Source organism: Aplidium turbinatum, chromosome 4, assembly GCF_918807975.1.
Source record: "Aplidium turbinatum chromosome 4, kaAplTurb1.1, whole genome shotgun sequence".
Taxonomy (NCBI): Eukaryota; Metazoa; Chordata; class Ascidiacea; order Aplousobranchia; family Polyclinidae; genus Aplidium; species Aplidium turbinatum.
In genome coordinates this window covers 2,603,777-2,718,556 of record NC_137475.1, presented here as the reverse complement: position 1 = coordinate 2,718,556, position 114,780 = coordinate 2,603,777, and the positions used below count along the sequence as shown (strand labels likewise).

Here is a 114,780-nt window from a genome sequence, read left to right as displayed (position 1 = left end):
AGCATCGTTTTGGCAATGTTGTTACCAGTTGAACGCCCTTGAATGGAAACGTGGTCGATATATTCAGATCCTGGGTATTTCAGTATCACGTAGTGGGCTTCGATTAATTTTTGACGATAGCTAATTATGCCATGCAATGTAGGCTAAGGGTTTTATCCTTTCTGTCGTCAAAGTAAAGGCCTTCAACTATTGTGCCGAGCGAACTGGAAGCGAAGTGATTCGTCTCTAAACGGAGCAGTTTTCGTGTACGAACGAGCTTGCTTTTGTCGACTACCGTTGGATTGAAATCATCTTTTGTGTCCAGTAATGTTGCGGTTGCGAGGGCAGCTGCTACCAGGGCCTACGAGAGGAGGGTTCGGAGGTTACGGCGTACTCTTGAGAGCCCAGGCCTGTGAGTGTTGGGGGGCGCGAAATTGTGATCTTATACTTTACGCGCAAAAATGTTGGTTTAAAACCATCCTAAACGAATAAATTCAAGCATAAAAGTTGTTATTCTTTAGTCCTGGGGGGGGGGCCGTAATGTAGCACAAGGGCACGGAAAAATAACTGAGTGCATTGCGAGCAAATTAGGGGCCCAAAGTGGTAATCTAATGCTTTACGTGCAAAAATGTTCTGTTGAAAGCACCGTAAATTAAATGAGACTAAAAGTTCATTATTTTCCTGTTCGGGGTGGGGCGGGGCGGCATAGGGTAGTAAAAGCAGGGTTCAGACAAGCCCGGGTGTTTTTGGGCTTTTTTGTGTTTTTTAAAAATTATTTGAAAAAAGTAGTTTCACGCTTATTTCACTTCAAAATGAATTTCGAAGTTGGAGCCGGAGTAAATACTTTCGGAGCAGGAGCGGAGCCGGAGAAAAAAAAAGCGACTTCGTTCACCTCTGCTAGGCATGTGGTGAATGCAAAAGTTAATGAAGAAAGGTTATTGGTCAGATGAATAATTTGATTATGTTTTAACAAGATGTTAAGTTTGAGCCTTGGTATAGAGAGCTTGACTTGTTGTACCAGATACATAGGCTATACGGTACCACTCAGTAGCCTAACGTTAGCGAATTTAATACTTTTTATTAAACACACACAAATAAAACAAGAAAAAACTACTAAATCCAACGTTTTCGACACAACATAGTGTCCTCATTAGGAAAAATTATAGGCTACATCTAAGAGAAACAAATAAATGAATTTGGAAATTTTACATTAACGCTGTTCAAGCGACACCTCTCAACAGCACCATCGACAACTGACACACGAATTCAATGCAGGATAGCCTACACAAATTGGCGAGGGACTGATCACATAATATGCACAACACAAAACACTAAATAATAGTTTTATTGCAGCCTGATGCTATTATTGCGCACAGATGTCCAATTCTGCAATAAAATGTTGTGTGGTGTGCAATACGCCTAAATAAATATCAGGCGTTTTGCCAAAAACAAAGGGGGCCCGGAGTGGGAGGGGGGCCCGAAACGACTCTTTGTACCCCTAGTGAAAATTTCTCTCAGAGGCCCTGGCTGCTACTCGACTATACCTTTCCGCCTCACGCGCAACTGTACGAAGATCGAAAGTAACTTACATCGCTCCTGCTATTTTTCGAGTTCTTCTCTGCCGATCGAGCACTCTGAAGGAAAGCGCCTTCTGGGAGTTTCTTCTGTATTGTCGTCATCCGAGTTGTGAGTAGGCTACATTCTTCGCGTTCTTCCGCTCATTTTCTCGCTTCTCTCTCGAAAGCAGTTGCTCTTTCTGCTCGTCCCTCTTCTTTTAACATTTCACCGCCTCCCAATCGACGCTTCCAGTGAAACCAATGCGTGCTCTGCGTTGGTCCTTAACGAAATCAACCTTTCGTCGTCAACGACGTTGATAAGAGTGTGGAGGCAAAGACTGGCCTTCAATGAAGTTTTCCATTCAGCCGTCTTTCACTCCGTGGGGATTTTATTCATCATCTTAACTATGGCCCATTCCTTCAGAATCTTCTTGATCACTCCCTCACGCGTAATGATCGCCACTGTGGCGAAATCGTAGATACTTGTTCAGTCGCCACTGCTTCCGCCAATTTGTTCAGCTCCATTTCCTTCTTGTAATCTCCGGTGTCCTCCTTCATGATTTTCTTCTTTTAACTAGGGCGCAATTTCGGAGAACATCACCACTGGTAGGTAGGCCTACCATATTTTCATCACCCAAAAAGAGGACATGTTTAGTAAATAGTAAACAAGTAAAATGCCAGTGGATTTTTACATTTAAACAAATTTTACATCTTCTTAGATGATTATAAGCAGAGATGTACGTAACTACGTGTACGCCGCAAATTCTACGCCGTACACTTGCGGCGTAGACGTTTTGTTTACGCTAACGCTTACGGCCACATTTTTTTGGATAGTTGTCGCTTGAGGCTACGCCATAAAGTTTTCCCGTTTTTTTAGCGTATAGCGTCAACGTATACTTTTCAATGTCTTAGCTGTTGTTTGCATTTTAATTTTGCAGTTGAAAGAATGTTTTTAATGGGCAAAGACATTGAAACCAAAACGCAGCAAAATGTCAGATGAACACTTTCAGATGCTTGTGTTTCTTCGTGGAAATTCAAAATAAAACTTGTTTGTTTCGAGTGGTTTATACCGTGTGAATGTTTGGCACATAGCAAACAAAATTAGTTTACGCTATAAGTGTAGGCTATGCGCTGACGCTGACAACTTTTTTTTACAAGTTACGTTGACGCATAGGCTACTGCGTATGGTTTTTCAAACGTTTGCGCTTACGCTGACGGCGTCAATATTTTTTGTATGCGCGTACATCACTGATTATAAGGTAACCACTTTAACAAGTCGAAATTCTGCCACTGAAATTGATTAAGATGAAACCGCTAACCAATCACAAGCTACGGTTTAAGTGACGTAAAAAATGGCGAAAAGAAGATGATAGAAAGAAAATTAAGTGATGGATTTTTTGTCAGCTGGTTGGCTTAGGGGTGAGGGTTAGGGCTAGAAATAGTCATTTCATTGACGCGTGTTCGATTCTCACCACTGCTATTGCTCTTTTTCTTCTGTAATTACCAAATAAAGTTCAAAACAAGCATTAACTCTCTGGATGAGTGCTAGAAGGGTCACAATTGGACGGTAGCCTCTTATAACACGTTCTGATTGGTTGGCGGTTGCATTGTAGTCAATTTCAGTGGCAGAATTTCGACTTGTTAAAGTGGCTACCTGATTATAAGCCTATGTAGCAAAAGTGACAAATAAAAAACATAACATAGTATTTATTTGTCAGATTCAGTCAATGAACATTTTGCTGTTCATTTGATTTTCTCCACAAAAAACATGTGTTTTACATTTGCATTTTGAGCCATAGCTTATTGCAGATGAAGAATTGCTCGATTTTTAACAATTCATTAAACAAAACCTATAGTTCTGCAATATTTAAACTATTCTGTCCATTTTCTGATGTGCCATCATTTAAACAAATGCAAGCTAGCTATCAGGTTTAAGACGCCTTTGCACTAGCTTTGGTATTGGTCGAACAGTTTAACATCATCAATGCCAACATTTTTCTTTAACAGATACTTCCACACACCGCTGAAAAGCGTTATCCTATTCTTTGGTGTAAGACAGCATAAGCATCCAATCAAAGGATGTGAACTCGGAAAATGAAATTAGTGGTCTATTCATCCAAATAGGCAACACAAGAGCAGGGCTTTGGAGCCAGAGCCGCACATTTTCAACGGAGCTCTAGGCCTACGTGAAATTCAAAAGAAGCAGGAGCCATTTGTAAAATAGCTCCGGCTCCGATGTATTTCATAAGATGCTATGCTACTATCATTGGCTGAATTCACATAATTTAACAGCAACTCTTCACCAAATTAAAAATTTTTGCCTCTTTTCTAACTAACCACGTTGCTGGGGATTTGACAGCAGAGCAGTTACATGTTCAATTTGTTCATAGCTGCAACCGATGGTACTAACTACTGACTGACGTTCATCCTTCAACCTCAGTTTTTGACGTAATGGAGCCGGAGCAGTGGTATCAATGTGCTCCGGAGCTGTAGCTAATTTATGATAAAAGAAAGCTCCGGACCTTTAACATTGAAGCCTGCTCCAAAGCTATGCACAAGTGTCGAACAATAGAAATACATCTGACATGGTCATCAAGTAACACTGCCTTCGTTGGCCACAGAAATAAATGTATCCACCATATCCACAGCAAGCAATGTATTGTCAACCTCAAAGTCAATAAACTAAACATTTCCCTGCTTTTCTTAAACAAGGATAGCCTACTTCTGCCACAGCTCACAGAAAACATACTTTTCCTTTTTGGTATCGTTGCTTAGCCTTATTTAGCTTTCGCCAAGGTCACATAAAATAAAACCTTATTGAAAATGACAGCAATGCAAAAAAGAGGACATTTGAGCATTTTCAAGTGTCCTCGGAGGACAATTCATTTTTTATGAAAAAAGAGGACAAATCCTCCTAAAAGAGGACATATGGTAGCCCTACTGGTAGATAGTAACATCCCTGAAATGGGGTGATTTATTGATTAGTTGGACCGTGTTGTGCACAGGCCCGGATTTAGGTGGGAGCAGAGGGTGCAGTTACCCCGGCCTCCCTTTTGAAGGGCCATTCGGAGTGAAAAAAATGTGATTTTGTGTTTATAATTATTTTCATTCAGCTTTTTAAGTTTCTGCAAAATGTCTCCATTTTATTCAATGTTAATTTTTAGTCACAAGGTGGCGATTGAGCTTGGCGCAAAGGCATTAGCAACGGTATGGGTGACTTTCAAGTTACCTTGTAAAGTTTTTCGCGTCCTAGGCCCAAAAAACTTTTTGCATAGGCCCCCCGATCTAAGAGTGCCCTGGGCGCCCATCAGCTAAACTCGCCCTGGTTGTGCACCGTCTTTCTGGCGTTCAATCAAAAAATGGTTTTCGATTTCGCCATTTGCTCGACGAACCTCCTAAAAATCTCGAGTTGCTAAGCTATCTGTTTCCGACGGCCCTCCTTAATAAACAGTAGCGTTGACAAGGGGAGTCCAGAAGGTAGGCTACTTTTGGAGCCGGGCCCAGGATAATTTAGGGGCCGGAAAACTTGAAGAAACCCACTTCGTACTCATTGGATATATGTTAGTTTGTTTTTCTCAGAAGTGTCTTGATTTAGGCTATAGCCTAAGGATCCAATTTGTACCCGGCCAAACTAATTCTCTCATTTGCACTGCGTAGGCTATAGCCTACAGTAAAACTACACACACATAAATACATAGGCTAATTTGAATATGCCACCAGGAAGAAATTGAAGGACCACATGGTCAACGGAATCAGCTGTCATGCTCATACTAATCATAAAAAAAACATTAAAAGTAGAGGTAAGAAAACATTTTTTTTACAAAGTTAAAAACAACAAAAGATAATTAACAAGCAAAGATAACGTGATAAAAATCTTAGGGGCTGGTGTTTTCGAATTTTTGGGCCAGATTTAGCCTACTTGCTTTCAAAATGTTTTCAATCACAATTTCTTGTGCTCACAGCGGTAGAATGTTCTGTTTAGGCCATAGTCTATATGTCGTTGCTCTGATTAAATCAGTTTATATAAAAGAAAAATATCAGAAGATCAAAATCATGATTATCAATAAAATTGGGAGGGGTCATTGACGATATTACGATGGTGGCTTTCTTGATGGGGCTTTAGGATGATTTTATTTAAGCTCCAATGCTTATGTTGCTTTTGGGATGTCACAAATTCAGCTCTTCATAATCTTAGAAAAATTGGCCTGTAGGAACCAACTATTAGCTTTGGATCTTAACCTATAGCCTAATGTAAAGTAGGCCCATTAACTATTTGTAGATGGAGCAAAAATACTGATGCCACCTCTGTACAAACACCAAGGGTATCAGACTAGCGGATTTCGATTAAACCGCTAAAGTCATAGGAATTGCCAAGAAAACGTTCGTCTGTGGTAAGGCGCGTTTTTTGACGATTTTTCAGTTATGGAAGACAGAGAAACGATACAAAGCATTTGCTAATATTCTATGTAGGCCTAGGTGAATATAGAAGAATTGTATTGAACGGAATAAGACTGCAGTTATCTGCGGTGGAATGGGGCAGAAGACAAGGCTCTTGCTTTCTATTTATATAATTCTGGTTCGACTTCCAGCTCAAGCTAAGCTTAGTTGTTGAAAAACACCGCTTTCCTCTATCCAAGATGAAATAAATTGGGTAGGCGTAGTTTCTGAATGCGGCCGAGAGAAAAGGAGCTATAGCCACCCTACTCTCATTACCAATGGCTTAGTAAGCTTGCAATGAGAACCTTAGTTTAATTCTCCTCCCCCAGTGCTTGGATCAAGCAGGAATATCTAAAGAAGGAGATGCGAAGGCTCACAGCGATTGCCTTATTCTTAGGACATTACTAGGGCGGTAGTTTGTAGCGCGCAAAGCATGCAGTTCTTTTCAAAATTGCAGAATGTTTGTAGTGCAGCTGTTACAGTCAGCTACAGACGACAGTTAGTAAATGTTACATATATAGAGCATATTTAAAGAATACTTGTTTGGAAAGACAGTTGAAAAGTTACCAGTAAGCTGTTTTTCTTAACAAAGATTTTGCGGTAGGCTAGATGTAAAGCAAGTATATGGGTAACTTAGTTGAATTAACAAGTAAGTTAACCATGAGCATGCAGTGAGTATCCAAACCTGATGCTAATAGCGCAATGCAGGTTGTCATAACAAAATTTATTAAACTACTATCGGTGCCAATTGTGATTTTACGGTAGCCTAAACAGGGAATATTTATGATAAACAGAAGCCCTTCTACTGTCAGGCGTAAAGCCTTCGTATCTCCCTCTTTAGATATCCCTGGGATCAAGTATGGTAGCCTACTCACCTTTACCTCACAACAGCTTCAATGTCTTGAGACGTGGCCGAGTAGGTAAGAACGTCATAATGGACCCTGTAGTACAATCTCGACCGAGGTTCGATTCCCACTCAAGTCGGAGAAGACCACAAATGCTCATTAAATTTGAAGTTCGATTCTCACTCGGACACATACATATGCACCACAGATGATCTCAAACAAGGGTAAAATTCAAGTAGGCCTATGGCGTCTTTTATTTTCTAAATTACAAATCCCCGCACGCATTTAATCTACTTTCGTTTCTGTAAAAATGAGTTTCCATATAAAACAGTTCTGTTTAACCTAGTGTCATAGAATTGTTTTGAAGCCTTCTTCCATAAACATTTTTGCATATGTCACTGGGTAGACATGGTAAACAAAAATGAAACAAAAGGTGCACAAATGCACAACAAATGCTTCATTTATTATAAGGCAGGCTTCATGAGTTATTTCGTTCACAAATAGAGGCCGACCATTTATTACAACTATATCCACTCCAGCGGCCATTGTTGAGGTTGATGATCCCACAGTTGTTGTCGCCCCTGAAATTGTTCGGTTCTCCCTCATTCCAATTTTGATAGGCACTTTCTTGGTTGGGCAAAGGAACTCTTGTCCCATCGATAAAATGCCATGCATCGATATCCCTGCGAGTCATTCCAATGAAATACTGTGGAACGTCTGGAATGGTTCTCATCTCAGTATAAAGTTGAGTTTGGATATCTTCTGTTCTTATAACCGCCAACCTTCCACCTCGACTTTCGCAGTTGGTTTTCGCTTCTGCATACGTAAACCTTTGCCGGATGAAGCGGTAGACTTTTGTGCCGACTAAACACAAGTTGATATAATAACAAGAACAACTCATGATAAAGTAGATTGTGTAAATGTAGACAAAGGAGCATTAAACTTCCTGAGACTTCTAAAAATCGATCAATTGGATGCATAAGGATAAAGTCAACTGCGAATAATTTAGCTTATTTTTTACGTCAGACAAAGCTGTCCATATCCAAAACAAAACAACGAAATATTGCACAAACTGCAAATGCACAAAAGTCACAGAAAGCCACTGCCCGCTAAACAATTATAACTAAACCAATATAAACAATTAATAATAATTAAACAAGTATATCAGTGTAGGCCTACTGTACATAGATATAGGCTACAAGACTAAATATTTTGTTTCAACTTTTATTTGTACTCTATAGCAGGGGTGTGCAACGTGCGGCCCGCGGGCCAAATGCGGCCCGCGAAGAAAATCTGTGCGGCCCGCGAAGATGTGCCAATTTTGAATTGTGCGCGGCCCGCGAAACGTGTTTATAATTTAGTTTAGTCTGATAGGCCTACGTGTTAACAATTCATTGTGGAGTGGATTATTGTAAGTTATTGCAAATTTAACACCTTCTGTTAGCCCAGCCATTTTAGAAACTCTCCACCGGTGACCGCAAATCCATTGTATTTAATCATTTGGAACGTAAAAATGTATGGTCACATAAAAGACTTTATGAACAAATTACGACTTTGGAAAGCTCACATACAGACAGAAACAATTTTCCACTTTCCAACTTTGAGAGACTATGGAATGCATCCTGAGAAAAAACTGAATTTGCAGACCAACTTGAAAAATTGTTGTATGAATTTTTGGCTCGTTTCAAGGACTTCAAATCTCATGAACATTTGTTTGATATATTCTCTTCGCCATTCAAGACAGACATTCACAAAGCACCAGCTGATACCCAACTTGAACTGATTGATCTTCAAGGGAAAACGGATTTGAAAGCAAAGTATTCATAAATGAATCTTGGCGATTTTTACCGAAAACGTCTTAAACAGGGTGACTTTCCACTTTTAAAATAACTCATGGCTTCAAAAATGGCTCTTTTTGGCTCAACGTATTTGTGCTAACAATTTTTTTCTAAAATGGTTGTCATAAAATTTCCCTATCGATCGGTTCTGACAGACGAACATTTGGAAAATGAACTTCGAATTGCGAGCACTTTCATTAAAGTTAATTGAGAAAAAGCAGTCGGAAAAAAAACCAGCTGCCAATTTCTCACTGAACTGAAAATAAAGTCGGTGTGACAATAAATTTGAAAAGCAGTTTTCTTTAGAAAATTATGCGTCTTGACTTATTATATTTGGAAAGAGATAACCCCTAATAATGCCATAAGAATAACATGAACAACAAAAAAAATACATTTTTGTTCCTGCAACTACTAGAAACCATATGTTAAATAAACGTGCGGCCCGCGGTTTCACCCAGTTATTTATATCTGGCCCTCCTGTAATAAAGGTTGCACACCCCTGCTCTATAGCTTAGGCTACTTGTAGCCCATAGGCAATATAAGAGCTCTGGAAAAATAGAAAAGTTATTTATAACTTTGTCAAAATGCTGATTCATCAAAGCAGTAAAATTAGTGGTTTAGATTGTTTCAAAGTGGCAGTAGAGCTTGAAACGATGTACAAATAGCTATTTTAACTGAGTGGGATTGCATGCCTAACAACAGGTAAAACAATAAATAAAAAACATCTTTAAACTTTTGTTCTCCGCATACCAACTTCAGGCACCGGACATGACGGTCTATTGCAGATTCCTCCCTGCCATGAGCGTCCAGGACATTCGGTTGAAAGTGCACGTCTCCTTGTAATGCAATTTCTGGTTCTTCTTTTATTTGATAGCCCGCAAGTCACACGGCAAGTCCAGGGGCCCCATTCACTCCACTGAGCTTTACAAAATAAGATCTTCATTGAATCTTAGGTCAAAACCAAACTTTTCAATGCTGTTTTGTTTACTTTGCAGGTACCGTAATTGCTTTCTCCCTGAAACGTTTGGTTGTAGGCTACGGTGACAAGCAGGAGTTTTATGATCGCCCGTTTTTATAGCAAGGGAGAAGTAACTTTAGATTTTCTTCAAAGATAATTTTATCACGTATTCAGGATCGTAGGTCTAATGGAAAAATTACTTTAATAGTTAGCCTACAAATAAAAACTATTCCTTTAGGAGCAATTTTTTACCATTTCTAGTTGGTTTGAGTGGTTCGACTCTGGTTGTGCGCTTCAGCAACGCATTATAAGGACTGCTCTCCATTCAGCGGCACCTTGTGGATGAAATAACTTACAGACAATAACACTTCAACAATCGGAAACTTCACTCTGTCAACCTCAGTGACCGGGCACCGGGCTTGCGTCAAAAGCCTCTACAAGTATGCGACACTACCAGGAATTAACTCTCAAAGGAGCTTTCTCAATCCGAGAAGAAAGATTCCTACAATTGCTCAATCAAACAATCTATTTTCACTCAGTCGATTGAATACGGCAATAGGCTGAAAACAGCAAATGAAAGCATTACATCAGCTGTTCTTAATTGAGGGACCGCAAAGTAGAAAAGAAAGTTTAAACTGCAAGATAAGAACTTCAAGATCAAGCGGCGCTGGTTCGACTCTTGAAGTGTGCGCTTAGGAAACTCATGTCAGGACTGTTCTCCATTCAGCAGCACATAGTGAGTGGAATAATTTACAACAATTTAACAATTGCAAACTTCACTCTGTCAAGCTCAGTGACCGATGCCCTGATTCAATGGTTCAAAGCAATTACAAGTATGCCAAACTATCAGGATGAAGGTTTCAAAGAAGCTTTCTCAGTCCGAGGATAAAGATTCAATCAAGCAATAGTCAGTTTAGAAGCATTCTTTAAAAAAGAAGAATCGCTTTTCTTACCGCCATCTGCCGATGGGCAATCATGCAGTACACAAGGCCTGAAATCATCCACACTCCCCTGACAATAAGGAGAAGGTAGTTCCACTCCATTGCACGTCCTCGATCTCCTCGCAAAACCTCGTCCACAAGTAACGCTGCATGAAGTTGAGAATGCACTCCACTCACTCCAACGACCTGGAAACATTCTACTTGTTCTGTGAGCGAAACTTTTAATTCAATAAATCACTTAAAACTCGCATTATCTCACAGTTAGTAGGCCTACATGGTTGAAACAAAAACTGTCACGTACTGAAGTTGCCTACCTGAGGTTGGTTAAAACATACAAAACGACGCCATTTGGTGATAAACGCAAATAATGTTAAACTAATTAGATTAAAGTAGATTCTTTTTTACTAGCACATTTTTTTTATTTAGCCTAGCTTACTAACCAACAACCGTCTGTACGGGCTATAATAATGAGATAATTTAAGATAATTTACAACATCAACTGATTAATAGAAAGTTCCAGTATTCTTTCTATTATAAAATAAACTTAGTCTACCATGAGTATGTAAGCCAATTATTGTAAACATCTTTCTGTTTTTTGTTTGTGACATTGCAATGCATTGCGCAGAAGCTGCCAACTATCTCACAAGTAAGAAGCTCGTTGATGACGTGCAAATGAGGAAATCTAGTTTAGCTTACCACTCCACAAAATAACTTTACTTCACAAGTTGCTTTTTTTAAAAACATTAACTGTGGTATAAAGTGGCTAATGGAATTTCTGACTTTCGGAAAACAAATTTTAGATGACAACAGTTTTTCTTGACACCCCGGATAGGATGTTGCCTACAACTTCGTGAGTTGTGAATTTACAGTGGAGATCAAGCACTAACTATGTTGATGAGAGATGTTTGTTACGAAAGGGTAACTTACAATCACACAAAAGTGCAACAAAAGGAGCGCTTTGTGTGCGTCGTCCAGTATTGCAAACATTGCATGGAGTATTTTGACATCCGTTAAAACTTTATTGGCGTTCTTACTTGGGCAGGGGGCACAATAATCCCATCGTCCACTTGAATATATTGGATCCAACGAACACCACCTTTGGCGACCGCTATCCGTATTTGTGCATGTGTGAAAGAGCTTTCCTTTGTAAGAAAATGGAAAGTAGCACAAATCACCAGTCTGAGTACAAGAAATGTGGCTGTCTGAAAATAAACCACTGAAATTAATTATTTGGGATTACATCTGAGAATTGAATTCTTGCTTGTGCACCACAAAGGTAACCCTAGAAATACCGGATATTTTTTATTCAAGAACTACCAAAGGATTCAATTGACCCCAGCCCTTGATATTGCTTGAAAACAATTTCCTAGACACTTTGCTGTTGAAATAATTCTAATTTAAGTGTATCTTAAATCAGTTGACAACAAAGGAGTTCAATTGTGTGATCAAACGATATTTAATTGACATTTTAGACAGGACTAGCCTACTGTTTGATATCTGATTAAAAGGAGGTTTGAAAGCCGTAGCTTTGGCTATAGGTCTTATTATACAGGGAAATAATTACTGAACAATAGATGTTTGCAATTGCTTGTTGGAAGTCAGGGATATCTATAACAACGTCGGCATTGGAAACTCTGTGGAACTAAAAACACTTTTATACACCAGTAGAGTCACTGTTTCTTGCGTCGTTGTGATAAAGGTTTACACAAGTTGACCTTAAAAAATAGCAAGTAGTACACAGACAAGGAAAAGTGTAACAATCAATGCAATTGCCGTAAACTGTAAAGTATGCACTTGCCTTGTTTGTTTAATGTGTTTGTATTCCATTTGTGCAATCCTGTCGTATTTCGTTTGCTGCTAAATAATTTCAAAACCGAGTAATAGTTTTAGTTCTTATGACATCTTAAACGTATTGATTTCGTTATTACTTGGTCTGTGAATAAGTTTATCATAAAAGCCTACGACAACACATTTCACTGATTGTTGAACACTCCTCGTTGTTTACTTCTGATCTGTTTGCAATACGAAAAATGCTAAAGAACAACAGGAAATTTTTCGATTCTTTGCATTCTTTTATTTTTTGGATTCGTGGTTTTAAACTTTTATACATCATATAAGCTTTGATGTGAGTGTATAATTTTTATTGTTATTGCAAAATTGAATTTTATACATCTTTTAGTTGATACAAACAGTGTTTTATTTTAACAATTCTTCTGCAGTCATAGTAATATGTTGACCCCACTGATGTATAACTCTGCAAAGAGTTTCCAATCCCGTAGTTATAGATATCACTGCTGGAAGTGCTACAGGAAGCTCATTATCAGATCTAAATATTATCACTGGCTGAATAATACCACTGAGCAAGTATTGGCAGTCTTTATTGCGTAATAAGTTATTGTGTAACAATGTTTTTGGGAGCTTTTATGCAAGGAAGTAGTCGTAAGGGTCAATTGACTCCTTTGGTAGTTGACGTAAATCTGGACAAAAATGCACAATTGTTTTCATCGAATTTTTTCCCTACTCAATCGGAGTGTGTAATAATCAAAATAAGAAAAGTCAAAAAATATCAACCTGCTATGTTATGTAGCCTATGTTTTGTTTATTTAATCGTATTAAGACTGGGGCTGGCATAATGTGCCCGCGCCAATTTCAAACGATTGTATTTTAATGGGCATACGTGCTAATAAGCTGAAATTTCTTGATTTTTCCTAAATATTACTTGGCTAAACGTATTTAAAGTTTCGTGGCTGTACCTGATTCGGTTTGAGAGATATTCTACTGTTTTTATCATGTACCTTGAAATATTTCATTGATTTGCTCCTGGAGTGAGAGTAGATTGCGCTTGGTTGGTTTCTTTTATAAAAAGAGCGACAGATCATCGCTCGTTTATTAATAGGCACCAAGCCGCCAAGCGGAGTCGCCTAATGACCTTATCGCGCGAGTAATTGGATTAGTTGTGAAGAGACTGCATGATAACAATTACAGATTTGCGTCTGGCGTAAATTGCATGCAGCAGTTACTTTTGTCTCTGACTGAAAAAAAAAAACATTTATTTTACGCAACGGACATATTCTTCTTGGAATAACTTACTTCAAAGTTTGGTTGCTTTGTCTATCAGTTTTTCGTCTTTAGATGTCTCTCCAACAATATGTTGATGGAATGTATTTTGAAAATGAATGCGCATATGTATATGAAAGAATTTCGAACTAGATAAGTGGTCTAATACAAGTCAAATCATGGTCAAACGCATCACTTTACAAATTGGGCAATAGTAATATATAATGCTGTGAATGGTATATCTCTATCCTCGTACAAGCCTGATGGCAGCAAGTGCCATGCTTTCATCGATTCAATGTCATCAGCTGTTGAATCGATTTAATAATCGACAAGTCTGCGATGAGAGAATGCTTGTAGGACACGATAGCCTGTAAGCTTCTTACATCGAATCAACGTCAGACGAGTTTGATTTATCATAAAATTAGCTACCTCCAATGATTGCACAAGTAGACATCGCTTATTGTTATGTTTCAAAAGATGAGTACTTTTAGAACAGCACATTGCTGTTTTAGCTTTGACTTATTATTATCATCATGGTTGAACCAATGTAGAATGACGTAACTCATCGGTATAGAATGCGAAAAGTCTGTAACTTTACATTTTCGCACTACGTTTTTGTTTTGCATCTGTTTCTGCAGAAACGTGGTAAATGAACAATTCCTGATTTCGCTAATTGGATTGTTCTAAACATCGGCAAACCGTTGTAATTTATACCCAGCTCGAAAACTCGATAAGTTTGGCATTAGTTCTACCATTGCTAGACGTTGAATCAACATAAATATGACAGATTGTACGAGCTGTGTAGCAGCGTGTAGATTGAGTAACAGCGTGATATGTTTCGTTTTTCACTCTGAAACGCATACAGTATATAGCTAATGGAGCTTTTTTATTTGAAGCAACGTTGTAATAATGTAACAGTGGCGCATTTTTTTCCTAAACCGCAAAGAAGTTCACCCTCAGCCGCAACGGTTACGGTGCACAAACCACGCATAAGGATAAGCTGGTTTACACTGGCGCGCCAGAACAACCAGAAAAATTAATTTAGTCGAGTGTTGTGATGCCAAATAAAAGATTTCACAGCACGGGTGGCCGCTACGCATCATTGTAAACCGACTCTATCAGCTTGTATCATGCCACTACAAAACAAACCGTGGTTATTGTTCAATGATTTTGATGTAACGCTGATGTTCAATCGATATAACTCGCTCGCTGTAATACGGCATTGAATAGAATCAACGTCTTCTGCTTTCATTTGCATTTGATCGTGTTTTCCTGTTTTCAAAACCCGCTATTGTTACGCAGATCCAACGTCAAACGACGTAAAATCGACGTAAAATTGAAACAAACAGAAATAAAATCGTTTTTATGTGCTTGTTTTCCATTGGAAAATCGGCCATTTTTTTGTCGATTCAACGACTAAAGACGTGGATTCGACGTACAAATGGTCAATTTTTCTCTCTGGGTTGGTTGACGTATTTCGACAGCTCTTCTTCCTATTTGTTCTTACATCTTGTTATAATCAGGCAAGAAGTTAAGGATAATTTATTAACCCATCATTCAGTTCTACGAATGATATTTGTAGTTGTAAAAGACCAAAGATAAAAATGTTTGCTTTGAAATTACTTCGATTATCGAAACTTAGGTGCCCATTCAACGTTGCAAATCAAAAAAATAGTAAATAAACCACAGTACGCCATAACTTCAGCCTTGCATATAAGATGTAGGCTACACACATAGCCTACTATTTCAGCCATCATCACGCATAATCAAACGTGCTAATACTTGTTTACAGTCCAGTAAATACAAACAAAATAACTTTACATTTGAGTCCTCACTAAAATATTATTGAAGCAGAAACGCTATTTACTGCACAATACGCGTATTGAAAGGAGAAACACTTGGTCACTTGATGATATTTTATAATGTAATTAACTGCATTGAATCCACGTTTGTTGACGGTTATTTACATTCACCGGTGCTTTCCAGCTTGAACATCGCCCATTTTATGCCCAATCGAAATGTGAATTATTTCCAGCTTGGTGCCACGAATGCGGAAAGAATATTAGAGACTTGTCGAGAGATCAAATTTCGCTATTTCGTGTATCGTATATACACGACATATGTATCGTATAAACGACATAGTTTGCAATTGTACGTCGATATCGACGAGAGAAAATGATGAAACAATAGCTAAACGAAAAGTTACGCACGTATTTACAGGGAGAAACCACAAACACAATCGTTTGTTAGTACGAGTACGACGTACCAAAAACAGTATTTATAAATTGCTGAAAAAAAATGCACTTGCTCGTAATTCATTTTGAATATTAGGTTGGTTGGTTTTGAATCTTTATCATCAGACTGACAAAGCCTTGATAGGTTATTCCTGGTAGTTTCGCATACTATAATACAAGTATACAAGTATAAGTATACAAGTATAAGTATACAAGTATAAGTATACAAGTATAAGTATACAAGTATAAGTATACAAGTATAAGTATACAAGTATAAGTATACAAGTATAAGTATACAAGTATAAGTATACAAGTGTAAGTATACAAGTATAAGTATACAAGTATAAGTATACAAGTATAAGTATACAAGTATAAGTATACAAGTATAAGTATACAAGTATAAGTATACAAGTATAAGTATACAAGTATAAGTATACAAGTATAAGTATACAAGTATAAGTATACAAGTATAAGTATACAAGTATAAGTATACAAGTATAAGTATACAAGTATAAGTATACAAGTATAAGTATACAAGTATAAGTATACAAGTATAAGTATACAAGTATAAGTATACAAGTATAAGTATACAAGTATAAGTATACAAGTATAAGTATACAAGTATAAGTATACAAGTATAAGTATACAAGTATAAGTATACAAGTATAAGTATACAAGTATAAGTATACAAGTATAAGTATACAAGTATAAGTATACAAGTATAAGTACACAAGTACACAAGTATATACACAAGTGTAAGTACACAAGTATAAGTACACAAGTATAAGTACACAAGTATAAGTACACAAGTATAAGTACACAAGTATAAGTACACAAGTATAAGTACACAAGTATAAGTACACAAGTATAAGTACACAAGTATAAGTACACAAGTATAAGTACACAAGTATAAGTACACAAGTATAAGTACACAAGTATAAGTACACAAGTATAAGTACACAAGTATAAGTATACAAGTATAAGTACACAAGTATAGGTACACAAGTATAAGTACACAAGTATAAGTACACAAGTATAAGTACACAAGTATAAGTACACAAGTATAAGTACACAAGTATAAGTACACAAGTATAAGTATACAAGTATAAGTACACAAGTATAAGTACACAAGTGTAAGTACACAAGTATAAGTACACAAGTATAAGTACACAAATATAAGTACACAAGTATAAGTACACAAGTATAAGTACACAAGTATAAGTACACAAGTATAAGTACACAAGTATAAGTACACAAGTATAAGTACACAAGTATAAGTATACAAGTATAAGTATACAACAATGAAAATTATTAATACTACAAAAAGTGCTCAATGCCAAGCAAAAAGGCAAAGCAGAGCGAATTAAATCAAATGTAGTTATTACTATCTGAAGCCTTTACAAATTGTTTCACCTAACGGATCATCAGAAGGTCTTATTCAAATAGAATCTATTTGAATAAGACATTCTGATTTTTTGAATAAGACCTTCTGATGATCCGTTAGGTGAAACAATTTGTAAAGGCTTCAGATAGTAATAACTACATTTGAGTATAAGTATACAAGTATAAGTATACAAGTATAAGTACACAAGTATAAGTGCACAAGTATAATTACACAAGTATAAGTACACAAGTATAAGTACACAAGTATAAGTACACAAGTATAAGTACACAAGTATAAGTACACAAGTATAAGTACACAAGTATAAGTACACAAGTATAAGTACACAAGTATAAGTACACAAGTATAAGTACACAAGTATAAGTACACAAGTATAAGTACACAAGTATAAGTACACAAGTATAAGTACACAAGTATAAGTACACAAGTATAAGTACACAAGTATAAGTACACAAGTATAAGTACACAAGTATAAGTACACAAGTATAAGTACACAAGTATAAGTACACAAGTATAAGTACACAAGTATAAGTACACAAGTATAAGTACACAAGTATAAGTACACAAGTATAAGTACACAAGTATAAGTACACAAGTATAAGTACACAAGTATAAGTACACAAGTATAAGTACACAAGTATAAGTACACAAGTATAAGTACACAAGTATAAGTACACAAGTATAAGTATACAAGTATAAGTATACAAGTATAAGTATACAAGTATAAGTATACAATCAAATGTAGTTATTACTATCTGAAGCCTTTACAAATTGTTTCACCTAACTATTCTGATTCTATTTAAATTCTAAACTATTATATTCTAACTATTCTGATTCTATTTGAATAAGACCTTCTGATGATCCGTTAGGTGAAACAATTTGTAAAGGCTTCAGATAGTAATAACTACATTTGATTTAATTCGCTCTGCTTTGACTTTTTGCTTGGCATTGAGCACTTTTTGTAGTATTAATAGTTTTCATTGTTTTAGTATAAGTATACAAGTATAAGTATAAGCCTACTTACAAGTACAAATACGTATTTGCGTCTGGCGTAAATTGCATACAGTTGCTTCTGTCTATGACTGAAACAAAACCATTAATTTTACGCTGATTGCACATCATTGCACTATAAATCAACGCGAAAAGTGTGGCATTACAAGCTGGAAATAGAGTAGTTTACATGGACAATACCGGATAGTCGAAATTGATATTTTTGACTCAAGGAATCCCCCCCCTAACTCAAGGAATACCTTGAGAGCCCTCCCTTAATATGGTTAAGAAGAAACAAAGCAAAAAGGATCAATTGACCCTTTTGGGACTTCTAGGGTTAACAAATTACTGGTTAAAGATTAAAATTAAAATAGGTAGATAAAAAGCAAAAGCAGGTACCTCGACATGTTGGAACGCGATTACTCCAACTTCGATTTATGAGACAAGTTGAGTACTGGACTCCAGTTGGAACACCAACCATTTCAAAACCATCTCGGCAAAGGAACACTATAGTGCCATGCAGCGGAAGCACTGTATACGAAGCTTCAACGGCACCATATTCTGGATCTTCAGGAACAACGCATTCCAGCCCTTAAATTAAAATACATTGTTGATAAAACAGCATCACTACACGAGTCTTAATTATATTAATTATCAAATTTTCCTCCCCCTGTTGGTTATTACAGTTACCCAAAAATGTTTAGGTTTTTTTTACCACAATAAAATATTGTAGATTAAGTTCCATTATAAATAATGCCCCAATTTGAATAAAAAAGTTGTTTAATTTGTTAACCCAGCATGTAAGAATCTCCTGAAAGGGTGAGATACATGGAACTTGGCCGGCAAAATATTTTTCAACACATTAAATACGCTTTGAACATCTTAGAAATTAAATATACAGTAGCCTATGCCCGACCTTAATAGTCTAGAAGTGCACTGCACCCACTGCAAACAAGCAGGCTATGGAAAAAAAAGCAAAATCAATCTGTTTGTGAAATAACACAAAATATCTTTAACAGAAAACTTGAAAAAAAAATTCTCATCATATAAATCTGTCCTTTGTAGCAATCTTACTGGTCTCGCATCTTGTTCCTTCATATCCATCCCTACAGAAGCATTTAAAGCCATTAATTCTGTTGAGACATGTTGCTCCGTTCTGGCATGTACCTCCAGCACATTCGTCGACTGGAAAACAAAATAACAAATTATAACAATTATATTATAAAACAATTTATATCTTTCAGCTTTTAATTTTTCTTTTGTCTTATATTATATAGCACCCTTTGCATTACAATTAAATGTTTCCAAGCGTCTAAAACTATTAGCTTAATTAAACTATTTAAAATATGAAAATTTTGGGTTTAAAAACTACGTCAGTTCCAAAAAAGAGTTTTTGAGAAAAAAGGAAGCTTTGTAAAGTACTAACAAACTACGATGCGCTGGTATTGTGTGGGTTAGTATGGCAAAATCAATCTGTTTGTGAAATAAATTTGTAACTTACACAAAAAGATACTTAAATAATTAAAGTGTGGAATTTTAAGATTAATTCAACGTTGCTGAATTTTGTCACAGTACAAACAAATTATGACGTAAGTTAAATAAGTAGTAAGTTTTAATAAAAACAACTCTTAAAAATTCGAATTAACACAACTTGAAATGTTTGACATCTTTTCCGCTTAAAGTTTTTCTAATTTTTTTAATTTAAAAATTAGCTTGCACGACTTTGTAAAAAACTCATCAAAACCAATTGCATGTTAAATAAATGCTTCTGGGTATACCGCAATCAAAAGCATCGCTTTTAGTAATTGCAATGTCATCTAGAAAAAGTGCAGTTGAAACATTTTGTCTTGCTTCGAATTTAACTTGAAGGATTCCATTCGATGCTTGAAGGAGAATGTCTGTGCTTAACCATTGAGATCTCAGTTCTCTCGGTTCGTAAAATCTCCACACTTCGCTGAAATAAAGAATCAGATCATTAATGATGTTCTTATACAGCACTGTAACTGGATAGGCAAAAAATAAGCTTTCGCTCAGCTGTGGTTTACTATTGGCTGAAAAGGATGATGATACAGCACTATATGTATAACAGCGCTTTTCAAGGACTATTATGTCATATCCACCGAGTTTATGATTATCATAAATCCATTTCTTTGCTGTGTGCTAAGCAGGAACTTGAGTAAACACACTTTTAAAAAGTCATTGGTAGGACCGACAGAGTATCGAACATGCATCCACAGCTTCAGAGACAAACACAACAGAACTTCGCAGTACCTAATTCCTATGCATTCGATTGGTGGTAAATCAACATTAGTTTTGTCACATGTAAAGCTGCTTGCCTTGTGAACATATGGCCTGCTGACAGAACACGGCACGCAGTACTTATGTATGTGGCCCACCTTGTATAGTCAACATAATACAGTACCATGAACGAGTCAGTTATTTTTAATGCAACCGCAGGATTTTGTTTGTGATCAAATCAGGCAGCTTCTGGTATTTTTGATGTAATATTACATCCTGCTATTGTTAAATTTGTCGTTGTCGTCGTGTGAGCCTCTGGGCAGAGGGTCTGTCCTTTAACCACCACAGGTTCACGATATTCCCGGACAACACTGGAAGGCTACTAGAGAGCAGCCAGTCTTTGATTTCATCATCCAAGTGGCGCAAACCTTCCACTCTGTTATGTGGCTTAAAGATGGAACGGTTATTGATGACGTAGTCTGCGGTTTGTTCCTCTGCACCACATCCACAGGAGGAGGAAGAGGCCATTCCCCATTGGTGCATGGAGCGGAAAAGTCCAACACCCGTTACAACCACGGTTGAGGCGCAACCCATGCCTGTCTTGGTAGTGTCAGATCGATGGGGTGTGTCGGCGTCGGAGATGAACGAATGGTGTCTGGTGGTGCCTGACTTCCATTCAGAATTTCATTTATGGTCCGCCCAAGTAGTTGTTAAATTTATGATCCGAGTCTACTAGTATATGACAACACTCAATCCACGGCGTGGTGGAGTTTGGGTAAAATACATTAATTGTTCTAAAATTGATTTAATTAAGTTCGAAATAACTACAAGTACAAAAAGTGGTTAGTACCGTAACAGTCAATGGTGCGAAAAAAACTGGTTTCCAATTTTAACCAAGGTTATATTTTATTTGTAATTGAACAACGTATAAACGGCCCATTTCTTAAAATAGCAAGTAAAACTGTTTGAACACCCAATATGAAAGAAGTGGTTGAAAATTATCTTTAGAAATTGCAACACGCTTTGGAAATTTTTTAAGATTACAAAGCAGACTTTTAAAGATTTTCTGATGTATTCAACTGACTCGTTGAGAAAATGCCAAAAACATAGAATTGCAGAAAAATGTGGAACTCAAACCTAAGTTTCATACCAGAAAATTTTGCTGGTGACCACAATTAATGGAATGAACTGTTTGTTGAATGACGTAGCATTGACTATGCTCCACAAACCTTGATCGTCCTTGTTGGATGGCAGATACCGTGAAATCACTGGATGCCCTAATATCATCAACCTTGTAGTAAAATCTCAAGCACCATGCAGAGTTCTGCTGTGGGATTTCTGGTGAAGTCATAGTTGACTCCATGGTTCCTTGTCCGGCAGTAAAACGAACCAAGTAACCTGAAATACAAAAATGATCAAGATAATTGTTTGAAGATTGAAAATTAGACTTGTTATAATCTTAATTGAAACTCAATGATTTCTTACAAAATAAACAGAGCAATAAAATGTCTTAGTTTAATATACAACAAAGCTAATAGTACAAGTGATAAATAAATACAACCACCAATAGCGTTGAAACAAATATGTTTTAGGACGGTTAAGTTAGAAAAAAGTTAGGAACGATAATTCATGTATGGTTTAACCTTATTTGAACATCTTGAAACCTATATAGGCTACTTGACAAACGTAGCCTATTGACTGTAACAGAAAAGGCATTGCACTATAAAATGCTGCTTATAAGTTTCAACTTGGCATCGTAGCTTACTATTTCAAATTTGCATTTCTTTTCGTAATATCATTAGGCGTTTGCCAATGCAAATTATTTAGCAAATCACAATTACCTCTGGCGGCATTGGGTACATCCTGTGAAAATGCCCTGACCCATCCTGCACCAGAGTTATCAAAATTGCAAAAGGGATTCCTTGAGTCTTCAAACTCACAACTTGCAGCAACTGAAAGTTTGTAATAAATGTATTACACGCGAATAATAACGCAAACACAACTTTTAATAATTCATTTGCAAATACTACAAATTAAGATGGTTTAACAGCAATAGGAGGCTGTGAAGTGACCATTCAAGGTCTTCAGGTCAAGCCTCCACACTAGGAAGTGGCAATAATAAATTTGAAATGTAAGGTGGAAGAGAAAGTGAGTAATAAAGAAACACAAAAGAAAAAATTCAACTTGCTTAAAAATGAACAGAACGGAATTAAACCAACAGAAAAATGTAACCAAAGCCAACAGAGTAATCTGGCCTACATCATTTCCTAATTTACTCAAGACCACCAAAGCAGAAAAAAAACTAAAGCCCAATCAAATTATTACGTATAAAAACCTAAGAGGGTAAATTATTGCGCAAATACCAGCATTTGATGAATGAAAAATGAAAGTATCGTTAATTTGTTGTCAATTGCCTTTCTGTTATGTCTTTTGATTTTGCTCATGACGTAAACAGCTTACTTTCACAACCAGGTAGTTCCCCCCACGTTTGATTTTCGTTGCAAATGCCAATAGAATTTCCAATCAATTTGTACCCAGCTTGACAGAAATAACGAATTTCTGTGTTGTAGTGAAACCTATCGTTTCCCAACGTGTCCACCGAACCGTGCTCAGGAGCAATGGGAGCTTCACACTGAAGGACTAAAGATAAAAAAAAACAAGTAGAAGTATCATGTGCCCTCAAAATTCATGAATTGCCTTTTCTAGTGATTTAAGACTTGCTCAATTAAGTTTAAAATTAGATGTTTCGCGTTCTTGGATAATTACTCTTACTCTTACGTTAAGCTCTGTAACGAAAAAGGTCTTGCTCACCCTGCTATAATTGGGACCTGGGATGCACCCTTTCGCCACTCCATAGTGGTGACGCTTTCTGGACCACAATGAGAGATCACCAGAGAGCAGTCAGTCATTAATTTCTTTATTCAACACACGCAAATCTCCTTCATTTTGTGAAAGTAAATGATATTGGTCTTCTATTGTTAGCGCACTAATCGAATGCTTTAGAATGAAAGACTAAGTCGTATACTGCAAAATGGAAATTCAAGACCAAGTTTCCCTGTTCGGTTGAAAATTTAAAGAAAATTTGTTTAGTCCGCAATAGGCTATCTATACTAAAAACGAGATAAATTTTTCCTCAAACCTTCTGATAAGTGGTTAGATATCCAATCAGTGAAAGCGGTGACTTTGGTGTAATAACCAGGATAATACTTTTTTTGTCCATTTTCTCTGTATGATTGGGCGCAGTCAAGCCCCCAACTGACTATCCCGATCTGAACCCAACAATCATCTCCTGTCTGGTCGTCTACCACCTAAACATATGATATTTAAGGCAAACCCGAGCAAATGTGATAAACATAAGAGCAAAGTGGTTTCAATACAAACCGAGTAGGTTACGGTATCAGTGTAAACAGGGAACATCAATCTGTTTCACAGTTAGTCCTGTCAGTTCCTGTTGGTGTCTTATGTTCCGATTTTTAACTGAATTATTTTGCAGATTAAAAAAAGTTCAAAATGTAAATCGTTTTGCAGACAACTTTAGCACAATACCTGTAATCTAGGAATGGATTCCAGTAAGTAATTACTTAACTGCTCACTTGTAAACCTTTACTTGTTGCATGCTTAAGTAATTCCAAATTAATTGAAACTTTGACGTAGGCAACAATATTACAGTAATTTAAATACGCTGGAAAATAAAAGCAAAAAATTACAAGCTGCCCCTTGCATCTATTTTGTGTTGTTTGTCATTTTTATGTAATTCTGCCTCCAGGAAGGACTCGTCAAAGTGTATCTACCTTACTTTGTGATTTTTGGAGGTAGCAGAGGCAACTAATCCCTTTGCCTTCACTTCAAGAAAACGTCTTGCCTCATATTAAAAAGAAATGGTTTATTGCCAAATCACCAAAGAGTCTTTCAAAGCCTTTAGAAGTGTAAAATTGTGCTGTTAAATTGCAACTGGACTACTGTACTTGTTTCTAAACTCAGGTCTTCTCATAGTGCTACGCAGTATGATTGATTTTCTGCGCTTTCTGAAAATTCTCTACCATAGCCTGTGAGAGAAGTACAACAATAATCCAACTGGACGACTGTAATGACAAGGGCCTTATATATGGCTCTTTGATGCCCTCCTTTTCTTTTCACTGATTGATTTTGTTTAAACTTCGGTATCACCAAGTAAACGTGTTAGTCCAACTTCCCATACAATATTTATTCAATACAACATCCGTGCAAACGTATTACGATGTGGACATTACAAACATTTTCAACAACATTGTAGATTTGTTTTATATTCGGATAAACTGCAGATTTTCTTATTACTTGAATTCAGCCCTATACCTGTCTGACTAATGGTCCACCACTATCACCTTGGCAACTATCAACAACGTTCTGCGTATTATCTCCGATACCACAAATCATGTTGCTGGTGAATTGAATTCTTTCAGGGAGGTTGATGGCGGCCAACAAATCTCTATCTGCTCGGCACCTACAACCACAAAGTATAAAAACTTTCAATGAACAAAAATAAATTTCAGAATGCATTTTGACTTTTCTTATAAGACAAGTTAGTATAATTGTTGAAAAGTAAACTAAATTCTACGAAAACTTTACATCGAAAGGAAAAGAAATTGGTTTAGTTAAGTTTGTTTTTATTTCTGACCATCACAACGAAAATCAATAAATACCAAACATAGCAGAGGTCTAGAAAAGGTGGAAGCGACAAAATGGGGCGTAATAACATGCATGATACCGAAGCAGGACAATCAGTTTAACATACAGTACGGGCGCAACACCACAGTCTAATCAAAACACCAAACATTTGCATGACAAAGAAATTAAATTAATTGTTTCCAAATGTTATTTCTTTTTTCAATTGTTTTATTTCAAATTTATTCCCAAGAAAATAAAATAATTTGCCAATTGTTGCATTTCCGATTGACAACGCAACAAAACTTTTTTCTTTGGAAAAGAAGCAAAGCTAAAACAAGAAATGATGTATAGAAAACAAAACAGTCAACTTCGTAAGATGTGTTTTACCCATTTTACAAAATAATTCCATCAGCCGATTTAACTTTTTTTAATTTTTTTTTTAAATTAAAAGGTTAAAATTGGGGGTTAGAATTAAATAGGGAGGGGAGTTAACATTAAAATGTTGTAACTAAGCAAGAAATGTGTTCGTCTACAAGTGCAATACCTGTCTTGTCTTCGTAGGCGAATCACGCCTTGTTTTAGTGTTTCAGGCAAAACGTCACGTCGAGGAGAAATGTAACCAAATCCTGTCACCACAGCAAGAATGTTTTTCTCCTCTCTTTCGTCCTCTTGAAGAAGCCAAGCACCTAAATTAGTACAAATTACCTAAACCTATACTTAAAAAATACCAATGCCCAATAAATCATACAAATATGATCTTGGACCACGGATAACTTTTTTTATGAAAGGTTTTAAGTTTTTCTCATTTTAAGACAGGTTTTAATTTATGGTAGACAACCAGTTTAGCTATGAGACAATTTGTTTCTAAAATGTGAACTACTGTGCATCAGCAAACTAATCTTCACTAGCTTTTGTACGGCTAGCACCAGTTGATTGGATTACAAATTCTTTTCACTACTTTTAGCAATCACCTAATTACCAATACCGCGATATAAATTGAACCAGTGGTGTCCAACCGGTATTTTTTTAATCGCTTATGTTCAACTTAATCGCTAACGGAATGTTTATGGTCAACTTACATTCCGAGAAACTGGAATTTATTGTTTTGATTTCTTTTTCTATTTACTCTATAGTCTATATAGTGCAGGGGTGCACACTGCACAACTGAGTTAATTTTATTGCATCACACTGCACATTGTTATGTCCACAATCTTTGCACACAATCATAGCCTTTTCGTGCTTCTAGAGGTAGTCAGTAATATTTCTTGTTTCATTTAGGTACATCGTCCATCTTACCGAATATTGCCAAACTTGTTGGAGAAAAACAGCGCCAAGTTTCACATTGAAATGTCGACGTGTAGTAAAAACTTTGCTGACTTTACTATATCTTGGTATGTTTAGGCTATTGTTCTTAAAATTGTAAAAAAAGATAATACGCATTTCTAAGATTAAAATTTTGGTGAGAGGGTTTTAATTAGAAAATATTAGACAGCCATTTCTAAGATTACAAATTAGCATTAAACACCCAAGTGGCCCGTGCAATCATGTGTAAACCTCAAGTGGCTCTTTGGACACCCCTGAATTAAACATACGTTCGATTCTGCATTGCTCTTCTCTTGACTCTCTTCCCGAAAGTATTCCTGCTTTTCTGAGATATTCTCCCACGCAGTTTCCTTCCATACAAGGCAAGCAGACCCTTTGTACATTTGCTGTGAAGTTGATCGATCTGCTTTGGTTGGTTCGTACCCACCTGTTTTGTTCAGGCTCCAACTTTTCCCCAATTCTGATCTTTTAAACAAACCAACTGTTACATGTCATGTTTTGAAATCTTAAGCAAAATAAAATATAATTTTGTATATGAAGAGTCCAGGTTCAAAACGATCAAACTACCAAAACTACCTTTTCGAGTAAACTGAAAATTAAGTTTGAGATTGATCATATTGTGGCTGAACGCTGCTTTTTAAAGCCTTATTTTGAAAGATTTTGATCGTTTTGCCGCAAAAAAAGCTGCTACATAAAACTTTCAATGTCAACACAATGGTAGATGGTAAAATTGAAAAATCACAAATAATGGAGTTTGATCGTTATGCACCTGAACTCTTCATATACAGTAATAATACAGATAAATAAATTATAACAAAAAAACAGCGAACAGAATCTTACTCTAAAATTTTTCAATCTACTTGTAAGTGAAATATCAGAGCAGGTTAGAAAGTTGGAAAAACATGAACGGTGTAACAAGACTTCTGCTCCCGCCTCAAAAAAAGGATTTACAAACATGAATATCTTGAAAACAATTGATTCAATTACTTTTTTCATGTACTTTGTGGAATGATGTTTCCATTTCTTGAAGTTGATTTCAGCAGATTATAATAGCTTAAACAAACAAACAAATTGCCTTTTTCTGACGTCGACACATTTAACAACTTGGTATAATGAAAAGAAAGTTTTTCATTGTTCGAAGCTGCAATACTTCTCGTCTGACTCTTTTTGGAAGCTCGTATTCAGAATAAAGTCAAACTCAATGTGATGGAGGTGTTTGTAGGCTTAGCGACAAGTTCTCGAAGAAAGTGAGGTAAAAAGTACTGCAGCTTCGAGTAACGAAAACTCTTTCCTAGCAACAGTATCTGCGTTTTGCATCACAAATTAACTCTTCTACACTAATAACACGAATAATTTAGTTGTAAAATAAAAACAAAATTGTAAAAGAAAAAACTTGACAAAGCCAACACTTCCAAAAGCCTACCAAAGCTATATCAAAGTCATAGGTCGTATCATAGATTCCTTTAATGTACTGCTGGTGTTCTATCACATCTTCTGACAAATGAACTTTTGCATGGGAAGAAAGGAAGGTTCCTTCTCGACGAGGTAGACGATGAGTTCCTAAATTGCCAGGCCTGTAAATTCTGATAAAATTGCAGTTTTGCATCTTATAAAATGGTGACAATAACTTGCTAATGCTCGGTCGATATACTCAACAAGAAGATAATAACAGTTACCAAATTAAGTAGCCTACTTTCTTATATTTTATTGGGGAAATCTTCTAATTACCTTCTCCGGACTTTTATGCAACTAGTGTGAAAGTTTAATTACCCATACTAAATGGATAATTAATCGGCTACATAGTCGAGTGGTGGGAGCCATTCGACGTTCGAAAGGGTGCCGTTCGACACGGCTGAAGAACGTGTGGCTGTGTCTTTGGCAAGACACTTAAAAGCATGTCGCCGATTTCAGAGTGGTGCACCTTCGACTATAGCCTTTTATTTTTCTCATGATTACATGACATGATTAACAGTACAGTAGCTTACGCTGTTCTGGAGAAAAATGCCAATACGGCCCTTTTTGGGATTATGGCCTGCTGAACTGAACTAAATCTACAACGTAAGGTAATTAAAAAAATACATGTATTTGTTTTCAAAGCATTATGTTTGAAACAAACAAATTCGATTATTGCTACACAAATGAAACTTAGTATTGTTTCATGGATTGACTTCACACAACAGTGAATTTTGTAAAAGCTAAAACTCACCAAAAGTTAACACAATTTTAGTTTGCCAGCCTTGAAGATGTCTAATCTCGCTGAAAACGTGAGCAGCAGTTAGCACCCATTTGTTGCTTATCAACGTTCCTCCAGCGAACGCATTCCCTTCCTCATATGTCTTAGAAGACAGCAAGAAACCAATTAAGTATTTTTTTTTATTCACAACCAATGATTTGTTCATGATTGTTTTAGTACAGCAGGGCGTAATCGCTTTTTTTTCACATCTAACTTTAGCTCTGGTTTTAGGATACAACAGTACATTTTAAGATCTGCTTGTCTATGATTCTAAGATCTCTGGTAAAAAATTGAAATTTTCGTTCAGGTGGTGAAGTAGGCGGTTGCTATTGTGTAAAAAAGAGGATGCATTGGCTAGGCCTATTATAAGCATGTTCTTGTAAAGGACTTTTATCTGGACTAGACATTTACTTGCCTTCCAAAAAAATAATAGAAGAAATGTTCATAGGATTTCAATACAGAAATGAGCAAAAAGTCTGTGAAAGTTTCGAAATGGATAAAAGTGGATATGGTTTTATTTATTTTGTTTATTAGAGAAGAGAAGAGAATAATGTTACATCATAAGGACTCATTGTTCTGTCAAGTTGCACTAAATGTAAACAAGAGAGAGAGAGAGAAGTTCTTATATTTGCATCAACAGCACATGTGGAAAAAACAATACAAGATTACAATGTGAACTAGGTTGTTTTAATGTTTGCTGACGATGATGGGAGTGGCAGAAGGACTTAACTGGTCATCAAGTCTGCCACACCCGTGTGGTGTCATAGCTTATTTGACATGGAACGGTGTCGGAGTTAAACGCAAATATATATTGTATACATTACAAAATAAAAAACAATACACACACGAAATTTAACAGTACAATATAAAACAGGAATACAAGAAGCGATGCAGAAATACAAAATGGCATAGGCTATACATACAACACAGCATAGGCTACTGGTAAGGCAAAAGCGAATATACAGTAATTAGCGAGATACGGTGAGAATAAGTAAAAACAGTTTGATGGCACTATATCAGTTACTTAATTTATACCCAGACATTAAGTGCAGTTTTAATTTTTTAGAAAACATACTAATTGTTTGAATTTTTCTTAGCTGTTCCGGTAACTTGTTCCAAGTGTTTGTTCCAAGAAATTTAATTGAGCGTTGGCCACGCTTTGTATGCATTCTTGGTTTAAAAAGTATATCTTTCTTAGCACCTCTGTTATTATAGTTATGAGTTTCATTACAAGGACGAAAGTACTCAGAAAAAATTGCTGGTAGATGTCCTTTATTGCATTTATAAACAAACTTACATACTTCTATTAAAAACATGTCTTCGACTTGTAGCAAGTTGCTTTTACTGAACAGAGATTTGGTGGGAATTCTGTCCTTAATCTTGGTGAAGTTTAAACAGCGAATTATGCGATTGTGTACCAGATTTAAAGGATACAGTTCCGTTTTACAAGCACGACCCCAACAGATGATACCATACATTAGGTGGGAGTGAACTAGAGCATAGTAAACTGCTTTTAATGTCTGGGAATTTACGGACTTTCTTAATCGATAGAGAGCACGACAGCTTTGAGCTTATTAATTTTGCCAGCTCAATGCACAATTCGAAAATAAAACTTTGTGAGTGAACGATTTGCATTAAAATTATTCGTTTGAGTTTATCATTATTTGGAGAAAAATTTATACCAGATGTCGTAGAATATAGGCTACTGTTGAATTCTAAAATCAGGGTTAATATTAAAACCAAACTTCCCCTTCTCCCCTAGTCTTAGATGCCTTTTCAGTAATAAATTGAAACGCCGGCTATGGTTTTAACCCTATCTTAATACGAGTTGTTTTCGTACGCGGAAAGCACGTCACGGGCTATCTTAGCCACGTGCAATTAATCGGTAATAACGGGAGCTATGAAAATCACACAACCAAAATATTTTACAGGATAATAGCCATGTGCATTGTGCGCATAGAAATTAAATTTTTATTGAACAAATTTATTGAAATAAAGAGTTTGAGATAAAAAAACGTCAGAAAGTCGGTTTTTATTCTACTTTCCCGAAAATAGCTTCAAAAATGAAATTTTTGAATTATAACTAAACTAAACAAAAATTTACTTGTGCTCATTAATATAAGACATTTTTTGAACGTTTCTACATTTCAAAGTAATTGCACTACCATTTATATTGCACTAACATTAACATATATACAGTACAGTGGCGTAAGCAGGATTTTCTCAAGGGGGAGGGGGGGACATTGACAGTAGCTTAGCCAGGAATGTTGAAAGGGGGGAGTTTAACGACCGGCGGGCGAAGCCCGGCGGCGTTTTTGCCTGAAAGAACACGCAGCGGCGGGGGGTCTGGGGGCCTCCCCAGAAAATGTTGAAAAATTACTTTGAATTTGGTGCATTCTGAGAGCATTTTCAACAAAAATGTGGGTATGAAGATTCCTGTAAAATGGTGCTGTGAGGTGGCATAACAAAAGGATAAGATCATGTTTTCTTCGGCATTTTTCGGAAATAAAGCTAAGTCTCTATGTTTTGTTGTTGCTAATTCCTGGCTGAGATGTTTGAATGTTTGGTATTGGCAAAACTCGCTCTTTTAATGCAGTTTTGTTTAGAATTAGGCAAGTTTTTTTTTAGACTGAAAGCATCATTTTCAATATCGTGACGTCACACGCTTGCCAAAAGAGGAGTTGTAACCCCCAACCCCCCTGGCTACGCCACTGGGCATTGATATCCCAGACGTCGTCATGATATCCCAGTATGGTTTTAGTTTAGACTTTATCCATTTCTTTCTCACTATAATAGGCTTACAGAACACTATGCTACATTGGCATACCTGGGGTGGGGTTGGTGGATTGGGCCATGCATTTCGTATTGGCTTAGTCGATAGAACTAGATTGTTAATTGCTTTGACAGTGCAATCCAAAACATATTAAATGCCTTAATCTACGTCGTTAACTACTAAAACATTTTTAAGGGGGGGGGGGGGGGGGGGGAGAATGGCCCAATGGTCCCCCCTGCGTACGCTAGTGCATATATATAACTATCATGCCACGAAAATGTCTAGTCACTTTAGACTAAATGCTTATTGTGAAGAGCAGGAAGGTAGACAAATGACCATTTTAGGTTTAGAAAACTCCCAAAGAATAAAAACAAAAAGTTAAGATGTTTCACATAGCCTATCTAGCATATTTCCTTCTGTGAAATATTTCACTAATAGAGTGGGGCGTCCTCATAAAACCCAGTGTCGTCACAGATAAGGTTAAATTATATAGTTTTTGTTTTTGGGGTATTGCTTGACTACAAGACTATTGATCGTTTTGATTATGTATATACAAACAAAATAATAATTTAAGATAAGCGTTGGATAATATCACAAGCCATTAATGATGATGTAGCCTACCATTGATGACGTCAACTAGATGTCTTGCACCATCTCTACAAACGACGTCACGTAACCGTTAAATATAATTTTGAAGGAAGATTACATAATTTGAGATTATTCAATAATTTGTTACTGCATACCCAGCTAGAAAGCTACGTATATTACACGTTGATTTTTGGTTGATTTTAGGTAGCATGGTATCTTAGGTAGAATTCAGGTGTTATTAAGGAGTCTTTGTACACCAACTAAAATTCACTTGTTTAAAAAACATTATTTTAGAGACATATTTTCGCTATCATTCACTATGACTAGTGTGTACATCTGATTCAAGAAGTTTTATCAGCAATTTTTTTGTGAATAAAATTCTTGTAAAAATAACACGTGTTCCCCACGTGTATTATACGTGTTCAACATCTTATGGTTATTTGACCAATTTTTAAGGTATATAAGGTGAAACCACGCCGAAAAGACGGCATACAAAACAGAAAAAATATCTTCACCCAAGCAGAAGGATGTTTTATCAGAATTTTTTGTATGTTGAATACATGTTGTTTCCACGTGTATTGCACGTTTACATTTGTTGAAAATTAGCACGTGTTTTCCACGTATATTAAACGTGTTAAAACTCTTTCGTTCATTTGGGGAATTTTTAATCTATGTTAAGTAAAACTAGCCTCCAAGAACGGTATACAAAACAGCAGGAATTATACACACAAGTAGAGGGGGTCTACCCCGCTCTTCTGCATTTTTGTGATGTAGATTATGTGTTTTTTGTAGATGTCTATTACACGTTTTTATTACGTTATGTGAAAAGAAAACTTCATGACTTTTATAGTCGCAAATTAAAGTGATCCTTTAACGATAGTTTTTAAGGAAAGTTTAAGTGGTCTCGCTTACTGATATGAAACAATTACAATTAAACAGTAAAAAAATGTCTGTTCCTAAAACTTGTTGAGGATTTCTTTTATTTGTAGAAGTTATAAGTTAAACCATAAATATTCAAAAATCTAATCTGGGTCTTTGCAACTCATAGAGATATGGTACAACTTCATAGGGTGGAAATCTTGAAAAATGTAACATATGTCCCCTGACTGCCCTCCAAAATAATGTCTTTCACTTCAGCCAGTTTACCAGATATGAAGTTTTGGATAAAAAAGAAACGCGGGAAAGATTGAGTAACAAGGAATGTGTTATCTGTTACAGAGCTGCCATATTGGCCAATTTATCGTTAAACTCCAGAAATCTGGCGATTTTTGAAGACGTTTAGCTTCAAGTTAGTTCGATTTGGCTCTTTTTTTGGGGAATATTGAGAACCGATTTGGCTAAATTAATTGCTTTTGGCGATTAATAAATATGTTAGAACGTGCTTGAATGTCCAGGAAAATTGAAAGTAGAACTGCCTAGACTCCAGGCTAGATTAAAATTATGACGTTGACTCATCTGTTCCAGAGAGAGAGCGAGAAACAGCTTACTTTGTCTGTTGCGAAAAATAGAGAGAGAGAGAGAGAGAAACCTTTTATTTTGTCTGCTGCGAAAAATAGTATACGGTACCGTACAAATATAAACCGGTACAAATATATTTAACAACTGACAAGAGAATTAATTTCCGTAGTTTTTGTTTCGGAGTCGAAAGTTTTTTTTTCATCAGTTGAGGGACTGAGTTAAACATTCAACCAAAAGACTTGAACTCATTGTAATGTGTAATTTTGGCGATTTTTCCCTGCGTTTTGGTGATTTTGTGATAACAGTTCGGCTACAGAATTATTTTGGATCTGGCAATCCTGATTAGTTGGTTCAACTTGCTTGTACAGTATGTACACTTGTACAGTACTGAAGTGAAAGGGAAGAAATTAAGATTAAGAAATAAGAATGTTCTCACTAATGTTTGGTATAAATCTTGATTGAGAATTGAGATAAGGATTATCGTAAATTCAAAAGTTTTTCTGGTTCACAGCGTGGTTAGTAATGTGATTCACCTTAGTAGTATTGTAAAGCTCCATCTTAAATAAAATGTTGAATCTACATCGCTGGTGATCTGGAGATGTACGGTACCATAGATATTTCCGAGTAATAATATGTTTTGTGTAAACTAACAGTTCAACGTGGTGCTTGGCTACTGTCTGCTCGGGTTGTACCAAATGTGTAGGCAGGGCATGTCATGGTAGGGCGTAACAACGAATGGCATGGTATGCCCTGCCTGCACATTTTAGTATAATTTACTCCAGAGTGTGATGAGGCCATGCCTGCAAGAGGTCAATATCGACTAAAAGCCTATATCAGTATGTCACCAGAATAGCTAGCGTACCTTGTACTCATATATCATGTACCGTAAGGACTGTTTTAAGCCATTGCTGACAGACCAACATCTCAGTTTGGCCTTATCACATACTTGTGACACTTCCTACCCAGATTTTGCACCAAAAAGACCTCATACCATAATGTGGCTGCCAAAGAACCACACCTAAGGGACTTGCACCAAAATGTCTCAATTCTATGAGGCCAAGACGTAATTGATAGTTGAAAATTGTTGAAAAACTTTTTTTAATCTGTTTAATTTAGAAATACTTTTACTCTTGTAATGGATAATCGTAATGAAAAGTGTAGACTTTACCAAAAAAGGTGGATAGCAAACAAATGTGCATGTAAAGCCAAACGGCGTTTTGATTAACAGAAACAGCAGCACAGTGAGCACACAAATGAAATTCAAGGTATCAGTAACCAAAACCGTAATCGCTCAGTGTCAGGAAATGGCAAAATATACAGTTGTTGAATTTACAAGGGAAAATACTGTTCAAGTTGTACCAAGTTCATGGACAGTTATAGAAGAGGTGAGCACCATTATTAAGTTCATTGACGACATTGGTGAATTGTTTAAAAAATGACTTTATACAGTTTTGTGTCTTTGTTCAACTACATAGTAAAACCAATTCTACCTTTTGACAGGTGTTGATCTAATGATCTTGTGCATTTTTAAGCCAGTAGGCTACAATATACCCAATTTGCTTGGGTGCAACCTAATTTGTACCATAAACAATTCGTACCGTCAGTTCGTAGCCTACCTTGAAAAGATCAAAAAAAAAATTAAAAAAAGCCGAAGTCGCTGTTAGGAGTTTCCGCAAACAAACAAACTGAAAAGATCGAGAGAAAAAAATTGAACAAAGCCAAAGTCTCTGATTGCAGTTTCCGTTTTTCTGCAATTTCCGCTAACATTTTAAAATTTCCGGCAATGATTTTAAGAGTTTGCCGAAGTCGCTGATCGCAGTTTCCGCAAACATTTTAAAATTTCCGGTAATAATCCTAAGAGTTTGCGGAGTCGCTGATCGCAGTTTCCGCTAACATTTTAAAAGGGTTAGGGTTAATCGGAGTTTCCGCAAACATTTTAAAATTTCCGATAATGATCCTAAAAGTTTTTGTTTGTTTGCGGAAACTGCAATCAGCGACTTCGGCAAACTCTTAGGATCATTACCGGAAATTTTAAAATGTTTGCGGAAAAACGGAAACTGCGATCAGCGACTTCGGCTTAGTTCAATTTTTTTTCTCGTTCTTTTCAGTTTGTTTGCGGAAACTCCAATCAGCGACTTCGGCTTTTTTTAATTTTTTCTCTCGATCTTTTCAGTTTGTTTGTTTGCGGAAACTTCGGCTTCATGCTATTTTTATCTCGATCTTTCCAGCCGGAAAATTTTAAAATGTTTGTGGAAACTGCGATCAGCAACTTCGGCTTTTTTTAATTTTTTCTCTCGATCTTTACAAGGTACGAACTGACGGTACGAATTAGGTTGCATCCAATTTGCTTAACCCGGTTTATAAATGGCATACTGCTATTCCTATTTACTTTGCAGACTACCAACTTAGGTCAATGTTATTGGCCACCATTTGGAGCAAGCAATCATGTTAAAAAATGCTCAATTGTGGATAAGGCAAAATGTACAATTGTACATTGTATTATATATATATGCAATAAGAGTCCTTGGTTGTAATGGTAAGAAATACTTTATTTTTATATTGCTACAAATTTTATGTTTATGGCAAGAAGAGCATTTTGTAGTCAATTTCTTTATGACAAGTATTGATAACTTTTGCATGAAGTGAATTACACTGGTCTACAAAAAAAATTTTTTTTGTTCCATGAACTTTGAAAACTGATTTAGAGTAACTTTGGGGTGCTGAATCCGAATCTGACCTCAGATTTATCCTATCACCTCAGGTTTGTGAGATATGATACAACAAATTGTTACTTTTGGGTCATTCCATGCCAAATGAGCAAATTTTTTGGAAAAATTACACCACATGTCATAGATTTTATTAAAATTTGGCATACTTGTAGATGTCGAAGAAATATAAAGAATGCAAAAAAACTTTTTGAAAAATTTCAAACATCGGTGGAGTTATGGGCATTGGAAAAATCACCATTTTTGCCTGTTCCACTTCAGTGATTTTGTCCAATTTCTTGTCATATTTCTAATTTCTTATCCTACGATCATACAATATGGCTGAAAATTGCTAAACAGACATTTTAAGATCCAAGGAATCCAAAAATGTAAATTAAAAAGTTGACAGAGAACTTCTTGATATGATTATAAAGGTTTCAACTTGCTACATGCATTTTTCGGAGGCCAAACTTTGGGGGCCTATAAAAAAAATGGGTATAAAAATTAAGAACTGAAATTCACAAGTTTTATACTTATACCAATACACTTTCATGTCAAATAAAAAAATTGAATTAATTTTGATAACTACTATGATAAAAGTTAGATTTTCTGACTTGCAAATTTTGACCTTTTTTACACTCATTGTTTAAGATTTTTGTCTATGACATCACAATTTACATTATTGCTTGTTGATGACATCACAATTTACATATTGTTTGTCATGACAATTGTTATGTAGCTCATGAATGAATTGAATACTGGTAATACACTAAGGTTTAGTTCAGTAGGCCATGCACCATAGTAGTGGTAACTTGTAGAGTTATTGAGTTAATTACTCTTTTAACTGTGATTTCAATTTTAGGTTGTCCTATTAGCAATGTATATATTGATTTCCATTAAGGATATGCTAGGGGATCTCCTGACTAAGAAGCAGCGGGCCAGCGATTCTCCATCAAGTATCAATTAATCATTCTTTATTACAAAATACATGGAAAATCAGCAGAGCCCTATTGGCATATGCATTTCGCTCTAACTTTAGAGCATCTTTAGTGCCTAAAAAACAAACATAAGAAAGCAAAACCTAAAAACTGTCACTAAATAAATAAGTAAATGAATCTGCGGTAGCCTAAGATACTGACCAAGACTAACTGCCAAAACTAACTGGTAGAATACTGCGTAAATATTAACTGGCTGCGTAAAATATTTATAGGCAAATTTAAACTATATTTAAACTAAACTACACGAACCTAACTACTATGACAAAATAATGATGACAATGCACAAAAACAAACCAAGGTTGATGAGAGTCGAATGGCTAAAGCAATACGTACAAAATGAAACTGTGTGAAGATAGCATGTCAAAATAAAACTAAGTGATAGAACATAGCAAAATCAATGGGTCCATGACCTAAGTGTTAAGTGCAAATCAATAAGATAGCGCAGCGATAAATTCACAATAAAATGAAGCTGGAAAAGCAGGACCAGCGATCAAAAACCTCTACTTAACAAGAGGCAAAATCATTCTCTTAATGTTAATCGAAGATTTGATTAGTGATGCCCATTTATCTTCGCACATGTCCAAATCTGCAACGGGTGGCTTTTCAACAAATGTTACTGTGAAACAGTCTGCAATAGATGGTTTTGTGTTTATGTACAAAGAGTGGCAGGAGGCGTAATGTTTGAGTAATGCCGCCTTATCACCCCCCGGACTGGTGTCAAAAGTGTTCCATGCAGACCTATGGCCGGACCACCTGGTAGAAAAGCGATTGGAGGTTTGGCCAACATATTGTTCCGAGCAGAGTTTGCAGGAGGCAACATATATCCCGTAATCATTATTTTGTCATAGTAGTTAGGTTCGTGTAGTTTAGTTTAAATATAGTTTAAATTTGCCTATAAATATTTTACGCAGCCAGTTAATATTTACGCAGTATTCTACCAGTTAGTTTTGGCAGTTAGTCTTGGTCAGTATCTTAGGCTACCGCAGATTCATTTATTTATTTATTTAGTGACAGTTTTTAGGTTTTGCTTTCTTATGTTTGTTTTTTAGGCACTAAAGATGCTCTAAAGTTAGAGCGAAATGCATATGCCAATAGGGCTCTGCTGATTTTCCATGTATTTTGTAATAAAGAATGATATTAGCAATGTATTATTCCTGACATGCTCCACAGATCTTGCAACCAGAAAAGATACTTTTCCCACTGTTCAAGTGTTCAAAGCCCGTCTACCTGCTTGAAGCAGAGAAATGTCAAGGTTCATAATAAACATGTTCATCTGTTTCTGCAAGTCCACCAATGTCCAAAAACCCAATGCTTCTAGCAAAGTGAATTTTTATGGTACAATACCTTATTTTTTTCCAATGTCATAATGCTGTGATGAATCCATAACAATTGTGTTATTGTAAAACTAATGTAGTACTAATAATATGATAACTACTATAGTGCATGGCCTACAACGTTAAACCTTAGTGTATTACCAGTATTCAATTCATTCATGAGCTGCATTATGACAAACAATATGTACATTGTGATGTCATCCACAAGCAATAATGTAAATTGTGATGTCATAGACAAAAATCTTGAACAATGAGTGTAAAAAAGGTCAAAATTTGCAAGTCAGAAAATCTAGCTTTTATCATAGTAGTTATCAAAATTAATTCAATTTTTTTATTTGACATGAAAGAGTATTGGTATAAGTCCAATACATGTGAATTTCAGTTCTTAATTTTTATACCCATTTTTTTATAGGCCCTCAAAGTTTGGCCTCCGAAAAATGCATGTAGCAAGTTGAAACCTTTATAATCATATCAAGAAGTTCTCTGTCAACTTTTTAATTTACATTTTTGGTTTCCTTGGATCTTAAAATGTCTGTCTAGCAATTTTCAGCCATTTTGTTTGATCATAGGTTAAGAAATTAGAAATACTATAGGAAATTGGACAACATCACTGAAGCGGAACAGGCAAAAATGGTGATTTTACTAATGACCATAACTCTGCTAATATTAAAACTTTTTCAAAATTTTTTTTTGTATTCTTCATATTTCTTTGACATCTACAAGTATGCCAAATTTCAAAAAAATCTATGACATGTGGTGTAACCCATTTGCTCATTTGGCATGGAATGACCCTTTTGTCAAAAGTAGAAGATTTGGCGTTGCGTTTACCACCAACATGTGCAGTGCTATAACGAAAGGTTAGTGTTAGACGGCCAAAACAGCCTAAATAAGGTTACTGGACAAGCATTGACATAGGCCTGCTTAAATCTTTGTGGTTTCATGCAAAGCATTGACGGGGGAGGGGGTCAGTTATACTTTTAGCCTCCCTTTTAGCTTGTTATTACTGCCTTGTTAATAATGTTGCTTAGAAAACAAATTGGTATCAAAATTATAGTTGGTGGGTGTATTTCAGCTACTTATGCACCACATGGCCTGGCTTTGTGGATATAGCACAATGTGTATGTGCAATAAACGCAACGTCTAATCTTCCACTTTTGACAAAAGTAACAATTTGCTGTTACCACATCTCACAAACCTGACGTGATAGGATAAATTTGAGGTCAGATTCAGCACCCCAAAATTACTCTTAATCAGTTTTCAAAGTTCATAGAGCAAAATCGTGTAGATCATTGTTATTGATAACAAGGGCCTGCAAAAGTCAATAGTCAGAATTTTTTAAGGACCTCGTCTATCCACGAATCAAAGAATAAAGTTGTTTTAAGCACCTAGGGGACTGTTTCTAACAAGTTTATGGCTCAAAATTGACAATAAAGTCAAAGTTTGTCAAATTATGGCTTTTGACAAACTTTTTTGTGTTTCTTGAGAGTAATTTTTGTCAAAATCCTCGTAGAAGCATTGTTAATCAGGAACTGCGACACAATTAAGCCATATTAACCCATAAAAACAGGAAATATGTCACAATGCCCTCTTAGATCAACACTAACTTTTATCACAAATTTTCCATTGTTTAAGTTATTCATTATTACGTATTTAAATAGTTCTTATAAAACACGCTTTTTCGACAAACGTGGTCTTTTCGAAGATCAACAGTTTGGATTTTAGAAATAGCTTACTGACATTTTGTAATACAAAAATGCCTAAGCAAGCTAAATCGGGAAAAGTTAAACAGATTTGTTGAGATTTTCCTGGTGAATTTAATGCAACTCCCGGGGGTGATTTAAGGTGAATTTTTGCGAGTTTATAGTGAATTGAGATAAAAAGTATTTTGTTGAAAGCGACAGGAAAAGTAAACGCTATCAAGCTGGATTGGAGCGACAACTAGCATTGCAATCAAGGCAATTTTTTTGAACAAGTCCCTTTTATTGAACACGTTCGGGTCTGAAATCGACAAAATGTTATGTTTGGGTAACTGGTATCAATTCAAGGAAGAACTGTGGCCTCTACAAATTTCGTTAGGTCAAAATAAGGTCAAAATTTGATAAAAATAAAGTCAAAAAATTTTTTTTAGGTCAAAATAAAAATGGCCCTATTGATAACCTATATTATTTAGTTTAACCTAAATGTTTATATTTCAGATGACTATAAAATTGCTTTAGCTATGTCGGAGAAAGAAGAATAGGCCTACACTTTGAACTTGGAAAAAGAGGATCAGATCATCAGAAAACGTACAAAGAGAAGAGTAGAAGTCCTAAGTTCTCCTGATTGGGTAGGTTGATAATACACAATTGTTAAAGTAGTTTAGAAAAATTTATTTATGAGATTATAAATTTAATGTAGTTCTATAAATCTATATTTATGGATTAACAGTCACTAAACTAAGATATCAACATATCATATCTGTTCCCCCTGTTAGGGTTCGTCAGTAAATACCTCCCGACGAACCCTCATAGGGGGAAACAGACTGTTGCGATCTAACTTTAGTGATTGTAAATCTATAAGTATTGTTCAAACCTGTATTGTGTTATTACCCAAAAATTTTAAGCTACACAGTTCCATATATGTAGAGAGTGATCAACGTATGTAGCACAGTTGATACTGGCTGAGGGAGAGACTCTAAGAACAATTCCGTGACAGCACATGTACAGTACAATCTCACAGTACACCCATTGTTCGACCATATAGCTGTGCTTAAGCATTAATTGGTTTTGCGTCTCTCTACCAGCGAGTCTCAACTGTGCTACCTAGTACCTACGTTGATCACTTGAAATGTCATAGACTAGCACGGCTGTCTTATATATAATATTATAGAACACTGCTCTTTGCAGTCAGTGTTGGACTTATTTCTGTCCGGATTGCTTTTTTTTCGCTGAGACTTTGTTCTTTTAACCTCTAATTATTAATCATGAAACCCCGTTTAACAACTGTTTTTTTTCTCGCTGAGACATTATGGTACATAACCTCTATTATAAGCTAATTCCTTTCAATATACATATGCCCCTCTGGGATTTTAGAAATCTCCGAAGAAGGCTGTCTCCGAAATGGATTCTCCCAATAGTACCAGGCCGATTTTTTAATGCTAGATACTACACAGAAAACATGTTCGTTGTAATTGAAATTTACTGTAAACTTTACGTTTTTTGTTTAGATTTTGAAGCTATTTCTAAAATCCAAACCAAATTTCGAATCTGTAGAGTGTCAACCTTTAGCTGTTGACATCTTATTGTAAGCGCTCGTTATTTTATGTTATATTTTTTGGTTGTAATACAACTACTGCTAAATAGCTAAAGAGATGTATTGTAATACACCAAAGTATATCAAATTCATTTATTCTTTTATTTTTTCGGCACGGTACATCATAAACATACTTTGCCTAAATATCTTTGCTTAATGTTATTAATGATAAAAAGAAAGATTAATGAATACCTTTTCTTTTTCAGAATATTGGCTTACACTCAACAAAGACGGAAAACTATCCGAACTTTTTGGTGCAATCACAGATTTTTTTTTAATTCCCAAAGGGTCTACACAGGTAAGGATAACAACGTTTATCAGCGATTAAGGAGTTGTCATTTACGCCTATTTATTTATTTGATTAACGCATTGTTATCTTCCCGAGTACACTGTTTGCACTGTTCTTGTTTTTTCAGAAACACAAGAAAAATAAAAAGAAAATCATGTCGGAACAGGACCAACTCTGCGAGCCGGACGGGGGGAAGTGAGCCAACTTGCAGCAAGACCTGGTCCTGCTGACCTGACATTCCAACCTCGTGTAGGCTGGCTCGTCTCTACGCCGACGACATTACCATCACGGCCTCACTCACAAACACTAATACTTGAGTAGTTTTCGCATTATAAATAAATGTTCTTTGATATGTAGTTTTTGAAGTTGAATACGTAGATAGTTGCAGTTATTAACAAGGACGATCTATACTGCAATTGATAAAAATAATGGCACAGTGACACAATACGCATAAGTTTTATAGATAACAAATACACAGGTGTTAAATTGTTGAATTCAGATATGCGGAAATTAGGTAGAATGTGGGTGTAAAATCCACCACCAAATATACGTGTAATACACGTGAAATAGTGTCGACACATATACGTGTATTACACGTTAAAAGTAACGTATAATACACGACCAAAGGTACGTAGAATCTACGTGTATTAGTGTTGTAAGATACGCGGAAATTGAGTAGAATGCGGGTGGAATCCACCACCAAATACACGTGGAAAACACGTGTATTAGTGTAGTCAGATACGCGGAAATTGAGTAGAATGCGGGTGTAAAACACGTGAAATCCACCACCAAATATACGTGGAAAACACGTGTATTAGTGTTGTCAGGTACGCGGAAATTAGGTGGAATGCGAGTGTAAAACACGTAAAATCCACCACCAAATATACGTGTAATACACGTGAAATAGTGTCGACACATATGCGTGTATTATACGTTAAAATTAACGTATAATACACGACCCAAGGTACGTATAATCTACGTGTAATACACGTGAAATTTCTAGCTGGGTATTCTTACCTTTGAAATACTGTCTTTGTATATGGCGAGGGCTACTTGCCAAGGCCATGCACCTGCCACAGAGCTGTCTCCACCAATGATTCTTCCAATAGCAGCTTGTCCAGCAACTGATCGCACATCTCCAGCCTTTCCACAAGACTCATAATCTAAACGGGACCAGTGCTGCTGTCAGTGATATATTTTCTAATCGCAAATCTTGAATTTTAAATTTATCATAAATCGGTCTTGAGTAGGCCTAAGTTTTTTCAAAATGTGAGCAAACTTAAATAAACGTATCTTGGGTAAGATGGAGTCAACTTTTACGCTTATGTAAAAAGGAAGTAGATTTCGCTACCACAGCGAGTTGAGAAATCCTAGTGCCCCCAAACAAGACACCTCTGAAAATAAACTTCAAAGAATAATTCTATACAAACTATTAGGAACATCGACATAAATATGGTAATAATCCGCCTCGATAGCTCAATTGGTTAGCGCGTCACTTCTGGAACGAAGAAACTTCAAGATCAATAGCGGCGCTGGTTCGACTCTCGGGGTGTGCGCTTGAGCAACGCACGTTAAGGACTGCTCTCCATTCAGCGGCATCTAATGGATGGAATAATTCCCCGGCAACAACACTTCAACAATCGGAAACTTCACTCTGTCAATCTCGGTGACCGCGCCTGCGTCAGTGATTCAAAGCCTCTACAAGTATGCAAAACTGCCAGGATAAAGCTCTGCAAGAAGCTTTCCCAGTCCGAGGATAAAGATTCAATCAAACAACAACATTCTTGTTCTGCTACGTATGTGAAACGCACTATCTTTATTGGTTTCATCTTCGAGTGTATTTAATGAATCTGTGTCTGGATTATCCAGAAATCTCTCATTTGTAGCGATAAACTGAAGTTCATTGAAAGCTCGTGGACGTCGAAATCGCCTTCCGAAAGCAATCAAATATATCTGTGACGTAGACAATGAAATGAAATCACTTTTAAGGTCATCGAAAGTATTAAAACTACAAATATGGCTTTTACTTGATTCGTAGCTGTTCTCTCAGATTCAATGAAAAAAACTCATATGTACAAACCTGTAACAGATCTTTTGCGTACAAAGATCTAATTTCATCAATGGCAGATACTGGATCATCTCCTTCCGTATGAATGCCTATGGAACAATATCGTTTAAAAAACAATAAAAATATAATAGTGAGTTGTCTGTCTCGGTTTAACTGCTCATGTTTCTTCAGGCGATCTGATATTTAAGATTTACTCTGTGTGATTATTGTCTTCATTTGTAATGTCATTGTCGCTACCTAGGAAGTATTGTTCATACACATACAACACACAAGCAAACGTTTTATGACTTAACAAACGCACCGTTGATAAACAAAAGCACATATCTTGTTCTTCCCTGGTTTTGAGTAAATGATGTAGCAAGAGATTGATTCAGACTGACAAACGCTCTCTGTGTGTTTCGCCTACTTGCTGACTCGTCTACCAAGTTATCTGTGAATTAAAACAAACAAACAAACATGAAATTTCAATTGTAAATTAAACAATAGTAATTTTCACTGCGTTTCCATCGCACATATATTACATCAAATATAGTTATTGCTTTCTAAAACGTCTACGTCCTGTTTCACCCTAAAAGGTGGATAATCAGAAGGTCCTTATTCAAATAGAAAAGTGTACATTATGTATAATTTAGTGGTATGTTTGCTGTTAGGTAAAACTTATATACTGTGCATTCTGTGCTATTTACACTGTAGGCTATTGTAATTTGTAATTATTTTGGTTTATAAATCTTTGCATGAAAAGAAAAATGTAATTTTATTAACCATCAGTTTTGACTTAAAAAGATATTTATAAACTTTCAAATACATTTTATTTTTATAGAGCACATATCATAATTATATTGCCTTATAAAAATTTTATAGGAAAAGATTAATAAAATTGCATCTTATAAATAAACAGTAATGTTTAAAACAAATGCTATAAATATCATAAAAATGTATTGAATACCAAGCGCAGTGATAAACCACGGTGAATCAATTAAATGAAATCATAGCTTATATTGCTATAAAGTATGCAACTTTAATATAAAATGTATTGATTATTACATTATAATGATTTCATATAAAAATGTCGTATAAGGTATATGTTGCATTTGATTCATATAAGCTATCCTATAGCTATTTTTAATACGCTATTTTTTTAAACAAAACAGAACAAAAAATATATTTTATTAGTGTAGCTAGACCACAACTCATTCTCACGTCTATCAATTGTGATATTTCTCAATACACCGATAGCTTCTCCTGCTGTTGTTCTTCCATATTCAAGTAAGACTTCAACTTCAGAAGCAAATACTGAGATCTCGATAGTTATCATCCCATTCACAGACATCTGCAACCATCGCTTGTTGAATTAACTTGTCAAAAACAATAAGCGACAACCAAATTGTCGGGTCGCCGTTCCCATAAGATGCGTTCAACATTTTCATCAATGCAACAACAGCCTATATTCCCAATAGGTCTATACTTCCAAGTAATAAAATCTAATCGAAATAAAACGAACAAAACAAAGGAGAACAAATTTAAACGTTTTCAGAGCAATATTGTTTTTTCTACAGTATAATTTTTTGGAAAATAATGGTTTGGATAACATTCTACATCTCCACACATCAATCACGTATGCTCTTCTGCAGTAACCAAATTCAAAAAAACTTTAGGATCTTTTGGTATAATGCTAAGCGCTTACATTGTTTTTGCAATTATTTCAGTGTGTATTCATGCAGACGAAAATGCGCCACAATGAATTTATTTAGATTAGGTTTAGTCTATAAGTATGCAAAGTGACTCAGATGCATACGACAAAAATACGGATTTCCATATATTACGTTGGGTTACTGTATTTTGTTTGTCGTATCCAGGCTTACCCCCGATGATTGGAGATTTAGATTAAGTGGACGGGAAAGCAAAGAAGCCAATCTTCGTGTCCACCTTTAGACATGCCTTTAAAGTGCCCCTGACAGGTTGGACCCAAGAATAGTAACTTTTCTAAGCATTTTCTAGCGCAGAATTATGCTTAGCGAATTTTTTAATCTTGAACCCGAAGCTCGACTGGTTAGGGCGAAATTTATACAAAACGACAGTTCCGCAGCGCCACCACAGGCGAAACTCCATATTCCACTGCTCTGGGACGACTTTGGTAGTGTTACGTCATCGTGGGTGGGCGTCGTTAGCAATGGATAAAACAAATGCTTTCTAGATGTAATTGGTGGATCACAGTTTGGTCGGAGTTGGTACAAGCGGTTGCTTTTTTCGAAGATTTATTGTTTTTTGCACTTTAATAAAACTGTATTGGATATGTTCCTACAAAACCTAAAATATACTTGAAGTGAAAAATGAAGAAATCGTACGAATCATCATTCATATTTAATTCATCATCATTCATCACTATTCATAAATAAATAAAAGTTTTCTCTCATAATGTGCCTTCAGTTGGCCATTGAAATCCGGTGTAATGGCCATCTGGACTTGAAAATTGTTTCGGATTCGCCAAACAATGCATGACGGCAGCACAATCCGATTGTTGCTTCCGAGAGCACCACCTTATAGTATCCACTCCAATACATGCCTGTAAGCGACTAATTACCGATACTGCCTGCAAGGAAATAAAATCACTTCGTTTAGTGTGCATTCTTTAGCGTTTAGGGTATTTTTAGTCTAATGTAGCATCCTTACTCTTTTGGTAGGTCTCCGTTTTCTCCTTTCGGTTTATTGCTTTTTCTCCAGTTCTTCCTGCTCCTCATATAAAAGTCCTCAGACCTGCAGGATGTAAGTGTGCCTCAAAATCGGTCAAATTGGTAACACAGCTAGATGCGTCTTTCTTCAAAAGTTCTTTCGTCTGTGACACTTCATGGCAACATAGGCTACACATTCATTGGGCTGGGACATAGACTCGCACTTGTGGCAAACGCACCACCTACGTCCTACAGTTCCCAGCAAGCAACTCATTGCTGAGAAGATCCAAATCGAGTTGGTGGTGTTAACAAAATCATCTCCATTGAAGTGAAGAGAACATATACGACTAGTTTTGTATGGTCCATCCCACTTTCGAACACAGAAAACTTTCACTATTTTCTTCTCGGCACCTTGTTTTGTTTGAAAGCATGAAAAGATAGCACACGTCTTTGTCACTGACTCTGTCACACAAACAGCAATTTCCAGGCATTACCTCAACCATAAATTAAGGGTAGCCTACTGTCTGTGAGATACTGCTGTTACACTGCAAATGGCTATAGCCAGATTAGGACAAATAAAAAATTATCCAAATTGTAGCCCTACAAGAGTTTAGAAAAACTGCAATTTCAATTGAATTGAGATGCTGTTTGATAAAAATAAACTCAATCTATTTGATCTAAACCTGATAGTAATAATAAGTTGACTTTTTCATTTCGGTAATTCTCATTTTGCACATGCTTTAGACCAATAGAGCCCCACACATTGACGTTTTGGAGCAGTCGTACCATACTTTACCAACTCACCACAGAGAAAGAATGTATCTTTCCCACCCACGGTGACGTCACAGCGAGGTTGCCTTTTTTATTTTCGCAATTGAATGAGTGCCAGATTTGCCGAAAGTGAACGAAAGTTTGCAAGCGTGTAACTTAGTAGCCTGTTGATATTTTTTACGATTTGTTGGTCAGGGAAGTTTGTTAGTGTCAACTCTTTGGTATCTTAGGTAAATTTAGCAAATTTATTTTCCTGTCAGAGTGTCCTGCCAAAGACACTCCGCATGCTCTTGAGCGCTGTCGAACCGCGCCTTTTCGAATGTCGTTTCATGGCTCTCGCCACTCGGCAATGCAGCTGACTATTAAAGAACCCAGACAGCCACTTTATCTGAACAGATTCTTTCCAGATCTGGGCCACATCAAGTGGCTGTCTAAAGTAAAGAAATCAGTGTTTAAAGAATTATTTATTTCTAAAACAAACGTCACATACATTTAAAATCCTGTCCTCAGCAAAAGCAATCGACTTCATCAATACGGTATCTCTGACGCCATCGGACAAATCAATGATGAAGTAAGCTTCATGATTAGTGGAACCCTCCGAAGCAAATCTCCCAATTTGATCTCTGTCACCATCCATCTGAATGAGGGTGGTGGCTCTTTGCAATTTCTCTAAAGCTTTTTCATTTGTGCTCGGAAAGTTTGAATCTACAAAAACAAAGGTCAAAGTATCAACAATAATGAAAAAAGTTTGCTAACATAAATGATAACAATTGTTAAAAAAAGGTATAAACAAGTCGATGGTATAGTCTAGTTTCAAAGGTATAAGGTTAAAAACTACTAAAAGAAATAATTCAACAAAAGCAAGTTATTGATATAAAAACATATTAAATCTTTGACAATCAACTATACATTGAACGTTGTTGTTCAATGTTAGTGCAACAGAACAACTTATCTTTTTAGAAAAAAAGAAATCTTTATGACCTATAGTTTGATAGTTATTTTACATAACTTAACATAGAAACTTAAAATTTTAAAATTAGTTGTTTAAATTTTTTAACAAAGTGTTGATTGGACTTTTCAAAGTTTTTTAAAGATCAAGCATTGTTTTTTGAAGCTTGAAAAATGTTTTTCTTTGTTATTATTATAAAATTTCCAATCTCTTTTCTTAAGTCTTCTGTTTTCAAACGTTTAAATATTGAAAATGGTTCACCCTCCTTTCTTTTAAAATTACGTATCTAAAGGAAATGAAGTTCTATTAATTTTACAGTGTATGTATTGGTGTTGTTTTTCAAGGGACTCGTTTTGCTGGAGACATGTTAAAAAACACGTGACAAGTTGAAGATCTGAATATAAACAATACCAAGTCACAATTTGAATTGTTGACATAATCCGAAGTTGTGTCGTTACATGGCAAAGCATGTTCTTATAAAAACGTTTCATTTTCAAACGGATTGTTTCGTCACACTCATCCGTGCAATATCCTATGACGTCACATTAAGGCATGGCTATGGGGTCGTGTGCAAAATATACCACTGCGACTCCTCGGTTTATTACTGGCCGACTCCATACTCTGACTCCACAGCCTTGCTTTAATGTAGCGTTAGAAAACTTCCACTACCTCTTTTACAAATTTTTTTTATTTGTGACTAAAGTAGTTTAAAAATTTGTTTGCTCCTCTGTGAAGTCACAATACACCATCATACTTGTGCATATTGGCGCTCCCCCATCACTCCATTGAAGAAAGTAAAGACATTCTTGTCGACTATTTCCGTTCATCAAATATCCAGGATCGCAAGTAAACTCAACAAAACTTCCAACGTCGAGATTAAGTGAGGAAGAGATGTTGCCATTGATTGGAATGCCAGGGTGTGGACATTGAATCCGTGAACTTTCTTTGATGGAAAATTTCATGAAACAAATTTGGAACTTTGGAATTAGTGTTAGCAAGTTTCAAAGTATTTTAAAATTACTAAGAAACAATCAATTATATTTCAATCTATTATTTGTAATTATAATAAATATCATGACATTAGTGTTGAATCTTCAATTTATAAACAAACTCAGTTTATTTTGGTTTCAAGTTAGCCAACCAAACCATAACACTGCTTTAAGTTTCTTTTTATTTAACTACAAAAATAAGACAGGTAATAAAAACATTAACAGAACCCAACACCCAACAATGACAAGAAGTCTTCAATGGAATAAACGCAATTAGAATTTCTAGGCAAATCAACCAAAGCTCTTGCAGCTGATGCAGACAATCATCAAATAGAAAATTTATCAACTACTTTTTTCCGTACATGTTTTTACATGCATTTTTTCCAAGTCTTTCAATACTTTTATAATCTTAATTGCATCTACTTCACTCACTTTTCTCATCGCAAATGGAGATTCGTCCACTCCATCTCCCATTCCTCAAGCAACGTCTTACTCTGGAACCAATCAAGCGATGAGATGGAGGACAAGTGAAATTAACTTGACTTTCCATCACATAAGGACCGGTTGGATCACCTTCAACGCTTCCACCTGTTGTTCTGATCGAAGGAATGGGATCTCCACAAGTGATTCCTTTGCAAACATGAAATTTAGACAATAGTAATAAATCAATTATGGTAGGGACTCATGTTGCCAACCTCCTCGTGGTGAGTCCTGGTAATTTAAATTTTTGAAGCGAATGGCAACAATCAGAGACTGCAACTCACAGGGCACCCGAGGTATAGTAAAAGTATAAACCCTCGGCCCCGATGTCCAACAACGTGATCTGCAGCGGCCTCAAACGCAAGAAGAAAAATCATGGTAGTGAGTAATACCTTAAAATTTTAGAATAAAACGTCGCTCGGATAGCAATTTCTTCAACTTATAAAACCTTGAGCTTCAGCTGAGCTGTCACGTGGAGTAAAAGGTTCCATAAATTCACAAGTGTTATAGTAGACTACAAAAGACATGCTAACCAAATAGAATGTTTATCATTAGGCTATCCAAAAGCAATAATACTGTAATAAACGATGATGTATTGAATTGACTGGTGAGAACAAAACTCCATGAAATGAAGGAACGATGATACACGCTTCCCATCAGAATTATATTAAGACATTCTATCAGAATTGTGATAAACTAATGAATTTCTCGCTAAATGTAACATTTTTGTAATTACAAAACGCCACGATCAGTACAAACAAGTAACATTTGTTTAGTAATAAAACCATTTATATTATATGAATAATATCTTACGCCGGCAAGATACACGTTGTCCATCCCATGTTCCTCCTCCAGTGCACTTCCTTGATGGACTTCCTGAGTGGATGTAAAATCCAACCCAACAATTGTACCTTGCAACACGTTCATGTCCTGTTCCTGAATAGGTTATCACTGCATTGCGAGATGAAGGTGCCTGACCACAGTTTATGTCTGAAAAAAGGTAGTAGCCATTACATCAATTTGGAACTAAAAACTAAAGCAAACATTTATATATAAATTGTAGACCAGAGGAAAAACTACTTTTGTTTAAAATACGATTTTTGAGATAAAGCAAGTTGATGTTAATGTCAAGAACTACATTTGGAAAAATGAACTATGTTTTGATCAATGAAAGTTTGGATTAATGGATTCGTCAAAGAATATTGAAATGTTATATCTCAGGGTTACTCAACTAATGTTAACTAATGTCCAGTTTGACAAGTTGAATTGAATATTTTTAGCGGTCCAGTAAATAAGTTGTTTCATACGCAACCACGAGTTAAATTATCTGTGCCAAACCACTTTTTTAGGTAAAATTTAACTCGAATTGGATTTCTGACAAAATGTTGGAGAGTCTGGGAGTCGAAGCCCCCATCAGCTAGGATAATCACAGTAAAAATTTCTTCCTCCCAGTAGAAATCTATTTAAAGAAGCCCTGAAACGTGGCAATAAGGTTATTCTTCTAAAAGCTCAAGGTCCACCATCAAAGCCCAGAAGGTGCGGATTCGGTCCGCGGTCCGCCAGTTGAGTAGCACTGCTATATCTAGTCAACCCTTTTATACAATTCTGAAACTTGGAGACTGGACAGTGTCACACAAAATGGAGAAACGGATTGATGCCTTCGAGCTCTGAACATACAGGCGTATGTTAAAAGTATCATGGAAACAAAATATCACTGACGATGAATTATTATCCAAATCCAATTCAAGCAAAATGCTCTTACAAATAGTCAAAAGAAGTAAATTAAAGTATTTCTGAAACACGATAAGGCAAAACTCGTTACAAAGATCATTAATAGAAGGGAAGATAAACGATAAAGAAATAAAGGCAGATCAAGAATGATTTGGACAAATCTCACTAAATCAACAAAATTAAGTTGCGAAAGTGCAGGACGAACAGTTTTTGGTCGAGAGCAATGGCAAATTGTATCCAACTCTCAATACGAGAAAGGAACATAATGATGATGGTAATGTTTTGCAACGCTCTTTAATCGTTTATATCTATGCAAACACCAGCGTGTGTTGAGGCGAAATTGAAGCGTATTCTTGGTAAAATTTTGTACGGGTACAAGCATTGACCATATTATGCTTCTTGATAACTCAATTTCCACAAGGTGTGACGTAATATGCAGCTCCACATCTCAGGACTTAGTTCAATTCGGTTTGTGTTTATTTACTTTTTGATTTCTGATCATCACAACGAAAAACAAAATAGGCCAAACATAGCAGAGGTCTAGAAAAAGACCCAAGCGAGAAAACACGGACTGCTATCTGCAGAAATGTAGGACTGTAGAAATACTATCTACAATCAATTGAGTGCACAAAAGTATTCACACTAGAACATGCAGCAGTCAATGACAACAGATCCGAACATCATATTGAAAATATCATATTGAAAATAATAAACATCATATTGAAAATATCCAACATTTGCTTTATCGAAATTCCACCTGCTGACAGACTTGATGATGATGATGGCCATCTTGGGAAATAAAGAGCGAACATCATCATCATTTATCAATTCAGTTTAAAGACTTAGGTTGATATTAATAATACAGTGTAAAGTTTGGCCGTCCCAGAGATTGAATAAGGAATAATTGTGACTATGTAACAAATTTAAAAAAAAAATTCGTTATTAACTTTAGGTCAACAAACTGTTGCTTAATTGTGATTCTCGGGGTCAAATAGACCTAACAGATGAGCACTAGGAGTAAAAATCTATTACCTAAGGATCATGAGAAGTATAAACATAACAAACAGTTACAGATTGTTGAAAATAGCAAAAAGTGTGGATATATCACAAAACCTCGATGATACAAAAAACCTGGCATGATTTTGGAACTCAGAGCCACAAAAAACATTAAGGAACATCAAAAAATGACTTAAACAAAAATAGTGTTATGTAGTTTTATGGCGAGATCGCTACACCTTCACAAATACTTACTCGTTTCTTCCTGAACTACACATTACGTATTTATCTGTATGGCAAAAAGTAACATGTCATGTTTCTTGATTTGCCAAGATTGGTTGGTTGGTTGGTTTTAAATCTTTATCCTCGGACTGACAAAGCCTTGATTGGTTATTCCTGGTTGTTTCGTATACTTGTAGAGGCTCTTGACACAGGGCCGTTAACCGAGATTGACAGAGTGAAGTTTTTCTGATTGTTGAAGTGTTGTTGTCAGGGAATTATTCCATCTATTAGGTGCCGCTGAATGGAGAGCAGTCCTTAGAATGCGTTGCTCAAGTGCACACCTCGAGAGTCGAACCAGCGTCGTTTGATCTTGAGCCGGGCGTGTAACCACTGAGCTATCGGGGCGGACAAGTGATTTCATTGAAATATATATTTGAAAAGTAACCCTAGCTCAAAATATTTACCTGCAAAGTCGATTGGCACATTCTAGATCAGGTGAAAACGTAGAAATGATTTAAATCTATAAATCTGGTAATGGTTAATAAATTTCAGCTGATGTTTTAAATGCTTTGCATTCTAATCTAGCAACTTTATTCCATGATTTAAAATAATACTGACTTGGATTTACACAGCTTCTTCCACATGGGCCATCGCATCTGCACTTCCTTATCCCAACACAGTCTTCATCCTGAACACAATCTGCCCCGCATACCATATTGTATTGAGATACTTTTGAGAAACTGTACGGCTGGCAGGATACTATGAAGCACGTGGGACACAATTATTTCAAGAAAAACTATAAACTAATAATATGATGGTTGGTAAGCAAGAGAACATATTATGATTTCCTCACTATTTTTTCTCTAAATTTAAAACGAATAATATATACATTGCTGTTTATGATGTGCTGGCTATAAAAGCTATTTTAGTTTTTCTATGATCTTTGCTTAAAGATTTACGTACGTATGTTGAATGATTTCAGCTGGAAAAATAATGCACTTATTACAAATAGTTTAATATGTTCTGTATGTTTTCCCACCTACAAATCAAGGAAAGAAAAAATAATTAAACTTCAAGTAATTTAAACATTAAGAAAGAGAATCAACGAAAATAAAGTCAAGTTATGTACAAGTGCAAATAGTTGTTCCTGTCCATCTTCTCCTTCCGTGGCACAGATGCTGCATCGGAGGCCATGCTCTCCTATAACCTGGTAAGCACTCATATTCAGCCACATCGTCATACACGTACGGCATTCCCGTCACCAGTACGAGTGAGCCGTTCGATGACCTGCGACGAACAATGACCCTTCGAGCGTTGGGGACGTCCGGGAGAGGACGACACTGGTTTTCTGAAACCATAAATCTAACTATTAAATATAACTTCATAATATTTCACAGAGTAAATATTACTTTAGGAAAACGATTAAAACAGAGTAAATAGTAAATGATAGTAGAGTAATTTTACCTATAATATTGTACTTCAGTAACAACGTTTGATTGTATATAACGCTTTTATCTATTATTTTCGTGAAGACCATGTTCAATTTTGCAATAGTTTTGCATATTTTTGTATAAAACTTCTATTGTACTTTATTGATGATTAAAGCTACAATGTGATAATGATGATACGACAATATTATGATAAATTGCAAAACAATACAAACAATAAAACTGGAGGCAAATGAATCCTATGTTTAGGAAAAGTTTTAGGATTGATACTAAAACTACAGTGTTGTGAAGAAAACAAAGAACAAAAACTATTAAGTTTACAAAATGAAGACTTTCCTAAACGTTTCATTTAATGAAAACAACTTTAATGTTCACATATTTTCTTACATCAGATACAATGCGCTATTGTCGTCATGGTACAGCCTAAGGCTCATACGAGACTGTGTTTTCATTACTATAAAATACTGTATCTGCAGTTTCAAAATTTATTCAAATCAGCTGATGTGTCAGAGCTGATGTTTCAGGAAGACGAATAATGAGTTTTTGTTTAGCTGACATAAAGAAACGTCAAATTTATATAAAGTTTAAGATGAACAATTTGCAAATTCAAAAATTATTGTGGTCATAAACTTGCATCAAACTTGCAGTATCTTGCATCACTATCAAATTCTTCATGTTGTAATGTGACACTTATTTTAAGAAATAACGTGATTTTGGTGATGTCCTATTTAAACAGTGCGTTGCCCTATTCTTATAAATGGGCTACTTTGACTTTCTTACCATGGTTAATGCAGGAATATCCACATTCGTAGTCGCATGTACAAACTTTTCCATTGTTGCAATAATCTCTTGCAGGAGTGCACTTCTTTATACGACATTGTCTACCGGTGCGTCTCGCGGCTTCCAGGTTTCTTTTTTGACATTGACCTGGAATGGAAAAATAATTCAAATACAACAAAGGCCTATCACTGATGTACAGTTCAATATTTACAACAGTAAGACAATTAAATGTCGTGGTTTGCAGCTCTTCTGCTATGCTATGTTTCGAGCTTCCATAGTGAAACCCTTTCCTCAGGAGCAAACGCTTTTTGAAGGAAGTAAAAAACTTTCATTCAATTCCAAACAGGTTCTGGCCGTATCAAATCTGCATTGAAGAAATTGGGTCACAGGACAGGTCCAACGACATATTGTCGTGGCATCAAATCCAAAACACCGAATTATTTTCTTTTTGATCGTTCAGTTTACCATTCATTGCTCCAAGTGAAGTCGATCAATGCACAACTTGGTTGCGTAAAAATGTGCAGTAGCAACACGAAAACTGCCCATAGATTTTATAAATTCAATAGATGAAAAATATTAAATGATTTTAGTACAGTATTCAACATTGTCGATACTTCTGTTTCTTACCTTCTGTTTGTGGCACTGTACTGAGCATAGTTACGACAATAGCTGCAGCTATAACCTGAAAATCCATATTCTTATTCTTCCAACCAATGTTGAGAGTTGGTTCAAGTAATTTCAGAATAATAAACTGGAGACCAATGCAATAAATTGATAATTTTTAAGCCTTTGTTCTAATTATGTTATAGTTTTTTTATTGAAGAAGATAACCGTTTTATGCAGATTGATTAACGGAAAAAAAAGAAACGGTTTATGTTTTTTTTATATAATGGTATCTACAATTTAGCTTGCTTGATTTTTAAACAAGTTTCAGCTATTTCAGATGTTATTCTTAAAAATATAACACTGTACATCATAATATACAAAAGCAAATTATCAGCTAGCATTCAATATTGTTTAGTCTGTTCAGATCTTCATAGTTTAAATCTTTCTGACAACATCAAAGTATAAAGTGAAGAAGGGCACTTGTTTTGAGGAAATCCATAAGGTGCTTTGACTAATAGGAGCCCCAAATCTTTTTTAAGGGTCTTAAAGTAACTAAAGCACTTCGCATTTATTGAAACCTTTTTGATTTTAAACGTTTTGTTTGAAGGATCGGGCGTCGTATTTATTCCGGGTCCACATTACCCTCCACAGTCAGAATAGGGTTATGTTGCAATCACTGCAACCAGACAATAAAAACATTCAAGGGTTCACGTACAAATTGTCAAAAATCTTCATTGGGTTTTACGCTTATTCAAAAACAAATTAAGTTTTAATAAATGCACATTGATAATGATAGTTGTGCGTCAAAAACATCTTGACATACTTCTTTATTTATTTTTGTTTGTTGAAATGCAATAAAGTTGAGTCCGGTTGAGTTACTTAGCTTGTGTCACAACAAAATAAGTCTCATGGCAAGGTTCTCTGCTAGACTCACAGTATACCAATGCTTATTAGTACAATGCTTCTCAAGAGACTTTGGTCATCATCTGCAATGTTTCTGATGCTGCAACAACAAAATTCGGAGCAAAATAATTCTAAGGGCTTGGTGGCAATGAGATAAGAATGAGTTTGTTACAAAGTAAGTGGAAATAATCTATCACATAACCTGCATGGTATGACCTGGTGCCATTCCAGTATCTCATAACTACAGCTTTGTGTTGAACATTGTCAGTAAAGATAAGACTCGTGTTACTCTGGGGTTGAGCTATAACAGCTTTCTGTTTATGATTACTACTGCATAAAGTCAAAATTTTCAATTGTTGATTCATCACTTTCATACCCTACGCATGTTATTAAAAAAATTATTATAATATAATATATAAATACATCAAATATGGTTATTACTCTCTTAAACCTCTACAGCAGAAGGTCCTTCTTGTGATGTTCCTCCTTTTAGGGTGAAACATGCTGTAGAGGTTTTAGAGAGTAATAACTATATGTAATGTAATTCGCTCTGCTTGACTTTTTGCTTGGCGTTGAGCAATTTTTATAGTATTAATAGTATTTATTGTTTAATTTAAATCAAATATAGTTATTACTATCTGAAGCCTTTACAAATTGTTTCACATAACGGATCATCAGAAGGTCTTATTCATAAGACCTTCTGATGATCCGTTAGGTGAAACAATTTGTAAAGGCTTCAGATAGTAATAACTATATCTGATTTAACTCGCTCTGCTTTGTCTTTTTGCTTGGCATTGAGCACTTTTTGTAGTATTAATAGTTTTCATTGTTTTTATTGTTTAATTTATATAACTGTGTTTATATTATATTATAATATAATATTATAAGAAGCATGTTGTATATGACATTTCGTGTACTTCTTTTCACCACTGTTGGATTTTAATTTCATGGAAAGTAATTCGCATTTAAGTTAATTCTAAAAGTTCTACCACCAATAAACCCCACAAACAAGAAAGAGCAAACGAGGAAACTAGCAACACGGGTTCAACTCAATTCTGGAGCAATTCTGAGCATATCATCTGTACTTCAAATACTGTAATTCTAAGAAGTCACTGTAAATTATCTCATCGACAGCATCAGCTGCATTACAACTTATTATTATTCTCTTTTTTATAACAAACTCTTCTTTCTGTTACAAGTAATTATAGTATTAATTAATTTATTTATTTAATGAAATAATTGCTTCTACATATCAATTGAACTTGGCATAATTTGATTTGCAATTTAGTTTCTTTCTAATGCAAGCTGAAGGAAAAACAAGAAAGCATTTCCACACGCCTACCTTCAGAAACAATGCGTACGTGATGCAAGTAAGCTATGTTAGAAGTATTTCGTTTTGTATCACGCAATAATTAAATACTAAATTAAACGCCAAGCATCTCTCGAGTAACTAATTTGCCTAAGGCATCAATAGAAGACTTCAAAGCTACAAAAACAAGGACACAAGTGCAACGAACTAACCAAGCAACCAAAAATCCAAAAACCAACCAACTAAGCGAACTAGACCCCATAAACATTGGCTCGTGAAAAACACGTGAAATTCTGGGGGAACTCGTGTAATACTGGGGTACGTTTTTTTTACACCTCTTTAACACGTGATTAACACGAGATTTTTTACACATGTCATCAATTGCAATAATGCTTTATATCATATTTGAAGTAAGTTTTTCAACTCTAGAATATCAATTGATACGTTTTATGTTAATATCTTTGAAAAATTTCTGCAGTTGCATATTCACTTGTTTCTGCATACTCACGTGTTTTTAACGTGTTATACACGTGTTTTTTACACGCCAGTACCAAGTTTGTTTCATCTTGTTTTTCTCGTTTAAAATAATTTTTCAACTCTAGTAGGCTATTTGATACGTATTATGTTAATATCTTTAAAAAATTTCTCCAATTGCATACTCATTTTTTTCTGCATACTCACGTGTTTTTAACGTGTTATACACGTGTTTTTTACACGCCAGTACCAAGTTTGTTTCATCTTGTTTTTCTCGTTTAAAATAATTTTTCTACTCTAGTAAGCTATTTGATACGTTTTATGTTAATACTTTTAAAAAACTTCTCCAATTGCGTATCCATTTTTTTCTGCATACTCACGTGTTTTTAACGTGTTATACACGTGTTTTTTACACGCCAGTACCAAGTTTGTTTCATCTTGTTTCTCTCGTTTAAAATAATTTTTCAACTCTAGTAGGCTTTTTGATACGTTTTATGTTAATATGTTTAAAAAAATTCTCCAATTGCGTATTCATTTTTTTCTGCATACTCACGTGTTTTTAACGTGTTATACACGTGTTTTTTACACGCCAGTAGCAAGTTTGTTTCATCTTGTTTTTCTCGTTTAAAGTAATTTTTAAACTCTAGTAGGCTATTTCCTATTTGATGCGTTTTATGTTAATACAATTTTGGTAAAGAGGTCACTTTCTTTTATGTTAATATCTTTAAAAAATCTCTGCAATTGCATATTCACTTTTTTTTGTATACTCACGTGTTTTTAACGTGTTATACACGTGTTTTTACACGCCAGTACCAAGTTTTTTTATCTTGTTTTTCTCGTTTAAAGTAATATTTCAACTCTAGTAGGCTATTTGATGTGTTTTATGTTAATATCTTTAAAAAAATTCGGCAGTTGCATATTCACTTCTTTTGTATACTCACGTGTTTTTAACGTGTTATACACGTGTTTTTTTCACGCTAGTAGCAAGTTTGTTTCACCTTGTTTCTCTCGTTTAAAATAAATTTTCAACTCTATTAGGCTATTTGTTGTGTTTTATGTTAATATCTTTACAATAGGAATTGTGCAACTCAGGAATACAGTATTATGTAATTTTCATTAAAACCGAATTTCTCCCCTTTATTTTTCGTAAACCTTATATCGAGGTTACCAGCGGTCACCTGATTAAATATCCCTGTGAGTCTGTGACATAAAAAAATGGCACAGAATTTCACTAAGTATTTGCTTATCAGCTTAGGAGAGGACTTTTTAGAGTGACTGTTAAGTAGGCTACAAGGTTTGTGTTAATTAATCTTCCATTTATATTTAGAAATCATTAACTGATTTAAATCTACCGAAAAGCGCCTGAAGATAAAAGGTTCAATCTTTCTTTTTACCAAAAGATTGTGCACGAATCGCGATGAACATACCGAAATGGTGCAGTGCTGTTCAAAAAGGTAGCGAAAAGCTGTGCCTGTTTTTTGTCATCTATCGAAGTATGGTACCTACTACCTACAGGCTACAGGGCTTGCTGTAGAGTGTAGACAGTGCATTTATTTCTATTGTATGAATAGTTTTTCTCGATTGGCCTATCATTTAATGTGCAGTCTTGAGAAACAACACTGATTGAAAATGCTTTACTGTCTGTGTTAAGTAAGTCCAGTCTATTTTGTGCTTCTGTAGATTAAATATATGAAGACTATGACTGAGAGCATTTTCAGTCGTAGACTTTATATCAAGAGGTGAAGTTGATCTTGTCCTAGAGAAATGGATATTTCATGATAATGATGTTTTGGAATGTTATTGGCCTGAGCTTCCGGTTACAAGGTTCGCCAGTTATGCCTACAAAATTCAGATGTCAATCCAAATTGGAAAAAGTATCATGTACGAATTATGTACAAAACAGGTAAACATTAATATTAATTTATACTACCCATTAAGTTATAATACATACGGCACCTAAATAAAAGTTGGAAACAATCAGAGGTAGGGTTTTGCCAGTAGAGTACCCAATGGCCGGCTATATTATACATATATATAATTATGGTGACTTAAGAGTTAAGAGTTGGAATTCACTGGCCTTATGATTCTCTCTTACTAATTTACATTGCCAAGTGTCAAGGTTGTTTCATTCAACAATCAACATGTACCTATATGTATATAATATGTTTTCCAATATATGGAGTTTTGTGCAACAAAATTTATGTTTGCTCTGTTGTTTCTGTTGCAGCACAGCTGCTTGTCTTAATTAGCTGTCAATTTTTTGATATGTAATTTCCATTTAACCGCTTTAGCAGGTTGTTATAGGTATTATTCTATATGCAATATGCATGAGATCTTATTCTTCAGTGTATCGTTTTTACTAAGCTTGATCACTGTTATGGGAAGATGACATGTTAACATTTTGCAACACATAATTTGGCTAAAGCACTGATAAAGTTACAACATGCTGAAAATACTTCGAGACCAGCATGTGCCCCAGTTGGAGCGCGATACATTGGACAGTCCAGAATAACATAGTCGTCAGTTTGTTTTTGTGTGCGACACTTGTAGGTGTAGAGTGAGCCAAGCATATCACTAAATATATTTTGTTTAAGCAAGGGAAGCAATAAGGCTGGCGGGGGGTTAGAGCGTGCCAAAAGCACGCATATTTTAGGGGAGTCCGGGGGCATGCTCCCCCGTAAAAAATTTGCAAAATTACACTCAAATTATGCATTATAGCGCTTTCTGGAAACACTTTCAGGGTAATAATTGTATGAAATTTGTAGGCAGATAAACAGCTATTAACTTATTAAAGGTAGCTGTTACACACGAATGGGCAAAAATTGCGGCTAAAATTAGAGAACACAAAAAACTCAGCTACACAAAAACCCAACAGAGTAAGCGATTCTGAAATTGCTTCCACAGATTAGTTTAAAGAAGCGTAAATCGCATCAACTTTGCGCGATTTACGATTTGCAAAATTTATTGGTGTCTTTCTGTGTGTCTAAAACAAATCCTGGGGGTGTTAATAGCCAGATGTCTTGGAAAACGATTTAAATTTATACAAATTATATTATATTTTCAACAAAGGGTTCAACTTCGGAGTCCAAACTTTGAAAATTTGGGGGGGCATGGCCCCTTTTGCCCCCCTGGCTACGCTTATGCAGTAATGATCACAAACGAAAGAAACGCCCCAGTACAGTGCCAGCCTTAGGGTATTTCGGGCCCTGTGCGAAATATGCTTTGCGGGCCCCAATGACAATGATCCAATTCAGTAGCGTAGCTAGGTATTTTGAAAGGGGAAGAGGGGTGGTTTGACGGTCGGCGGGCGAAGCCTGGCAGCGTAATTGCCGAAGGTGACACCCAGCGGCGGGGGATCTGAGAGTCCTCCCCCAGAAAACTTTGAAAAATTACGTTGAATTTGGGGCATTCTTTGAGCATGTTCAACAAAAATTTGGGTATGAATATTACTGTAAAAAGGTGTGTAATTTCCATTTAACCGCTTTAGCAGATTGTTATTATTCCATATGCAATATGCATGAGATCTTATTCTCCAGTGTATTGTTTTTCCTAATCTTGATCACTGTTATCGGAAGATGACCTGTTAATATTTTGCAACAGATGATTTGGCCAAAGCACTGATAAAGTTACAACATGCTGAAAATACTTCTGATTTGGCTTCAACAGCAGCTAGTGAAGAAGAAGTAAATGATAGTAGACAACCTAAATCGAAAAGAAGAAAGCGGTCTTCCTCTGTGAGGGCACCATAGCAATCAAGTCCAGAGCGTGAACAATCAGTCCTTGATTTTCACTTGGATGACAATCAGTTGAATGTTGCAATCGACACTACGCCTGAAGTGACCAAGAACATATCTTGTGACGAATTTGTTGCGCTGCAAAGTGAAGGTTTGCACCTGGTTAAATTAAAATCTTGAAACTTGTTCGATTTACTTCGCTCAACAATTGCTCAGCTGCATCGGTGTGATGATATAGTTTTAGCTATAATTCTTCACTTCGTTTATTTATGTTTACTCTCTTTTTTATCCTTCGTAACTCCCATCTTTACTCACAAGCAGCGCATTTTGAAAATTCAGTTTCTCGAATTTTGGAAGATCTGTTGAGTCTCTCACGTGAGCGCCCCTACAAGAGCATTGTTCTTAATTGGCAGTATTATTTACCACTCGCTTTTCTTGTTTGGCAGCTGCTTAAATCACAACTGCCCTAGCCTGGGAGCTATTCTTTTTGTATTGTCAAAGCAAAGCACCTTTGCTAACACCAAATCATGTTAAAGCAACTATTTATTTTTCACACAGTTCGACGAATTCGAATTGCTCAACTGGAAATTATGGGAATTTTAATTCTGTCAACGAATAATTGGATATAATAATGACAAACGAAAGAAGCGCCCCAGCTCAACAAATAGAGGAACCCCCTTCGGACATTCCATCTTTTCCCATCAACAGCCTGGAGGATTTTGATCAGCTTGAACACAACCTGGGAAACAGCACTGTTCAAAATAAACTGGTAATTTTTTTTTTTACTGTTAACATGGCTGTGGAATCGGTATCACAACTCCGACTCTCCTCATAGAATAGACATACAAGAAATACTGGTTATTTTCACCCTCTTTAAAACAGTTTTGCAATGTCGTACTGCTGCAAATTTCTTGAAACTTTCAACCAGCATTGACTGCAGCAAAACAACAAATTATACATTTCCCAAAGTTTTTGACACTCTGACAATGGATAATTTTAAAATTCCTCGCAATGTAGAGCATTCCTCAATTTTATATAGGGGTCGGAGTCAGTGCAATTTTTAAAACTCCGACTCCTTTGGCTAAACAATAAACATTGTTACGGCTCTGACTCCACGGCCCTGACTGTTAACAATGAAATTTAACAGCTTGCAGTATGAGTGCGCTCTACTTTTATTCTATGGAATATAACCGTGAAGTCTAAATTTTATATGATAAATGTTGTTTTGCAGATTTCTTATTTGAGTCGGTATTTTTCGACGGACTACAAAAAGAGCGTAAAGCAACTTCTTTCTGGAGTATTTACGGATAAGCTTATGACGAAGTTTAATTGGATGGGTCAACGCGGTTCCAAGCGCCCAATTAAAGATTGCAAATTTATTTTTGTAATTTATGGTGCGTAGCCTAAACTTTAGATTTTGCACGTATACCCTGCTTAATGAACGTATGTTGCAATCTATTTTTAATATATTTGATCCGTGAAGAATTCTGTATATCTATTGCTAGCCTATTGCTTTTGTGACTAAGCACTAACTCTTTTTTGCTTACAGCATCAGTTCGAACATACAGTTACACAAAAGACACAACCATGGGCGATGTTAAAGCTGTTGTGCAAGAATTCCTCAAATCAGCTGAAAAGAGAATAAGAAGACAGTCAGTTGCAAGGACATCTTCATCCAGCACGTTTCGCCCAACTGATGATGTGTGAAACAGCTGTACTGTCTTCAGTTATATCTGTGTTTTTTGGCATGTGTGATTTTGGTACCAAATAAATTGCCATATTAAACACGGGTTTGATGTGTAAAACACGGGTTTAGAAGTCGTGTAAAACACGGGTTAGAAGTCGTGTAAAAACACGGGTTGCGTTTGTGCAAACACCCGTGTAAAACACGGGTTTAGAAGTCGTGTAAAACACGGGTTAGATGCCGCGTAAAACACGGGTTTAGAAGTCGTGTAAAACACGGGTTAGATGCCGTGTAAAACACGGGTTTAGAAGTCGTGTAAAACACGGGTTAGAAGTCGTGTAAAACACGAGTTTAGAAGTCGTGTAAAACACGGGTTAGATGACGTGTAAAACACGGGTTTAGAAGTCGTGAAAAACACGGGTTGCGTTTGTGCAAACACCCGTGTAATACACGGGTGCACATCACGGGTTTTACACGAGAAACTGGGGTAAAAAAACACGTATCTTTCTCGTGTTTTTCACGAGCCAATGTTTATGGGGGACCAGCTGCAGTAGTTGGCTGAGTGCATATCCCCTTCGGCTGTAATGTTGGTTGGTCCTGAGTTCGATTCCAGGTCTGGTCACAACAAAAAGCGTTACCGGTTGCATTTCATCTTGTAGCCTATGACAAAAAAGGAAAAGTTGGTGATAATGTGGCAGCATCGTAAATATGGCACAAAATTAAACATAATTATTGAAGGTGAAGATCTTAGCTGTTGTAGACCAACAATGGCCAATATTATTATAATGATTTTATTTGTTACCAAACAATTGCTTGCCTGTGGCTCGTCGTTTCTTTCGTTTCGTTTTGTTCTAATTTGTGTCACGTGCTTGCATCTCACACCTCACGTGATCTGTTGCTCGCCATGTTGTTTACTTGTTATCATTCTTGTGTCAGTTGATGAGTTTCTGCTGCTCAGTTAAGAACTATCGCTTGTTATTATTTAGTGCATTGTCAAACTGAAAATTCAAGTTCGAACTGTGACTTTATTTCTTTTGAAACGTTTGAAACTTTATTTACTGTATGTGCAGTATGACTGTATATTTTTTTCGCGTAAACAAAACCAGAAAATATATTATGATGCCCATTAACTTGAGTTAATTATAGCCTATGTCTGAGGTACAACAAAGTGAACACTCCGCCAAGCCTTTCCCATTATTATGAGCATTGCAGTGAAAAAAGCACCAAGTCAGCGGTTGGGTGTAGTTTCGTCTCTGGCTTTGTTGAATTTTAGTTCAAATCCACGTTGAGTCAGATGGTGGACATTGAAAACTGGTTGAATAATAACGTTGACGCTGTTGTCTCGTTATTTCTGTTCCGACTTATCGGTGGCGGAGAAAATTACCTGTGCATACAGATTTGCTGCACATTTGCTAATTCCATAGTAAAGCAAATGCTAGAAACTTGTTGTATGTTATTATGCTCTAATCTCACAACGTCTCTTTCTGTTTCTTGACGTCACGGGTGATTTAATTTAATTTAAAACCATGTTCAAGTGTTTTTGTAAATATGCCTTTGACGATTATTTGGCGTAGTCATGCGCATATTATGGTAAATATGATGCGTTGACAATACGACATTATCAACGCCGCTGCTCACAAACAACAATCATCACGGCAATGACATTATAAAGTTTCCACTTTTTGAGAAGATCAAACAGGGACTGATTCAAGTGGTCGTAACAGCAAGTTTAAGTTTTCTTAAAAGCTAAGCGTCTCAAGCTCAGCGAATGTCATATAACGAAGAAGCAACAGCTTTGCAATGACATACCAAGTTGAAGATCAATTACTGCAACTTTTTATTACAGTTTAAATATTGGCAAGGTGATAAGATAATTTATGAAATGAATTTTAATAAATGCAGTGAATTTTTATTTTTCACTTTTAAGTTCAATAAACGATCTCTTCGAGTTTAATGATATGTATAAACTTCAGAACGGCTAACTGAAATAAACGATCTCTTCAAGTAAAGCATGGATAGACTTTAGACTAGAGCGACTAACCGAAAATTTGACAGTTTAAGGCGATGCTTTCAACCTTCGTAAGCTTACAAGACAAAAATTCGAAAAAAGGCTCGATACAGGAAGAAAAATTAATGTAGGTAGAAAAATTAATGATATAAAACCGATCAATGGCAAGCAAGACATGTTGTCTGGGGTCACTTGCAGAAATTGTTCATCATCATTGTTGTTGTTGTTGTTCAAACCGCTTTCCTAATCTCGTCAGTACACTACGTCCGGTCATGAAGTGACGCCACAATGGAAGCGAGAGAAGGCAAGGTGTATAATGCTAGAAATGGGACTTATTTCTGGCCTCAAATTAATTATTAGTCATGGCATACATTATTTGCCAGCACAGCATGTTGATAATATGTCCAACGATTTGTTTTCGTGATTTGACTTACCCTATATGCCAAACATTCAAAGTCGAAAATAAGTTATTGAAGAAAGCCTTCAGCAGTGAAAGCGCATGTGGTCTTATCTTTGAGCAAAGTTTGATAATTTTAGAAAGCTTAATAGACCAGCTGACTTCCAATTCAAAATTAAGATAAATTAAAACCACTGTTTTCTTGCGAAACAAAAACACAAGTACTATGATTCGCAGCTATGAAGCACCGGAAGTTAGCCTACTTATGAGAGGAAAGTAAAGCAGAGGCGGCAACTGGATTGCTTGCTCTCGGTAACTACATTAGCAGAACGATTTGAGTGTAGCCTTTAACTTTTCGAGCTTTAAAAGATCAGGAGAATCTGTGCTACATGAAGACACATTTTAGTTCTTAATGGGCCAGTCTGATTGCTTTATTTTCATGTATTTGCGGATGATTTGAAAGATACGTTGTTGTTTGCACCGTTAATATTCTTTTAGACGATGAAACAATATTTGTTTTAAAATAACGACAAATCATTACGCTTTTTATATTTGTGTTAGTGAGCCCCATCTTTGTAGAAGAGATCAAGATTACGTTTGATATTTTACTGTGGTAGTATAGGGATGATCAGCAATCACAGATCTGACCGGTACCTTACAACAAGATATAATTAATGTGCAATGCGCATGCAGACAACCAAAATACGCTTTGCACTAGGCGGAAAAAGTTGTCTGAAATAACTTTGAAAAAAAATTTACTCATATATACAATGTACACAGCACAGTTGGAAAACGCTGCTGCATTTTATTATTTGGTCAATACGAGTTTCTACTGAAACCTAAACTTGTAGTAATTCTCCTATCAATTCTGATGTAATTGTTTCTGATAATTACTTTATTATTAATATTGTGAAACTTCCTATTCAGGCAAATGGTGTTATTATATTACAATAAATTTTATCTTTGATAATGTTGGGCTACAATACATTTCTTAAAATATTTTTTATTGTACAAATATTCCTGTCAACAGCAGTTGAAGCTAGAAGTAAGTAGTAGCCTATAACCTTAACGCAATAACTATTGGGTCTAATCGAATGTTTGTTTTCAATGAACAATATTTTGTTGCCTTCTTCCGCATTGCGTTTTGTTCTCTATTAAGATTGTTTTTTTTTTGTTTCTTTTTCCTTCTTGTTTTTTGAATTATTGTCAACCACGTGGCTAAGTGGTGAAAGCATTTGGTTGATGGTGATCAGAGGACATGGGTTCGACGCTCGCCAAAGGCTTTTGTAAAAAAAAAAAATAAAATATTTTTGTATACAATTGAGGTCCTCTTCAACAATTTCTATTCAACTGTTGTGTCAAAATAATATTGCATTCTTTATGACATCATAAAGTAAGATTGACAAAAACTGCGTTGTTGTTCCAAACAAGAATAAAATAAATAAATCAATAAAGAACATCAAAATGAAAACAAGTCAACGATTATTACATCACAGATGGATGTCCTAAGCCTCCGAAGATACCCAACATGGGAGAGGTTTCTGTCATCAGAAGCGAACAGCGTGTGGTTGTTTCCGGGTCTCGATATGTAGAAGATGATGTTGCTATTTACCGATGCTCTGCTGGATTTACCATTGCAGATCCCAGATCGGAAGTAACATGCCGCAGCTCAGGAGAGTGGTCCAGCACACCTGAATGCGTTCGTAAGTAACGTTATGCACGATGAGACAACCCACAATTGACTTCAACTTCTCTGTAACAAAATTTAAATTGCTAACGACGCACATGTTACCCGTAGCCTATGTAGATTCACCATTCACATTCAGAAGAGAAACGCGTGCGTTTCAACCAATGGTCTCCCATAGAATAAAACAATCAATGATTGGCTGGTATAATAGCTAACAAATATTTAGTTTAAAAAAAATGCTTGTAACAGTTTGTTAACACAATCAAAAATGTCTTTTTAAATTTTCTTTGATCAACTTTTATAAAATCTATTCCAATGTGCGAATAGGCTATCAGCTTTGAAAAAAAAACCTAAAAAATATATAAATCTCATAAAAATATGTAAAATGTCCAACTCTCGAAACAGTTTGTAAGGCAAACTTCAATGTCACAAGTCTCGGTTGCAATGACAAAATGAGGAATTCTAATACATGTTGTTTATGTAGCTGCAGAGTGTAGTCCGAGAGACGAAGCAGCGGCAAAGACTGCCAACAGGCTCTGCAGAAAGAGATCCTGTTACCCTGGTGATGGAAGTTGCAAAAATACAAGAGTGTGCTTATGTGATTATGAATGTGGTTATACGTGCATTCGATTAGGTAATGTTGTTTTCACTCCAATTATAATAACCTTGCTTCATTAGATTCCGATAGCTTTAACTGTTTAACAAGAGGTTATCCTTGCAACAACAATGCAACTTAAATCATTAATCTATGTTTTAATAAGTGTTCATGATGGAATACTTGCACTTTCAAACCATCTTTTGCTTATCATTAATAGAACGCAAACGTCTTAGTATTTGGCACATTTATAAAGGCGCAATCAATGTTAATACAAAATAGTTTTACAAAATAATTTATATTCACCCCATTAGCTTAGTGGAAAAGTTCTCTATTGTGTAGGCGAAAATGAAAAATAGAGATTATTGTTTGATCCTAGACAACTACTGCTACCCACCTCCAAATATACCCAACATGAAGAGCTTCCAAGTGCTTCGGGTAAATGCCTCTGGACATCCAGTTCCAGTAACGGAGCCACCTTATCAATATGATGACATTGTGGAATACAAATGCAATATCGGATTCAAGAAAGAAAGAAAGTATGAGATACATCGTTGCCATGGCAGACGACGCTGGACTGGAACACCAGAATGTTTACGTGAGAACAAAATTGAATCCAAAAGTAGCTGTTTTATTTAACGTTCTAGGAAGTTACAGTTTGGACATTCAATCGTTCGGGCTTTATACTGTATGCAGTAGAGAAACTTTTAAATCAGCAACACATAAATGGCTGGCGATTTAAATTATTCAACACCTGTTTGTACTTAGTTTTTCAGAAATTTAACTACGTGCATATTGATGCATGCCAATGCAAACTAACCTACACGCGCAACAACACTAACGCTAGAATAAACTCTGTATTCTTGAGTGATTTTAGTGAGCAAGTGGGCGTCGTATATATATAGTAGCCGTGGCCGAGTGGTTAGCGCGTTGGGCTCGCAGTCGAGAGCCTGCATGTTCGACTCCAGCCACCCGCACTTGCTGTTGTTTCTCTGGGCAAGAAACTTTACGATAATTGCCTCTACCTAGTAATCGATTTCGAGTAATGGGTAGTACCAAATTTAAGTCATAAGTAAAGTAGACAACCGGAAAACAGACATTGCCGTCGGCTGCAGCGTGGGTCAGGTGTATGTCGGAAGGCGTACACCGATGCATAACGCTCAAGTCCGCTTTCCCGCAATGCAGGATAAAGATAAACAAAGAGTGGGCATACAAGGTTGGCGAAAGTACCAATTTTGTGGCCTTTTTAAGGACCACAAATTGTAAAATCGCCACGCGGGTCTATAGGTTCGTGGTCATATCCAGTTTACCTACTGCACTGAAGGGGCTCTAATGCCCAAACGGTGTAATGTCTGCAGCAGTGGGAATATGTCAATCGTACTCAGTCGCGAGTAATTGAAACTATGCACTTGTCTTGATTGCGTTGTTGCCTCCATTGATGAAATGAGTTGAAAACGTCATTATAACATTCTATTGCTTTTCAGGTGCTTGCAGACCCTACAGTGCAATCGCTGTCAAGGAAAACAATATGACGTGTGGGCTGACGTGCAAAACTGATGACGATTGCAATGACACGTCACAATGCTTGTGCGACGGCCACTGCGGCAGAAGATGTGTGGATCCAAGTAATTGCAACAGAATTATCTCTGATATCGCAATACCTTTACTTATGAAAATAGTTTTTGGTTTACCATCGTTTGATTTTATCTACACCACTATAGGCTACTACTGCTATAGAGCCTACAGTATATCGTTGAATTTGAGCTAGTCAGAAATACTGTGCAGCTTTTGTTTTTTCCTGTTTACAGATTTAGTAAGCCATTGTATTTTATTCAGATGCAGTTAAAACGTATAAGATGCATTATTAAGATGCAGTTAAAATGTATTCAGATGCAGTTAAAATGTAATGTATTGCTCAATATATTATTCCTGAAGAGGACATCTTGTGATGTCCAAAACGTTCGATATTTAATTATTTGCGTAGTTTTGTGTTTCTGTAAATGTAATAAACTTGAGTAATTATGTTAACCTTGATCAAGTTGCTCGGCTTCGTATGCCTATGGTTCAACAAGACAAACTCTCTACTGAAGCACCACTAGGCTATAGGCCCACACCAATGTAATTATTAGTCTCTGGATACCTTATAGGCTGTTGTTTCGGCCTTAGTTGAGATTATAACATGGTTCGTATTCAAATAGAATCTATATTTAAGTGTGTTCTATTTTCTTTTTCAAAATTTAGAGCCTAATAACTAGACTTGATATAAATCACTCTGCTTGACCTTAGGCTTGGCATTGGGCACTTTTTTTGTAGTATTTATATTATCATATATTCTAGGCTTATACAGAATAGCTGACCAGACGGATCAAACCTGATGATGTTATCCAAAAACAGCAGCCTCGAACAAGTTCAACATCTGTTTATCCTTGCTTTTCTTCCAACCTTGTATACAAGCATGGATAGTAGGCTACCGGTGTTAGTTAAAGAGAGTCAATGACGTATCTCACAAGTTATATAATGAAAATAAGCAGGATACCCCTTGCCCCCCACCCCCCGCGCATCTTGAAAACTACTTCTACAAACACTTTCATCATTAATTGATTATAATATTCTGAACTTTCCTTGTAGATGTGGAATGCAGTGCAGCTCCAGAGTCGGACAACGCATTCATAGAATACACAGGAAAAGGGTTTAAACGCATTGCAAACTACATTTGCAAAGAAGGATTTTATATTGCCTCAGGAACCCCGTCAAGAAAATGCACTGGAGAAGGAACATGGGATGGACAATTAATCTCTTGTCAACGTGAGCAAAGTATTAAACTGTGGTTTGCTTGTTTGTCGTACCCAGACTTACGACCGGTGGTTGAAGATTTAGATTAAGTGGACGGGAAGGCAACGAAGCCAATCTTCGTGTGCACCTTCAGGCATGTCTTTAAGTGCCTTGCCAAAGACACACCCGCCTGCTCATGAGCGGTGTCGAACCGGCGCCCTTTCGAATGCCGTCCCGGCGCTCTCACCAATCGGCTATGCAGCCGACAAACTGTGGTTATGCAGGCTTAGCTGTTTCTACGCATTGACAACGATATATTATAGATTATAGACTTTTATGCCAGGTGATGAGATGCCACTATTTTAACACGAGGTTCTATTACTATCAGCGTGTCGTATTGAGGTAATAGGTCATAAATATAGTGATAAATATACATACTCCTGCTAACATACAGTTCGCAGAGATTAACACAATTCTAAGAATAGGTTCGCAAAAATCGGTAAGAACCTGTTGTTTTTCACAATCACATATCACATGTTCTTCCAAGATGTCCAATGTGACGACCCGAGCCGGGCAATCGAAGACCAGAATGGAGAAGTCATAGACTGGCACTCTGGGCCTTATTTCCCCGGAATGCAGTTTACCTTTCGATGTAGACCTTCTCACCGACTTCTTGGCTCTTCAAAGAGAACTTGTATGAACAATGGGCGCTGGAGTGGATACAATACTGTGTGCGATAGAAAAGGTAAGTTCAACAACTTACTTCACTTTAAAAAGGGAAATACTAAACATAATTCGCAATATACAATAAGAAGAGTATTTTAATGCGAAGTAAGAAACCAAGTACAGAAGAAGCAGAAGCTAATTTGGGCCTGCATAGTTGCTATTATCCAGAAAACTGTTATAGTCGCGGTGTTACTCTTAAAATCTTGAAAAGGTTTTTAATCAAACAGAACTATTTTTTGAATTTCATGTTTTTAAATACGAACCTTCTCATGATCCGTCAAGGTGAAGCAAACTATGATTTGTTAGATAAGCGTAAGAATATTAGAAAAAAAAATGTAGGCTACACAGTATTTTCTGCTGAGATCAACTTGGCCCCAGAAATGCAAACTGTTTTTTTCGAATGAATACATGAGAGGTGAGGTTACCATTTATAATGTAGAGACTTCTCAAAAGAAACTAATAATAAATTTTTATAATGATTTATAAAACTTACATGCCGTCATAATTTCCCACTTGACTAAAATAAATGCAATTTATATGTGATAACCGTGTTGGCATACCGTTGGAGTTCAATTCTATTTCTTGGTGTTGCAATAAAAAATATAGGCTATTGCAGTCGTCACATTGCAGAAATATCACAGTGTTATTAAAACAAAGTTTATCTGCATTAGGATAATTTTACCACAAGACAAATGACTTAAACTATATATCCAGTGCGATTGTGGGCAAATTATAATATTGTCTATTCTGTTCGTGGAACCGCAAGCAAATAAAACCAGGTCACGAATTGACGTTTAACATAATAATGCAAAGAAATGAACTAAAATTACAAACGTTTTTTTCTGTAAATGCTGTGTCGTTGTTTAGTTTTATCTGATTATGGTTTTTAAGGAAATTACCTCCTTACCATAACTGCGGTGTTAAAGTTGGCTTATAAGCTTTGGTTTGGAAGTAATCACTCATAACATTATTACACTGGACTGAGAATATGTAGCCAACTCTATAACCATTGGTGATTTAATGCAGTAAAGTTGTTGAATATTTTAGGAGGCAACCAAGTCCGCTGTCCGCATCCTGGGGTACCTATCAATGGGCGCCTTTTGTCTAGGAGTTCTTTTACAAGTGGAACCTTTGTTGAATTCTCTTGTGATGATGGCTTTGCAATGGTTGGACAGCAGCGACAAGAATGTCTTTACTTTCATCAGTGGAGTGGTGGGGGTGCACCACTGTGCATAAGTAGGCTGCAAATAAATATGTTTCCAATCATGTTCATTAATTAAATAAGTACATTCACCAAGTAGCCTACTAAGCCGAAAATTCATTTCAAATTTGTGCCAGTGTTGCAGTGTGGTGACATTGTAAAGCGTAACAAAATGAAGCATAAACCACAAATTGTAGCCTATTCACATTTCATCGTTTCAAAAAGTAATCTCGTATAAGCTTAACATTGATCTAGAGCAGCTTATATAACGTATACATATGATGGCGTCACTAAATTAATTCACACGACTCGGTGTCTGTATGTTCACTGCCGAAAATAATTCCAGACCCGAAGTACCAGGATGATGCCACTGAAGTATTCAACAAATTACAAAGTAATGTGGACGCAATCCAGGCTACTATTCCCAATCCTGGAAGGTTTATATCGGCTTCCTTTCAAGCAGGACATGAGATTTATTTCCTTTTTGATCTTTCTGATAGCGTCCAAGATAACGAACTCAATAATGCTTTGACCTTTGCCATCAAATTAATAGAACGGGTAAAGTTTTATAAATTTTTAACATGTTTTTAGCATACAAACAATGCACAATTGCATTTACATTGTGCAAAAAAATTTGCACAATTTTTAATCACATATCAAAAACCCTACTAAAATTTAGCAAGACGCACGAGATCGATCAAACTGGAACATCACTGTAGCCTACATTGAGGGCTGTATCAGCTATGATACTTACACATAGAGAGCATAAAAACAAAACGGTTAGAATGCTTGCTGAATCTGAGTGAAAGGCACAGAAGCCTATAACTGCACAAACTAAACTTAAGTCAGTATACATTTCATAAACTAAGTTGCTTTTATTATTAATGTTGCAAATCAGATCCTTCAAAACATAAAGTAACATTGATAACAAAAACAGTTTAGTTTTCAAAATGTTTGCTAATGTAATGTTTTAGTAATTTATGCATTATCCTCATCATGTGTCAGCATAAAAAAATTATTACAAGCCATCAAACTTCAAAGATATTATTCCAATCTTCAACGATATTACTATACTGTTGAGAATGGTTATCCGTTTGTAATCCGATTGTTATTTTTCAAGCTGAGTGTCAATGCCACAGGAAAAGTGGAGTATGGGATCATTGTATTTGCCTCCAAAGCAAAAGTGATTCTGGACACCCATACTATTCAACCTCCCCCGGAAGACGTCATCCAACTCCTACTAGACGTACAAGCTGATAGGCGTAAGATTAGTTTGATTTTGAATCTTTGACAATAAATCTTTGAAATAACCTTGATAGGTTATTAGAGCTTCGGTAGAGAGTTTGTCTTGTTTAACTAAAGGCATACGAAGCCGAGTAACGTGATCAAGTTTAACGTCTTCAAGTTTATTACATATAGAAACACAAAACTAGCCTACGCACAAATTAAGTATTGAACGTTTTCGACATCAAAAGATGTCCTCATCAGGAATAATATACATACAACTTAACTACATCTGAATAAAATACAATGGTTAACTAAATCTAGAAACAGAAAAGACATTATTTCAAGCAGTTTCTAATAATGAAGAGGCATTGACCACTAACGCAAGGCCGGTTAACGAGATTGGCAAAGTGAACTTTCTATAGTTGTTGAGGTGTTGTTGTCTGTAGACTAATTCAATCAACTACACCACAAATTAACCAACGCTAAGGCAATTCAAGCTGGTAACAAACTGAGATCGGCAACCTCAGGGTAAACTCCCCATCCGTAAAATATATACGATTTGTTTAAGACAAACGTATCACCTGGTAACGATAAAATCATCTATGATAGGATGCAATGGCGTCAGACTAGATGTTTTTATTTGTATTGCTCGAGGGAGGTTTTAAAAATCCACACAAGAGCAGACACTTTGCGTGCAGCCTCCTGTGTTTTTTTTTTTATAGCTTATTTGGCAGATTCATACATTTGAGAGGTCTGGTAAATTGATCGTTCAATATTACATTCGAATATTTTTATTCAAAGAATGCTTATGCTGTAAGAAATATTATAACATTTGACTGGATGTCAAATACAAAAACTTAGACTGGTCAACAACAAGTTTTAACCAGAGAACTGAATAGACGATTTTTGAAGGTTTTTTTACCCTCACAGTGAAAATGTCCTTAATTTTCTCTCCAACACACCAGGTTTTTGAGATATTTGAATTTTTGTTGTTTAAATTTGACCTATAGCAATGCAAATGCGACGCAATCTGGCATAATAGTGACAATTTTGACCTCAATCTTGTACAAAGCGGATTTCACAATGCATTGTGATTACCAATTGCACTTTAGGAATGTTTTTTTTTTATAAGAAGCTACGTAAAATGCGTAAAAATATTAAAAATGCAAATATTTTCAAAACTTGATGTGCTAAAGAAAAAAACGAGCACAGTTTCGAAATCAGTGCAGAAAATTCATCAAGAAAAGTTTAATTGTATTTCTAATTAAAAAAAAAATAGGTAAAATTTGTTAACCAGTGTTATCAGAAAGTAAATGGTTTACATTGCAGTACTTCAAGCTCACAAGTCACAATGAATGGCAGCAGCAATCAGACACCGTTGAAACCATTAGTAACTTGATATTTTCGACTTTAGACCTAGTAGGCTACAACGTTGTATGCTCAATAATTTTGTCTTTCAGAGAACATAAAAGAAGAGATTTTTCGAGGAACCCACACAGCCTTAGCCTTAGGGGAGTTGGCAAAGCAATTGGCCTTCTCGTATGCTCAAGACAGAAAGAAAGCTCGCAAGCGACATGTCTTCCTCTTGACAGACGGTGAGTGAAAACAAACCAATGATCGTACGAACAATTTTGCCACGGTGCTCAAGTGATCGCAATATTTGATGGAGACGACCCAGCATGCAATGCTAAATCTTTTGCAGGTGCTTGGGGCGATGAAACCTTGCCTAGGTAAATTGGTTGGAACGATGTTTCTTAACCTGCTTTCCATGAATCTCGCGAGGAGTCTTTAGATATTTAAAGTAATATTTCAATACAAGACTAGACTAATGACGACAACAAAAATTGGGTGCTCGCTTTGTTAGTTTTAAAAATGCTGGGAATTTTATGCAACCATGGAAAAAACTTACATCGTTTGAATGCTATTTCTATGGTAAGCCTACCTAATTTCAGGTAATCAAAACCATACAGCTAACAGTATTAGGAAAATCTTGGTTCGAGATTTATTTAAGAGGTTTAGGAGTCCATGGGAAAGATAATTGTATAAGATCTGGGCTATTAAAAATTAAAAATTACTGCTGTAGAGAGTTAAATGCCAACTACAACCTTAACCATATCAAATAATTATGAGCTGTTAATTTTATTTTATTGGAATCAAACGACTTCCAATATAGTGGCACTTGGGATCATGAACATTTAATTGCAACAATAAGCTCAGCAATTCTGAAAGTCCTTTCCGTTGATAATGTCTTTCAACTCTATGTGTAAAATACAGGCTTGCATAACGAAGGTCCACCACCTCAAGAAATTATTAAAAGATTTACAAGAGAATATCAAGAAAACCCACCAGAAGTAAGTGAATTGTGAGACACTGCAAACGTACTTTGTGTTCTCTGATCCTTTATGAGTTGCATTTTTGATCTTAATTCTATTAAAAATTTCCTGGAACAAAACTGACCTGCAACAACTATCTACAAACCATTTTTGAAATCGTCTACCGTTCAAAGCCAATATGCACAAAGTCGTGTCATTTACGATAACCTACAGTGTGATCGTTAAATGCATAGAATTTAAGCCTGTCCTACTGGACTACAAGTTAATAACTACTTGTGATATGTCCAAGAACAACGAGCTACATCTAATCAAAAATAAAGAGCCCAAAATGTATATTAAACTCATGTTCAGCAAAATATGTTCATTGTTCATGCTGAACACGTGTTTGGTTAGCTATCTACATTTGGGCTCTTTGATTAGATTAACCAGGCGTTCCGACCATTTTCTCCAAATGAGTTATATTTTTTTTCAGTTTTATAGCATCACGTCTTGCGTGCAATGTTATGAAAAGTCTGACGCACAACCTGGCAGGTCGACTGACGCTTACACGGAATTGCTCGGGCTTGCTAACAACAAGCCGGAAAACTTCATTCTGATTTCAAACTTTTATTTGATACAAAATGTTCTTGACAGGGTAACCAATGCTACAATCGGTAAGCAAAACTTTCTAATTTCCTCCGCTTGGTACTGTGGGTATTCGATCAACATCATACTTAGATTAGCCTACTGTACATTATTTTGAAATTTTCAAATGATTAAGACTCTGTAACTGATTTTACATTATAATTATAATGTAATAATTATAATTGTAATGTATAATCATGCATTATAAAATTAAAATGTTTTAATGTGAATATTTACATCAAATTCAGTTAATACTCTCTAAAAACCTCTACAACCTGTTTCCCTTTACTTGGGATCATCAGAAGGTCCTTATTCAAATAGATGAAACAGGCTGTAAGCAAGAGGTGTTTAAAGAAAGAGTAGCAACTGAATTTGATGTAATTTGCTCTGCTTGGCGTATTAGCTTGGCATTGAGCACTTTTTGTAGTATTATTAGCATCTATTGTTTTGTGAATATCTATGTCCTACCAATGATTTTGTGTTGATTATATCAACCTTATTGTGTTCCTTGCTATTTCAGACTTTAGCAAATGCGGTCGAGCAGGAGACATTGGGAGTGTGAAACGTCAGGCAAGTGCAGGGAGAGTCGTCAATGGGGTCCAAGCATCCGAAAGAGCCTGGCCCTGGCAAGTTTCGATTGTAATCCTTTATCGAAAAGTATTTCATGTAAGTTTTATATCGAACATTGTTACTAATCACCTACAAAGCCTTGACAGCTTGTTTCATCCTTATTGTAATCTTCAGAAACCCTTTTAAATCTTTTGAAAATCCCAATAGTCTAAAGGTAAAGCAGCTGTCAAGGTTTCTTAACTTGTATATTTGACATACAGTAATTCGTTCAGCTTGGATTTTTTGCTGGGCATTGAGCGTTTTTGCAATGTTTATAGTATTTATTATTTTGGGTACGACTTACAGTAACTGATGGGAGAGGTCTCCCTTGAGTAAATATATGAACCTGCTGCTCTAAAATATACTGTATATTTTTGCGGGGGTTGTTTACAGTATCTAGTTGCGGGAGTTGTCTTTTTGCGGGAGTTGTCTACAGTAATAGTAGAAAGTGTTGAGGTATGCGGGTACTCATTTTAATCAGATGAAATAAGAATCTAACCTGACCCGGTGAAGATTATGTAGGCTAACCAGATTAGAATGTGTGTCTGGGTAAGATGATGTAAAATCAGTAAGCTATAATTTCTGTCACTGCATTTTATTAAGATTGATGTTATTCATCTATGTTTAGACTTTCAATCTGGGGTTTATAGGGGGTGGATCTGTTATCAACAACAGATGGGTATTGACTGCGGCACATTTATTCACTACTGTTCGACCAGAAGAAAATGACTTGCAAGATTCCAATTGGACAAGAAATATTGGACTAGTGTATGGTAAGTCGAGTCTCCGTTGTGAACTGAGCATATTGCAGTTGAGCAAGTGACAACTGAGCTAGTAACATTTCAGCAAGTAAATGAAGTTGGAAAATGATGTCACAAGCATGTCACAGTATGATCAACCAAGTCCGAACTGAGCAAGTAATTCGCATTCGCAAATAGTAATTTACTTTGACCTTTACTAGAAGTGTTGTTTGTTGAGTTTCGTGAGTTAACCTTATTGTGTTTTAGGGTATGCTACTTCTTAGTTAATTAAAACCAAATTTGTTTGTGTGACTAAATGTTTGGTGCTACACCTTATAATGTCATGTTTTAGGATCTAGATTCTACATGAAGTAAAAGTGTCATATTAGCAGGCTACTCTTCTCAAATCTATCCTCAATTTTATTGTTCTGGAATGCTGTTCTTTTATGAAGGCATATAATGAAATAAAAACATAGGCTACAGTAGTTATTTGTACGATAAACTGGCTCCATCAATAAGAATACGATCCTGGAGTGCAAAACACGAACTGCAGAGTTTAATGAGGAACAAAACTGTTCAAAGGACTTAGAGCGGTGTCTGGGTACGTCCGCACAAATGAATGAATGAATGAATGACGATGGTGATGATGATGACGACATCTGAGTCTTAATTTAGGAATTGTTTTGGGAGTAATAAACATGTCTTCTTTTCTAGGACTACATAAGCGACCTCTGGCTAGAAATGATGTCTTGCCGCCGAAGACGAGAATGTTTGATGCGGCCGAAATAATTATTCACGAAGCATTTTCAAAACAAGAATACGATTTCGACATTGCTTTGGTAATACAAACTTAACTCAAGCATTTCTAAGACTTAAGTACAGTAATTTGGTGATTAAAATCGCAGAAATGTTTTCTCTATCGGCAACAACAAATTTCCTAAATAGCAAAGTTCTCGTTTTTGGTCTTAACAACAACATACTGCAGAGACCCTGTTCCAGGAGTAAAGTTCCAGAGTTACATTTAGAGTCTTTAAAATTCTTCTGTTCTCTGATGACTCAATCTGTCTATCAAAAGTAAATAAAACAAAAGTTTGGCAGTTTGAAGCGAATTAAATTGTGAACAAGGTTTTAAATAAAATAAAAAAAATCTTGATATTGAACATGGCTTAGGCCAGGGCTTCCCAAACTGGGGGTCGCGACCCCTAAGGGGTCGCTTAACGAACTTCAGGGGTCGCAGAAAATAGGCTATACCAATTTGCACAAGGTACTGCATATTAGCACTTCTGTGGGAGATGCTGTGACAGTTATTAACTTTATGAAGTGTCGTGCCCTCAATAGGCTGTTCGTATTTTTGAAAATTTATGAGGTGAAATGGAATCGGAGTCAAAAACTCTTTTACTGCATCATGAAGTGAGGTGGCTTTCAAAAGTCAAAGCTTCAAAATGGCTATAGCCAATTAACGTTGAAAACCGAAATCGTGATTTTTCCAACAGAATAAAATTCAGTCTTGGACCACCATTTTCGCAATGACATCTAGCTTTTGGATTTAGGCCTATGCCAAATGTCAGATTTACTTGAAAACCTGAACGAATTTAATTTGTCCTTCCTAGGAGAAAACATCAATATTTTGCATTGAAATCTAAACTTGATGCGTTCATCAAAAAATTGAACATCTGGAAACCAAAATTGCAAAACGATTTATCTGAAATGTTCTCACTTTGCCTACCGTTCCAACCTAAGCAACATTGAAACCGTTTTGAGACCTGCATTAACAAACACTGAGCCACGGCTTGAACTTGCTTTGTTGCAGAAAGCAGTCACGCCCATCACACTGAATAAATGTGTTTGCATTTTTGTTTTGTTTCCAGTAGGCTACCCATAGGATTCGTTGTGATGGTCAGAAATAAATAGACAAACTGAACTGAGTGCCGGTAAATTGTTTTTGGTTTTCGTTTGATCTAAGCTTTTCAATAAATATTACAAATGTAAAGTTCGCACTGTTCGTCGTTTTAATCGTAAGGGGCCGCGAAACATTTTAGGAGATTAAATGGGGTCGCGAACAAAAAAGTATGGGAATTAAGCCGTGGCTTAGGCTACAAATCGGTAACTAATTCATTTTATGCAAAAACTTAAACAGTGAAACGTGTCACTTTAGATTAGAATTGGAAACGAGATTAAACAAAATGGCTCTAATTTGGTTCGACTTGAATACGTTGGATTCGTAAACTACACTGAATACATTGGACCGGTTTGCTTGCCTTGCTTGGAGGGAAACTGTGTAGGGGAACACTTGCGGAGTACAGGAGAACTAACAGGAAACGAAACCGAAGAAGAAAGATGTGAAATCGAAGGTGAGGAAAAATAGGTCGGAGAAAAATATTATTTCTAATTTGTGTCTCTCGGCAGTCGAGTGTAGAAAAATTGATAGCGTTAGACGCGTGTTTCGTCCATGAGGCTCATCAGGATCGCACAACTAATTAATGCTACGTAGTTCTCAACTACTGCTTTTGTCAATCAATTGACATGTGGCATGAATTAGTGGTGCGATACTGATGAGCCTAGCCTCATGGGCAAAACACGTGTCTATCGCTGTCAATTCTTGCTACACTCGACTGCCGAGAAACACGTGTTCTTGGAAAAGTCTTGATGGCTAGTGTGGGGCTACACCGGTATGGTTAGCGAAACACAATGCTCGCTGTTCTACAGTATAGTGAGTAGTCAGGTAGTGCTGACGCCAGTAAGATTGCTCCTTCTCAACAATTCTAACTTGGTTGCGTGAAGTTCTAACAAAGACACTCACGGCACCATTCGAACTTTAAAAACGTCATGTCAATGTCATTTGATCGTAGTTGAACTTCATAAAACATACAGTACATAGGCCTACAAATACAGCCTACAGTTTAGATATTGTTATAGTCGTCATTTTATTTACGTTGAATATATGTAACTCGTGACCAGCGTCACTACATAATCACCGTTCAGCGTTTTCTGGTACAGACGTTGGAATTGATTACCACCGCACTGCGCGTGTAATCAATTGAGCGTTCTGTACCACGTTCCTCAGTTGATTGCTTTGCGTTTCTTTCTTACTATATATTGCGTTGATTTCATACACTGAATCAGACCAGCTCAGTGGCCGAGTGGTTTCGCCTTCGCCTCTGGTGCTGGTAGATCTGAGATCGATTCCAGGTCGGGTCAAACCGAAGACTTTAAAAACGGTACCGATTGTGTTCTATCCTGCATAGCGCAGTGAGAATGAGTCGGGTAATAATGTGATAACATCGTAAACCTGATATAAATTAAAAATGAGCCCTGTCGCTAAAAGACCTTAGCTGTTGTAGAGCGACAATAAATAAAACCATAACATTATTATTATTATTACACTGAATCAGTAAGTAACAAGAGGTAAATGGTTTTCTCACTTGGTTGGCTATCGCTACAATTATTATTGTTTATTTTATATTAAACGTCTGGAAATACAACAGACATTTAACTGGCGTCGTCGGCAGGATCTTTACAGAATTTCTACAGGATTTTAGAAACATGGAGAAACTGATCGAAGTCCTGCAACAACAAATTCATCACAGATCATCACAGATCAGTCACAGATCATAAACCATTGCTTAGTCTTTTTGGCCCGACTAAATCGACACCTTCTTTGGCAGCAAATCGTTTGGCTCGTTGGGCACTCTTTTTGTCGCAATTTACATACACTATTGAGTACAGGAAGACGAAGGATCATCAAAACGCTGATGCTTTGAGTCGCTTACCAGCAGGAGGGGATAAAGTCTTCGATGAAGAGGAAAGTGCGGATGACATTGATATCGTCTGCGCTATCGATGCTTTGGATTTACAGGTCCAGACCCCAAATGCTGCCTCACTGCGTAAAGAATCTTCTAAAGATCCTACCATTTCCACGGTAATGCGTTTCATTCATGAAGGATGGCCGGCCAAGTCTTCTCCACAAGACCCGGTCGAACCGTTTCGTAAGTACGCAGACTCTCTTTCTACTTGTTACGGATGTCTACTTTACGGTTCCAGAGTGGTCATCCCTTCCAAACTTCGTCCTTCCGTCCTTCAGTTGCTTCATGAAGGACATTTCGGCATTGAGAGAATGAAGCAGTTGGCAAGGACGTCCGTCTACTGGCCAAACATCGATCGAGACATCGCGGAACTTTGTCACAAGTGCAGTACCTGTGGCGAATATCAACCGCAATCTAAAACCCAGGTCCAATCATGGACGGTTCCAGAAGCACCGTGGAGTCGCTTGCACATAGATCATGCGGTAGAATTCATGGGTTACCATTGGTTACTCAGCATTGATGCTTTTTCTAAATACCCATGTATTCATGCTACTTCTTCTTTATCTTCAACAGCTACTATCAACCTGCTAGAAGAAGATTTTGCTCATTTCGGCTATCCCCATACTGTAGTAACCGATAATGCTACTACTTTTAAATCCACAGAATTTCAAACTTTCTGTAAGGAGAGGGGTATGGTACACATCACGGGTGCACCTTACCATCCGGAAACCAATGGCGCGGCGGAGCGCCTCGTACGTACGTTCAAGCAAGCACTTCGCAAATCTTCCCTACCCCCGAAGCAGGCCGTCTTGGAATTCCTACAGCAATATCGACGCACGCCCACTCCGAGTGGCTACTCTCCAAGCCAATTACTCAACAATCGCCAGATTCGAACCAAGATCGACACGCTTCTCCCCACACCGTCTCAAGTGGTACCCCGACAAAACCCTCACAACACGGACGCCTCTGAAGTTACAAAACGACATTTCAAACCGGGAGATCCCTGTTACGCGCTATCATTCACTCCACGACGGAGCCAGGATCCTCGTTGGGTTCCAGCCGAGGTGATTAAGCGACAGGGTAGCCGAATCTTCCTGGTACGTCTGCTGCCACATGGTCCGACGTGGAGGCGCCATATGGACCAACTGCAACCTCGCTATGCATCATCGGAGGACCAGGAGCCGGGAGAAACTCCTGCACCAACAGTCGACTCCTCCGCTGTCTCCACCTCAGCTCGAACGGATTCGGACGACACACCGACTGTACCGGAATTCGGGCCACACAACCCACGAAGGTCGAACCGTCGCCGCAGACCTCCGGCTCGTTTCCGACTTTGAGTTTTATTGTTTAATTCGGTGTCTTGTTCATATTTTTCTTGTGTATAAAAATTATCGGGGGAGGTGTTATAGTCGTCATTTTATTTACGTTGAATATATGTAACTCGTGACCAGCGTCACTACATAATCACCGTTCAGCGTTTTCTGGTACAGACGTTGGAATTGATTACCACCGCACTGCGCGTGTAATCAATTGAGCGTTCTGTACCACGTTCCTCAGTTGATTGCTTTGCGTTTCTTTCTTACTATATATTGCGTTGATTTCATACACTGAATCAGTAAGTAACAAGAGGTAAATGGTTTTCTCACTTGGTTGGCTATCGCTACAATTATTATTGTTTATTTTATATTAAACGTCTGGAAATACAACAGATATTTAACTTTTATACAATATCTTCGTACAGTTGAGTTTGAAAGTCGCTACTGGATAGAAACATTTTGATAAATGTTAGTAGGCTACTGTAGTCCTAGATTCGAACACACACAGTCACAATCACACAGTCATTTGCAGAACTTTTTTCACTTATCCTATGTATCAACATATCCAGACAGTTAATTTATCTGGTAGCTAGGCTACAGATCTTCAACAGATCTGGCTCAGATCCTGTGAAGACTTGTAGCTACTAGATTAAGTGGCTGTCTCAGTTGGCACAGTGATTGCTTAGGGTCGGCTAGATCAGTTACAGTTGTCTTGCAGGCTAGCATTGGTTGAAAACAAGTTTAATATTTTCCACTTGGATATGTTAAAATTTCTATGCTAAAACGTAGACTAGTTTCTATCACTAGGATATACTATCTCATCGGTTTAGCCAGTGGAAAATCTGGGGCCTGGAGGAGAGGCCAACCGTTTGTCTAACTCTCTCCCCTCTTAAATATACAAAAGTAATTTTACTCACGTTGTATTACCAAGGTTGAATTAATGCAAATCTACACACCATTGTGTTTTCTTTAAATCTGTCTCCCTAAGGTTACTTACTGAATCATCACCTGGATGTAGCCCCTAACCTTCATATTTACACCATGTAAAATGGGCTGATGTCCTCATGACCAACTGTTTCCGCAGGTAACTTTCTTTTCGACGTTGGCGGTGTATCAGCAAACCCTCTTGTGGTGACTGGCTTTGGACATCAAGACGAGAAGAAACCAGACGAGGAAGCGCGTCTGGCAGAATATCTCCAACAAGGCTTGATCAAACTTGAAAAGAGCGAAAGGTAATATTTAATCTTTGCATGTTGGATAGGAATATTCTCATGACACAACACAGCCTACAGTAGGCTATAAGTCGAAACCGAGTGCAAAAGTAGACTAATTCTGGTTCATCTTTGGACTATAGGCCTACAATCGGCTACAGTAGACTATTTATAGGTATGTAGGCCTATAGGTCTATATTTGAAGACCTCATTTCCAAAACCAAATATGATACATTTCAAATTTTGCCAAATTGACTGCCAAGTGCCAACTCACCACAAACATTTGCCAAAATTCTGCCAACTCAAAATTTTACTGCCAAACAACTTAAAATTCTACCAAATTTCTCGAATGTGGCAGTGAAATTTGCCAAAAGGTAACACTGCTGCTTATCACGAAATGATGACAAAAACTGTTTAACAATCAACGATATGTCACGTGACTCAATGGCTTAATATGATTGGTTAATGTGGATACAAATGGTTTTGGAAACAAAGTGTGATGTCGCGTAAGTGGTTTTGGAAACAAACGCAATTTTTAGTGTCGAAGTTAAAGCAGATTGAAAAAATTTTGGAAAGAAAGAATTTGATAGTAGCTAGGCTACCTATGGTAATAGTCTACCTAATGACACTCTAAACTCAATTTTGGTAAAAGTGGCGCCTACCTGGTTTTGGAATTGGGCTCTTCATTTGATGGTCAATATGGGGGACACAGCTTTTGAGATAAACTTCATACATAAAGACCTGAGTGCTCCACGTTGACTATCAACACTCCAGAGAAGGCACCACGACCGTCAAAACAGCAACTGCCTATCAAGTTTTTATATTTTTGTTATTTTTTATAGGCCTACAGGCTATATTTTTTTTAGACATAATTTAGGCTACAGTAGATCCTAGCCTAATGACCCAGTTTTCAAGTCTGAGAAAAAGGAAGCTAAAAGGTTTGACTGATGTGGGAATCTTTATATCCTCGGGCTGGAAAAACTTCTTTGAGAGCTTAACCCTGGCAGTTTTGCATACTTGTAGGGGATTTGAACCACTGACGCAGGCCCGGTCACCGAGACTGACAGAGTGAAGTTTTCAATTGTGAAAGTGTTGTTGCCTGTGAATTACTCCATCCACCATGTGCTGCAGAAAGAGAAACCGTCCTTAAATTATCTTGCTCCAGCGCACATCCTGAGAACCGAACTTAACCAACTCCTTGTGGTAGCCTATAGCCTACCGGAGGTGAGCACACTGAGATCCAAAATCTTAAAAAAATACAAGAAGGTTACATTGACGCAAAAAACTACAGTAGCCTACATTGCAACTTAGGCTAATGCAACCTTTATGAAACGCTGTCCATTGTCCAACTTTGTCTGGTAAGCTACAGATCTTCATCAGTTGTTGTGATGATATGACGATTAAATGGCAACCTCTGTGTCATATTCCAGGTGCAATACAACCGTTAGAGAGGACATTCCATGGAGAGCAAGTTCGAGAATTGACTTTACTGAAAACATGATCTGTGGATCCAGTGGCCAAGCTGGAGAAAATGTTGATAGTTGTCAAGGAGACAGCGGAGGGGCTCTAGTCAAAGAAGTAAGCACATGACGAAACGATCTTAGTGCAAAGGTCATCATTAAGTGCAAACAGGTCATCATTAAGTGCGAAGGTCATCATTAGCTTCGGTGATCATCGTCACTAGACGGTTTTCAAAATCTCTACGACATATTAACAAGTTTATAGCCTATTAGCTATACTGTAAAGTACAGCAGCCTAGGTGATTCTCGTACTTTATTCCGAGCATTGTGGGAAGAATAGATTGTTTGTTTGTTTGTTTGTTTTATTATCTTTATCCTGCATTGCGGGAAAGCGGACTTGAGCGCTATGCATCGGTGTACGCCTTCCGACGTACACCTGACCAACGCTGCAGCCGACTGCAATGTCTGTTTCCGGTTGTCTACTCTATTTATGACTGAAATTTGGTACTACCCATTACTCGAAATCGATCACTGGGTAGAGGCAATTATCGTAAAGTTTCTTGCCCAGAGAAACAACAGCAAGTGCGGGTGGCTGGAGTCGAACATGCAGGCTCTCGACTGCGAGCCCAACGCGCTAACCACTCGGCCACACATCATGCTAAGCCTTCAGCACTAACGTGAAGAGCCTACAGTTCAGTTAGTTTTTATTTCTGATTATCGCAACGTAAAATAATATATGCCAAACATAGCAAAGGTCTATGAAAAGGTAGAAGCGACAAAACACAAACGTTATAACGTATAGGCTACATGATACCAAGCAGGACAATCAGTTTAAAAAATGGATCTATCGCAACAAGGTGACCAGTTCCTATTTCTCGGCCGCCTTTCTTTTACCAGCTAGCCTACGCGCACCCAATTTGTTACACGCTGGGCTGAGGTGAGCATAATTTCAACTAACGGTACCAGGTTAAGCCAGGGATCGAACCAAGGTCGGATGCTTCAAATGCGAGCGCCTCGTATCCGCTGCAGACTTATAGACCTCTATTAAATATTAGTAGCCTACAGTTCACTTTAAAACTGTGTTTCAACATACTGCAATGCTTTTTCTGTTCATTATAGTTGCAATTAAATTAACTTAACCCTATCTGTGGCGACACGGGGTTTTATGAGGACGCCCCACTCTAGTAGTGAAATATTTCACAGAAGGAAATATGCTAGAAATGTGAAATTTCTTGACTTTTAGTTTTTGTTCTTTGCGAATTTTCTATATCTACACTGGTCATTTTTCTACTTTTCTGCCCTTCACAATAGGCATTTCGTCTCAGGAGACTAGGCTACACATTTTCGTGCAATGCTAGTTATAACTTACTGTAAGTAAAAGTAAGTTATGTATGTTAATGTTAATGCAATATAAATGTCAGTGCAATCAGTTTGAAATGTAAAAACGCCCAAAATGCCTTATATTTATGAGCAAAAGTAATTTTTTGTTTAGTTTAGCATTAGGCCCTACTCTATGTTATAACTTACTGTAATTCAAAAATTTCAACTTTAAAGCTATTTTTGGAAAATAAAAACCGACTTTCTGACGTTTTTTCATCTCAAACAACTTATTGCAATAAACTTGTTGGGTAAAAAGTTAATTTCTATACGCACAATACACATGACTATACTATTATCTTGTAAACTATTTTGGCTATGTGATTTTCATAGCTCTCGTTATTAGCGATTAATTAGCACAGGGCTAAGATAGCCGTGACGTGCTTTCTGCGTACAAAAACAGCTCGTATTAAGATTGGGTTAATAGCCCATAGCCTAGTAAGCTAAGCTTGAATTAATAACAATAGTTTTAATATAGCCTTATTAGACCTACTGTAGGCCTATTGTATTTTTATGCCAATAAGTAGCCTAAGTCCAACTTGGGAATTTTAACCCAGTTTAAAAGTGATTTTTGCGTGTCTGTTAAATTGTTGTTTCAGATGATGAAAACGACATTTTTGTTATAGGGTGCATGTACCCTCGCTCTCAACTTTTAAAACATGGCGACATGCAATTTAATGCAGAAATCTTTAAACTACGACTTGCTCTCTTGGTGGCCCTGAACCAGTGCCGGTCTTAGGGTTTTTCGGGCCCTGTGCGGAATATGCTTTTGCGGGCCCCAATGACAATAATCCAATTCAGTGGCGTAGCTAGGTACTTTGAAAGGGGAGGGGTGGCGGCGTGATCGCCAAAGACGACAACCAGCGGCGGGGGGTCTGGGGGGCCTCCCCCAGAAAATTTTGAAAAATTACTTTGAATTTGGGACATTCTGAGAGCATGTTCAACAAAAATTTAGGTATGAATATTACTGTGAAATGGTGCTGTCCGGTGGCATAGCAAAAGGACAAGATCATGCTTTCTTTGGCATTTTTCGGAAATAAAGCTATGTCTCTACAGTATGTTGAGTCTGGATGCAACCTATTTCGTCCCCTGAAATCGTGTAGCAAAATTAAATTTCGACTTATTTCGTTCCCTGAAAAGATCGAGAAATTTTGAAATGTTTGCGGCAACTCCGTTCAGCGATTTCGGCTATGTCGTTTTTTTTTCTCGATCTTTTCAGGGTACGAAATATTCAGGCGACGACATAGGTTGAATTCGTTGAGTCTCTATGTTTTCTTGTTGCGAATTCCTTTGCTGAATTCACTTGTTGAATTTTTCCTTTGAAAATGACAAAATTACTGCATTTTCTGAGTAAATTGCGGGCCCCCTAATTTGCGGGCCCTGTGCGATTGCACGGTTTGCACATCCCAAAGACCGGCACTGCCTGAACCCTCCTGTTAACGTTAATAAGTTAGTCGTTCGTTCACCGTAGGTCTTCATATGATCATCTTGAATTATTTTCAAATAAATATTTTAGTTTTATGCCGATGCTTTTAAACGAATTCTTCCTCATTTCACTCATTTTTCTAGGTATTCTGTGATGAAGCAGCGAAGAATTCGCAGTGGATGCAAGTTGGCATTGTCAGTTGGGGCTGGGGGTGTGGACTATCAGTCACAAGACAGGAACAGTTGCGCCAACTTCCGGGATTCTACTCCAACGTTGTGAGATTGATGGCTTGGGTAAAAAAAAATTTAGGAAGAAATGAAACACTGTGATATTACAAAGAACAAAACAGGACTTGAGTAATAAAAGCCTTGCAGAGTTCCGTAGCCGAGTCTCCTAGAAGTCAGAAGTTGTCAGCTGAGCATAGGACAACTGAGCTAGCTAAAGTTGGTAAATGATGAAACCGAGCAAGCCATAACTTGGAATGTCACAAGTCTGCAAAAAGAGTTTGACAAGCTGTCGCATGGCGAGTTATCCGACTACCGCGGTAGCCTACATGCGCAATTGCACGTACAGCAAACACCTCCGCTACTAATTCAACACAAATGCTGCATCTCGAGCCAACAATTGCCTTAGTCATTGTTTGGAATATAAATTTATTAAAATTTTTGGGTTGGTCTAGTTTTCTAGAATAACATTGTTTAGCTGCCGATCCGTCTTTCGACTTAAAAGTGGTTGTAGGAAACAATCTCCTCTGCGCATATTCGCATTATTTTTCTACCAATTTAGTCACTTTACAATAAGTAGTTTTCGAAATACGTGAAAACTGAGATATTCCAAACTTCAAGAGGCTTGCACCGCATCTTTATGACGTCACAATAAGCTAAATTTTTGGGCGTCGAGTTATTACAGAAAACCTCATCACATCAGAAGCCAGGCTTTTTGAAAATGGTAAAAATATGAAACACATATTAATATCAAAACTCTTAAAAACACACGAGTTCTTCTTCTGCCGACCCTTTGAAGCTCCCGCTGTGAGGACCCCAGTTTGGAAACCGTTAGTTTACAATAGTGCTGGACCAGAGATCAAGCCCTCGTCAAAAAATATAATTAATCGTAAAATCCTAGCCCTAGTCAACATCATGCAGCTTTGTACGCGACTTGAGAGCAGACAGGTATGACGTCATAGCGATGCACGAAAACAAATGTTGTTGAGAACCTAATGCAAAGATAGTGACAGCATTCGATGCTCGGAGTGGCCTAAAGTATCAGTACGACGACCAGAAACGTTTTTCTTGCTTTTATTTCAACAGTGTAACTGCAATAGAAAATTTCATCGCAGAATAAATTTCATTCAAGTGCATAAAACCGATGCATCAGTACATCGGTATGCTGCTCGTGCAAATGACGTCCCAAACGGCGCCGCTATGTCACAGCGACAACCACATCTTCAAAACAAACTTCTTTCAAGACAACTTTCTGATTAACGGGATTATATTATACTGTGTATATATATTATAAGACAAAAATTACAAGGCGGTTATCATGCTCTTTGCTACATGCAACACAAATCTTTACAAATGTTGACATCAATGAACCAGCTTCTATGGCTCAAAATGATGAAGCCTGGCATGCTTGTTTTTTTGATCAGCAAAGAAAATACTTTTGCATAATTGTTACTAGGTTTTATTTCACAAGCAGTTGAGTGCAAATAAGTCCCACAACGGTCTGTGAGGATCCAATCTAGCTCAGGTCGTTAAAACTTTCCTAGAAACAAAGGACTCACCAAAACGACTTTGTTATTGTAAGCCGCATTGGCGAGGTATCATAGTGTTGCAATCCCGGTTAATTCAAATACAACGTGATAACAAAACGAAAAGATTCAGGTTAATACTGCTCGGTGACGTCACTTGCTGCCTTTCAAGAAATTGGCCAAACCATTGGTGGATGAATCGTGTGACGTCAGATTGCCAGGAGCTCTCAGTTCCGGTTCGATGACTTTGGCAAGTTGCTTTCCAAGTTCAACCCTGCGAACGTCCCAGGATTAGAACGAGTTGTGATCAGACATAAAGCAACTACAAAGAATTTCATGCACAGCATCAGCACGAGTCAGCAATCGCAATTGTCAGGCGTGAAACAGGGTTGCCAGTGACGACTAACATTTTGGCGATGTCATTCAAGCTCCATTATGATATATTTAGTGTTATTTGCTATTTCTGCAATTGCTACAGTATAATTTGAAATGAAAACTAAGCATACTTTCAAATACAGTCGATATTAGTTGTAGCTTTTCAATAATCTCTCATTGAACATTAACTGTGTATGGTCTTTAGCTTTGGCGTTGGTGTTTTATCGCTTCTCAGTGGTTCGGCGACACAATTATGTTATGGATGATTGAGAAGCGATAAAACAAACTGAGATACTTTTCTAGCATGAAGCACTTCCGACTCACCCCCACTGATCATAGGAATTGATATCCCAGATTACACCCTGGGTGAAGATCTTATGCTCGTACATGGCAACAAGGAGCCCCAACATGAAAGGGGTCAACTTGGGGTAAACTATGGAGTTAGTTGGCCGATTGCCTTCGAAGACCTGAATGAATCCAAGAATGTCATCAACTTTACGAAATCGATTAAAAATAATAAAGGTGAAGATTGCTTTCAACAACTTGACTAGAAATCTAGATTTGCTCATATTGTAGATAACAGGCCGGATGATGGAAGAACCGGTTACCTTATGAGGCAGAATCTTTTGAATCGCTTCATCAGAGGTTCCTGCCTTCTTCAACTCATCCAGGACCTGATCTTTTGTCTTCCCGATCATCAACGCTTCTGTCTGGGCGAGGAAGTTTGCCAAAAGAATCTACACAATAGTCTGATGATATGATTGAAGATTGGACAACACACCAAATACAAACAATACGTCAATTACAAGCGGAAGCTTTCAACGATCAACCTCGGTGGCAGGGCCTGTGTCAATGGTTCAAACCTCACTCACAGCAAATATCACCCCATTCGACAAATTCAAAACAAATTTATAAATATTTTCCAAGAATACAGCACGAGCCACACTACAGGTTAAACTAGGGGAGGAGAAACATGATGTGTAGTATCCAGTTACCATTGCTGGGTTGACACGATGTTTGGAGCATGTGCAGAGAGTTCACATTTGCCCTCTGCAGCAAACCACGCGTTTAATCGCAGCTGACAAAAGAAATAAAGCAAGCTCGAAAAGTTAGTCATTTATGTTTGATGAAGTCACGCTTTAAGTTAATGTAACCAGTTAATCACTTAGTAAGTTATCCACTTTTGAGCAAGCCAACCCACCGTGTGGTGCTTCCCTTTAGATATGGGGTTATGGGTATGAGCGGACGTTATAAAGTCGGCGGGTACGATCTTGGTTCCCTGGTGGATGAGCTGGTAGAAGGCGTGTTGGCCGTTAGTCCCAGGTTCGCCCCATACCACGGGCCCAGTGGAATAATCGACTTTAGCCCCCGATCGAGTCACATACTTCCCATTGGATTCCATGTCCCCCTGAAATTGTGGAATCAAACGATCAATAACGGAACTCGACAATAACATGCGTTAAAGCAGACATGATGGAGCAACGTTAAAATCCATTGTTAGAACGCAATCGCATTTATATTTGTTGCAAAAACTAAACAGATGAAAAAAAACATGGTTCGATGGCATGTATGAAAAGCGACATACAGCATTACAACTCATACGCTGAATGTGACTAAGTTTAGTGGAGAATGTCTTGGGGTCAGCAGCATCAAGAAATCCTTTCCTAATGGGAGCATTCACAAAGTTGTACATCTATCATAAAAACGCAACATTATCTGCACTGTGCAATACTCAAACCGCCACATTTCTCATCGGCGTGCATTATGCAATCAATCTAAGCACACGATACAACGCAAATCTATCTCTGGATCAGCCGCACTGCTTGCTAGTGGGTTGCTACAGATTCTTATTTATAAAACTGAGTAATGTCAATGGGTTAAATATAGTTTTTAGTATGATAAGTATAGTGTTTTGTTTCATTCCAAAAAGTAACTAAAATAAAAGAAAGCAAGTAAAAAAACTTTCTCACGTTTTAAACCCTACGACGTTACTCAGTTAAGACTGTAGTACAACAAAGTGAAATCTCCGCCAAAGCTCTGTTATTCTTACTTGTTGGAAATAAGCAGCGAATCTGTGCATATACTGGTCGTATGGTAGCAGAGCATGACTCTGAGCTCCGTAAAAGTTGTTGTACCATACGCCGAGCACAGCCAGGATCACAGGCACATTCTGGTCAAGAGGGGCCTGGAGGAAGTGCTGATCCATGTAGTGGGCCCCACTTTGCAAGGCATCAAAGTTGTCGAAACCTTCGCAAAATCAATAAAAGTCGTATGAATTACACAATACACAGGTCAAGAGTTTGAAACCAACCTTCTCGTGCAAGAACAAAAAGATTGTTTTTAGGGTAAATTTACTGAGTTTGAAAATAAGGTTCGTTTTCCCGTATCAAGCATTGACGTGTGATGGCTGTAGTGAAATAAACAGACTTGATTTGAAAAAAAAAAAACAGAGTTCAGTTTCGAATTCTCCACCCTCGAAAACCACCCTAACCCCTCTTATCTTGTTGCACCGAAAATTGTGTCGACCAGTGCTATTCCATATCTCTAAACCTTCACCAGAATATCAAAGTGCACAAACTGCACATTAGTGATAAACATTATACAAAACGCACGAAATACTAACTAGTATGGAACTAGCATCATGACTTGACAGCTGTCTTCGTGAGAATCCCAATAAAAAATAAAGATATTAATAAATAGAATCAGTAACGAAAACTAATAGAGAAGGCAGAACAAAGCATCTTACCGATGTTCAAGGCGATAGACAGGCCGATTGCCGACCAAAGAGAATATCTCCCTCCAACCCACTGCAACAATATAATCGCCCATTACCTACAGCTCCAACACGAGTTATAGGCGATGTTGTAACAACATCGAAACCAAGGCTATGGATTTTGGCATGTCCTGAGTCGGACTCATTAAAAAAGGCCAACTTCGGCTGCACACAACAAGATGAACAAATTTTATTTTTGCAATCTGTTATCAAAATAGTTTTTCGTGTTCTCCGTATTGCGCTCGAAATCTTCACCAGAAAAAAGAAGTGTTTGTTCTTGTCAGTTTTTGTGAAAGTTGTCATTTCAATTTCGATCACAATTTCAGTGAAATTAAATAAAAAGAACATCTGGCAACACTGAAGCCGAAGTCGGCCAATAATAAACCGAAGAGTCGAAATCGTACATTTTTGCCGACTCTACTCCACAGCTCTGATCGAAATAATAAAAAAAAAAACTTGGAAATAGATACCACCATTGAGATAGATACCATCATTGATACCACGTCGCAATTAAATCACACACGTAGAAAACTAGATTGCTAAAGCGCTTTCGATGTTGTATGCGAGTGTTGAAATGGATTTGCTGACCAGGCGACAAAAACGTAGATTATTTAAATGAACTCGAATCCACTGCATTTGATGCTACGGTCGCCCCAACTCGATATAAACGAGGCAAGTTTAAATAATGTAGCACATCCAGCTACATGAAACAGATGAAGTTGGATGTTGTCAGTCGTCTGCAGACGTTGAATCAATGTAAAATAACGGATTTTGTAGTCTGGGAGCACATGTCAGTACATTCTCGCTCATCACTTTTGTACGTTGAAGCAACGTCGCTTAACGATGGATTCTTGAAGAAGTTAACAAATAGGTGTCGAGGAAGCATTCCTGAGCTGTAGATAGGCGACAATCGCTTTGACCTTGCGTCTGTTTGCTCTAGGTTGAATGAGAGAATTCAACTTAACATTTTTACGATAATTTACCAAACGCATCTTACTTTATCGCACCACTTAACTTCAAGTAACATGAGTTGGTGGGCTGGGCATGCAATAGCAAAACGAACATCATTGTAGGTCATATGATCGGGTCTGCTACTATTCGGCGAGTCCGATTCGGCGAGTCCGATTCGACTAGTCCGATTCGGCGAGTTCCCTATTCGGCGAGAGCCTTTTTCGGCGAGTGCCCTATTCGGCGAGTTTTTGAAATTTGTTAAAGGAAATTATCGGATGCCGTAGCCTAATTACAATTGCCGTTTTTACATCGTTTTAACGTCGCTAAACGTTGAAATCGTGCAGAAAGGAATAAAAATAAAATGTTTAAACTATTAAATTACAATTCGTCATGTCAGTTCAGTTGTTTTTATTTCTGACCATCATATGAAAAACAATACACGTCAACATAGCAAAGGTGTAGAAAAAGGTAGAAGCGACAAAACACGAACGTTGAAACGTGCTTGTGACCGAAGTAAGTTATTGAGTTGAAAGAAACATACGCGCCGACTTCCGGGGGCCGGCGCCCCCGTAAATTTATGGTTGAAGGGCAACAAAAATGGTGATGACAAGTGGTGTTTCAAAGATAAAACACTTCGTGAAAGAGATTTAGATAATTTAAACGGACTTAAAGAATGCCGAAAGCAAGAAAAGCCTACGTTGCTCTTGCCCGCAAAACAGCAGCTGATCGCATGGCTTTCTCATACGGTATGGAAATTTCAAAGTAGATCGTAGAATACCTTACGCTGCTGGAATAGTCACGTAACTATTCACGGCAATATTAAGTAAACCAGCTAAATTAGACGCGGTATTTTCAACGAGGTCTCCCGCTGTGAGATCAATTATGATTCAACAGAACGCATTGTTTTGTTCGCAATGTGTGAGAATTAAATCGAAAACCGATAAAAGAAAAGGTGTTTAATGGTCTTGGTCGCAGATATTGCCTGCATTAACGACGTCTCTTACCGCTATTATCACCTAGCCAACCTGACATCATTGTTTTATGCGGCCGCTAAGGTTTGACGTCGACTTCAACGATCATGGAATGTTACGTTATAATAAGAACGATTATATCCTACACGCAACTTTTAGGCCGACGCGATTTCACACTCCGTAATCTACGTCGACAATGATTTTTAGTGCGTTCATTTTGAAAATTGCCGAGCTGGAGACAACAGCTTGTCCCGTGTTAGTTGAACTTGTCTTTTTGAGGTGAAAATCACTTGCGAACATCTCGACCTTTACTCGAGTATAGCCTACTGTATTCAATAAAAGACTATAAAGACTTTCGATAAAAAACAGAAGAGAAAACACTTCGCCGTTGTCAACGCTTTGAAAGTAATTAGCGAAACGAGGTTAATAAAACTGATAGCGGGTTTTCACTCTGCTTGAGATCATGATTTTTTGCGTTTTATTTCGATAACTTCACTGTCTTGATCGTTGTTATTCACTCGCATGAATGGGAAATGAATCGGCTTGTTTTCCAACTGTTCCAATTATGAGCTAACAATATCAAAATTTTTACGACTAGGCATACTGCATGCATAAAACTAATCCTTTCAAGCAGCGCTTCTAATAAATTCGGTTTGCGACCTATTTGTTAATATAAACAAGACACTAAGCTTAATCAAAGACTATTTTAATTGAGTAAAATAGCGTTGTGGTTATGACGTCATCACCTTTCTCGCCCCCCAAGGTTTTTTGAAAAGTCGGCGCCTATGGAAAGAAATTTGGCACGGTCGCAACACCTTCAGAAAAATTTAAGATATGAAGGGAAAATAAAATAAAGAAAATGTTACAACAAAAAAAAAAATTTGTTTATGTCTATAAGTTAGTACTTTTGAATAGTTAAAATGATTAGTTTGGATCAACAAATGTGTGGCCTACAGCTTGGATTGAAAGGAAATTATCGGGTACCGTAGCCTAGTTATCCCGACCAGCAAAAATTTGTTCCAAGAACACAGTTCATTTTTACTTTGTAGTAACAGAATGAAAAGGCTAACCAAATGTGTGGCCTATCGTGTTAACGTCGCTAAACGTTGAAATCGTGTAGAAAAGGGAGCTTTTGCTGACTAGGATACTTTGAAACTGAGAAACATTCACAGAAGCCTTTCGATTTGTTCCAAGAACCCAGTTAGCCTAACAGTTCATTTTTACATTGTAGTAACAGAATAAAAAGGCTAACCAAATGTGTGGCCTACTGTAGGCCGCCTACAGCTTGGATTGAAAGGAAATTATCGGGTGCCGTAGCCCAGTTATCCCGACTAGCAAAAATTGCCGTTTTTACATCGTTTTAACGTCGCTAAATGTTGAAATCGTGTAGAAAAGAGAACTTTGCTGACTAGGATACGTTGAAGCTGAGAAACATTCACAGAAGCCTTTCGAATTGTTCCAAGAACCCATTTAGCATAACATTTCATTTGTACATTGATTCAACGTCTGAATACATTATCTTAAAAATGCAACGTATCGTAGGGCTTCTGTGAATGTTTTTCAGTTTCAACGTATCCTAGTCAGCAAAGTTCTCTTTTCTACACGATTTCAACGTTTAGCGACGTTAAAACGATAGGCCACACATTTGGTTAGCCTTTTTATTCTGTTACTACAATGTAAAAATGAACTGTTAGGCTAACTGGGTTCTTGGAACAAATTTTTGCTGGTCGGGATAACTAGGCTACGGTACCCGATAATTTCCTTTCAATCTAAGCTGTAGGTCACACATTTGTTGATCCAAACTAATCATTTTAACTATTCAAAAGTACTAACTTATATCATAGACATAAACATGATTTTTTTTGTAACATTTTCTTTGTTTTATTTTCCCTTCATATCTTAAATTTTTCTGAAGGTGTTGCGACCGTGCCAAATTTCTTTCAACTCAATAACTTACTTCGGTCACAAGCACGTTTTAACTTCGCGTTTTGTCGCTTCTACCTTTTTCTCGACCTTTGCTATGTTGACGTGTATTGTTTTTGATATGATGGTCAAAAATAAAAATAACTGAACTGACATGACGAATTTTAATTTAATAGTTCAAACATTTATTTTTATTCCTTTCTGCACGATTTCAACGTTTAGCGATGTTAAAACGATGTAAAAACGGCAATTGTAATTAGGCTATGGTACCCGATAATTTCATTTTAAAAATTTCAAAAACTCGCCGAATAGGGTACTCGCCGAAAAAGGCTCTCGCCGAATAGGGAACTCGCCGAATCGGACTAGTCGAATCGGACTCGCCGAATCGGACTCGCCGAAACAGGCCATTCCGCATATGATCAATGCAGATACCCAGACAACAAATCAACCACTTTTTACATTGATTCAACGTCTGGTTCATTTGCTGTCTGCCCGACCAGTCAGGTGCGTTGAGGTTGGAACAGCCAAAGTAATCTGTGAGTGTCAAAGTCGTCCAGCTTTTGTGCTGAATAAATGATTGAAAGCCACAGTCTATCGAGTGGTCATTATAGTGGATTGATGCGCTATCAGTATCAATTAACAATGGGAGCCATCGTCACAACTTACGTCCCAGAAACCAAACATATTCTTGACGTCAATTCCAAACTCGGATACTTTAGCGGCATTCGTCGACAAAGCAGCAAAGTGCTTAGCGACTGTTGCTGGGTCCTTGGAACCTTCTAGAAACCATGTTCGGGCCGAAGTTGCGTTTGTAATCGTCTCTTGTGTCGTGAAGGTCTGCAATTGTTAAATCACAATCGTAGACTGCTTTCTTCGAAATGCGAGTTGAAATGCCAAGCATAGATATTTTCGTATAAAATGATCATTCACGCGGCTTAGCAGTGATCAGGCAAGCTTCAAATCATGAATAACAAAACCCGGAATAGAGATAATGACTAACTCGCTGGAAGGAAATAATAAAGCGCATCCAACCAGTATTTTCGATAATGTGTAAACAATCCACTTTCCTCCGACGCATCAATGCGCTTACTTTGTTCTTACGTTAGTTTAATATAAAAATAACGCACGGTAATGTGATAGTGATTAGCTTGTGTACAGAAGTAGAGCAATTTCTCTGTAAAGTAATTTCATGCCAAAGCTTGAATCGGAAGTCGCTCGCTTTTATCGATGACCAGGGAATTACTAAACGAGCAACTCGACTCTACTTTCACTATCGGCATTTGATGAAGTCAAAATGCCATGGCTGAAGTCACAAATTGCAAAAGTAGTTCCACTACGTGACTACGAGTAGAAACAAACCAACTGTGAAATCAAATTGATTTACAATGAAAAGAAGTATTTTAGACATCTGTTTTAATTTCAACTTCAGATGTACCGAAACTATAAGACTTCCGTATGGTTTACAACATGACGCGTCAATTCTGCACTAGAAGTGTAGCAAAGCAACAATGGAAACCATTGAATCAAAGAACACGCCAGTGACCTTGGAAGCGATTATGAACATCGAGGTCTCGTAGTTGAGCTTATCAAGCGTGGTCTGTAGGTGAGTGCCATCAATGTTGGACACGAAGTGAACCTTAGGTCCACCCTTTGAGTATGGCTTCAATGCCTCCGTCACCATGTAGGGACCCTGAAGCAGATTGCAATAAAGAGAAGTCATTTATATTGAAAACATCAAACAAAGAGCTTAGAAGTTAAGAAACACAAATCAATGTTTGCTTTCATGACTTCTATGACGACATTAAATGAAAGCGTTCGCATGTAACTGGAGATTAACAGAAATTAAACAAAATCATATAAATTATTGGTGGAATATGTTCTATTCAGAATATTCTCAGTCTATTATGATATAATAAAACATATTACGTTATAATGCTGTAAATACGGGTCGGCGCTATAGTATACAGCACATAAGACACGTGCAGAAGAAGTATTAAATTGAAAACCACATTTCGTGATATGCTTACATATCCTGTTGCGAGCAACGGTCTGATTGCTGTTACAACAACTCAGAAAGTATGGCAACGGCAAGCAACCAATGATAGATACCATCAAACCAACTTATCCTCACCAAGTCTGAGCCGCCTATCCCAATGTTAACGACGTCGGTTATCGCTTTGCCAGTGCAGCCTTTCCAGGAGCCATCACGTACAGACTGCAACATTTCATTCACGCAAAGTATTAGCTGCTTTTGTGCAAAATATCAGTGCAACACAATACAGGATGTATGTGTACCAGACATTTCAAGTCGAAAATTTATACCACGTCTGCCAGTGAATCAACGAATGGGAACTTAGTTACTTATTCTTGCATTTCAACTGTAAAACAACAAAGTGTAGAACAGAACATCAACACAAATTGTAGAAAAACAAAACATTACATTTTGTTCCAATTGGAACAAATGCTTTCTGAATGAAACGCCAAGGACACAATTTCAGGATCATACAAAGCATTGTGTTTCCTCGCAATCCAGTATAGGTCAATGTTGATACGAATTAAGAAAAACGTTCACATTGCTGTGACACCAGATTTGTGATTTAAAGAGAAGCGATGTCGAACAGGACAGCAGAAAACTGCCAGAAAAAAAAAACGAAGACTTTCAGAAAGGTTTGTCATAAGTGACATGCACTAACAAGGTGGTAACGATAGATTAATATTAGCGTCGTTATCTTAATAAAACCAACGAGGAATAATGTTCTCACATTCGTAAACTTTTTCATTCTCGCAAGAACTTCGTTCACATCGTCCATGACGTTGCGCCCATCGACCATGATTGGTTTGTTTGATTTATTGCGAAGCGCAATGTGAAGAACTGCTCGGTCCTGAAGAAGAAATCGACAGCGAGGTAATTTTTAAAACAAGCTTGAGAATACATGTTAAAATAATGAACAACTTCAATGGTGGACCAAAACTAACAAATTCTGGAATGCAACTCTTACTTCAACGTGATGGTACGTTAATGAAAAGAAATATTTGCTGCTGGTATTGTTTTTATCATTATCATCCATTCCGGCGTACCAGGATACCAACACAGTTCTTCCATATATACTGTATATACATTTCATCATGTTCCTCATCAAATTTGGCAGTTAATGTTTTTGTAGTCCAGTGTCCTGTTCTAATTGTCTGCCAACCTCTTTTTCTACTGTCATAGTTTTTCGCTCGATATACGGTAATGTCATAGAATAATGATTAATGAACTTATGATAGAACTTGTGAAAACTGGCTTAGCTTTGTGCAGTGTAAGCACAGTGCAAAGCACTTTATTCATAAAATCATCTATGGTGACTTGCCACCTCTTGTTGACGGAATGGCCCGTTTCGGTGAGTTCGATTTGGTGAGTTCCCTATTCGGTGAGAGCCTTTTACGGAGAGTTCCCTATTCGGCGATTTTTTAATTTTTTTTTTTTAATTATTGGGTACCACCGTAGCCTAATTATCATTGTCTTTTTTACATCGCTAAACGTTGAAATCGTGCAGAAAAAAATAGAAATAAAATGTTTGAACAATTAAAAGCGACAAAACGCGAACGTTAAAATGTGCTTGTGACCGAAGTAAGTTATTGAGTTGAAAGAAATTTGGCACGGTCGCAACACCTTCAGCAAAAATTAAGATATGAAGGAAATAAGATGAAAAGAAAGATATAATGAAAGAAAATGAAATGAAATAAAATTGAAAGATATAAGAACTAAAAAAAGAAGATGTTACAAACAAAAAAATAACAGATAACCAGATGTGTGGCCTATCGTTTTAACATCGCTAAATGTTGAAATACCGTAGCCTAGTTATCCCGACCAGCAGAAAATCGTGTAGAAAAGAGCACTTTTGCTGACTTGGATACCGTACGTTGAAACTGAGAAACATTTTAATTTAATAGTTTAAAATTTTTTCGCTAAATATCATTTTAATTTATTTATCTTTGTCGGAATGCAAACGAAACGATATTGTGCAATAAAATACAAATTTCTCTAAATAAGCAGAAGGCGTCGTTGGATTTGGAATTTTCTAATACTAGTTGAGGATTCGAATACAAATTCAATTTTATTTTTCATTGCTGGCGCGAACATGTAGATAACGATAAAGAATTTTACACCAACAAAAGGAGAAGATGACAAAACTAAAAGGTTTAAAGTATGCATCAGTAAAACAGTGTTTGAAAAACATAATCTTAAAAATGCAACGTATCAACGTATCCTAGTCAGCAAAAGTTCTCTTTTCTACACGATTTCAACGTTTAGCGACGTTAATAAAATGATGTAAAAACGGAATGAACTGTTAGGCTAACTGGGTTCTTGGAACAAATTTTTGCTGGTCGGGATAACTAGGTTACGGTACCCTGTAGGCCACACATTTGTTGATCCAAACTAATCATTTTAACTTTTCAAAAGTACTAACTTATAGACATAAACATGATTTATTTTTTTGGTTTGTAACATCTTCTTTCTTTTATTTTCCCTTCATATTTTAAATTTTTCTAAAAGTGTTGCGACTGTGCCAAATTTTTTTCAACTCAATAACTTACTTCGGTCACAAGCACATTTTAACGTTCGCGTTTTGTCGCTTCTACCTTTTTCTCGACCTTTTCTATGTTGACGTGTATTGTTTTTGATATGATGGTCACAAATAAAAACAACTGAGCTGAACTGACATGACGAATTCAAGCACGTTTTAACGTTTAGCGACGTTAAAACGATGTAAAAGCGGTAATGATAATTAGGCTACGTTACCCGACAATCTAAAAAAAAAAATTCAAAAAATCGCCGAATAGGGAACTCTCCGAAAAAGGCTCTCACCGAATAGGGAACTTACCAAATCGGACTCTGCGAATCGGACTCACCGAATAGTAGCAGACGCTCTCAGAAAACGAAGATTAACAGCAGATAGATGATTGCAACTAATGATTGCAATTCGGGGCCAAATTTTCAAACCTGGGTTTCGGGTATTTGACACTTGTGACAGCAAATAACCGGGTAAATCCTTTGTTTTCGGGTTTTGAAGAAAAGCGATTTTTTTTCTCTCAATAATGGACTCGATATGTACGATGAAAGATCTTGTGTTTTATTAACGAAATGTTTATTCTGTTTGCTTTGACAAAGCACACTTTTCCTTTTTCACTGATTTGCTTAATAGTGACGCATGAAAATTAATGTATCGAGACTTTCGTCAGTCATTCTATTTCTCAGTTTCGTCATTAACAGCTCATGGCTGAGAAAGTCCTCTTTGGCTCTACTGATGTTGGTATAATTGTGAGAAAGACATGTTACAGTTTTTCAAGGTTTTCGGGTCCCTTTTTTGTGGCTTCAAAAAGACTATTTCCGTTTTCACAATTTCTGATATGATCTCTGGATTCTCTTCCTGTTTTGAAACAGTTTCATGTTTTTCAATCTCCAAAAATCAGGCAAACTCCTCGTGAAGATTCAGAGGCATGTTCTTGGATGTTTGCTTATCCTGGCCATCTTCAGCTGGGACCTCAGTGAGTTCAACTGCGTCATCTTCCTTCACATTACATCATCTGACCTTCTTTCACATTACCAGAAGAGTGCTGTAGATAAAGTCTTTCCAAAAGAGGTTTCGCTTAAGCTGCGATTTCTAGCCGTCTGATTCTGTAACCAAATAAATTTTGATACTTATCAAGGTAATCCAAGTAATTAAGCAAATGTGTCAGTTCCGTGTTGCCTATCTCAAACTTCACCTTGAAGGCTCTACTTATCTTTGTACCCTGGTCTCTTATCTTATTCAGAGAAAACACGATTACTTTTTCAGCCAAAAGTAGATTTGCATTGTCTTTGCACAGATACTCAACGCCCAGAGATATTTCAATTGGAGCAAGGACTTCACATCATTCTTTGATCTTCTCCAGTTGACGTATGTGCAGAGCATGTGACGTATATACTTGCAGAGCGAGAGTGCATAAAATAGGCACAGAAGCACCGAAGTTTTTTCTTTCGCAACAATCGTATTGCGATGAATACATTATGACGATTGACGAAGTAGCAAGCAAATAAAGAACACTACGAATTGCATTCAACTGAGCCAAATCGCACATCTTTTAAATCGCATGTTTTTATAACCCAGGCTTCGGATTGGAAAAAAAAGCAAAACAAAAAAGAGTTTCGGGTTCGGGTAAACACCAGTCACTGCTATAGAAGTGAACAGGAAATTTGCATCTTCTTTGAGAACCAAACTGCGACATTAGAAAAAAAAGATTTGACTAGCAAAAACTGTTTTCCACCAATTAGAACAAGACACTGGAGTGCAGAAACATGAACTGTCACATTTGATGAAAGACAGGGTAGTTTGGAATAACTATTTCCGCGTATGCTGTCCAGAGTTCGATCTTAACGCTAGTCCGCCAGCCAATGGCTTGTGAAAATTTGCGCGGACTAGTATATATATAATATAAATGTTGCAGTACTAGTCCGATTGGCTAGTGAAATGTTTTAAAATTGCATTGTTGGCGTCTGCAGTACGAGAAAGTGTTTTTGTGCGTATTGTTGCTCTCTTGTGCGTACTGAAATCTGAAAAAGCCTTTACTTTAGTTAGTTTCAGTCTAAGCCAAAACACTTATCTTAATACGTCATCAGACAAGTGAAATGTCAGTAAACTGGTCGGACTAGTGAAAAATCGTGCGGGCTAGTGAAAACGGGGAGCAACTAGTCCGGTGGGCTAATGAAAAAAAAGTTAAGATCGACCCCTGGGTGCCGGGTATGCCTAAATGGATAATGATAACTCTTATTCATGCAAATGGGCTACCATTACCAACAAAGTTTTAACTAAATAAGAACCTCCAACCAAGTTAAACTCACTTCAGTGAAGTTGATTTTTTCACCACTAAACATCTTATTTCGCATTGATTCAACTCCGCATGCCTTTGCCTGCAATGTAAACAATACATTGATGCGGTTTGATAAGTGAAGGTTTTGTTAGCAAGTAAAACGTTTCTTAAGGAAATGCCCGTACACTTGTCCGAGCAAGAGTTCAAGATCGATCAAGAAAACAAATCAAATTTGTGAATTGAAGGCTTATTTTATGCCATGCAGTCAATACGTATACAACCATACGGTACAAGCCCTCGTACAAGCACGATACTTCTTATACAAACAAACTATAACATTTTCATAAATATTGCAAAATCGTAAAATTATATACGGTACCAAAGAAAGAAGATGTTCTCTGATTGTTTCCGTGATTCGGTTCTTAGAGTAATCAACCAGAAGTCGTCCTTCTGGGGTAGTGAGCTTAATGCTGAAAACACATGCAATATTTGCGAGTGCAAGTTAGAGAATACAACGAACCTGGTAGGTTTTCAGTCGGCATAACTGGAGACAAAGTGAGAAATTTAAAACCTAAAAGATCAACCTACAATTTTATACTAAAGCTACGTATATAATACCAGATACTGATTGACCAAGCTCCATACAACATATAGCTTGAACATCAGTTTCACAATTTTAATTATATACTATTTATTTGCAATAAACAAAGTTTTTTCATATTGCAAACTTTTTCATATTCCAAACAATGCAAAAAGACAAAGTACAAACACTGGGCTACTAAAATCAAGAAGCAATGTCAAGACAAGATGCTCCATGATAGATACAACAATATAATATAATACAACATGTGTAGCTGAAGATGTCCGAAGAGTCCGCTCCGGTAGCTCAGTTTGTTAGCGCGTGACTTCTGGAACGAAGAAGCTTCAAGATCAAACCGCGCTGGTTCGACTCTCGGGGTGTGTGCTTGAGCAACGCACGTTATAAGGACTGCTCTCTATTCAGCGGCATCTAATGGATGGACTAATTCACCGGCAATAAGACTTCAACAATCGAAAACTTTACTCTGTCAATCTAGGTGACCGGGCCTACGTCAGTGCTTCAAAGCCTCTACAAGTATGCGAAAACAGCCAGGATTAAGCTCTGCAAGAAGCTTTCCCAGTGTACACTGGTACTATTATGCAGTGACGCGACAATTCATCAACCGACTGTTTATCAAAACTACAGTTTATCGGACGACGAATCTCCCAAAACAAATTTTATATAGGGGTAGTCGTTCGATTAATTTTCGTAAAATACTGCCACTGGAATTAATGTCTCAAAGCTTACCCAGTCTGAGGATAAAAACTCAATCAATTATGCAACTCTTTGTACTCCTGTTATGAAGCCATGAAAGCAGTCTCGAAAACAATGCTTATTTTTGTGGTAACTAGTATATAGGTCTATAGCCACTATCTTACTAATTAAATTAACTTTAGCCTATGTCCAGATTGGGTAACTTACCTACCTAAATTTGTTAAATCTTTCAGGATCAGATGCAAATAGTTCTTTCATTTTGATCGTGGCACCTGAAGCTTCAAAATCCTTTTCAAGTTGTTTCCATTCTGGGTACTGAGTTAACTTTGCCATTTTTGATTCTAGATTGTTGCAATATGCTTATCAGTTCGTCAAGGTTGTAATATCTGTTGAAAACTAATAAAAAAATTTTCATGGTACTTCGTCATTCAAAATCTACGGTACCGTACTTGCAGTCCAGCAATATTACTACCGTATGTTTTACACAATGATCCCACACGGCACACCTCAATGTTTTTCTTAGACTTGACTGACGAAGTCATTAAGTCAATCATGTGCGATTCAACAAAATGTCAGAATAAGTGTGGCTTATCATTTGCAACCTTGTCATAGCTCAGTGTCAGTGTATTTCACACTAAAATATATAATATTACGGTACTGACAATGACAAGAGTTATATCCTACAAATAGCAACAAAAGGCACAATGCTACTTGAGTGCAACCTAATTCGTACCATGAACAATTCGTACCGTCAATTCGTACGGTACCATGAAAAGATCGAGAGAAAAAATAGCACAAAGCCGAAGTCGCTAATCGGAGTATCCGCAAACATTTTAAAGTTAGGGTTAGAGTTAGGGTAAAGCGGAAACTCCGATCCGTGTACTATTTTCGCTTTTTTAAATTTTTTTTTGTTAGGTTTAGGGTTAAGCGGAAAGTCCGATCTGTGTGCTATTTTGGCTTTTATTAATCTTTTTTTGTTAGGATTATGGTTAAGTGGAAGCTCCGATCCGAGTTAGGGTTAAGCGGAAACTCCAATCTGTGTGCTATTTTAGCTATTTTTAAATTTTTTTGTTGTTAGAGTTAGGGTTAAGCGGAAACTCCGATCTGTGTGCTATTTTGGCTTTTTTTAATTTTTTGTTGTTAGGGCTAGGGTTAAGCGGAAACTCCGATCCGTGTGCTATTTTTTTTTAAATTTTTTGTTGTTACGGTTAGGTTAAGCGGAAGCTCCGATCCAAGTTAGCGTTAGGGCTAAGCGGAAACTCCGATCTGTGTGCTATTTTGGCTTTTTTTAAATTTTTGTTGTTAGGGTTAAGCGGAAACTCCGATTTGTGTGCTATTTTGGCTTTTTTTAATTTTTTGTTGTTAGGGTTAAGTGGAAACTCCGATCCACAATTCGTACCATATGAAAAAAGGAAATAAAACATTAAAAAAAGCCGAAATAGCACATGGATCGAATTTCCGCTTTTCTTTTTTTTTCCATTCTTTCAGGGTACGAATTGACGGTACGAATTGTTCATGGTACGAATTAGGTTGCATCCATGCTAATTTGCTTATGTTATGTATATACATATTATACATAAATGAAATTCACCAGTATAGTCTCATACAGTCCAAAACAAAAAGAATGATTTATAATTTGTTACCTATAAAATCAAACTTTGGTAAGAAGATGCTATGTTGAATAAAAATGCTTCTTAAAATATTTACACTGTACAGCAATCACTCCTAAAAGATATCATCTGCTTATCTCCTTGTACACACCATTAGTCTTTGAAGTTACAGTGCTTTGTTTTTGTTATTTGGCTGTATCTTATGTTAGGAAGTGACTATTTTTCCAAACTTAATGCCATGGTTACAATCAGGTGTTGCCAGAGTTAGGATTAAAGGCCTACTAAATAAAACTTCAAACGGGAATTAAGCATTAAAATGCGTAAACCGGACATTCAAGAATACATTTCAAAAAAAATTACCGAAAAAAAAATGTTTTCAAGGGCGCTGGCAAGGCCCAAAGTCCAATGTTTCATTTATTTTCATTTTTTTTTTTAAATAACCAAAAGTGCAAACACTGCTCGAGAATACGTCACAAAAGACAGCAATAACAAAAGCCACGTTACCACATCTGATGTTTTGAGCAAACTGTCTGATGCTTTGATGTTGAAATCTGATGTTTTGATGTACATACATACATACATAGCCTACAATCAAATTGCCCGCAGTAACAATTATTCAGTCTTCAAAATTAGCCTCGGCAATCGGCAATTGCCGAGGCAGATGCATAAATGGCACATTAGCCTCGGCAATAAAAATGCCGAGGCCATAAGAGCGCTTGCAAGGACCACAAGATTACAAAAATAACCCTAATTTTTTTAAACCACACCAGACTAGGAGGTTGATTCAATCTTACTATTGCTTAATGTTTTTATTTGGGTTACTTTCTACTTCGCCGGCGCGTGCCCACTGCCCAGCTGGGAGAATTGAATATTTTATAGAAATATAACCCTATTTGCATTGATTCAACGCCAGTAGACGTCAAATTATTGTAAGCATTTACTCCTTATTGCGCTTCGCCTTTCGTTATCTCGTCCAGCTGTATCAGAAACGATCGCACCGCTTTCACAACGAACCACACAACATCAACAGACGTCGAATACATATGTATATAATAGGTTAGAGTGAGCTTTGTTAATTGCGGTTTGTGATAGTTGTCTGGTTGCGTAACAACAACAGGTGCAATTTTATGCGCTGACAATGCTCATGTGAACTATAAAAAAAGTTTGCAACCTTAAAAATACTGGCTTAATTGTTACGCAAAAGTTATTCTTTCATCGAATGCTTGTTCTTTACCAGTGTCATTGCCAATTCAAATCATGGTAAAGGAAGGTAGGCTACAGTTAAAAAGTGGAATTTACCTGCTATAGGTTATGAAACAGAGAGGACAGAAGGAAAAGTTAGTGTAGTATTTTGCAAAATTTGTAAAGCATTTTATGACGGAAACAAATCGGAATTAGAAAAGCTAGGGTGCCCAGTTAAAAAAGTAGTACAAAATTGGATAAATGGTATATACTTCGGCAGTAAAGAAAAGTAATGCTTCCGATCATATGACCTTGCGCGTTCATGAACGGGCAGTTTTGCGTCTTCAAGAAACTAGCATCAGCATCGAAAGTTTGACTCCAGGAGAGACTGCAGCATGTGCTGTTTTGAGTAGCCTACCCAAAGTAGCATTCTTCACCATATTCAGGCGCTAAATTTGCAGCAACGGGACTAACTCATGAAAAAGTTCCAAATGGCCCATTTCTTGGCCTTGAACAATAAATCTTTCAAATTTTACAAAGAACTATATAAATTTGAAAAAGACGTTTTTAATGCTGACTTGAGAATTGGATACTCTACTGATAAGGCTTGTAGAGAAATGATTCATTTTTTATCCAACGCATTAATACAAGACGAGGTTACTGTGCCTTTAAACAGTAACAGCAAGCAATATTTCAGTATTTTGTACGATGGGTCGTCAAGTGCCATAACTATGGACGAAAAAGAAGTTTTTGTCATTAAGACATCGCCATGTCAAAAATAGTTAGGCTGTGTTGTTGAAACTGTGTTATTTTTTTTTCTAGAATGCGTCTCAACAATGATAGCCAAAGAGCACTAATGCGAGTGCGATGTGCAGGAAAAGACATTCTTCCCAGTCGATATGCTACAACCATAGATTTGTTCCTTAGTCAACACCCTGATGATGATGATGGCGTATGAGCGATCTTTCCAGGCTAGATTGGAGGGCAGGAAATCTTCAGCTACTCAGCAGTCTCGTCGTCCAGGACCCTCAGACCATGCGCACCCTAATGGAGTTTTGCGAAAGAGAATGAGGCGTGTTGATGGGTATCAAAGCACACAAGCCGCAAAACGCGGACGCTTCATTGCGAACGACGAAGACAGTGTAGATTTACAGCCAAGCGTTGAGCCTCTTGATGTGTCTGATTCCAGTGATGACGAGACAACCTCATCCTCCGATGCAGCATCTGATGATTCCGATTCTGACTACTTCTTTATCAAATAGTATTTGTGTTGCTCGCAGTATTCCAATTGTGCCGAAATTATGTTAGTGTAAACGTAAATCGAGGCAATCTTCTCGCAGGGACCTATTAATTTGTTGCCAGTACCTGGTTGAACAATTAACGCTATTTTATGATAATTTAACATCGCTAGAAGGCGAATAAATGTAAAAATAATGTAAATTTCTTATTGGGCATTGTTGTTACACAATACAACCGGTCGGGAAAATTAAATCGAGTTGTGCTGACTCAAACGTTGAATCAATCTAAAATTAACATACTTCCCCCCCCCCCCCCCCCTTGAGTTACTTAACGTGACTTATTACCGTAACAGCGTGCGTATCGCGTTGCTCGCTTTATCGCTACTTTTGGTATTATTACATCACAACAAATCAAACAATGCGGTCTTGATAGACTACTCTATTATATTTTTCGCTTCTTGTTTTACATGTTGTGGTAGCCTACAATTTTTTCGTAATAAGCGTTCACAGCAATTGCCGAGGCAATTTCAACTTTTGCTGTTTAGCCTCGGCAACGTTTTTGCCGAAGTAAAAATATGCTAATTTCGAAGACTGATTATTGTGAGATCAGCTGATTGTTAGTCTCTAGTGATGCAGACTGTACAGTCGCACGCTTCGCTGCTCAAGCCCAATCTAGTTTTGAAAGCTCTGACAAAAGCAGGCGCGCAATGGTGGTCAGACCACAATGGGGCAAAATTTTATTGGAAATCGTTTTATGGTAGCATGTTAAACAGAAAGAACGTGGAAAATCGCCAAGTCAGGTTTTGCCTTTAGTATGCCTTTAAGGTAAGGGTTAGAGTTAGGAATAAGATTAAGATTTTGATCTTTGCCCAGGACAAAAACAAATCCAAAATACAAGTTTTTGTTTTCAACAGCTTTAAACTTTTCTCAAATAAGGGCAGAATTCCTTATCTGGCAACAATATTGAGGCTATTATTCCTTGTTGGCAGGGCTGCGATTTTTTCTTTCTAGTCAAACGACCAAAAATTCTGCGTTTGTTTGTCGAATAGTAATATAACGTCACAAGAGTCAAAATTTAAGCGTTTGGCCGCGAGTTACCGCACAAGTTGTGTGGTATCAGAGTCACTTACTTAAGTTTTTAATTGCACGCTGGTTGAGTGATTACAAAGGAGTATCAGGCGCTAAGTTATGTACTTACCGGACATGTATACAGCCCTCGAAATTAGCTTCCATCTACCACGGCAAAAACATTGCAGTCGCCAAATCAACAAACCTTGGATTGCGGCGGCAACTGCCGTATGCTTTAATGTTTAATCAAACGAAATTTTATGCGCTTCTTCATCGCGTGTCACACGGCGGTAGCCCAGAGCATCACGCAAGCTATTTTATGCGCTGACAATGCTCTTGTGAACTGTAGAAAGTTTGCAACCTTATAAATACCGGCTTATTGTTAGGCAAAGTTATTCTTTTATCGAATGCTTATTGTTTACCAGTGTCGTTGCGAATATAAATCATGGTGAAAGAAGATACAGTTAAAAAGTGGAATTTACCTGCTATGGATTATCAAACAGAAGGAAAAGTTAGTGTGGTATTTTGCAAAATTTGTAAAGCATTTTATCACGGAAACAAATCGGAATTAGAAAGCTACGTGGTCAAGTTAAAAAAGTAGGGTGTCCGTCTGTCCGACAAATTGTTCGTAAGTAATTGTTCGTAAAGCATTTGTTCGTAAAATTAATTCTTCGTAAAACAATTCTTCCTAAAGCATTTTTTCGTGCATGCAGTTAAAATTTGATGTATACGAAGAATTGTTTTACGGATTTCATTTTACAAAAAACAGTTTACTAACAATTGTTTTACGAACAATTGCTTACGAACAATTGCTTTACGAACAATTTGCCTATAATCAAAAAGTAGTACGAAATTCGATAAATGGTTCTTTGGCAGTAAAGTAATGCTTCCGATCATATGGCATCGCGCGTTCATGAACGGGCAGTTTTGCGTCTTCAAGTATTCCAGTGACGACGCTACAACCTCATCCTCCGATACAGCATCTGATGATTCGTATTCTGACAGCTAGTTCATTATCAAACAGACTCGTGTTTGCTCGCAGTATCCCAATTGTGCCGAAATTATGTTAGTGTAAACGTAAATTGAGGCAATCATCTCGCAGTGAGCTATTAATTTGTTACCGGTACCTGGTTGAACAATTAACGTTATTTTATGATAATTCAACGTCGCTAGATGTCGAATTAATGTAAAACAAACGTAAATTTCTTCTTGAGCATTGTTACGCAGGCAGCAAAATTCGTTATTCTTGCATTGACTTCACGTTTGTAGATGTTGAATCAATGTAAAAATGATGATTTTTGCTGTCTTGGTACGCAAAATAACCCCCCAGGAAAATTAATTCGATTTGTGCTGACTCGAACGTTGAATCAACCCAAAATTAACTTACTTTTTCCCCCCTGAGTTATTTAACGTAAATTAACGTAACAGCGTGCGTATCGCTACTTTTGGTATTACTACATCACAACAAATCAAACAGTGCGGTCGTGATAGACTACGCCTAGTCGCCTACGGTACTCTAGTATATTTTCCGCATCTCGTTTTTTTTTTGATTCAACGTCTGCAGACGTTGAATCAATGTAAAAACGACGGGTTTTGCTAGCTGGGTTGTGTGCTTTTGTGAATGCAAGTGCAAAATCGCCCATTACGTAATCACAGAAACCCTTTTAGTGAAAGGAAGTCGAGTTGCAATCGTGCTTATCTGTCGACTATTCTTTATTCATATTGCAAAACATTTCTCCAATCTTGGAATAAGTGCATAAGTCAGACAAATACAAACTTGCATAGACGTTGACAACTAAAAGTAGTCTACTTAGGTTATTTTATCTATAAAAGAAAGTTAGAAACCTGTTGTGTCACATAGCACGAAACGTGTGTGGCAAAATGTTTGATGCCAGGCGTTAGAACTTCGTTCAATTAGAACTTCGTTCAAATTCACCAATTTAACTATGTCCAACAAAAATCTTTCTTCTCTAGAACAAAACGTCAATACAGAATTGATCAAAATTGACAACTGGATGAAAATGAACAAGCTCTCCATTAACTACAACAAAACTGAGTAGGCCTACATGATACTAACTAAACAAAAGCTCGATGTAAGGATGCACGTTACGATAAACGGAATTAAATTGCAAAGAAAAAAGTGTATTAAATATCTTGGTGTATTAATTGATGACTCTCTCAACTGGAAATGTCACATTCAAAATGTTTGTAAAACACTTGCTAGAGGCTCCTGGGCCATTCTTCAACTTAGAAATTATGTGGATACTAACACACTGAAGACTGTGTATTACAGTCTTATATATTCTCATCTTCAATACCGCATATCCAGCTGGGGTGGAGCTTGTGACAATGCGCTTGATCATTTATTTAAGCTGCATAAAAGAGTTGTTAGAACCATGACATTCAGCAACTATACAGCTCACACATTGCAACTCTTCCAAAAACTACAGCTGTTAAATATACAAGAAATTTATAAACTGGAGATAGCAAAATACATGCACAGAGTACATTTAAATTTATTACCAGAAACGGAATGTAATATCTTCCACAGACTATCTGAATGCCACTCACACAATACGCGCCAATCATCCAGCAGTAACTATTTTGTTTCAAGGGTGCGTACTGAATTAGGTAAAAGGCAGATGTTAATAAGGGGTCCTAAAGTGTGGCATGAGGTCCCAGGTGATCTCAAAGGTCTTTCTCCAACTTCTTTTAAAAGAAACTTTAAACACTACCTTCTTGATTTAAACGACACTGTTGAATAATAACTGTTTTGTCTATATAATTACATTATTCTATTTGCTCATCTCTTTGGTATATAAACGTTGCTTTTTATCTTTTTTACTGATTAAAATTGTCGATTGATATCTCTTTAAACTCCACTCACAATTAATTCATTCAGCAGCACGGTAAACCTGCTTAGTTTGTTTGCTTTTTTTTTCTTTTCTTTTTTGCATAATGAAAACATGTGTATCTGTATCACCAAATGCTTGATTTTTTTTTTTTTTGTATGTGTGTTTGTGTATTTACTGTATATATGTTATTTAGGCCTACATCACCTAGCTTGAGGTGGCTGCTGACTAGATGACCGTTTGGTCTTTTCGCAGTCTCCTCGTCATATGACACACAACCGATTATTGTATACTTTGTATTCTTTTCGTGTTTGTGTTTGTGATAAATAAATGAACTGAACTGAACTGAAAGCATTTTCCCGCAGTGTTCAAAATGTTCTGGAAGAGAACTTCTTTCCATAAAAATAGCGGCTTTTTTCATCTGTATTTCTGAACATTGGTCGGAAACTAGGCTGTTTTCTACATGTGAAAAACTTTCATAGCAAGTATCCAACAGTCATTTTACCAGAGCAATATTGTTAAT

General features: G+C 36.8%; 5 protein-coding genes and 1 long non-coding RNA gene across 8 annotated transcripts; 3 read left to right on the top strand and 3 right to left on the bottom strand.

Annotated features, from left to right (window-relative positions):
- Positions 1–7,058: 7,058 nt before the first annotated feature.
- LOC145768361 (uncharacterized) lies at positions 7,059–45,509 on the bottom strand. The gene is made up of 21 exons (XM_082579842.1): positions 45,380–45,509; positions 44,481–44,609; positions 44,192–44,268; positions 43,923–44,064; positions 43,129–43,274; positions 28,649–28,778; positions 27,866–28,002; positions 26,712–26,907; positions 25,664–25,805; positions 24,808–24,955; positions 23,615–23,783; positions 22,936–23,115; positions 22,317–22,427; positions 21,705–21,873; positions 20,016–20,191; positions 19,312–19,422; positions 18,637–18,828; positions 11,589–11,756; positions 10,567–10,740; positions 9,406–9,576; positions 7,059–7,681 (listed from the first exon to the last, which is right to left on the bottom strand). Exons 1-21 carry the CDS (start codon positions 45,507–45,509, stop codon positions 7,296–7,298), a joined length of 3,384 nt encoding a protein of 1,127 aa, XP_082435968.1. The 3' UTR covers positions 7,059–7,295.
- LOC145769284 (uncharacterized) lies at positions 34,694–42,453 on the top strand. The gene is made up of 5 exons (XR_014289000.1): positions 34,694–34,879; positions 35,891–36,030; positions 40,727–40,857; positions 42,029–42,120; positions 42,239–42,453. It is a non-coding gene; the product is annotated as an uncharacterized LOC145769284 (long non-coding RNA).
- Positions 45,510–48,079: 2,570 nt separating the features above from the next.
- LOC145768359 (CUB and sushi domain-containing protein 1-like) lies at positions 48,080–55,908 on the bottom strand. The gene is made up of 8 exons (XM_082579841.1): positions 55,842–55,908; positions 55,215–55,361; positions 54,116–54,334; positions 53,605–53,745; positions 50,851–51,027; positions 49,990–50,187; positions 49,323–49,511; positions 48,080–48,324 (listed from the first exon to the last, which is right to left on the bottom strand). Exons 1-8 carry the CDS (start codon positions 55,906–55,908, stop codon positions 48,080–48,082), a joined length of 1,383 nt encoding a protein of 460 aa, XP_082435967.1.
- A 3,813-nt stretch (positions 55,909–59,721) lies between these two features.
- LOC145769280 (uncharacterized) lies at positions 59,722–65,175 on the top strand. Of its 3 annotated transcripts, XM_082580867.1 has the most exons (6): positions 59,722–59,960; positions 60,267–60,409; positions 62,107–62,391; positions 62,799–63,009; positions 63,472–63,634; positions 63,790–65,175. In XM_082580867.1, the coding sequence occupies exons 4-6, from the start codon at positions 62,872–62,874 to the stop codon at positions 63,945–63,947; spliced, it is 459 nt and encodes a 152-aa protein (XP_082436993.1). In that variant the 5' UTR covers positions 59,722–59,960; positions 60,267–60,409; positions 62,107–62,391; positions 62,799–62,871; the 3' UTR covers positions 63,948–65,175. The 3 variants fall into 3 exon arrangements, with proteins under 3 accessions (XP_082436993.1, XP_082436992.1, XP_082436994.1); XM_082580866.1 differs by lacking the exon at positions 59,722–59,960 and having other exon boundaries at positions 60,138–60,409; XM_082580868.1 differs by lacking the exons at positions 59,722–59,960; positions 60,267–60,409 and having other exon boundaries at positions 61,866–62,391.
- Positions 65,176–67,264: 2,089 nt separating this feature from the next.
- Positions 67,265–89,780, top strand: LOC145769268 (complement factor B-like). The gene is made up of 20 exons (XM_082580851.1): positions 67,265–67,374; positions 67,826–68,032; positions 68,501–68,650; positions 68,991–69,209; positions 70,096–70,236; positions 71,240–71,416; positions 71,931–72,128; positions 73,157–73,345; positions 73,657–73,868; positions 74,431–74,572; positions 75,998–76,132; positions 76,812–76,888; positions 77,343–77,523; positions 78,015–78,160; positions 78,732–78,876; positions 79,558–79,682; positions 80,999–81,194; positions 85,047–85,194; positions 86,604–86,751; positions 89,580–89,780. Exons 1-20 carry the CDS (start codon positions 67,299–67,301, stop codon positions 89,763–89,765), a joined length of 3,198 nt encoding a protein of 1,065 aa, XP_082436977.1. The 5' UTR covers positions 67,265–67,298; the 3' UTR covers positions 89,766–89,780.
- Positions 89,781–90,718: 938 nt separating this feature from the next.
- On the bottom strand, positions 90,719–106,703 carry LOC145769275 (glucose-6-phosphate isomerase-like). The gene is made up of 13 exons (XM_082580861.1): positions 106,519–106,703; positions 105,393–105,483; positions 105,045–105,113; positions 100,942–101,061; positions 100,311–100,394; positions 99,723–99,869; positions 98,846–99,016; positions 94,308–94,368; positions 93,612–93,808; positions 92,763–92,969; positions 92,170–92,298; positions 91,886–92,028; positions 90,719–91,460 (listed from the first exon to the last, which is right to left on the bottom strand). Exons 1-13 carry the CDS (start codon positions 106,638–106,640, stop codon positions 91,340–91,342), a joined length of 1,662 nt encoding a protein of 553 aa, XP_082436987.1. The 5' UTR covers positions 106,641–106,703; the 3' UTR covers positions 90,719–91,339.
- Positions 106,704–114,780: the final 8,077 nt, after the last annotated feature.

Coding starts and splice junctions, on each gene's coding strand:
- LOC145768361 (XM_082579842.1), bottom strand. CDS start 45,509: ATGTCTGTGAATGGGATGATAACTATCGAGATCTCAGTATTTGCTTCT. Junction 44,269..44,480: donor TGTGCTTTTGTTTATCAACG/GTGCGTTTGTTA, acceptor ATTGTTCCATAG/GCATTCATACGGAAGGAGAT. Junction 19,423..20,015: donor AAGCGATGCTTTTGATTGCG/GTATACCCAGAA, acceptor TTTGTTTTCCAG/TCGACGAATGTGCTGGAGGT.
- LOC145768359 (XM_082579841.1), bottom strand. CDS start 55,908: ATGGATTTTCAGGTTATAGCTGCAGCTATTGTCGTAACTATGCTCAGT. Junction 50,188..50,850: donor ACAACGTGTATCTTGCCGGC/GTAAGATATTAT, acceptor ATGTTTGCAAAG/GAATCACTTGTGGAGATCCC. Junction 48,325..49,322: donor GGGAGCGCCAATATGCACAA/GTATGATGGTGT, acceptor TTGTTTTTGTAG/ATTCAAACTTTCCGAGCACA.
- LOC145769280 (XM_082580867.1), top strand. CDS start 62,872: ATGACAAACGAAAGAAGCGCCCCAGCTCAACAAATAGAGGAACCCCCT. Junction 63,010..63,471: donor GCACTGTTCAAAATAAACTG/GTAATTTTTTTT, acceptor GTTGTTTTGCAG/ATTTCTTATTTGAGTCGGTA. Junction 63,635..63,789: donor ATTTATTTTTGTAATTTATG/GTGCGTAGCCTA, acceptor TTTTGCTTACAG/CATCAGTTCGAACATACAGT.
- LOC145769268 (XM_082580851.1), top strand. CDS start 67,299: ATGTTGGGCTACAATACATTTCTTAAAATATTTTTTATTGTACAAATA. Junction 67,375..67,825: donor AACAGCAGTTGAAGCTAGAA/GTAAGTAGTAGC, acceptor ATTACATCACAG/ATGGATGTCCTAAGCCTCCG. Junction 78,877..79,557: donor AAATATTGGACTAGTGTATG/GTAAGTCGAGTC, acceptor CTTCTTTTCTAG/GACTACATAAGCGACCTCTG.
- LOC145769275 (XM_082580861.1), bottom strand. CDS start 106,640: ATGGCAAAGTTAACTCAGTACCCAGAATGGAAACAACTTGAAAAGGAT. Junction 100,395..100,941: donor GAATGAAAAAGTTTACGAAT/GTGAGAACATTA, acceptor GAAATGTTGCAG/TCTGTACGTGATGGCTCCTG. Junction 94,369..98,845: donor ATATGTTTGGTTTCTGGGAC/GTAAGTTGTGAC, acceptor ATATTGTTGCAG/TGGGTTGGAGGGAGATATTC.